Below are 137,779 nucleotides of genomic sequence, written 5' to 3' on the forward strand. Positions count from 1 at the left end.
TCTTCACTGCCCTGCTCCCTTCCCATGCATTCACAGCTCCCATAGAAGAACACTGACAACATGCCAGACTCGGCGCCAAGCACTGCACACACTTATCTCATTTAATACAGCAACACTATGAAGCAAATATCACCATCTGTGTTTTACGTAGAAGGAAACTGAGGCTAAGGGAGGCTAAATCACCTGCTGGTAGACGGCAGGCAGCCTCTTATGACCATTATATTACCCTGCTTCATAAATCTGAAACTTGCACAAGACTAGGTTATGGGGAAACATCATTTTCTCGAAGGCTGAAAGGCTCTCTGCCACAGATTTCCACATCAGAGCTGCAATACTTCGGGAAGAGATTAAACACTAGCTCTTTTAAGAGTCTTCTCATTGTTGAATAGGAAATATAGTGTCAGTAGGCCAGGAAGCTGTCATCACCCTTCTTCATTATGCTGATTGCTCTAGAAATTAAATATGGTTTGTTTCCCCCTCTTTATTCTGTTCATATTCATAGCTTTGCTACTTTGGGATATGATTTGCTGTGGACCCGGGAAGGTTTCTTTCATTTTTTCATTATACAGAGGTTAAAAACTGAGGCCCATAACAGGTGACTATCTCAGCCAGATCCCACAGCCAGTGGGAGGAAGCTCAGTGTCCCATGACTGCTCTCATTTGCCAAGGTGCCCCAGTAGCTGCCTTTTGCTCTCGCCAAGCCCGCCTACTCACTGTCTCCCATACAAGCCTTTCTCAGTCCTACCTTTGTGTTTTTTTCTTGCAACTTCTTCCCATCCTAGAATAGCCTCTTCTTCCCAATACCTTCTACCCTATCTGAGTACATCTACACCTGAGCAAACACTCTAGCTCTTCCTGTCTCTCTCCCTTTCACTCTCACTGCACTGCACCTCACCAAAAATGAACATCAGTGTTTCACTTTACTCCTTAATGGTGCCATGGGATTGCACTTGGCTGCTGCAGTAGATGCCAGCCCACTCAGACAGGGCTGACTCATCTACTTCGGGGCTATTCCCATAGCACACAACGTAGCTCTGAGTCTATAGGAGAGATTGATAAATACTTGGTGGTTGAATCTCTATAGTGTGTATGCTGAAGCATCCCTGTTCTGCGTGTTTTGAGGCAACGGCACTCGCTGACTTCTACATACAGTGCTATTCTATTGACTCTGGACACACACTGGAACCCCTGACATACTCTCAGTTCCACCTTGTACTCCAGCCACCTCTGCAGCAGCCACCCTGTATAGCCTTTCCTCAGGTTCCCTTGGGGGCAACGTGACAAGTACTTCACCTGTGGCCATCTCATGCACCTGATTGGCTCTCATGCAGAGCCATTAATAACCCTAGGATTACCTTAACCAGCAGGGACAGTGAGGCTATATATAAATGTTTTCCTCTTTCATCCCCAGGGCAGAGAGTTCTGAGGCCTCCTGAGGTCATTGCAGGTCTGAGCACATGTTGCAGAGGCCAGGCAGAGGCCTGTTTCACTCTGATCTTCAAAGCCACACCCCGAGCGGGATCTCATCCCAGGCTCTTCTTCTGGGAAACCAGGCTAAGAGAGTTTATTAGTCTGCGTGGCTGCCATAACAAAATGTCATAGACTGGGTGATTTAAACAACAGAAATTTATTTCTCAGTTCTGGAGGCTGGAAAGTCCAAGATCAAGGCTTTTGATAAGGGCTCTTTTCCTGGCTTCAGATGACCTTTCCTCAATGTCTACAAGTAGAAAGGTTGTTCTTTCTTTCTCTTCTTATAAGGCCACCAATCCTATCTAGGGTCCCACACTTGCAAATTCATTTAAATTTAATTAAGTCTTAAAAGCCTGATCTCCAAATACAAGCACATTGGGGAGTTAGGGCTTCCACAAGAGAATTGAGGGAAATGCACAATTTAGTGTAGCAGACTGTGTTACTCAAAAATATTGATTTGGTCTTGGCCAATAGGCAGCTGAGAAAAGCAAGGTCCTCCAAGACCCCATCATCTTCTCTTCTTTTTTAACTCTCGTTTGCTTTCTTCTTTCTTATGTTTTAACCGCTAATGTCAAGATCCTTTTTAGCAAAGGTCTTATATTAGCTTGTTCTCATGGATACTAAATGTTTCTAGTGTTCTGCTGGTTATTTGAAAGACGACAGTTAGAAGGAGTACATTCTAGTCAGGGTTTTCCTACTTACTAGTTTAAGCAGTAACTTTTGCTAGATTAAGGAGTAACCTAGAGCAAATCGCTTTGTCTTTCTGGATAGGTTTTTTTGGGGAAATGGCTGTAAAGTGAGATAGCCCAGTTATTTTCCAGGGGTAGGAGAATCCAAGAAGATGGAAGGCCCAGGTTAAACCGAAAGGAGCTCAACAATGGAAGAATCTTTGAGGTACTCTGGAGTGAGAAGGATGGAGACCGGGGTGCACCCCAGAGATCTCCAGTGGTCTACATTCAGAAAAGGGGGTGTCCAGAGAGCTCCCAAAGAGCCTGGGTTCACGGAGCAGCTTGGTTTACTCTAAGCTGCCAGCTAACAAACCTGCAGTGTTTATACCAGAATCCGGATGGTTTGCAAACCCAGATGTCAGACTTCCTGTGCGGGAGATTCTCAACTCCCTCACCCCAAGGCTGGAAGCAGGAGGAGCTGCACCGGCAGCCTCACCCCTCCTCTCTCCTCTCCCCAAAGGCAGGAATTTCTGGGATGGGCAGATGGTCCGCCCCCTCCTCCTCCTCTTCCTCCTCCTCCTCCTCCTCCTCCTCGTTCTCCAAAGCCGGAGAGGGTAGGGCGGGGAGAACCACCGCCACTTTCCTGTCTCCCAGCGCAGAGCCCCGAGTGCCCGTACACTGTGGCGACAGGGGTGACGGAGTGGGTCTCCGGGGCACAGGGCTGGCGAGGACCCGGGAGGGTGGCAGTGCGGAGGGGGCTGAGTTTCCGCCTCCAGCGCCTCAGGGCGGGGCGCTCGGGCTGCGGCGCTGGTCCCTGAGAGCGTGACACTGGATGGCCAGCGGCCCAGTGGTTAGGGATGCTGCTGCTGTCGGCGCTGCTGCTGCTGCTGCTGGGGGCACCGCTGGGCTGTGCCGAGGGCGCGGCCGCGGCGCTTACCCAGGAGCGCATCCTCGAGTGGCAGGGTGAGTGTCCCCCGGGCCGGAGGGACCAGATCAGCACGTCGGGGACTGGGGTGGTCAAGGGAGAGGAGAAGGGGCGAAGCTGGGGGCGGGCGAGGGCAGCAAGAGCGATCGGGTTTTAGACGGTGGCCGCGTCTCTGCAGTCCTGAGAAAGCCCTGTGGATGGGCCAGTCCTGCACACGGACTGGCCTTGCACCCGTTTCTCCAAGTCCTGCACCCCCTCGCTCCCGCCGGCATCCTCCAGGCTTCAGCTGCGGACGCGAGAGGCGGGGCCTGGGCTTGCAGGCCACTGGACTCAACTCTGGCCGAGCACGAGCCTGGCATAGCAGGTTAGGAGACGTTTCAAAATGTAAGCCTCCGATAGTTGTTTATTTGGGAGGACCCTCTCTAGGATACATGATGGCAAAAAGCTGCTCTATCTTGTCCACTCGCAAAGCAAGAGCTCTAGGTTTGGGACACCACCTGTGGAGTGGCCCCAAGCGGGCCTCTCCCCTCCGCCCCTTTCCAGAAAGAACACTTAATCTTCTCTATTAACGCCTCTCAGACGAAATGGAGAAGGGGCCCTCCTGTGGCCCTGATGAGCGGTGTGAGCTGGAGCAAACTATTCTCTTTGCTCTTAGTTTCTCTCATTAGAAAAACGGGGTCTGTGGTATCCATAGGACCACTGAGGATTATGTGAGATCCTTTGGAAGGCACATGACACCCCAGGGGGTGAGAATCCCTTCATAGGTGGCCTCACAACACATCTGTGCACACACGGATCAACTCACCAAACATTTATTGAGCACCTACTATACACAAGATTCATAAAGGGCGGTGTAAAGAGACATAAGGTGAGGCAGTTCTTCAGAGGCCCACATTGGTGAATAACTGTATGGGCTCCTCTGAGGCAGAGAAGCCAGCATCCAAAAGTGGAAGCTCATGTGTGAACGGCAGGAGTGGGGGTGGGGGAGAGGAGTTAAGTCAACCAGGAGGAGCCCCCCTCCCCTCTGCCTTTGGGGATAAGCTTAGAGAGGGGATAAAACAAGTGTCATCAACGTCTATGCTCATTTTTTTCCCTCTCAACATATTATGTATACATTTTCGAGGTATCTTTTCTGAACTGTATTCTCTAGCACTCCCAGGAGGCTTTACCGGGGGCAGGTTGAGCAATTTCTATTTTAAAATGGCCAAAGTTCAGAGACCTCTTACCTCCTTGGTCAGTTCAGTAAAAATGCTCCTATGGATGCACATCTGACCCTGTGGTGAGATCTATCTCCATTAAGAATTTACTGTGCAGAGTTTATTCCTTTCCATTTTACAATGTGGGCTTTGCCTGAGCACTAGGTATCTAGAACAGGGCAGGAGCATGGAGGACAGAGGCTGGAACTGAGCCACACAGAGAAAATGCACTGGTGATCCTCTGAGCAAGGTTAACACTGATGGGCTAATCCCTTCTATATGTAGCAGACCCAAATCCTGGCTGGAGATAATTTCTAATCAGTGCCTTCTTATTGGTACTCAAGAACAGGCTGAAGTCAGAAGCATATGCTACCTCCTGTACGCTCCAGGTGACAGTTTGCAAATCTGAAGCTTGTGACAGAGTTGGCACAGAGGTTCTTCAGATGTCAAAATGCTGCGACTGATGTTCTAAAGAGCATATAGAGATTATGTGGCATTGAATGTACCAATCTTTATACAGACTCCCCTCCCTGACTCCAATCACCCCCATCAGTGGAAATTCAAGTATAATCTAGCTGGGTTTGAAATCAAGTCTTTCCTGTCCATAGTAAGATGGAAAAACAAAAGCATTGGAGGGACCTGAGATATTGTCTACTCTAGTCACCCATTTTTCAGATGTGGAAGCTGAGGTATAGCCATGCTTTGGGGTGCCTCGGTTTACCACTGTGTTCACTGTACCACATTGACTTGCTTTTAGCCGTGACTGGCATCCGCAGAACAACCAGTAGTAAAATACACCCATTTCCGTTTCATATCCACTCATAAAGACATGTAACAATACAAGGCAGATTATTAGTATCTTTTTCATCTGAAGTGTGATATGTATTGTTTGGTATGTATTATTGATTATTCTAATATATATTATAAACATCCCAGCCTTGGGAGGCAGATCATGGATGGTATTGTGCTGACTTTTCAATCATTGATCAATAATTTTGTATTCAAAAATCATTAGATGTAGTGTAATATAGTAGCTAAGTTCATGGGCTCTGGGAGCCAGACGGCCTGGGTTCAAATGCTGGCTCTACCATTTACCAGCTGTGTGACTTTGGGCAAGTTATTTAACCTCTCAGTATCCTCATATGCAAAAATGGAGCTAATAATAGTATTTATCCAAGTGTTTTCCTTTTGTTTCAATACCATCACTGTGCCCTCTTCTTTTGGCCAGTCCAGACTATTTTAACAGGTTGACAGCCTTAACATTTATTTACTACCTTGTTCTTGGCACCAAACTTGGCACGTCTGCAGTCTGTTTCCTACCTCTAATTGGTTATACCAAGGACACTCATTGTGGTTCTGGAATCTGAGCCCTCCTAACAAGTGCTGAAACTCAATAACTCCACTTCCTCAAGAACCCCAGATACTGGGAGGGCACGAGGAGAATGAAGAAAGACATCTGGAGAGGGGTGGGCATAGTCACTGTGGAGGTCGCTAAAGGAAATGAATTGGGGGCAAGTCAAAGGATTTTGACTCTACGTTGAGGGTTGAATATTATAAAATTATAAATGTGAAATGGCCTGAACCAACACAGAAGAATTTCCTCTGTAGCTTTCAGCCTCCCGGCGGCAGGAGTGGAGTGAGCCCACAGCTGCATTAGTCCTTGGAAACAGTCAGGGTAGGCTCTTCTGAATGACCAGTGACCAAGGGGAGTGAAGGTGCTGATGAATGTGAGGTCGAAGTGCTTGACCAGAGTAGGGACTTGAGTTGCACACAGGGAAACTGCCCTACTAGGGGCTGTGGATGTGTACAGCCCCAGAAGAAGGTTATGGTAGGGCAACAAACTGTGACATGTCTATATTGGGAAACATCCGAGAGATGAAGAAATAAAGAGTTTGGTTAGAGGCACTTTGCTTAAGGAGAAAACAAATTCTGATTGGGTGAATTGTGTATTGCTGAGAAGGGTCTTGTGAGTTTGGACAATGGGGAATCAGATCACCCTTTTAAGTTTAGGAATGCCATAGTTAGTTTGGGGCTTGAAGAGGGTGGTTCTGAAGGACAGCAAAGAGACCCTCTGGAAGGTTAAAGCAACTTCCCAGGAAGAAAGCTGACCTGACCAGTAGGAATACTAAGGAGCAGAACATTTGAATTCCGTAATTTACTTAGTGAAGGTTGGAGAAATAGCAGAATAGAAGGGGTGGTGATGATACAATGGAAATAACTAGGCTTCCAGGTGGATCCCTCACAGCGGTGACCAGATCCAAGATATGGCTGTAGGCGTGCTCACTAAAGTGGAGAACAGGTGAAGGAAGGTCCTTGGAGCTGAGAAGGTTGAGAAACCCAGCGTCCAGAGCCACACAGACATATGTGTCTGAAACAAAATTCCCATTAAAAACATACCCTATCCTAATATGATGTATTGCTACTTTTCTAGTCGCTTCCATTCCATCTTGTTTTGTAATGCTGGTCACGACCACAAAATTGATTTGCTGACCCATTAATGAGCCACAACCTGCAGTGGAGAACACGTCGGGTCAGAATTGGTCATCTGTGTGCAAGTTCAAGGCTTTGGAGTGGGGGGCACAACGGGGCGTCTGTTGGTATCACACACTGGATGTGAGGAAGAGGTTCAGGGCAGTGTACCCCAGGGTTGAGGAAGGGAAGAAAAGGTGTCCTCTGGGAGAGGCTTGTGGACGGTGATGAGAGCGCCACCTGGAGGCAGCAATGGGGAGAAGCCATGACCCTGAGATTTTCTAACACAAAGGTAAAAAGGCCCTTCTCTACTGCTCCTAATACCGTGTTTCCCCCAAAATAAGACCTAGCCAGACAATCAGCTCTAATGCGTCTTCTGGAGCAAAAATTAATATAAGACCCAGTCTTAAGCAGGTACTTAAGCACTAATGAAAAGAACCCCTGGATAGCCTTGTGAGCCCATAAAATGGTTCATTCTGTAACCCCTGTTTGATGGGAAGCATGTGATTTGTTTTTGTGGCAGGAGGAACAGGAGGCCAATCTCTTGCTCCCTGCAATTCCTTCTTTTCTAGTAGTTCCCACACGTTGGAGTGACTATTTTATAATGCAAAAATGTGCAAAGCTATTGACTATTTTTTTAATTGTTCTAAGTAATTTCTACACCCTGGGCAATGAGCCATTCTCCTAATCTGGAGATTCGGAATTTAAGTAGAAGCGTGATCAGATACTGGTTTAGCTGCCCTTTCTGGCCATAAATCACTCCAACTATCTGACTCTGTTTCTCCCAATCTCCACGACTCATCTCTCAGAATCCCTTCCACTTCATACTGTCCTCAGCTCAGCTTCCTTTCCTCAGAGCCTTTGAGAATCGGCATGTACTTCCAGTTTTCCTGGTCCTTTTTGCTCTTTCTCATTAAGCTCCTAAACTCTTTTCCTACTGTTGCTTGTCACAGTAACTGATAGCACACAATGGGGATTTCAAGCCAATGACCAGAAAGGTTGAGCCACACAGAGAGCTCAGTTGTCCCCTTTCTTTGACCTAACAATTTGCTTATTTATATCAGGTTTTCTGAAGCAATGAGTCCTTTGTTTTGCCTTTTTGAACTCATCCCTATGAGATGAATCCTCATGTGATCTATCAACATAATATATTTGAGACATTTATAGACCTTTGCCTCATTTTCTTTTAGAAATTACCCTTAAAAGCCTTTTAGGAGATATTTCAATACAAACCTAGGAACATAAATTATAGTTTTTAATTGATCAAAGCAAAAAAGAAATATTATAGTTCATAAAAGAAACAAACAAAAGAACACCTTATAAACATTATATTAAGTCACTTAGACAACAATGTTTTATAAAGCCACTTAAGAAACATGGAGGAATATTAGAATTTCTATAAATTGGGTTATAATGAAACAGAGCTACAGAAAACAGACAAGTGACACATGTGACTTTTTAATTTATGACACTTTCCAGACTACTACAGTTCCAAAGAAATAAAGAAATATACTAATGAAAAAAGTTTTACTGTTTCAGGTTTTTGGTATCTGTTCTTGAGAAATTTCAATTGTGAAAATATAAACAGGAAATTCTACATGATGAACCGTAAACGTTGTCCTATTTTGCTGCTATTTTGTACTATCCCTGTTCAAAGTTAAGATTTGCTTTTCTCTTATTAACATTCATAAAGTGGCCATAGGGACTGTGGTAATCCTTATCAGGATGCAGTGAGGCCAGCACTATTATTAACTCATTGTGCAGATGGGGAAACCAACGCAGACGCTCTTTAGTTTCAAGCAGTTCTACCCTAAAAGAACTACTCCGCAGTTTTCCAGTCTCTTTCCTACAGCATTAGTCTTGTTCAAATAAGAACAGGGAAGGCTTCATGGGCACATGCCAGGGGAGTCTCATAGGGACCCATGCTCAGAGGGCCTCACGTTTGGGGTTTTATGCTCTGTGGTTTGGGAAGTCTTGAAATTCTCAATAATTTTTACCTTTGAATCTGTGCTTTGGGCATGACATTGCCATGGGAGAGTGGAGCAGGAGGCAGGGACTTAAAGCCTCACCTCCAGCTCAGTCTTACTTCCCCACCTCCCCTGACTGGGTTTTCAGCCTCCCCCTTCATGCTATTGTCCTCTGCCCACGTGGCAACCAGGTTGCTTTGGGGTTGGGAAACTGGAGGCCCAGGGCCTGGGAATGGATGGCCAGTGGCATCGGGGGGTTGGGCAAGGAGGTGACTGTCCCCACTGAGCTGACAGCACCACTGTGTGTTCAGCGGGAACTGAGTGGGAAATGGTCACCTAGCCCCAATCCAGGTACTGAACGCCTTCCCAGCTATTTCTGGCATGGAGGTAGCAATCACTCATGGACCCCTGGGAAGGAGCGATTGACTTAACTTCCCTGTTCCAGCCAGGGCTCTGCAAATTTCATTCTGTTCTGGGCCCTACAAATTAGGTAGCCAGCCTGAATAAGAAGCATAAGGACAGTTATGGGTTGAATTGTGACCCTCCTCAAAATGGATATGTTGAAGTCCTAACCCCTCAATATCTCATAATGAGATCTTATTTGGACATAGGGTCTTTACAGAGATAATCAAGTAACAGTGAGGTGATTAGAGTGGGTCCTCATTGAAAAGAACTGAAGTCCTCATAAGAAGGGGAAATTTGGACTCAGAAATATGCACAGAGAATAGATGATGTCAAGAGCACAGGGAAAAGATAGCCAACTATAAGCCCGGGAGAGATGGCTGGAACACATCCTTCCCTCACAGGCCTCAGAAGGAGCCAGCGCTACTAGCACCTTGACTTTTGACTTGTGGCCTCAAGAGCTACAAGACAATGCCTTTCTGTTGTTTAAGCCACTCAGTTTGTGGTACTGTGTGATGGCAGCCCAGGCAAAATAACACAGGAACTAACAATATGTCTCTATCTACCATTAAAAATTGGTTTTGTTTTTGTTTCGATTTCTAGCTCCCACTTAAGTAAGTGTATTTTTTTCTTAAATGGGTATATTTTCAAATCAGTTAAGATTGGCCAGCTCATGTAAATACTTTTGTTTTCAATGATGTCACATCCTTTCCAGGGTGGTTTTGTTGGTGGTGGAGTTCTTTTGTGTGTTTGTTTGTTTTGATGACCAAGTCTTTGAATCATATTTCCTGGGGCTTCCTCATGCAAGCATTTGTGAGGGAAGTTTAGCAATGTTCTCTGTCTTACTGTGTCTTGCCATAACTTGATCTTTTGTAACGAGGCTCCCTGACAACTGAGATGGTGTATTTTTAACACAGTCTGTAAGATGACAACAGAGCCGCTGTGACTAATGATTTTTACACCAGCGATGTCTGTCAGGTACTTTAGGGTTAAATAAAGACAAAATGATGTAGGAATAAACTGAAAGCTAAAAGAAAAAAAATGCTTTCAATTCAGTTTAAAAATTCATTGGTAAGATACAGAGGTAGAGCGAACAACTCTGGGAGAGATAAGAAGATTTTCTGCAAGGGTCACAACTGCCAAAAAAGATAGACAGACGGGGAGGGACAGGACAGGGAAGGAGAATGGCAGGGAGGGGCAACCCACTTTATAGTCTGAAAGGGTTAACCCACTTTATACAGGGATTGGTAACAGGCAATTTGAATCCTCACAAAACTGGAGCCCAGTGGAGCTGACTAAGCCAGGTTTTGTTTATCCCCCCACAGGTGAGAAGAGTATTGTATGCCTCATGAAACTTGCAGCGATTTGGGGAGATTAGAGCAAAAGGGGAAGAGAACACATAAAAAGATTTAGCAAGAGGGGTCCTGCCATCCTGTGGAGGTGGTGATTATCCAGGTTCAGAAGCTGCAGGAGAATAAAGAAGGCTCCAAGTCAAGGACAATGCTAGGGCAGGGAGAGAGAAGGAAGTTCTGAGACAGGATGAGGAGATACTTTAAAATGTACTTAACTTTTTTGTTGATGAATAGAAAGCTAGGAAGCCACAGGCTTTGTTAGGAGCTGTCAAATTGTTAAGAGACAAAATACCAACTCTCAGATGATCTGGTATAAAATGCAAACATTCATGCAGAGAGGGCCAAGAAGGGCAGGCACACTTTTCACTTTGCTCTTTCAAGTACAATGCACATGCTGCATGGTGCAAGCATCAGAAATTCCTTGCTTATTGGTTTGGAAAGTCATGTTAAGAATTCAGATATTGTGCCATCATTCAGCCGTGATCAAGAATTGATTTGGCCGCTTACAACACCCCTTTTTGCTACAGAGTAACCCAAGTAAGGAACACAATCAGATCTGAAGCCATTGTTCCCTGGCCCGGACAAACACAAATTTGTGTAGCTGGAAAAGGTCACTACATCTCAAGAGAGAAGCTGCTCACCTTTAGATTGGTTACAGGGCTGAGATGCCCTTCCCATTACCTCCTGGACTCCTTCCGTTCCGAAATACTGTCGGAGCAGCAAGACACTGGGCAGATTCGAGATGTGATGCGGGCCAGGAAGTGCATGAGCCCAGTACCAGCTGTGTGAGTGGATGGAGTAGAAGAGGTTTAAACCCAGGGGAATGGGGCAGGAGATTGAAATTGGGTTGCAGTTGGAAAGCTGTAGCTTCCTAATAGCTTGGCGTAAATATTGCACCTGTTGTGAACCGTGAATTTGAATTTTTCCTCCCAGTTCCCTGAACACAGAACAGCACAGAGACCAACTTGGAATTTTGTGTGTGTATTGGATTAGGAAGTCACAGTCATGATGTAATTTGTTGAATACCAGGAAGGCTTATGTTTGCCTACGAAAAATCCACTACGAAAACAGTATTTCTTTAGGAATTGTTTTGTTTCAAATGTTTTTTATGAAAAGTGCAGAAATCTCACCTAAAGCTTAATACTTAAACCATACTTTATTCACTTAACATCTCAAACCTTCAGCCAGTTCTAAGAGAAGAGCTGTTTAAAGCAGAAGGGGACAGCAAAAGGCAGGGGGAGGTGATCGGAGGGGTGCTGAAAATGAAGTGGGAGGGCCTCAAGAGAAACCTCCCCCAGGTCCCCACAGTTGGCACCATTCGAACAGACAGATCAAGCTGTAATAACAGTCCCAGGCTTTAGACGGCAACCTCATGCTATCCTAGGAATTGACAGGTATCTGGCAGCCAATTGAATACCTGATGCCAGAAAACAAGTCATTGCAACTACTTTTTCCAGAATCCTCACATTCCATCCCTCACCAAAGCCTGTCATCTCTTCCCCCTTTGAATTCTCTCTCCAGTGACTGGAGTCTAACCATTCCTTCTCTTCCTTTCTCATCACTACCATTTGAATTGACACCTTCCATCTCCCTTGATGGATCACAGAAATCGTCCCCAGATTGTTTTCCAGACTCTCTCATCTCATCTAAATGAGAACTCTTGTAGAGCAAGACCTTGGACATCTGCCTGCGTGCCTGTATTCTCAGCTCCTAAAAACAATGCTCGACACACAGTAGGTGCTCAAAAAATGTTTTTATTGAATGATTCACCACTGTGATTCATCATCCACACCACAGCCCCAGTCATGCCTTCTCTTGTTCCAAAAGCTCCCTTTTATCTCAAGAATAATATACAAATTTCTGAATAAAATTCAAGGTCTTTATAAAATGACCCCAAACCACCTCTTTCCAGCTTCATATTCTGTGACCACCAATGTCTTTTTTATACCTAGGCTCTCATCACCCTAGAGCTGATTATTTTCATCACCTCGGAGCTTTGGCGACATTCACTCTGTCCAGAAAGCACCCTTGCCTGACTCCTCACCTCTTCATCTATAGACCTTCTCCACTATGTTGAATTCTCTCTGTGTAATGAGGAAAAGGCATCTATGCTAGTCTCACCAATGTACCTCCTTGTGTGACAAATATTAGGTCCCTAATAAATGTTTGTTGAATGAAAATGTGTGTGTGTGTGTGTGTGTGTGTGTGTGTGAGAGAGAGAGAGAGAGAGAGAGAGAGAGAGAGAGAGAGAGAGAGAGAGAGAGATTTCTTTATTCTTCTAGGTCAAACTGACTCTTTTACCCCTGGCTTTTACCTCATTATGCTTATACCCGTTATGTCAAAATATATTTTGGCGTTGAGTTATATTTTTTCTGTACATTTCATGACGTACTCCCAAGGAAAACATCAGTTTCTTGAAAGCAAACACTATGACATATATATCCTTCTATCTGTAGGATTCCTAACACATGCCATATTAGGCACTCAAGAACTGTTTGAAGTTTCAAATCTCCTAGTTTAAATTGCAACAATCTACAGCAGTTCATTTTCTTCTTTCTAGATTATAAATGAATGTACGTAAGTAAAGCTAGATCTAGACTTACGAGTATATGGCCCTTACTGGTATACAAGTATAAAACTTCTAAGATAAAATGAATTTGAGGGAATAAAATGTAAATGATTCAATTAAATGAGTTTTGTAGTCCCATCCAGCTCTAAGGTTCATGGTTCTGCATTTATTCGTAAAGTTAGTCTTCTCTGTCATGTTTATATTCCTTCCAGCTCTGTTCTGCTGTCCATTCCCTGGAAAATGGGCAATTATGTGTATACACACACCCTCCACTCAGAAAGGTCTGATGACACTGAGGAGTCATGTCCACCTCACTCGTGACATCAGCTGAGGATCCAGTTAGGGGTTTTAAATTTTATCTATTTTCCTTTTTTGAGTCATTTGTTTTTAAGAGTTTCTTTTAAGTGCATTTATAATGTTTTCTATGGAACTGATGGTACTCCCTTCTTTTCGTTAACTAAGAGAATTCACATGATTCTAGAACAAATAGATGCAGTTTCAAGAGACAGATACTTAGGCAAGCAATTTCTCTCTTTCTCTCTAGCAGCCTACACAGTGCTACCACATAGCCAGCACTCAATGAATGCTTGTTGAATGAATGAATGAATGAATGAATGAAGTAATATTCTATATGTAGTCATGAAAGGACTACCCTAACTTTAATTTCAACACTTGATCAAGGAAACATTTTCCACCCATTCCTTAGAAAAATACATGCTGTGTTTCCCCGAAATTAAGACCTAGCTGGTCAATGAGCTCCAATGCATCTTTTGGAGCAAAAATTAATTTAAGACCCAGTATTATATTATATTACATTATATTATATTATATTATATTATATTATATTATATTATATTATATTATACCGGGTCTTATATTATAGTAAAATAAGATTGGGTCTTATATTAATTTTTGCTCCAAAGGACTCATTAGAGCTGATTGTCCGGCTTGGTCTTATTTTCGGGGAAACACGGTATTACCCTGTGGAGCCAAAGGGTGAGTCTAAAATGATTTCCTTAAAGGAACTAGAAAGCAGAAACACTGTTTTCCATGGATTTTATTTTTTTAAAGAAGTATGAAAATTAGTTGATAAGTTACTTCTAGTAAATCAATTCTTTTCCTCCCCCCTAAACTTATAATTATGAAGGGAAGTATAATAACATTTTGCTGCAAGGAGATTTAGTAATTCTGGCAGTACTTCATTAATCACTTAATCAGTGTTCAAGCAGAACTGATGTCCTTGACATATGTAATCAATCTTGATTCCTCCTACATTTGATTTTCATTCTTTTTGAAATCTGGCTACAGACACTAAGGATAGGTGGCTTATTTTCACATTATGTTTTTGTTACAGACAACCCATATTTACATATAACAATACTCAGAATATTGATACCTATATTGGGTCTCCTCATAGTCCATTTGAAAACAATTGTTTTCTCATCAATGAATTTATGGAGATTAATGGTTCTAGGACCAGATTCTATTATATAGCTTAATGGGAAAGTAGGCTTGGGTCATTTTTTAGCTTAGCATGACATAGTATTCTTCTGGAGATGACAGGTTTATTGGTATGGGTAAGCCAGAGCTACTTGTTTATGAAACATTTTGAAGAACTTTTCCAAAGCTATATTCTAAAGGCAGCCGGGCATGGAAATGTAATAGCAACCCACAAATGAGCAGCATGGGATTGAGTTTGTTTAATATCTTCTGCTTTGGAAAGGTATTTTTAGGATTACTGGCATGACCACAGAAGTTCTGATTCTATCACTCCTTTTCTTTTTCTTTCTTTCTTTTTTTTTAAGTGTGTTTTTCCAGGACCCATCAGCTCCAGGTCAAGTAGTTGTTTCAATCTAGTTGTGGTGGGGCGCAGCTCACAGTGGCCCCTGTGGGGATCAAACCGGCTACCTTGTTGTTAAGAGCACTGTGCTCTAACCAATGGAGCTAACTGGCCTCCCCAACTCCTTTTCTTTTACCACTTCGTAATTTGTATGTTTAAAAACATTATTCCCCCCAAATTTTTTTTAATTGTGATATATAATTTCCACGTCTACTTACTCAGAGACCATCCACCTATACACGGCTTGTCAACATCATGTATTTCTCTTTCCTATAAAAGAGCTGCAGTATAGACTTTACAGATAAATGTAAAAGATGAACAGACGAAGACTCTTAATTCATAGTTGCACATATATTTGAACAAACAAGACAAGAATGTTGTTATCTGGCTGTTGGAAGACTATTTTTTCCTCCATAAAAACTGATAGCATGGTATTTGAGGATTGTTTAAAACTAAAAGTCTACACCCAGCATATGCTACAGAAACTAAAGTAAAAATGAGCTTCCATTCTAATGATGAAGGAAGAGATTAGCACTCTAGAGGTGTTCAACCAAATCTACAGCTGGAGCTACAGACCAAGAATCAGGAAGACAGAGGGACAAGAATAATAACAGCAACAACAACAACTAGCGTTTGCTGAGGTTTTCCCACGCCAAGGTAGTGTGTGGTGTGCTTTGCGTGGGTTATTTAATGGAATACTCTTAATGGCGCTGTGAGGTCAGTAGCATACATATTTCCAGTTCGTAGAGGAAAGGCAAGGCTTACAGAGATCAAAACATTTGCTCAAAGTTACAAGCCTAGACTTTGGCGGGCCTGCCTCATTCCAGAGCTTTCAACCACTAGCCAGGTAGTCCACCCACCTATCTTAGGTTTATAAAGTGAAAGCCAGAGGGCTGAAGTCCAGCCAGTAAGTGGCAGAACTGGATATATGTGAATATATATATAATATATCGATGCTAAACTACAGAGCAATTATAGTAAAATAATTATCCTTTAGTAAAAAGTTAATGGAACTCTGGGCTAGCTAGAAAGTAATTAGTAAATTACAACAGAAATTAAGGTTCATGTTCTACCCTGGCATGGAAAGGTGGAAGGGAGAGTAGTAGAGAAGGTTAATTATCAGAATCTTCCTCACATCGGCAAGAGGTAGGTTTGCTCTTGAATGACTATTACTAATAACCATACAGACATGGGCTCCATTAGGACAACAAATTTCCTGATCTAAATGAAATCTCCCTAAAACCATTCATTCTCTGCCCGCCGCCCCCCACACACCCCAATACACACTCCCTTCTCTTTTTCTCTGATGTATGTTGATTAAAGCAATATTCTGACAACTAATTTAATACCTCAAATAGATGGTTATAAGTAAAGTTATCAATTATTAAATGAAGTATAGCTTTCATTTATACATTGACAATCCTTTTTTTTTAACAGTGTCTTAAATGATTTTTGTTGACTTAAATCAGTTCTTCTCGACCCCAGTAACTTTGGAAAAACTGAAAGGACTTTTACTAAAATGAAGCATTGTTCCCATGCACTAATATGTGAGGAGGCTTGTTCTACACTGTTCCAATTCCCTAGAAGGCCTCTGCCTTCCCTGCTATGCCCCTGCCACCCGACATGAGTTGCTCTAAACCACAGCCATTTTAAAGGAACCTGATAATGTCCCTTCAAATATTTGAAGATTGGACAGGAAGTAAAATATAAGAGGAGAGCCTAGCTAATGGGAGAGCAAGAGAGCTCTTGGACCTGACCAGACATTCTGTGCTGAGCCACCTCAGCAACCAGAGGCCTAAGCAGCAGCTGCCAGCATGTTTAATCAACATCAAGCACTTACTGAGCTTCTACAATGAGTTCAGTCTATTCTGTGCTTAGACTAAAGAAATTAGACATAGTTTCCACCTTCAAAAAACCTGTGAAAGGATGAATTCATAATTGTATAATAGGTGTCTTCCAGGCCAACGACTTGAGGTAAAGTCAGATGGCAGGCAGGCAGCTAACACATATTCCCTGGTTGGGCCCGCCCAGCTTTTCCACAGGAAACTCACCCAAATCTCTTCTTCTGGGTCCCAGGGGTTGGAGGCTCAAGGGTGTACCACACAATGTGTACTTTCTCCACATCACCACGTGGGGCCTGTGTGCTTTTATGGCTCTCAGCATGCTCTTCCACCTCTCATGCATCTAGGTGTGCGGTCTCAGCCAGTGTCCTGGGCGCCTATCTGCTGTGGCCTGTTCCCCTCAACAAGACTGCTCTTGCAAAGAGGCCATCCCCACAGCAAATGTCCCCACCTTTCTGCCGCTGACAGAGCCAGCACAGAAAGCAAATGTGGAGAAGCAATTTCTCTCACCAGCATGGTGTCTTGTATCAAGACACAAAGCAGCACTTCATGTCTATCCTTTGGGTTTTCTATAGGAATATGATGGTAGAAATTTTCATTTCAGTGGGTCTTGATTCAGCTGCTATATTGCTAACATTCAGGCACTTGTCTGAAGAAAACCAAAGTGTTCCCACACCTCTGGGCATCCAATGCCCCTCTCCTTCAGTCCTGAGTTTTTATTACTAATGCCTGCTCTCTACCCAGCTGTGGCAAGCTCCTTTTCTCTCATTACCATTCCTGGATTGACAGGTAGCCTTTGTTACTGTAGGGCCACGTAGTTCTGAGAACAGAGGTCTACGTCCATTTAATGCTCAGCTCCAATAAGTCCATCTATGCTTCCCAAGAAACAACTCTGCTTTGAGCAAATAAAACCTTTCTGGTGGGCCCCGCCCATCAACTGTGCAAAACGGCTGCCAGTTGTGACATATCACACTTAGACATGCAATGCACCCTGAGGTTCTCATGACCCTAGTTAATTATATATGAACCTTTCATACCATATCTTCTATTTTGTTGTTTCAGATAAAGGAATATTCATTATCCAAAGTGAGAGCCTCAACAAATGCATTCAAGCAGGCAAATCTGTTTTGACCCTGGAAAACTGCAAACCAGCAAACAAGTACATGCTATGGAAATGGGTTTCAAACCATCGCCTCTTTAACATAGGAGGCAGCGGTTGCCTGGGTCTGAATTTATCTGATCCTCAGCAACCGTTAAGCATATATGAATGTGATTCCACTCAGGTGTCCCTGAGGTGGCACTGTAACAAGAAGACGATCACCGGCCCGCTCCAGTACATGGTCCAGGTGAAGCATGATGACACGCTGGTGGCCTCATGGAAATATCTTCATAAATGGATTTCCTACATGTCAGATGGTGGAGGCATTTGTGAATATCTGCACAAAGGTAAAAAGTAATTCCAACCAAAGTACTCATGAAATGACATAGTTAGAAAGTTTGCCCATAAGTAAAGATTTGTAAAATACATTACATGAAAGAGGCACACAGCCCTCAGAAACTCAATGGACTTCTGCTAAATACATTTTAGTTGCTTACTCGCTTATTGTAAAAGGATTACCGGAGTCTGGGAATGGATTTGCTAACTTCTGCTAAAGGAGCAGAGCTTCTCAGAAGTTAAAGGTATCAGAGGAGGAAACATTTAACTTTAGGAATCAGTGGAAAAGCGGAAAACAGGAAAAGAGTGAGAAAGCAAATGAAGGTAGGAGGAAAAGATCTTTGAAGTTAAAGATTTGGCAGGGCGAATATAAGAAAGTCTCCTGCCACCATCTCTCTTGGAGAATCTCAGTCTCGCGGATGGAGTGTGCCTGCAGAACAACTCAGGGCCTCCAATGCCTGGATGGCATCCATTTGAAGGTCAAGTTACAAGGCATTTAAACACAGACTTGTCAGGGGTTATTTGGTGTGTGCCAGGGAATGGGAAAGCATGGTCTGGGAGTAGGGAGAGCTTTCATTTTTCATAGTTCTGTAATATTTGGCATTTTTAAAGAGAAAAAAAAATCAATAGAAGAAAGAAATCAGCATAGTTAAATTCTGACACCCCAACCTTGTTTCTCAGATTTTGTTTTGTAGTGCTCTTCATTCATCCATTCATCTATCCATTCATCATTTATCACACATTTACTGAGGGCTGTTTCTCAGGCATAGTGGCCAACAGAACAGATGTGGTCCCCACCTTCATGGAGCTCTGTAAAACTGTGCCTTAAGGAGAGCATATCTTTCTAAGAATCTGTACCAGTCCTAGGAAGCAGAGCAAGAACTCCTAAGATCCAAGGCAGGACTTCCTCCTGTACCTACAAAACATGAGTAAAAAGAGATGGAGCTAAGAACAAACTATTTTTAGGACTCACTGCAATGAAGCAAGTGCTGCAAACCAGCTCTCTCCACATAACCTGCAATTCTAATGAAGAACTGATATTTTGCTTTATGTTAACATTTTAGCTATACACCCACACTCACTTGCACGCAGGGGAAGACTGAAGAGAAGGCAGGGACTGAAACCAGAGGCTGTATCCTGAAACACCAGTAGTGCCTAAACAGCCTTAACCTCTAGCACTGGTGATGCTGCGTGAGCTCAGTCCAGCCCCTGCCGATTGTGGGAAAGTGGTTGAATCCCCATAGCCAGTCCTTTCCCTCCAGGACTTATCGCCTTAGTTGAGGGTGGCCCTGATCCCTCTCACCACAATAACCCCCGGTTGAGGCATGAAAAGGTGTTTCCTGCTGAAGGCCAAGGATAATGGATTATTGAAATACTCCGAGAAACCTGCCAGCTGGCCATCTTGGCACTGTCGTCTCTCCTAGATGACTGTGGAGGCCTCTCTGCCATCTCACTTTGCCCCCTCACTGCGAGGGCCCTGTTTGCCAAACTGCACCCCAGTGAGCCTTTAAAAATGGAAATCTGATCATGTTTCTTCCCCATTCAAAACTCTCTAGTGACTTCCCACTAACCTCATAGTAAAGGCCAAAGTCCATGACGTGGCAGAACCTGCCTCTGTGAGCTGGCGCTCCAGTACCGCCCTGATTCCACCCTCATCACACCTCCATGCTCTTCCACATTCATCCCGCACACGTGCTTGTCACAAGTTCCCCCTAAGTGCTGTTCCTTCTGCCAAAACAACACTGTTCCAAATACTTGCTCCTTCACTTTACCTAGTTCTTATTCAGAGGCCTTCACTAACCACCGATCTTAAATAGGGCGCCTCTACCTCTTCACATACACACACACACACACACACACACACACACACACACACAAATAGAGTCATTTTCTTCTTACCCTATTTTGTTTTCATCATGGTACTTACTGCTACAAGAAATGATATGTTTACTTGTATATTTGCTTTCTTGTTGCCTCTCCCCACTAGAAGAGAAGCTCCTTATGAAAGGGAATTTTTGCTGGTTTGTTCACTATTATATCCCCAGGGCTGGACACATTCAATACTCAGTAAGTATTTGCTGGATGAACAAATTCATAGACGCACTTGAAGTTCAGATGCTGAATACAGATGCCTTTGGGGACTGGAAGATATTTAAAGTAAAACCTCCATTAACTTTTTCGCTTTATCCTTTCACAAATATGTATGCTCTGTAGCAGAGCACCACAGTGAATAAACAAGTAGGAGACATATATGAATACCCCATGTATGAGCATATCCTCCGAACCCAGCACTAAGCCTTGCCCTTGTACACTTGCTAAACAGTAAGGTCCTGAGGGCTGTCTACGCTATCGCTAGGGCTATAGGTTTTGTAGGTTTTCAGTCACTGAAAAAAAGGCATTCACTCTGACAGTTTCCAAATATCAAGGTGGCATAATACTTATTTGAATTTGTCCTTTTTTTCTCCTAGATGTGTATACACTCAAAGGGAACGCCCACGGGACACCATGCATGTTTCCCTTCCAATACAACCACCAGTGGCATCATGAATGCACCCGGGAAGGGCGGGAAGACAGCTTACTGTGGTGTGCCACCACAAGCCGCTATGAAAGAGATGAGAAGTGGGGATTTTGCCCAGATCCCAGTAAGAATGAAATCTTCTCTTCTTCATATATCATGAATGAATCAAGGATAATTAGAAACTAATCTGTATCTAAAGAAAGCACTGAGATTGATATATTGAAGTCTGAATAAGCAGTCTGATTCCATTTACCCAGATTTGATTTGGGGTTTGTTTTTGCCTTGAAAAGACAATCCTGACATATATTCCTTTTCTTTCCTTACATTCTAAAGATGTTAATTAGCCATTCTTCATTAAGCTCAGTATATAAGGATGCTTTAACCAGAATCAAATTATAATAGTCTGTGATCTCATTAATCCTGGCTTCCAGGCAAAATACTCAAAACAAACCTGAATGCGTACAAAGTTCAGTTATCCTTTCAATCTATTTTTTTTATGAGTTGCCTCAATGTCTCCATGTCCAGACTGCTTTGTCTTGCCATTGTCAAGTCCAGGGATCAGCTGGCCCCTTGACGACCTTTCTAAAATGGCAGTTGCCCTCATTGTTTCTCGACAATGACTTCCCATCTTGATCCCTTTTCCTTACTACTCGATTTCTAGGTATAACCTTAAAATCTTTTTCTCTTCTTAACTTGATTTTCAAGGTCCAGTGACAGCTGCGATGCTATAACATTTTTTTTTCAGTTAGTATTTTATTATTTTATTTTATTTTTATTGAGCTAACAGTTTTCCAATGGTTCCTAAGTATTAGGGAATATTTACATATACCTTCTGCTTTCTATATTTAATTTCTTTCACCTAGATTCCTGAGAGTCAGAGTATAGCTTTTACAATCTCCTTATCTTCCATGCCTACCTCCTCTCTACAAATATAAATAAATTTGAAACAAAAGCGAATTGAAGAGATTAACTTCAAAGAATCTGATTTAGAAGTTATCTATAGAATTGTTTTCTAATCTAAGAGCCGGTATGGTGTAGTGAATAAGAAAGAATATAGGCTCTGAAACCAGGAAGACCAAGATTGGAATCCTTATTCCCAATGATGAGATCTTAAGTTTCATTTTCTTTACCATAAAATAGAAATAAAGACAGTACCTATTAGGGTTATTGAGAGGGTCCAATTAAGTAATGCATCTCCGGCACTTATCATCATACCTGGTACATGATAAACACTCACCAGGATCAACTGCCATCATCATCATCATTATCATCATATCAACATCAAACCTAACTTATCCTTTTAGCACACACTTCTGAATCGATGACCCTTCCTCTCTATTGTCTGCCAATAGCACTAAGGTAGGTGTAGGGGTGAATACCACGAGTGTTAGGACTTAAGACCCTCCCTTCAAAGACCTTGGCATCTAGAAGAATACAGGACAGACAGATTTGCTCTATGTCAGAAAATGCAGGCTGTATCTGCTATGATGCTCTACAATCACCTCGGGGGGAGGGAGGAGTTAAAAATGCATATCCCAGCCCCCTCTCAGGGGTGCAGTGGGTCCAGTGTGTGAGACCCAAGCATCTGCATTTTTGACAAGTGTCCCAGGTCATCCTGCTGCAGATAATTCTTCATCAGACAATTCATAAGCCTGGTTTCAAAGTCTATAATTCTATGCAACATACTATATCTATCTATCTATATTCAGGCATGATATTAAGACATTTAGGGTCTTTTTAAAGAAAGACATTTAACAACCAATATAGTATGTGCTTTTGACCCATCCAAGTGGGGACCTTAATGTGAGGGTTAGGAGACCAGGAGCCCCACTGCTGGCATTAACCCCTTGGCTGCTGGAATGTGAGATGAGGTGGAACGGGAGGTACAGGGGAGACTAGGGCAGCAAAGGGCACTCAAGGAGCTCAGAAGAGCAGCTATTCACGAACCAGGATGAAATTATTTCTTTATTGAAAACTACTGTCAGATCATCAGCCTTCTCTGTCTAAATTTGAAGGCATGTGTGTGCGTGCAATCCCTAAACTTCTTGGATTCTGAATTAGATGTCATTATTAGCATCATATTCCCTTTCCATTTCCATCTCTAATAGATGTCATTATTAAAAAATAAATAAACCAATACTAATAAAATTAACGTGTATTTCACTTTACCCTAATACTAGGGACATTTTTTTTAAACCACAATATTTTCCTTGAGGTTCAGCAAAGAGCGCTGTCACCATCGTCCTTTGTCACGTTAGCCAGTTGTGGTTTTCCAGGTGGAAGCCTGTGTTTAGTGATGCTCAGAGCTCCTCCCTCTCCATACCATTGATTTGTTCAGCTTCCTACGGCTCAAAGGCTTCCTCTGACAGCCTGCCAGATTCCAGCTCTCCTGACCTTTACCATAACCAGCAGAGAGCATGTTTATTTCTACAGTACTAAATTACAATACCAATTTTCTTCCTTTCTCATTACTTTTGGTTCCTGGTGGCCAACGTAACTTAAAATGATGTGTCAGAGACTGAAATTTCAGCAAGCTGCTGATAGCTCTTTCCATTCCATGGGGATAAGATATAGAGGACCGCATGGACTAAAGATTTGTCCTTCTGTATCTCATCTTTCTTACATGGAAGTATTTTTAGTATCTAAATGTAAAATTAGGCTGCCTTTTTAAAAAAGTTGATTGTAAGTGAGCAAAAACTTAAATTTAGCATTAGTAAACACAAACACACTAGCAGTGAGGGATGTGAGAAAACATCTGTGACTATAGATCTTCAGTAACAAAGATGGTCTATAGGAATCGCTCTGGGTTTATTTCAAGGCAATTCTAGGACATGCTAGGCCCTTCTTGATTGTGTGCTTTGCACAGCTGGAGAGTCGTGCTTAGTTAGTTTGAGATTTTCTTTTAGGATTTCAATCTCCGGAATGATCTTGTTGTCCTTGAACCTGGCTATGTACAAAGTATGGTGTGGGGGCGAGGGTCAGCTTTCTCCCATAAGGCCTGATAGTTAAAGCCTTTGTAATTGCTTATGATCAGGCCTAAAACATTATCCATAGGTGTTTAAGAGGAGTTAGACTTCTCACTGGTAAGGACAGACTTGGAGGATAAGAGAGAAAGTGGGGTGTTAATTAAGACCCCAGCTTTCTGCATAGCTAAATTAATGGAGATACAGATTTGGGAGAGAAAACCAAGCATTCAGATGGGGACATGTTATATGTTGAGTCAAGCATGTGGAGATGGAGAGCAGGCAGTTAGACATAAAGGTCTCTATATACTTGAGAGCGATAGGAAAGGGATTTATGGGAATCGGTCAGATAGTCTGGAACGTGTATAAAACAAATAGGAAGGGGATTCAGGGCCAAGTCTTAAGACCTGAACATTTAGTTTGAGTAGAGAAAACTGAACCAGCCAAAGAGACCGAGAAAGGGCAGCCATAGAGGTGAAAGGGTGGCCAGGCACGTGAAGTCAAGAAAACAGAGTATATCAGCAAGGAGAGGGAGGGAGCTCAACTTGCCAAATGCTTTCAAAGGGCCTGATTTGGCAAAGTCTGAAACTAAATGTTTGCTGGATTTGGTAATATGGAAATCATTGATGGTCTTAACAAGATATCTTCTAGTTGCCAGATTGAGTGGGTTAAAGACTAAATGGAAAAACAGAAAACGAGGGAACACTTCCCAATTCATTCTATGAGGCCACTATTACCCTGATACCAAAACTAGACAAAAACATCACAAGAAAAGAAAACTACAGAACAATATTTCTTATAAATATAGGTGAAAAAAAAACTTCAACAAAACCCTAGCACACAGAGCACAACAACATATAAAAAGAATCGTACACCATGAACAAGTGGAATTTATCCCAAGAATGCAAGATTGATTTAAAATCTGAAATCAATTAATGTAACACCCATATCAATAGGATAAAGGACAAAAACTACATGATCATACAGAAAATATTTGACAAAATTTCATACTCCCCCATGAAACGAAAACCACTCAGAAAAACTAAAAATAGAAAGGAATTTCCTCAACTGATAAATAAAATCTGTTAAAAAAAAAATGCAGCCAATATACATAATGGTGAAAAGACTGAATGTGTTCCCCCTAAAATCAGGAATAAGACAAGGATGTCTGTTCTCATCATTTCTATTCAACATTGTACTGCAGGTTCTAGCAAAGGCAAGTAGACAAGAAAATGAAATCAAAGGCATCCAGATTGGAAAGGGAAGTAAAATAATCTCTGTTTACAGATGACATGATCTTGTGTATATAAAATCCTAAGGAATCCATTAAAAAACTATAAGAACTAAAAAACACATTCAGCAGATCACAAGATACAAGATCAATATATAAAAATCAGTTGTACTTTATTACAGTTGTGATGAATAATCCAGAAATTAAATTAAGAAAACAATTCTATTTATAGTAGCATCAAAAAGAATAAAATATTTAGGAAGCAATTTAACAAAAGCAATAGTAAAAACTTATGCACTAAAAACTACAAAACAGTTTAAAGAAATTTTAAAAACCTAAATCAGTGGAAAGATATCCCATGTACATGGAATCAGAAGACTTAATATCGTTAAGATGGTACTTTTACAGCAATCTCTATCAAAATTCTAGCTGGTTTCTTTGCAGAAATAGACAGGCATGTCCTATAATTTATATGGAAATTTAAAGGACCCAGAAGAACAAAAGAATCATGAAACACAACAAAGTTGGGGGACTTACACTTCCCAATTTCAAAACTTATACAAAGTTACTGTAATCAAGACAGTGCAGGATGGTCAAAATGGAATAAAATTGAGAGTCCACATTTATGGTTAATTGACTTTTGACAAGGATGCCAAGACAATTCAATAGGGAAAGAAGAGTCTTTTCAACAAACGGATTGAGGAGGAATGGGGATTGACTGCTAATGGATACTAGGTTTCTTCTGGGGGTGATGAAAAAGTTCTAAAATTGACTGTGCTGATGGTTGCTCAATGTTTTCAATATGCTAAAACCATTGAATTCTATGTTTTAAGTGGGTGCATTCTATGGTACATTACATCATATCTCAATAAAACTTCGTTTTTAAAAAGAGTAAATGAGAGATGAGGAATTGGAGATAGAGTATAAAAGTATGTGACTAAGTGGGGTAGAGAGAAGACAGTGACTGGATGAGGGGCCAAGCGAGGGAGTTTTGTTGTTTCTTATTTTTTAAGGACGAGGCGTCGTCAGCCATCTTTGAATGCATCTGGAAATGATCTAACAGAGAGACGTTAAAGATACAGGAAAGTGAAAGTAAGTGGTGGAGTATATGTGGTCTCTCAAAAGACAGATCCTAGGTGGACAGACTGGCCTTTCATAGATGTAAAGACAGTTTCTCCATTGGAGGGAAGAGGGAAAGATAATACAGGTCCAAGAAAGTTGATGGGTTAGGTGATGGAAGCAAAGGAGGAGAAATTAGTCCAGTGCTTGTGGGCTTTCTCAGAGAAGGTAGGAGTGAGAGGTTTGGACAAGAGGAAAGTCACAAAATGGGAATTGTGCTGTGGGTGAGCAGACTTACTAGAGAAAAGTAGTAATGTTTCCAAGTGGTAGTGAGGGTGGTTGATAATGAATTAATCAGAATGATTTTCTTTGGCCGTGCTCATCTGTTAGGGGCAGGCACAGAGAAGGCAGGTGATTGAGTTCCTCCATTGAAACGGTGTCCCCTAACGTCACCAATGGACTCAGTCCTTATCTTACTCAGAGTCAGCAATAAGTAACAAAATTGACACCCTCTCTTTCTTGCGTTTCTGGAACCCACACTCACTAATTTTTCTCTTTCTTGTGTGGCCATCACTTCTCAGCTTCCTTGACGGCATATTCTCCTTTACCCAATAACTTTTAAATGATGATGGGCAAACTGGAGGAATAACACGAAAAAGATGGAACATGGTACCTGCTTTCCTGATACTTACATTTTATCCGGAAAAAAACAAACAAACACAGATAATCAACAATAAATCACATAATGCATCATTTAAATTTCATTGTGATCAGGGCTACCAAGGAACATGTAAGGCATTGGGAATGTTTAGCAAGAAGTCCTGACTTGGCCTGGTATCTCTTTTACGTGAGATTTATCAACATAGCACTTTACAGGAAGCGCATATTCAGTAACTATTTGCTGAGTATATGAAAGAGCAAGTGGAGAAGGAAATAGTAACTTTGCATATTAGAGTTGCTCTAATGGTATAAGAATTCATTTTTTAAAGAATTCAACAATTTTAAAAAGTGGCAAGAAACAGTACACCTGGGACAATGGCAAAGCTGTAACCTTAAGGGAGAAAAAGAGGACACATTAACAGAGAAAAGGGGATGTCTGCGTCTCAGTCATAATCCATGATAAAAACCAGTGCTGACAGAAATACACTTTAGTTCATTAAGAAAGGTGCATTTTGGGAGGGAGAATATCACCTATTTATAACATTATGCAAATGATTTGGGTAATTTCTCATCAAATAATAGGAGATTCAAAGATATACACACACAGTTGCTTCCTGCAAGGAATTCATGATTTAGCAACAGAAGAGATCATATAAAGACAACCAAAGATGCAAAGAAATATAACAATAGGATTCTAGCCCTTAGATTCTAATTTTTCAAGGTAATTAAATGTACGTGACACACCAGCCTTCAATCTTGCATTTTCAGTGGCTTGGAAAGAGAGATTATATATGAAAAACCTAGAGAACTAAAAATAAATGAATGCAAAGTCCCCAGGCCACGATGCAAGCCTGTGCCAAGTGGGTTCCCAGGGAGCAGTCTCTGAGGCAGAGATTAACCTGCAGGAGGTTTCTTGGGCAGTGTTCTCAGGATGGATACATGTTGAAAAGATGGGAAGAGAGCAGGGTTGGCGGAATTGTGATGCAGGCCTGACTGACCCTATACCTGAGGTATTTTCAAGCTAGATTTGCCCCTAGTTGGGATGAGAGGAGGGGTTTCTAGCCCTGAGCTGACCAGTCATGGTTTGCCAGCAGACTTTGAGAAAGCAGAGTAACATTGGGCAGAGACTCTTCAACCAAGGAAATTTTTGAAGAAGCCTTAATGTTGAGAGATGTCTGCTGGCAGCTGGGGAAATAAGGCCTTTAGTCCTGAAGGGATATCAAGACAGCACATCACAGCACCTGGCCCAGGGTAGCATTTTCATTCCATTTGTTACCATAAAACCTTCCACTAAGATCCATGGAGTGACATGCAGCCCGCCTAGAGAAGCAGAGAGATGACTGGTGTCTGCCTGCACAGAAGTACAAATGCTTATATTTTAGTTAAAACCAAATTTCAATGACAGATGAACTTACTTAGGAGAATACGAGCACCTGTTGCAAACATTTGACTGGAAGTTTTCTTTCAATTAAGCTTAAGAACAGGCACAGATAATCCAAAACCAAGGGAAATCTAACAAAACTGGGCTATATAGAGGAGATCCAAGATGGCAGAGTATAAACACTGTGCCTGCATAATTCCATGAACACATTAAAATTACAACTAAATTATGGAACAATCAACTTGGAGAACCACCTGAAGTCTGGCCAAACAGAAGTCCTATAACTGAAAATACAAAGAAGCAGCCACGTCGAGACTGGTAGGAGGGGTGGAGATGCAAAATGGGCCCCAAACCTCCATGTGGCAGTTGAGAATCAGGAGGGATATCTCTGCAGCACGGGTTTCCTCCAGAGGAGAGAGAGACCCCACATGAGGCTCCCCAGCCCAGAGTACTGGTGCTGAGAAGAGGCTCCCCTACAATACCTGGCTGTGAAAAACAGAGGGTGTCCCAACCATCCAGGTGGGACAAAAGGCTGCAGGAAACCCAGACGTCCTCTTAAATGGCCCATGCACAGACGCTAGGCACTCACCCTGAGCTGAGAGATGGTGGAGGGACGGTGACTCAGAAGGTGCCGGAGGCATGCGGGGACAGACTGAGGTGTGTGGCCTCAGTATGAGAGCCATTTTCCCTGTCAGGGGTCCTGCTTCCATGGAGCCGGCAGGTGGGTGCCATCTTTTCTGTGTTGAGCCCACCCCCACAGGCCAAATCTGAATCTGATTGGTCTGGTGAGCTCTGCTGACTCACTGAGCCCTGCCTCACCCAACTCCGCCAATGCCAGAGGCATTTTCTTCACGAGCAGCCAACCCCACCCACAATGCACTCTTTCTTGGAAAACTAGCAGAGTCCAGCAGGCCCCAGGCAGGCTGCAACTGCCTCAGTGTGCTGAGACTTTTGCTGACTCACTCCAGGCTCAGCACTGACACCAACCAGAATTGACATTAACCTGGTAACCACAACTCTTCCCACTCTAGTGACTCCCTAAGACCCTGCCTCACCCAAATTGCATACCACATGAAGCTCTATCAACAGCTGAACCGTAAAGGAGCCAGCAGGTGGCCAGGGTATCCTGACTTTTTGTGGAGCTACCCCAGGCTAGGTAGTGGTGACAGCCATCCTCAGTTCATAGCATGACCACTCCCATGTTCCTCCAGATTTATCACAGGCAGCAAACAACTGTGGATCGCTTTATAGCTCCTATCAGGTAGCCCCTGACCAGTCACAGAAAGTGGGTGACCTGGGCCTGTACTAGAGCTCCTCCTAAGAGGCCCCAGAACCAACATACTTGGAGGTTGGCTTCGGACCACAGCAAAGCACCGCCCAATTAGCACCACAAGAGGCACACACAAAGGGGAGTCTCAACAGGCACCAGACCCACTAGGTCGAATCCCACTCAGTGGGCTAAGCCCCCTGCCCCCACAGCATCCCACAAGCTGTGGACTTGGACAAACCCCACAGCCAATCAGCCTGAGGGTCAACCCCCCACACACACTGACTTGGCCAATAGCAATCAAGGCTCAACTATCACAGGAGGGCACATACAACCCACACAGGTGACCAGGGAGTCTGTGCCAGGACCCCACAGGACCTGTATTATTCTGTGGATCACACTATGGAAAAGTCTTTTTTAGATTTTAGCAGATTGCCTGTCCATCAGTTACACTGATGCTATAGCACGGTTCACGTTTTCTATATTCTGAAATTCTTTGGCTGAGTTTGATTGTTCATGGAATTCTCGTAGTTGCTTAGTTTACCTTGAGTTTTGATTTAAAATTTTAACAAAAGCACCCAAACCAGGTCTTCATTTTCAATAAATTTCAGATTTCAGATCCACATTTCATTCTTTATTATACTTTAAGCACATTATGCAAACCTTGGTCAATGTTTTATAAGCAGGTTTTGCTTTTCTTCCTTTTGGCTGAAAGAACTTTCTTAAAGTAAATATCAGTGTTCCTATTTTCAATGTTTATTTGAAAACTGTTCATTATAGACTCATATTTCAACTGTATCCTTTATTTCCTGTAACATTTTGGTATTTGGGAGGGTGGGGAAAGCCTTTTGAAACAATATTTTTGTCTATGGCAATTAAACATTTAAATACACACAGCTTTCAGTAGGAAGTTCTAAATAATTGCTTTTCAAAGAACTCAGGTGTTTATTTTCACAAATATTTCTATTTCCTTCTCTTAAGAATGGCTTCTATTATTTTCCCAGAAAGGATCAGGGATTCTTTATGGATAATTTCTAGAATTTCCTCTTAATCTTGAAAGAGTTTAACTATAAGTGCCAACGGGATAACAATGCAAATTTCCTCAAAGAGACCAAATCAAGAATCAATAAGGCACTGAAGTTTTAGATTGTTAAGTTTAGGTTGCAAGTCGGATTCACTCCGTTGTAATTTCTCTTAGAAATATATTGCTGTATAGGTAAAGTAAGACTTTACTTAATGTTTCAATGGACTTTGTTTGCAGCATCTGCAGAGGTGGGTTGTGATGCTGTCTGGGAGAAAGATCGCAATTCACACATTTGCTACCAATTCAACCTGCTTTCATCTCTATCCTGGAGCGAGGCACATTCTTCATGCCAGATGCAGGGAGGTGCTTTACTAAGTATTGCAGATGAGGCTGAAGAAAATTTCATAAGGAGTAAGTAGGTGAACATTGCTATTGATACAATTAAAATGACTGTTGTTGACAATTACATCCATGTATGCAATGATATATTCTGGGGGGGGAAAGTTCCTTGGAAAATATTTTTCTTTTATTCATATTGTCCAAACTCACACCCAGAATTCTGACTGGAACCGCAGGCCATTCCATTTAGCACCCAGTCATGTCTTCCTTGTTTTCTCCCCCTTGGAGTAGAGAAGTTAAGGCCCCAGCAAGGGACCCAGGAGAGTTTGCTGCTCAAGCAGTTGAATCTGGGAGACTTTGAAACTTAAATACAAATTCCTGCTCTGCTAGAGATCTTAGCCATTCGGTTTCCATTTGTAAATAATCGAGTCGTTCAGTCATCAAAATCTTACCTATTACTTACTGGGTGCAGGTACATTGGAGGCCTTCTGGTGGATGCCTGAGAACTTAAAACTTAGTTGGAGAAGCAAAAGCACACACATGGTAACTAACAGTATAAGAAAATAATATCAGATGCCAAAAAAGTTGTGCTAATGAGGTGGGTCTTGTGTTTCACCTATCACCTAAACTCTCCTCTTACTTCACCTTTAAAGATTAAATGTTTATATGTATACATACAGATTTTTAAAATAATTTTTGGAAACATTTGAAAGTGTCACAAAACTAGTCACTTTCATGAACCGTTTCTGACAGTTTTTCCTAATTTTATTGCACATGTAGTACATGTTTATTCAAGAGTAATTTTTAAATTTCAAGTATACAGAAAGAAAAACCAAAGAAAAGTCTCCCACAATTCCACAATCCAGAGATAACCATGTTTTTTTCTGCAAAACATGGATACATACATAGTATCTATGAGAAATTGTACTGAGGGGTGGCCAGTTAGCTCCGTTGGTTAGAGCGTGGTGCAGGTAGCACCAAGGTTGCCGGTTTGATCCCTGCATAGGCCACTGTGAATTCTATAAAAAAACAAAAAAACAAACAAAAAAACCACGTGAGGATCTGGAGGAGCTGTGGTGCAGTGGTTAGGAGTAGGGGCCAGAGAGCCAGCCAGTCTGACAGAAAATCTTCTCTCACCCCAAGTGGAGAAGCATTTGCTATGTCCCAACCTGCTAAGGATCCCTTGGATTCAGACTCCTCAGCTGGATTCCTGAGTACCCAAGCTGAGGTCACCAGACACACATGTGGTAAGAGCACATGTGGTAAGAGAAGGAAGACTTTCTGGGGGTGACCCAGGACGCTTCCTCCTCCACCCTCTAAAACCCTTAAGTGCAGGAGTTCACACACATTAGAGGGTCTGACATTTGTAACCATGCACACTCTTGGATGGATGGATGGATTGACGACCATTAAGAGCCAGCATTGCTGGATGCTTAGAACGAGCACTTCACAGCGGCTTGTTGTCACTGAGCCTTTAGAGAACTGCTATGTTTCTCAAGACAGTGAGAGGCTGGCTTTTTTGACTCTGAAGCACCAGGGTGGGGTTTAGTAGCATTTAAACGCTCTTCTGTCATTGACTGGAGTTAATTTATGACTCCATGCTCCAGGAATAGGAAAACTAAAAAGAAGTGTAGCATTGATTTTTTTTTTTCCAAACTCCATATTTCTGTTCATTTCAGAGCACTTGAGCAGCAAAGCAGTGGAAGTGTGGATGGGTCTGAATCAGCTGGATGAAAATGCTGGCTGGCAGTGGTCTGATAGAACCCCACTCAACTATCTGAACTGGAACCCAGGTACCTGCAGCATTTTAACAGGTGGCATCATCCCACAGCCTGAAACAGCAGTTATTTCCCACATATATGGAAGGCATATCATTTTGAAAGTGGTTTATAAAAATGTTTAAGCCTGACTTAATTCCAATAAGGCTTTTCCAGACAAGAAAGTGGAGCCCTAGAAGGTAAGCTACGTATTTAGCCAAGGTTGCAGAAGGATTTGGGTCACAGCCAAGATTTTAGTCAGCCATTTTAAAAAATGACCACAAATAACAAAATATTTCTCTATTTTAAAACAATAAAATCAGCTGTTGCTATCTTTGGGAAATCATTCCATTGTCATGCCTGGACTTCAACGGCAAGATCATAGATATAACATGTTTTAGAATTTGCTATATATGCCAAAGGTCCTCTCCTTGATGCTAAAACTATGTATCAGTATATATTAAACTAACCACTTTTGCTTCTAACATTAAATATAGACACACTGTATTTTCAGAAATAAATTTTGAGCCATTTGTTGAATATCACTGTGGAACATTTAGTTCATTTATGCCAAATGCCTGGAGAAGTCGGGACTGTGAGGCCACTTTGCCCTATATATGTAAAAAACACCTAGACCATACTGATCATGAAGTAGTCGGTAAGTGTTTTTATTTTGAGTTGTTCTCATGAGTTGCTTACTCATCCTTTCAATATATTCAAATTCCTCTATTTTTTTTGCAACTCATTTATGATTTAAATTAGTTAAAACTAGTTTTTATATAAATAAAAATGTGTAACTAGATAATATCAGTGTTCCAAAGGCACCATGAATTTAACAAATGCATTTAGGTTTTTACTAAAAACTAAAATAAAGCAAACTAACGTAAACATGAAAAATGTTTTCTCCCTCTCTTTTTAAAAAATTTACATTCTTAGTCATTCTGCATTAGAAAAACTAAATATGCTTCCTTTTCTATTCTAGCTTTGAGTTTTATTTATGGTTACAATACAAAGTAAATGTAAGTTAGAAAATAGTTTTATAAAATGTTTTACTTCATTGATTTCCTATCACACTCCATAAAAATCTTTTAGTAACACATCCTCTTTCCCGAAATAACATACAAAACTTTTAGGTGTAACTAAGACTTAAGTACTACCTAATTACAATCTAGTAGCTGGAAACCCAATTATTTCTGTTTTTAAGGTCTATTACCTCTTTTAAGTTTCTGTGGGAATTAATGTATTAACTCAGAACGTAGAGATAAAAACATAACCATTGTTAAAAGAATCATTACCATCATAATTAGAAACAACTCTAGATTTAAAATAATAAGCTGAATTATCATTTAAAAATATTATCCCTTACAATTAGGCTTTAACTTTTGTTTTCCTTTAAGTAGCTAAGTCTATGGGTATTGTAGAATATGGGGGCCGGGGCAGAAGAAGCATGCCTTCTTTTTATGTAGAGATTTTTTTCATTATTTCAAGAATGTGCTGAAATTGCTGCAGTCATTATTGCTCTTTCCCTCCCTCTCTTCCTTCTTTCATTTCTCTTCAATTCTTCCTTCTTCATTTTTTTTTCTTTCTTATGCCCTCCTGCCACCCTTCTTTGCTTTTGTTTTATTTACTCCCTTGATCTACTGATTGAGGTCTGAGACCAGAAATGAAGGTAGTTAAGCTAAGTTTGTTTGGATTATTTGCTGTTGCTTCAAGTTCAACTAATAATTTTGATAATCTAGTCCAGTGTCTTCCAACTGTGTGTCCAGGATGCCCAGGTTACTAGCTGACCCCACCCTTGCTTTAATCAGAGAAGTTCCTGTTCTATCTTACCTTTACAGTGAAGTTTAAGGTTCCATTTTTAAAGGGGCTCTGTGACTCATTTTTTTTTTAGGTTGAAATGACTGGAATAGATGATATCTAAATGTGCTAACATTTTCTGATTGTGATTCTAATTGCTGTCAGAGTCCTAGGAGCAATTTTAAAAGCATGTCTTGTTTCCCAAATAGCAATGGAGTTATATCTAACTAAATTAGTGCTTAAGGGAGGTACTCAGTTGTGGTTACTAAAATAAAGTAAAAATGCTATCACCAGGTTGGGGGCAAGCTCCTGGATAGAGGAAAGCCAAACTTGGCCTGCATACCACTGCCTTCCCTTCCAGTGTCAAAGCATTATGACACTATTTTCCTTTAAGTCTAACCTGGAGTCCATACTCATATGAACCCAGAGGGTCATTACAAGCACTCAGACTGACCCTCAAGATGAAAGCTATTTGTCATCTCTGCTCTAGAGGAAATGGCCAGAATTTCAGACTCTTTTCAGCTGAAGATAAATACCTACCTCCACCCACATACTGCACATATGATCCTTAGAATATCATTTAAATTATTTTCCATAATATTCCTTTGTCAGTGTGAAAAGCTTTTAAAAACGGACAACTCTAGCTGGTAAATTTTATATCTAGCCCTAACTCTCAGTTTTGGCTATATGGCCTTTACCATGTCTCCTTACCTCTTTGTGCCTTAGACATCTCATCTGGAAGATGAAGCACTGAGATCCATTAGATCCTAGATCTAGATATAGATCATAGATTGGATCTTTCTCAACTCTGAGATCTAGAATTCCATAATCTCTGTGTTATTGTTTCATATATTTTCTGTTTTTCAAATTTTTAAAGTAATCATATGCTGATGGCAACTTATATGAAGGGTAATAAGTAATGTTCTAAAAATGTGGAAAATGACATTTTGTTGTTGTTGTTGTTGTTGCTTTAAAAAGAAAAAGATGCTTGGAAATATTATGCTACCCACTGTGAGCCTGGCTGGAATCCCCACAATTGTAATTGCTATAAACTTCAGAAAGAAGAAAAGACCTGGGATGAGGCTTTGCATTCTTGCCAGTCTGATAACAGTGTATTACTAGAGATAGCTTCTTTAGCAGACGTGGAGTTTCTTGTAAACCTCCTTGGAAATGGTGAGTGCCAAATGCCTTTGATTTCATAGGTCTGAAATATAATGTAGTAACTATCTTTATTAGTGGTGTTGGAAAGAAATTAAGCTATTTAAAAGTGATCATTTGCAGCACATATATCGGAAATGTGTAAATAATATCCAGTAGTGAAAATTTATTGGATTTTTACAAAATACATGATCAGAAACTTTGTGACATCTCACATATGCCAGAAATATTAGATGTTTTTATTTTTTTAAGGGGCAAAGTTAATTTCCTGAAACTTCTAAAAAAAATAAATAAATAAAAAAAATCCTGAACCTGTAATTCAGTTCATGGTCACTAGATAGCAGTAGTGTACTGTGGTCATGTAATCCAAGCAACGGAATTGTTTAGACTAATAATTGGATTTCAATAACTTTAACCAGTGAAAATTGATAATATTTTTGGTGTGGTCGTTTACAAGCTTTGTGCCATGGTCAGGAGTTCCAAGCTCCTAGGCCTCCACCCAGCTTTAGCTGATCAGAGCAAGTGTGCCTCTGCCTGTGTCATGTAGTATTCAACGTAGAATTCCACTAAAAAACATTGAAATTGCTGACTTAGAATTAATTTTTAAAATGGAAAAAAAAATCTCCAGACGCTACTCTGATGAGCTTTTCAATATTAGGTTTTAGTTTAGAATGAAAATAGAAATCCATGTCTCTGGGTTGTTTTTCTCCTTACCCTTTGCATTTGGTATTAAAATCCTGTGGCTGCCTCCATCTCAATATGGGTACCTGGATATCTCTCTCAGCTATACAGGGTCTTTCCACCCGACCTGGACTGTCCAACTTTATTTTTCCAGCAACCCATTGCTGCCATTTCAGTGCTTCTAAAAGATTCTGCTCCTTTTTCCCATGGCAAAAAAAAAAAAAGGAAAAAGATAGAAAGAAAGAAAGAAAGAAAGAAAGAAAGAAAGAAAGAAAGAAAGAAAGAAAGAAAGAAAAAGAAAAAGAAAAAAATATGTCACAAAGCTAGACTACCATTAAAAGGTATTTTTTTTGGGGGGGGGTGTGGCCAGTTAGCTCAATTGGTTAGAGCATGGTGCTAATAACACCAAGGTTGCTGTTTGGATCCCTGCATGGGCCACTGTGTGATGCGCCCTCATTAAAAATAAAAAAAAAGATTTTTTGTGTATTCTTTTCCTAAAGCAGTAGACTTTCCTATTTTTTCTTTTCTTTAGGCACAAACAAAACCAGACGTTTCAGATCTACTTTCTATGCAGTAGCAGGAACTAGAGTGCCAGCAATCTGACTTGCATTAAAGCTTTGTCCTTGCATTGGTTTTAGCTCATGCTCTGCCTCACTTATAAGGCCTACATCGAGCAGATCAGATAGGATAGCTCAGGAGGAAAAGGCTTAAGCAAGTATTTTATACTGAGACTGAAACAGGTTTGGTCACACAAAGAAATCACTTGCCAATTGGTATATTTTGGTAACAGCCCCAGTGATTATCTCTTTTACATATAATAGGGTTCCTGTAAGTAATTTACATTTATCTCTTACAGAAAATGCATCAGAAACATGGATTGGTTTGAGCAGCAATAAAATTCCAGTTTCCTTTGAATGGTCTAATGGCTCTTCAGTCTCCTTTACTAATTGGCACACACTTGAGCCCCAAATTTTTCCAAATAGAAGCCAGCTATGTGTCTCAGCAGAGCAATCTGTAAGTTGATTTACTTGTTCAGTGCTCACTTTGCTGGACTTGTATGTACCAGGGGCTTGGGCTATGGCAAAAACCAAGACAGGCACAGTCCCTGCTCCTCACGGGGCTTCCATGAGAGGCTGTCAGCACGCACCCACAGGAAAAACAGGGTAATTCTAGTTGTCATGATAGCTCTGGGGAGCAGGTGACATGATGGTGAGAACCTCGGGTTGGGGCAGCTACTTCAGATAGGACAGTCAAGGAAGGCTCTCTGAAGAGGTGGCATTTAAGCTGCGGTTTAAAGAAAGAAAGAAAAAAGCTCTTGAAGAGCAGGGGGAAGAACATTCAGGACAGGGACAGCTAGTGCCAAAGCCCAAAGATAGGCCAAGACTTGCCATGTCTGATGATCAATGTAAGGCAGGGTCTCTGGTCCTGCTCTCAGCAGGTGGACACAGAATATGATGAGGCTGAAAAGGAACACCAATGGAGCCATGGATGGGGGTTCATACCGCTATATTCTCACTGGCGGCTGGGTTGGAGAGACAGGAAGCAGGATCCACATGATCTGCAATCCGCTGTCCACTTCTCTGCCAACTGCCATGCCATCGGAGCCACAGCAGTTACATTAGTGGCTAATGGCTAACTGGTTACAGCTGATGGCCAAGTCGTTATGGCAGAGGGCCATCTGATCACAGCTAATGGCCATCTAATAACCGAGCCAGCATCTTTCCACGTGAGGCCGAGAGCCTGGGAACTGCTCTCTGGGACTCCGTCCCTACAATTAAAAAAAGACCAGTGTGGTGAGACTCTGTGAAGAGTGAGAGGGTGAAAGGAGGAATGCAGAAATGTGAGGCGTGTGCGTCCTGTATAGGAACCGCTAACAAGCCTCAAGGAAGCAGAGGGCATGGCCTGATTTACATTATTTTTCAATAACTGTGGCTGCTACGTAGAGAATAGATTGGAGAGAGGTAAAATGGAAGCTGCGAAACCAGTTTGGAGGCAACTCCAGTGGGTGAATTGGAGCAGTAAATGTGGAGACAAGCAGACACATTCAAGATCCTCTGGAAGACAGGTATCATTGCTAAATGAGATGAGGGGGTTAGAGAGAGACAGGTGTTTAGCTTGAGGAGCTACCATTTTGGTGGATGTTGGCGCCATTGTCCACCATGGTGAAGATTAGGGGAAGAACTGAGGTGTTGGGAGATTACTGGAGAGCGATGATGTTTGAGCTCTATTATCTTATTAACATAAAAGGATTTCGACAGCATGTGCAACCTCTTTTGAAAATTGTGAATCAATGGGAAATTGCTCTTTTCCTCACATGAATGTAACGGTCCCAGTGGCCTTCACATCACACCCCTATGCTCTAGTCTCTCATTTATTCAAAACATCTGATTATACAGAATTAATTTAATCCCAAGCCATTCAAAGGGTTTATTATATGTTTAGAATAGATTTACTCTCTTTGATCAGACAGCTGTTGAACTCGCTGGCTGAGTTTTAGGAGGTTATTGGGATTTGGTGGGTGTCTTCACTCTTTCAAACCACCAGGATACCATATCAAGTTCCTCCAAGAAGCAGTGTATTCATGTTCTTTAAGTAGCTTGACAAAGTAACTGTGCCAACCAAACATGGAAAATTCCTAAGCACTTACTTTTATGGCATTTTTTACTGTTTTATCTTTTAAGGCGGTCACTGATATGTGCAGTTACAATTATGGTGCTAAGGCAGTGTCTCAGAGTCACGTTTGAGGAAGGACAATCACCTCTCTAACTGTTTGTCTTGGGTCTAACTTTGCTGAAAGCCGCCACAATTTATTCTATAATATTTGATGCTTTGTTGGTTTGTTAGTTTAGATATAATTAAGTTGACCTTCATTTCCTACTGATATTCTCCTGTTTTATTTCACAGACATGGGTCTTTCACTTAGCATGCTCACAAAACAGGAGCCAACATTTGGATAGAAAAATTATTTTTAAGAGAGTAAGGATAGGTATTAATATTATTGGATATGTCAGGACAATGCTGTTGTGTGATATTTTGTGGTGCCCTTTATGGCAGCTCAGTAGCTCCTTAAATAGCAGATGTATAAAAAGTAACATTTATTCCCATGAAATAGAACTCAATATGAATATAATTATTATAATTAACAAGTTACCTAAGCATGGTTGAAGCCTGAATTTGAATGTGAGAACTTAGGAAACTACATATTCATTTATCCATCCATCCAATAGTTATTAAGCAATTATAGTGTGACTGCCTGTATTCTGTAACTGCAGGGGGAGGGCCACAGGGCTGCTCTTACAGGTGGCGAGGTCAGCCTCTCACAGAGTATGTTTCTGAAGGTCATGGAAGGGCCCCATATTCCCCTAAAAGCCTACATGTCTGAGATACCACCTAAAATTTGAATTGTATGGTTTTAGACTAATGGGCCGATTTGTGTTAAAATAAAAAATTCTTTGGAAAGAAGGATAAAATTGTAACCTAAGAGCAGTTGTACTTCACACTTAGAAGTGCTTGAAGAGTGGAAACAGTATTCCAAAGTATTCGCACTAGGTCTATGGAATGGTTTCATCCAAGTGGTCGGCCCCCAACCAGCATCATCAACGTCAGCTGAAAACTTGATAGAAATGTGAATTGTCAGGTCCCACCTGACTTACTGAAGGAAACACTCCCTGATCGTGGGACCCAGTCATCTGTGTTTTGGTAACTCCTCAGGTGATTCTGGTGTACCCTAAATATTGAGAATCAGTGCTCTAACCCATCCCTTTAAAAGACAATTTGAGAGCAGCTTATTGTAAAGCCATCTGAGCCTGGTACTAAATCCTAGCTCTGATTTTGACTGACTGCGGGACCTTATGCAAACTATTAAATCTCACCTTTAAAATGGGAGGAACAATGCCTACCTCACAGGAATGTTTAGATAATATATGAAAGTCATTCAACATTAAGCCTGGCACACAGCAAGAAATACTCGTTGCTGCTGCCCTCCTGCCCACCAATCTGGGATTGCATGTCTTGGAATTGTTTACATGTTGGAGAGAGAGCAGAGCCTCCCACTCATATGGACAGGGAGAATCCATATGATTCTTTCGAATGACAACACAGGTCGTGCCATGTTACTCCGTCCTGAACCACTGATCATTAACCATATTTTTATTCAAAATAATTAGCGTTGCCTATTAGCATCCCTGAAGGAATGTATCCTTCATCTTGTAATATTTTTCCCCTTAGGAAGGACACTGGAAAGTGAAAAGTTGTGAAGAAACCCTTTTTTACATTTGTAAGAAAGCAGGCCACGTCCTTTCCAACACTGACTCAGGCTGTCAAGAGGTAAATGCTGTTAACCTTGTGATTTCGGTGCAGGGACTTCATAACTAAAACAATTTATCCACCATTAACTTACAGTGAAACTTTCTCCCTCCCTCCCTCTTCTACCTTTGCCCCCTCTTTTCTTTCTACTCCCTCTCTCCCTTCTTTCTCTCCTCCTTTTTTTTCTGAGTGTGGAATACTTTCAACAAACCAACCAGTTATCAGCTAGAGGCACATAAAAGACTTACAATTCCGCAAGGACTGTCTTTCCATCCTCTTTGACCTAAGACGACTTTTCTTTTGAGGTAAAAAAAAAAAAATGTAAATGATAGTATTATACCATCTGTACAAACAGTGGCTGTCATGCGATGCTCTGTCTCACTTAACGTTTTCATCTTCTTCCCGTGGTATGTCAGAGTGAAAATGGTGCATTCCTTTGAGCCAGAGAGTGAATTTCTGCTTCCAAAGTCTTGCTTTCCTGTTCACTTTTCTCAAACTTAAATATTTGAGTAGAATACAGTAATGGAGAGAAGTGCATGTTTGCAAAATATTTATTATTTGGGAAACAGATAGTAAAAAGTACTTTAATATTTTAAGTAATAAAGTATTTTCAGTACATTAAGTAATAAAAAATACTTAAGACTTTAGGTTTAAACTTATAAGGTAGAAAATTGTTTTAAATTTCTTAAAATACACTTATAATCCTATAATAAAGTTACAAAAAAAATCTATCAAAAATATATCTTCTTAGTGTCCTCAACACATGCCTTCTCTCTCTCTCTCTCTCTCTCTCTCTCTCTCTCTCACACACACACACACACACACACACATTTTCCCAAACTAGGTTTTTATGCTGTTCTGCTTTAATTATTTTCTCTTCTAATCCAATTATTTATGTTCTAATTAAACAATGACCCATCTCTTCAGAAACTGCATTTTATTCATTAATCAATGTGTAAACATGTGAATTACTCTTCATACTCTAGCTTAACAATACACATGCCATAGCTGACATGTCACCAAACATTTTATCTAATGATTACAGTTCCTGAATTAGTTATAGCTGATCACTGATCTAATCTCTAAATGAACAGAAATATGAAAAAAACTTCTTACTGTGGCTTTCAAGTCAATTCAACATATTTTGTGTTGAGAGGGCAATTCACTTCTTACATAGCAGAAACAGAATGGATGTTTTATTCAAATTTTTTTATGCTGCTTCCTTTTTCTGGCTTGCAGTACAGTATTTAATTCTAAGGTCAGACCCAGTTCTCTAACTTTATGGTGAAATTCCCATTAATTTCTTTATGCATCAGCCTATGAGTATGGTTTCAAAAGGTTCCTTTCTTTTAGCCAATTGCTTCAATATAATTTTCTAAACAGTCCGCATATACAAAATCAATTTATACAATAAGTCTTGATCATTTCCAAGCAAAAAAAAAAAAGATTTATTTTTCTCTTCGAGTCACTTTTTAGGGGATTGCACACTATAAGCAATTGTTTCAGTGTTGTCATCATCACCTCATTTCATTCAAAGTGAAACGGCACCTCAGGTACAAAGGATGCTCACGGATACCATCAATTATTCTTCCCACTTTCATTATGTGGACAAAGGCTTGTAGCAAAGAGCCTTTGTTTTTCTGGTTATTACTAGGCCACATTTCTTTAGCCTGTTCAGTTCTTGGATTTTTTTTGTTTTGCTAAGTGGCCTGTGATCTAAAAACTACTAATGAAGAAAGACTACTTTGTCAGAAAGGTCAAATTGTCAGGCTTCCTCCACCTGTCCTTCCAGATGCAAAAGTAGTCTAACCTCCCTGTCCCGTCTGCAGTGGTGCACGGAGGGGCTCTGGCCGCAGCTGTCAATTACTCACACAGATAAGGTTGCGGGAGATGTTAAAGCAGTGAGTTCAGAGCACATCCTGGCTGGCTGAATGTGGAACTCCTGTGATCCACCTCATTTAATCACATGTTCTGAGCTAAAATACCGCGTTTCCCCGAAAATAAGACCTCACTGGACAATCAGCTCTCATGTGTCTTTTGGAGCAAATATTAATATAAGACCCAGTCTTATTTTACTATAATGTAAGACCGGGTCTTATATAAATAATATAACATAATGTAATGTAATATAACATAACATTATAATATGATATGATATGATATGATATGATATGATATGATATGATATAATATAATATAATACCGGGTCTTACTTTACTGTAATATAAGACCGGTTCTAATATCATATCATATCATATCATATCATATCATATCATATCATATCATATCATATCATATCATATGTACCGGGTCTTATATTAATTTTTGCTCCAAAAGACACATTACAGCTGATTGTCTGGCTAGGTCTTATTTTCGGGGAAACACGGTAGCTAATTTCTAAAATAAGGTTTTCTTTAATTTACTGCAAGATGGAGACCTTTTCCAAGAAATATAGTAGAAATCATTTTATATCTGATCAAATTCTGGCAAGCAATGGCATGGCACAAAATGAAGTGTATTTTAACACTGGTGAATATGTAAAAATAGATATAAGTGATGTGATTTTATAATATTAAAAGAAAAAGAACTAAAATAACTCAGTTGAAATACAGGAGACTGATGAATGCATGTCTCCTATATTGTATGATTTTAAAGAATAGAGCCACCCTTCATTGCTCCCAGAGCTGAGCTACGGACTACACATTTGTCACTTTTTTGTCTGAGTGCCAAAGCTTTCTTTCTTTCTCTCTAAAAGGTTAGCCAGTTGATTTAGGAGTACTCTTTATCAAAAAATATATTTTTTGGCCAATTTCTATTTGGATGCATTATAATCCTGCCAAGACCATCCTGGATTGCACCAGAATTGGGTTCCAGGTCAGCTTATCCACTCGTCAGTGACTTTATCCAAGTCCCTAACCTCAGTGAATCTCAGTGGGATAACATGAAATAAGCAATATGAAAGTTGAAAAAATATATGCCATGGCCCAGATCCATCTGTCCTCTTTGTTCATGCTAAGTCTCTGTCTCTATTCTAAGGTCTCTGCCTGTGTGTCTCCCTTGATTTTTACAACAGCACCATGGATGCAATGCCACCCCATTTTACAGAGGAGGAAATTAAAACATGGAGAGATTAGATAAGGTCACATGGGGGAAGAGCCAGAATTCAAACCCATGCATTCTGTCTTCAAAACCAACATTCTTTAATTCCTACCAGTCTGTAGGAACCACTTGTTTGAAATTCTATATGTTTAAACTCTGTGTGTGTGTGTGTGTGTGTGTGTGTGTGTGTGTGTGTGTGTGTGTGTGTAGGAGAGAGAGAGAGAGAGAGAAAGAGAGAAAGAGAAAGAGAGAGAGAGAGAGAGAGATAGAGAGAGAGAGAGAGAGAGAGATTTTGAGAAAGTGCCCCTTTATTTTCATTTGCTTTTAAGCTTTTAAGTGTTTTGGGTTTTTTTTTAAAGTTTATTGGGGTGACAATTGTTAGTAAAGCTACATAGATTTCAGGTGTACAATTCTGTAGTACATCATCTATAAATCCCATTGTGTGTTCACCACCCAGAGTCTGTTCTCCTTCCATCACCATATATTTGATCCCCCTTACCCTCATCTCCCACCTCCCTTCCCCCTTACCCGCTGGTAGCCTCTAAACTATTGTTTGTGTCTATGAGTTTTTGTTTCTCATTTGTTTGTCTTGTTCTTTTGTTGTTTTTGGTTTATATACCACATATCAATGAAATCATATGGTTCTCTGCCTTTTCTGTCTGACTTATTTCGCTTAGCATTATATTCTCAAGATCCATCCTTGTTGTCACAAATGGTCCTATTTCATCTTTTCTTACTGCCAAATAGTATTCCATTGTGTATATTACGAATAGAATTACCATATGACCCAGCAATCCCTCTCCTGGGTATCTCCTGGGTATCTAAAAAATCTGAAAACATTTATCCATAAAGACACATGTGTTCATTGCAGCTTTATTTACGGTGGCCAAGACATGGAAATAACCAAAATGTCCTTCGATAGATGAATGGATAAGAAGTTGTGGTATATATATGCTTTTAAGTTTATTAAAACTTTTAGGTTTCAAGAATTAAATAAATCTAGAAGTGACTGTGGCTAATGGCATTACCAGATAGAATACATATAAAGATGTCAAGAAAAATTCAAATTTTGAGTTTGGAGTGGGTCAGAGGAGAAAGTAATGTAAGTGGTAAATGAGAATCACAAATAAAAAGATCTTTTGCTGTTGAACTAAATCAGATGAGGTCCTCAATTTTCTGTTTCCTTTTTTCTGAGGGATGGGAGAGACATGGTGGATTCTGTTATAAAATTGACCCCATCCTGCGAAGCTTTGACCACGCCTCCAGTGGTTATTACTGTCCTCCTGCGCTTGTAACCATTACAAATAGGTAGGTAAAGTAGAAATTTTCTATCAGAAATGTGACTGTGCTTTGACCTGAGGGCTCTGGGAATGATAAAATCTCACCACAATCAGTAACTCGTCAAAACTAAAGAGTACTGTACATTAGCGTATTAAAGTTTTTTTTTTTTAATTTATTGGGGTGACAATTGTTATTAAAATTACATAGATTTCAGGTGTGCAATTCTATATCACATCATCTATAAATTACATTGTGTGTTCACCACCCAGAGTCAGTTCTCCTTCCATCACCGTATATTTGATCCCCCTTACCCTCATCTCCCACCCCCAACCCCTTTACCCTCTGGTAACCGCTAAATTACATTCCCCAGATTAATTTTCAAACCCCGTGGCCATCCTGTGGTCACCGACTGCCCTTCAATCCCTTCACCCGCCCCCCCCCCCCGCCCATCTAGCAATCCTCAGTTTTTAAAGTATTGGTTGAGATGAATTAAAATCATGCTGTGTTATTCCTAAATTGATTTTTGAGTAACAAATAGTAAAATTTAAAATGACTTACTTTCTATAAACATTTGTTAATTATCTAGCTTGCTACTATATTCAATTGTATTAGATTTTATCTTCCAAGTGTTTATAATGGGAAAGGAATATGTTATTTAACAATTATTTTTTTTAATTTAACGTGCATGAGTCACATGAGTGGTTTTTTGTTTTTTGGTTTTTTTAGAACAAAAGTAAGTATAACTGAATTGTGGAGGATATTCAACTGCTTCCCCATTGTTTCTCAGGTCTACGTTTAATTAGAGTCAGACTTCTCTGTGCACTGGTATCTTCTCAATGCTAACAGAGAAACTGCGTCCTTTTGACACTCCATGTATAATAGGAGATGTATAATAGGAGATTAATGCATTAAAGGCAGAAATGACCTCAGTGTCACTGTCTATATCAGAAGGACATTGAGGGCTGGGAGACCAACTCCTCCTGCTGAAGACAGAAGCAAGGTAGAACTCTTCAGTGGTTCCAGGGGACAACTATACTTGCAAAGCAAGTTACTTGCTTTTATACTGAGGCCATTGGCTTTCAAATATCCACTAAATGCCAGGAAACAGAACAGCTGGTGTTGTGGTTTCATCTAGAGACCCTTCACATGTAGGTCTACCCTGCAGGAGGAATGCCTGTATGCCGTCTCTGCTCTCCCACAAAGGGAGCCAACATTCAAAGACACTGGTATTTCCTTCCTCCTCTTACCTTCTTTCCCAGTCTTTTCTCCAAACATTACATAGGAATTCATCCATGTATGTGCACATGCGCACACACGCACATGAACAGATTGACAGCATTTGGTAAAATAAAATGTCTGGTAAACCATCCTATGCTCAGGAGACCCTTCCTTCAGTGTTGTTTTTAATTGTACCCTCTCCTCCCCAAAATAGCTGGGGCATATAGAGTGGGGAAAGCCTTTATTTTCAATTTGTTAATCCACACAAAGTATTTCTGTAGCATATTGGGTTGGAAGTCCTCCAGTCAGTGAATCAACATAGGACTTTATTCAGTAGCCTGACCAATGAACTTTGCTCTTAAGTTAATTATACTTTAACTCTATATTTCACTGAAGAAAATAAGTCTGTTTCGCTAGTTTTTTTTTTATGTGCCTTCTTCTTCTCCTTCTCTCTCTCTCTCTCTCTCTCTCTCTCTCTCTCTCTCTCTCTCTCTCTCTCATATTCATTGAGGGTCACACATCTGGTGCTGTGTTAACTACTTTTCATAGGTTACCGTGTTTCCCCAAAAATAAGACCTAGCCAGACAATCAGCTCTAATGCGTCTTTTGGAGCAAAAATTACTATAAGACCCGGTATAATATAAGACCTGGTATAATATAATATAATACTGGGTCTTATATTAATTTTTGCTCTAAAAGACATGTTAGAGCTGATTGTCCGGCTAGGTCTTATTTTCAGGGAAACAGGGTAAAAATTCAATAGTCAAGAAAATTATTTGTTGAATACCTACTTTGTAAGAAGCACCATATTGGTATACTGTACAAAAGAAATAAAAGGTACAGTGTAATCTCCTGGGTGCCATTGCAGGCCCGCTGCTAAAGAGATAGAACGTAGATACACGAAACAAGTGAAGAAAGTATAATAATACAATAAATGGATAAACTCAAAGTGACATTACAGATAACCCATGGTGCCAAAGTGACCCAAGGTAAGGCAGAAATCTGTTAGAATTCAAACGCTTCATTTTCTAAATATCCTTTGGGGACCTCATGTAAAAGATAGAAAGTGTCAGGGAAAAAAAAAAAAACCTACTGTTTCATTTCCCCTAAAACTGGATACAAGAGTATGTTGTAAACACTTAAAATTTTTTCTTTGATAAACTGTACCCAGTAGCCAGTACTATGTATGTGCCAACTCTAAAGCAGAACCGTGGCATAGGTAAGTTTGTTTTTGTCCCAGCCTCAGCCTCCCAGGCCTGCCCAAGTGACTTGTGCTGGCAACTCAGTCACCAGCCAAGATCCCAGGGTACCACACGCTCACCCCAGTGAAGCATCTCTTCCAGGCATATCACATTCATATGCACTGCTCTGCAAACATGTCTACATCCAGAGCAGTGACTCCAACATGGGACATGAAGGTTGAGGGAAGGAAAGGTGCCATGCTCCTGATTTTTATTCATTTAGACCCCAACACGTTAGAAAAAAAGACCCACATTGTACCACATTGTAATTCTTTGAGTGATAATACATCTTGGAATATTTACCAACACCATCTTTTGTCTGAGAAGGTTGGGCAGTAGATGGAAAGTCTCCTCAGATCCAGGAGTGTCCACTAGCAGCCCTGGTAATCATTTTCTTCCATTACTTACTGATTTTCGTTTGAGTTAAGACACTCCTGTCACTCACCAGTACCCAAGCTTGTAATTGCTAATTGATTTTCCACTCTTCTGCACAACTGAGCGACAGGTTTGATAGGCACAATTAGAACCACCTGCTACAAATTACTTATTTCTTTTGTTATCTGGTAACTGCTCCCGGGCTGGGACTTTTAACACTTTGTGGAATAGAGAGGGGAAGAAAAACAGACCCTTATTGCTGGATAACAGAATTTTATTTGCTTGCTGTTACCAAATTTTTTTAGGCCTGGCCACTTTTCTTCTAGACAGCATGAATGTGGAACTTGGGTTCCAAAGTTACCATGGATACTTATCTAAATACATCTATATCTAAATCTTGAATCAATCAGTCAAGGAATATTTGGTACAAAATAATCCAAATGATATTCAATTTTGTGAAAAATTTCCAAAAGTTAGAAATCCTGTAATATCTCATTTTATCCTTGGTCTAAGGGTGCATGATTTTCAAACATATGTCAGCTCTGTTATTTTCCTGCAGCCACCATATCCGCCAAACAATTTTGCAGTTAACTTTTTTATTGTGGTAAAATATACATAACATAAAATTTACCATTTTTGTCATTTTTAAGTCTATAGTTCAGTAGCATTAAGTACATTCACATTGTTGTGCAACCATCACGACCATCCATCTCCAGAATTTTTTTCATCTTCCCAAACTGAAATCCTGTACCCATTACACAATAACTGCGTATTCCCTTTTGCCCCCAGCCTCTGGTTACCACTATTCTACTTTCCGTTTCTATGAAGTTGACTACTCTAGTTACCTCACAAGTGGAATCATATAATAGTTGTCCTTTTGTGCCTGGCTTATTACACTTAGCCTAATGTCCTCCAGGTTCATCAGTCTTGTAGCATATGTCAGAATTTCCTTCCCTTGTAAGGCTGAATAATATTCTATAGTATGTATACACCACATTTTGTTTATCCATTCATCCATCAATACTATGTGTTTCACCTTTGGGCTATTGTGAATAATGATGCTATGAATACGAATGTACAGATCTTTCAAATCCCTGCTTTCAATTCTTTTGGGTAATATACCCAGAGATGGAATTTCTGGATCACATGATAAACCTATTTTTAATTTTTTGAGAAACAGCCATACTGTTTTCATCGCAGCTGCACCATTCTACATTCCCACAGCGTTCCAATTCCTCCACATCCTGGCCAACACTTGTTCTTTTCTGTTTCTGTTTTTTGTTTTGGGGTTTTTTTGTTTGTTTGTTTGTTTTGTTTTTTATAAATAGCCATCTTAATGAGTGTGAAGTAGTATCTCATTGTGATTTTTATTTGCATTTCTCTAATGATTAGTGATATCAAGCATCTTTCATGCTCTTATTGGTATCTGTATATCTTCTTTGGAGACATCTCTATTCAAGTCCTTTGTCCAATTTTTAATTGGAGTGTTTGTTCTCTGTGACTGAGTTGTAGGATTTCTTTGAATATTGTGAATATTAATCCCTCATCAGATACATAATTTGTATATATGTTTTCCTATTCTTTGGGTTGCCTTTATACTCTGTTGATAGTGTCCTTTGATGTGCAAAAGTTTTTAATATCGATTAAGTCCAATTTATGTATTTCTTATTTGTTAACTGTGCTTTTGGTATCATAGCCAATGCTAAATTCACTGTCATGAAACTTTCCCTCTGTGTTTTCTTTGAAGAGTTTTATAGTTTTAGCTCTTACCTTTAGGTCTTTGGTCCACTTTGAATGAATTTTTATAAAGAGTCCAGCTTCATTCTTTTGCAGGTGGATATCCAGTTTCTTCAGCATGATTGTTGAAAATACTGTTCTTTCCCCATTGCATGGTCTTGGCACCCTTGTCAAAAATCACTTGACCATATATGTAAAGATTTATTTCTGGGTTCTGTATTCTATTCCATTGTTCTATATGTTTTTATGCCAGTACTTCACCATTTTGATTACTATACTATTTAGTAAGTTTTGAAATCAGGAAGTGTTAGACCTCCAACTTTGTTTTCCTTTTTCGTCATTTTTGCTATTCCATGTAAACTTTAAGATGGATTTTTTTCCACTTCTGCAAAAAAGAAAAAAAAATCATTGGAATTTTGATAGGGATTGCATTCAATCTGTAGATTGCTTGGGTAGTATGGACATTTTAAGAATAATTCTTCCAATCCGTGAACATAGGATGTTGTCCCATTTATTTGTGTCTTCTTTTGTTGTATACAGTATTTTGTAGTTTTCAGTGTACAAGTCTTTCACATCCTTGGTTAAATTTATCCCCAAGTATTTTATTCTTTTTGATGCTATTATAAATGGAATTGTTGTTATACCTTCCTTTTCAGATTGTCCATTGTTAGTATATAGAAATGCAACTGATTTGTTGACTTTGTATCCTGCAACTCTACTGAATTTGTCAGTTCTAACAAGTTTTATTGTAGAATGCAGTTAACTTTCTTTTTAAAAAAACATTTTAATTACCCCTTTAAAAAGTATACAATAAAAAAAGTATACAACAAAAATATTATCATTGGCACAAATTTAAGCCAGCCAGGAGAATGTAGACTAAAAAGTGAAAGCGTACCCTCACCTCCACTCTTTCCCCTCCGCAACCAATCCCACTCTGCTTCCCAAAGGTAACTGCCATTAGCACTGTGACATTTGCTCCTCCAGGTTTAGTTTTTGTATGTATATTAAGTATATTTTCTAAGTCTATATTTTTCTTCTAGCCTTTTGCAAGAAACAATATCCAAAATATTAACATTTCTAGTTCTTGAAGAATACCACCAGAAACTTCTTGCAATAACGATCAGGATGTGTGTCTCCCATTTTAAAACTACTGATACTCTCTTTCCATTCTTTATTAAAAGAAAGACAAAGAAATTGATCATTTTTATATTAGTTTAGAAATTGAGTCATTTATTTAAAAATGGCATAAAATGTTAACAGTTATGTTACTGGGAGCAATCCAATTGCAATTATTCAGTTCAAAACTGAGTTCCTTCTAATAGGATCGTTATATATAAAGACTATCACGTTGATTTTTTTTTTTTTTTTGCTTTTAGTTGAAATAGCTCTCTAGTAAAGCTACTTCCAATGCATTACTTTTTTTCATTCTCTTGTGTAGGTAATACAAACACAATTATTACAGTAATGTTGTCTGTTAAGTTCTAATATGCTCACAGGCCAAAAAAAACATCTTTTTTCAGCTACATATGGATAAACTGATGAAAAATATAATATTTAATTAGAGATTTAAATATAAAATACCTCCTTTGAAGTAGACACTTTTGAAAAGAAAAAATGTTTTTTTGAAATAAAAAAATTGTCAATATTTACCAAAAATATATATTGCTGTCTTCAAATTGCATTTTTAAATTAAAAATTTAATGTTTAACACTATGAGCAACACTTTCTTGTCAAACTGATGGAAGTTTAAGGTATATTTTTCTTTCTTACACTAAAAACACACATTTTATTTCTTAATTTTTTTTAATGAGTTGACTGGAAAATGTAATTTCTTTCCAATTTTAAGAATTATTCCCCTACAAAATTTGGTTTTATAAATAGGTACATACAGCAAAATATGTTATCATTTGTTTTTCTAAAGAATAACAAAAAATGCTTACTGAATTCCTTAGAGATAACATTTATCCTGGTTAAAATAATATTATAAAAATATGTACATATGGTTATTTTTTGTTCCTTAAATCATATTTGAATTAAACAATCTCAGTGCAGTGAAAACAGACAAAAAGGCCAGATGTTATAAAATTCTGGAGTATTCTCAAATGAAGATTGTAAAACAAAAAGCCAGTAAAGACTTTAAAAGTCATCTGCTCTATTAGTGTAAGCCAGAGTTTCACAACACTTTAGTGTTTGAAAGCAAATAGAGTGGTAAAGAATATAAAATGTTCTCTTGTTTCTTTATCAGTTGGAAACAGATACTCAAGAGATTGCATGCTGTTATCCAGAGTTAATTACTTAGAATATGTGGTTGAAAAGAAAGGTATATTTGCTGAATTTCTTTATTAACAATGCCATCTTCTAAACTGGACCAAGAAAACTATAGTCCTGTTTTGATTTGAAGGTTTTAGGATGTTAGGTATGAGTATTATATGCAACTACTTAAAAGATATACCTGACAATGAAAAAGCAGAAGATTTCTATTGTTTTAAGCATAAATGATAAATGGAGAAAAAATAAATCAGAATGGACTAAATCTAAAACCAACAAGTGATAAAAGCAAAATGTTGTCATGAATAGATACCAGAGGCCAAGTTCACAGACAACATTATTTCTCTCCATTATTGGACAAATGACATACATAGTACAAGGTAATAGAAGAACCAGAAATGCCCTCTGGGTGTAGAACCAGCACAGTGAATGGTGGTCCTGGCCATAGCCGCCATGCTGCAGTGCTTTGCTGGCCACCTAGCACAGCAGTTTCAGGCACGAGCTGGCCATGATAATGTGCTACTCTGCTTCCGAGGGGAGAAGGAAAAGTAGGCTCTATTATGAGAGCATGAACCAATGGAAGAGTATGGAAAATTACAACAGCATGTAGACAATGTTTACCTTTATATACCTTCCTTTCAAAGTACATTTAAATAGGATCTGTTACTGCAATCTGGTTAAAAAAGAACTTTTCTAAATTCAAATGTGTGCTAGTCAGATTATTAATAGAGTACCTGCATGCTTTAGTAAAAACATTTACTAAAGCCTGAGAGTCCATATGCTCTGCGAAGATGAGTGTCATGGATGCACAAGACCACTAACTGCTGCTAGTGCTGTGCAAAGGCTGTTTAAAATTTTACGCCTTTATGTTCATTTCTCTTTCCCTCCCCTATTTCTTTTGAGCCTTTTCTATTCTTGAATGACCCCATTGCTTTTGCATCCCTTTGCAAGTTAAGGATGCATGGTAATGAAAAAATCCAAAAATGGGATGAAAACTTTATATGTATTGAAACTAAATTTTTCAAGATAGTTTCCAACTTAGCTTAATATTTCGATACCACTTAAATTTTAACACATTTCTTTTTTTAGGTAGTCATGTGAAAGACTATTTACAAATTTTCTAGATTCTGCTTTTGATGCATTCATGTTGGGAATGGACCATTGCCACCAATCAATGAACACTAACTTATTCAGCTGCTTGGGGGAAATGTTACTGGGTGTACTTCCTTGCTTTTATTCCTAGGGTTTTAAATTTATCTTCAGTGAATGTGCACATCTGAACTCATATGAATAAGCGGAGGACTCCATGTGCCTGTGAACAAATTGATTGAGACATAAGTTGCTACTCCAATCTCTGTTCCATTCTCACCAAGCAAATGTGGTGGGTGGGTGCATGTAAACTCTGTTGGCAGATACTCATTCAGAAAAACATTATATCCTTCCTTCTCCCGCCTTCCAACCCTTCACCTCATGCAGGTTATGGCATGGTGTGTGCTGTGCGGCCTAATTACAAAATAGGGCACATGGTGTGCCAAGAAATGTATTAACCCTGGCTTTGTGGACTTTACCACCTACACTTCAAAACTGGAGCTGGACTCTATGCCTTGAAAGAATTAAGCCCTGCCTGTAAGAGTCAAATTCTCCTTGCTTGTGTTTTCTGCAAATTGCACTGACATTTGGCATTTATTAGTAACATATTAGGGTCCTCAGGTATTTTTCTGCTCCATGTTCTAAAGAATTCTTGTGTTTATTCTGGTGCCATTCTGTGCACCATATTATGTTTTAATGACATTTTTTTATTGCCCAGAAATTTACTATAACCATTTCCTTTTTCCTTTTTTAAGGTTTGAACAGGCATTTATTACCAGTTTGATCAGTAGTGTGGTAAAAACAAAGGACAGTTATTTTTGGATAGCCCTTCAAGACCAAAATGACACAGGAGAATATACGTGGAGGACAGCAGGGCAGACATCTGAGCCGGTGCAGTACACACACTGGAATGCACATCAGCCCCGTGAGTAGAGGAACAGTGACCCCATTTCTCCCTCCTGTTTTTTTGCCCAAAATTCTTTTCACCCCTTGGTCCACCTCCTTTGATTCTTCCTTAATGTTTCCTTAATGCCTACATCAATTAAAACAATTACCACAGGTTCTCAGAGGATGACACATAGCTGGTCATTTTTAAAAATATAATCGATGTCAGAGAGATAGTGGATGGGGGGAGGCGGGTCCACAGTGTGAGGGATATAAATGATAAACGTCTAAGAAAAAAAAAAAACTCATAGACACAGACAATAGTCTAGTGGTTACCAGAGGGTAAGGGGGGTGGGGGGGGTGGGAGATGAGGGTAAGGGGGATCAAATATATGGTGATGGAAGGAGAACTGACTCTGGGTGGTGAACACACAATGTAATTTATAGATGATGTGATACAGAATTGTACACCTGAAATCTATGTAATTTTACTAACAATTGTCACCCCAATAAATTAAAAAAATAAATAAAGAGTTAAAAAATATATATATATATATAATCTGTGTGAGTCATGTGACATGTTCAAGGTATAAATCCATTGCTCAAGACCACACATGTCTTTATTAGCCCAAGTCTACTTTCTCCCTCCCAAATTCTTTCCAAGAATCCCAGGATAGTTTGTGATAATTCACAGTGAATGGGCAATGTGAGCACATCTAATCAGTTCAGCCACTGCCATGTATCTTTGCTGAGGAATGATGACCCATTACTTAGGTAACATTCTTCTTCGTCCCTCTCCTCCGTGGACTTCTGTGTTACCTTAACAGGATTCCAGAGTTACAGCTCTGTTAGTTCACCCTTATGTGCTCAGCTCTGGATCCCCAAGCATGAAACTGTGCCAGGTTAGTCAGTTTCCAAGAAGCTAATGGCTTTAGCCACAACCTACACTAGAACCAATCCCGTGGAACAAGTTTTAAGCCCTTGTGTTAAGCTTAAGTCACCAACCTAGACCTAACACCCTTTTGCTTCAAAGTGAATTTCTGTTCGAATGCCTTGATCTCTTTCTTGCCTGTGGATCTCAATCAGGGCTACTCCAACAGATGATAGGCAGCAGGTTACTGCTAAATTTTTATCCGGAGGAAATGGATTAGAGACCTCAGGTGCTTCCCTGAGGAAAGATAAATATTATTATAATATGATACTTATTATCATATATCAAACATACAATTAGTCAAAAGACTAATTGTACTAATTATAAGACAGAGATTGTCAAAGAGAATCAAAAAACAAGATCCAGCTATATGTTGTCCACAAGAAACCCATTTTAAATATAAAGACACATATAGATTAAAAGTAAAGGGATAGAGAAAAATATACCATTGTAACATTAATTAAAAGAAAATAGGAATAGCTATATTATTTTCAGAAAAAACAGACTTCAAAGCAAGGAAATTTTTCAGGGATAAAAGGGATAGTACATAATGATAAAAGAGTCAGTAGTCTAAGACATAACAGTTCTTAATGTGTATGGACCTAACAACAGAGTGTCAAATACGTGAGGGAAAACTGATAGAACTGCAAGGAGAAACAGACGAATTTACTATTATAATTGGAGATTTTTTAACATTTCTCTACCAGAAATGGACAGATCTAATTGGCAGAAAGTTAGTGAGGATAATGCAAAACTCAACAGTACCATCAATCAACTGGACATAATTGATATCTATGGACTATTTCATCCAACAACAGCAGATTACACATTCTTCTCAAGCTCATGTGGAACTTTCACCTAGATAGACCACACTCTGGGCCATAAAACACACCTTCCCAAATTTAAAAGAATAGAAATCACACTATCTGCGCAGGCCACAGTGGAATTAAACTAGCAATCAATAACAAAATGATAGCTGGAAAATCCCAAAATACTTGCATATTAAACAATAACTTCTAAATAACATATAGGTCAAAAAAGAAATCCCAAAGTAAATTTTAAAATATTTTAAACTAAATGAAAATAAATTACTATTTATCAACATTTGTGAGATGCAGGGAAAGCAGTGCTTAGAGGGAAATTTGTAGCATTGACTGCATATATTAGAAAAAAAAAATCTAAAAGCAATAATCTAAACTTCCACCTTAGGAAATAGAAAAAGAAGAGCAAATTAAATTCATAGTAAGCGGAAAAAAGAAATAATAAGAATTAGAGCCAATGTCAATGAAACTAAAACCTGGAAATCAATAAAGAAAAGCAATAAAACCAAAAATTGATTCTTTGAAAATATTAATTAAATCGATAAGTCTCTAGCCAGGCTCACTAAGGAAAAAGAGAGAAGACACAAATTAATAAAATTATAAATGGAAGAAGGCTCATCACTACAGATCCCATGGACACTGAAAGAATAATAAAGGAATATTATGTACAACTCAAACCTTACACCGTTCACAAGCATTAACTCAAAATGGATCATAGGCTTAAATATAAAATGCAAAGCTATAACTCTCCCAGAGTAAAACATAATAAAAAACCTAGATGACCTTGAATATGGCAAGGACTTTTTAGATACAACACTAAAGGCATAATCCGTAAAAGAAATAATGATGAGCTGCACCTCATTGAAACTAAAATCTTCTGCTCTGAGAAAAATGGTTTCGTGAGAATGAGAAAACAAGACACAGACCAGGAGAAAATATTTGCCAAAACCACACGTGATAAAAGACTGTTATCCTAAATATACAGAGAACTCTTCACACTCAACAAGAAAACGAAGAACCCAATGTAAAAATGGACAAAAGACCTTAGACAAAGAAGATATATCGATAGCAAGTAAGCATATGAAAACGTGTTCAACATCATATGCCATTAGGAGATTGCAGATCAAAACAACAATGAGATATCACTATACACCTCCTAGAATGACCAAATCCAAAACACTGACAACACCAAATGCCAACTAGGATGTGGAGCAACAGGAATGCCTCACACATTGCTGGTGGGAATGCAAAATGGTACAGCCATTTTGGAAGACAGTTTGGAGATATATCCAAAGGTAAGCATACTCTTACCATATGATCCAGCAATCACACTCCTTGATATTTATCCAAATGAATTAGAAACATGTTCACACAAAAACCCATACTCGGCTTTTTATAGAAGCTTTCTTCATAATTGCCAAAACTGGTAAGCAATCAAGATGTCCTTCAGTAGGAAAATGGATAAATAAACTATGGCCTATGTAGACAATGGAATATTATTTGGTGCTAAAAAGAAATGAGCTATTAAACCATGAAAAGACATGGAGGAAACTTAAATGCATATTACTAAGGGAGAGAAGCCAATCTGAAAAGGCTACATGCTGTTTGATTTCAACCACATGACTTTCTAGAAAAGGCAAAACTATGGGGGCAATAAAAAGATTAGTGATTGACAGGGGTTAGTGAGGAGGAATAAATGAATAGTCAGAGCACAGAGGATTTTTCAGGCAGTGAAACTGTTCTATATGATACTACAGTGGTGGATATATCATTATATCTTTATTCAAACCTATAGAATGTTCAACACCAGGAGTGAAACCTAATTTAAACCATGGTCTTTGGGTGATAATAATGTTTCAATACAGGTTCACCAATTTTAACAAAAATGTACCATTGCAGTATGGGATGTCAATAGAGGGAGAGGTTTTGTGTATGTGGAGTCAGGGGGCATAAGGAAAGTCTATACTATCCACTCAATTTTCCTATGAACTTAAAATGCTCTAAAATATATATTTTATTACTGTTTTAAAAACTGTACTTTTTAAAGATGTATACAAGGTGAAGTTAAGACAAATTAGGTTTTTTTTTGTGTGTAAGCATTAGTTTAGGAAATTTGTATAGAAACTGGTAACTTTCCATAGTTCTAAACAAGAGACATCCCAGTTCACTCAATAAACAACCTTCTTATTCTTCAGATCTATGAATATTATTAAAATGCAGAGAATAGTAAAGTTCTATGTCACACTTTTACTGAAAAGAAAAAAACAACTCAGGTATCATTTCTAATATACTTTGGAATTTTGTTAAGAATGTCTATACCTGTCAAAATAAATTAATACATTTTGAGTAGACAAAATTCTTGGTTTTTAATGTTCCCTACCTTGAGGCGTATTTGGATGTCTAAAAACTGAAATTGAAGCAGAGCTCCTTGTCATTCATAAATTTCCGCTGTAATTTATTTGAGTGGCACTACTCTTTTTCTCTTTTCCCTGAAGCAAAAATAATACCGCGATGCTCAGTTTGGCTGCTCATGCTGATTGACATTGAGTAAATTGTCTCTGAATAAGATGAAAATGTAAATCTCTTTTCTTTTTTTTTTTTTAAAGAAAATAGCAGTATAAAGGCCCCTGTGTTTCCTTTTTTCTTTGAAATTGCAGTTAGCAGAAACACCATCCTAAATCACATTTTTTCCTGCCTATCACAGAAAAAAAAAAAAGAAAAATCCATTAGCTTAGTCCTCATGTCAGAATCTTAATCCAGCCCAGACCGACTATATAAATTGACCCCTGAACAGGAAGGCTGCAGCTTTTTATAAACTCAGCCAAGACTCTCTCCTTATGTCATACCATCAAAATATTCAATCTGTGGTGGAATCATAGTTCTGCCATTTTTTCAACTTTATATTATGTTCTCCAAACAGTATAATGAACCACCATATACCTGTCACCAGTGTCATCAATTATCAATTCATGGTCAATCTGGTTTCATCTATACCCCCACCCACTTGCCACATTTCACATATTGTTTCACAGCAAATCCCAGACATTATATTGTTCCAACCATAAATATTTTTTATTACCTCTTAAAGATAAAGAGTCCCTTTTTTTAAAACATGAATACCATTATCACACCTAAAAGTAATGAACTATAATTCACAAAAACTTCAGTTAATGCTCAAATTTCTAAATGACTCATAGGTGTTATATAATGTATTTTACAGTTTGTTTGAATCGGGATCCAAAAAAGTTTCACGCTCTGCAATTGGTTGATAAATCTCCTAAAATCTCTAGGTTTCCCTCTTCCTTGCCCCTGTATTTTATTTTTTTATTTGTTGATGCAAATGGGTTATTTGTCCTGTAGAGTTTCCTATGTTCTGGACGTTTTTGACTGTATCTCCATATGTTTTTAATGTGTTACTCTACTTTTTTTTTTTCCATAAAATTGACACGTTCATTATTAAAAAGTTAGAATCAGAGGTGTGACTCAATTCAGATTTTCTTATCTTTTCTGGAAAGAACATTTCCTTTCCAGGTAGTTAGTTGTATTTTTCTCTTTGGAAGCATATATTGTCTAATTTTCTCACTTTTTGCAATGTTTGCAGCCATTAACGATCACTTCCTAGAGCCATTGATTCATGAACAGTTTTTTTATTCATAGCTGGGGCAGTATATTTTTATAAAGATACAATTTCTTTCAATTAATTTTTGGTTACTTTGTGATACAGTTTTTATAGGAAAAGCAGAATAAATGCCTAATTCTTTCCCTTTACTAGTTTTTTTTTTTAATGATTATTTGTTTATTAGCATCCTGCAACAGTGACCAAACAGGTTTTTGGTTTTTTTAGCATTACTATAAAGTAACGGTTGTAAATATATTTCATGTGTTTTAATCCACTACAATTATTATCCTTTTTAATGAAAATGAAAATCTCAGGCACTACCTCCTGAGTCCTTTTAATGTAACACGAGCAGCCTTTGATAGCTTCCCTGCTATCTGGTATGGCAAGATGTACGTTTCTCCTCTAGACCTAGAAACATCCATTTTATCAAGGAACCCTGGTTCGTCTTAATGGGAAATGGCATTATTTTGATATCACAATCCAGGCATAAGAGTGCTCATTGCTTGTTGGTTTGTTATTGTTTCTAGGCCATTTCAATGAACAGAGCTAGAAAAATGTGTGTGTGTGTGTGTGTGTGTGTGTGTGTGTGTAAGAGGAAATACTTCTGGAGTTCAAATAGAAACTTCCAATTTGAATGTGGGACTATAAGGTTTTTGCTTAACCCATCTTATATCTGTATTTCTTTTCTTTCATGCCCAAATTCCCTGTTCTCAGAACACTAGGAAACTCGCCTGTTTTTATTTAAAAAACAACAACAAAGAGACTCTTTGGTACTTGGTATTTTGAGAGAAATAATTATTCAGGTAAAACAGGAAATACAGTTTTGATCCTTACCAACTAGTACCACTGATAAAAGGGGAAATGATAAATAGGACCTTTTTCATTTAGGGAGAGGCTAATGCATAGAAACTAAAATGTAACTTGTACGTAGATTAAAGAGTCAATATAAATGGATTCTATTCAATGGTGCAAAAAAAACCAAAACAACAGATGAGCACATACTTGTCTAGACAGTCAAAAGTGTTAGAGTTCCATAGATACCTGTACAGAGAAAAAGAAACACTTTGAAATCACTATTTTGCCTCCATCCATAACTCAGGCTCAGGTTTGGGTTTCTAGAGCTAGGTACCACTGCAGAAAAGGCATGTGTCGCTCATACTTCCCCAATTGTCCCAAGTCAGTGGAAATCTTCTGCCAGTGACAAGAAAAAAAAACGGGATTGCAGCCAGACCTGTTTTCTTGAGAGTGCCCTACTCAGCGTGAGGAGTAGTAGTAAGAAAAAGCCTGTCCAGCCAGCAGAGAGATAGGCCAATCAACGACAAGGCTCATCAGAGTTCTGAAATGAACCACGACATAAACGAGGACAAACTGAGTCTCATTTCTGAGCACCCAATGGTGCTTTGTATAATCTTTTCATAATCATACGAGTAACTGTTATGCAAGGTAAAGATGTGATAATAGATCGTCAAGCACATGCTGTAGCCACACGAAGGAGAAAACATGACCAGGGAAATGACACAGAGCTCCATGGAAACGGAGGCACATTATTTGAGGGGACTATTTAATCATTCATTAAACAAGTATTAATATTTGAGTGCCCGCCTACTCTGTACCTTTAACATTGCTTCATACTAGATTCAAGTAAATCTGCTTTCAATTTCTAGATCAAATCCTCACTAAGTATGTGGCCTTAGGCAAGTTACTAAGCTTCTATGCCTCCGTTTTTCCATTTGCAAACTGTAGATACTCATATCCATCTGCCTCCAGTAGTTTTTGAAATTCAACACGGAAAAGCCCACATAAAATGCCTAGCACAGTATCTGGCAGATATACAGAACTCCTGAAAATCTCCCCTCCCTTTTCCCCATGGAGAAGGAAGGTGGGTAGAGCAGAGGACTTCAGAGGTAAGGATGTGAATAAGTTGTTAGCAGAGAATGGGAAAATAGCTAGACAGACTCAAGTAAAATAATTGTCTAGCGACTCTGAAGGCTCAGCTACAGTTCCCTCCTGGCCCTGAGGCCAAAAATAGATTTTGTTTCCAGGTATCTGGTAAGAGAGTTGGAAGGTAGAGGCTTTCCCAGCTCAGTTCATCTCAGACGCTTAGATAGCTTTGCAAAATGGAAGAGACTAGAATCGTGAATTGAAATATCTTAATTGACTGAAAGCCCATTCATTTTGATGGAGAGAGTGAAAAGGGGTAAAGGGAGGAAAAGGCAGGCAAGGAGAATTACCTTAAATGTGAGATTTACCGCTGTGGAATAGGATGATAGTTTTTCTTCTCCAATGGGAAATGAGTTATCAAATTTGAGAATAATTTCTCTGGGAGAAAAACCACCTCTGCGCTTTCCCACACCCTACCCTTGTTATTTGACTTTGCAAGCACCCCCACAATATAGGATTATAAATTCGGTTTATATCTCTTGCAGCCTAGTCTCCCTTTATTACACTGCTTCACTGCTTCTTTGAGGCTGAGATTCCAAAATTTGGGTCAAGTGTTCCATTAAGTTAACCACTTTAGAATACCAATAACACTCCTGCAGCACTTCTCATCTTCATAGCTGGCCACAAACATCTCCTCCACTAATGAAGATGAGTTGAATATCTATAGTATCTAAAACCAAAGCTATTTAATCATTGTCCGATGTGGGAAAGTAAGACAAAATGCAAGACCAACAAAAAAGTGTGTTACATTTAAACTTGCTGATTCAAGCTTTTTAAAAATTCTTTGAATGTGCAGGCAGAACTCATGCTACACAGTCCCAGCTTTTGTAATGAAAACTGCCAAAATAAGACAGAGGTAACATCTTAGGGGTGGTTTTTAGCCCTTCATATCTTTCAGGATGCTTTCAACTACATCAACTACATCATGTCATTGCTTTTCACGCAAACCCAAGAGAAGAAAATGGGTTAGAAGAAAAAAATCCCCATATTTTAGATAAGCTCTTTTGTGATTAATATAACCTGTTTGAGTTTCAAGTTACTAAATATTTGTGCTGGGACGAGAACCCCAGACTTCAGGCTCCAAGTCAAAGGCTGCGGGGAAGGGAAGGATTGGGAATCAGGTGGGAGTGCGTGGTTTCCCTTCTCTTTCAAACAGAGCAACTCCATTAGTGTATTACGTTTTGAGCTTCCACATGGATTTCTACAGTTCAATTTTAATAGAACCTCATCACAGAGATCATACAGCATCTCTGTTGTTCACAACCCCACCAGATTGTGAGCTGCATTTCAAAATTACATTCAACAGGACTGCGAAGCTCCATTCATGGCAAGTTGCGGTTGCATGCTATAATCTCTCCCCCTTTCCTGTCCCGCAAACCTCCATCTTTAACACTAACCAGCGGTTCTGTTCAGTGGAACTAACTGATGATGGCCTTTGTCTGGACCAACTCTCCCTTGACTTCCTTTTCTTCGGTATGAGTCATACTAATTGTGTTTCCTCGTTTAGGACTAACATTTTCACCATTGTGGCTCTCTGATGCATCAGTGCGCACGTGCACATAGGACTGTGAACTTCTTGTGGATGGGAACTGTCTGCTCCCTGTGATATCCAGTGTGCACCCAGGATTGTTGAAGACACAAGCACTCGTTCTTTAGCTCCCTTATTCCTTCTCTATTTCACAAACTTCTCCATTCCTTTAGGAGAGGCTCTTTGTACATCTTATCTGTCTTTTCACTTCTCTCACTCTTCATTTTCCCTCTCGTTAGTCTTTCTGTCAGCATAAAAAAAACCAAAACATGGCTGACAAGGATAATGCCAGTTACCGTGCACGTAAAGAACAAACCAAAAAATGAAACCATTACTGCTGAAGGGAAATTAAGAAAGACAAATATCCAGTACCAAGTGACTATATTTTAAAAGTGCCTTTAGGTCTAGAATCATCACAAGTCAGCTATCATCACTTGCTTTTTTATAAGCACCCCTTGAAAACTCTTCTCCCTCCCATCCTCCAAAACTCAGCTCAGATGTCAATTCCTGCAAATCCTTTATTGACATCCCAAGGCAGATTCCTTTGTCCTTCTGAAGTCTCCCACAGAGATTTGAACATACACATTGTTACTATAGCTCTTTACACATTCTGTTTTTGGCAATTAATAAGTTCACACTAAACTAAGAGTTGGGTTTTGTTTGTTTTGTTTTGTGTTGTCCTTCTATCTCTAACAGCTAATATACCGCCTAGCCTTGTATATAGATGTAGATGCACATTTTTTTGTTTTGTTTTTGTTGAATGTTGATTTAGTGAATTAGATGATTACTCTGGATTCAAGAAAAAAAGAAGCTCATTCTTTCTCAATTTTTAATTTACTTTTGGAATGGGATTGTTTTCTACTATTCACTGAAATTTGAAGTTTATTTTTTAGGTGTCTGATGAATTGTATAGATTTGAGGACAAACTTGAGGATCTTAACTCAACTAAGATATTGTTTCTATGGAAAAATGTTTTACTTGCCAAAATGTTCAAACATGCAGAAAAGAATAAAATGGAGTTTTGTCCATAACTAGATGGCCATTCCCTTTTCCTTGATGTCTTTCCCTACTCCTGCCCCCAGAGTTTCACCCCATTTAGAATTTATCTCATCCTTCCACTTTCACGTGGTTTACAGCTTGGTTTTCTGTTATGTACCTTGCGACTACCTTGAATCCATCACTTATGTATTTTTTTCCTGTTTAATCTATTTCTCAGAAGATATGTACTATGCATTTTTCATTGTTGATTTTTCACAGTGAGGTTTCACAGTATACAGTGTGCAGAGTAGGTGCTCAAGAAATGATGAGTAAAATTTTTTCCCACACAGTTAAAAAGCTCAATAATTCAAAACGGAGGGATGTTGGTGTTTGATGAGATATAGGAAATATTTCATTTTCAAGTTGGAACTGCTCCTAGTTTTCCATCATTTGCCATCTGATCTCAAAATGTCCAAATTTCAAGCTTCACAGTTTCTCTTCTCTCACTTTCCCATCTTCTATTCTTTTCTCTAGAGAGAAGAGAAATGAGACAATCATGCCAATAAAGCACCCTTTTTCAGCTTTACTGTTCTTGTCTGGGTGCTTTATTGTAAGATGTCAATTATTCAACACTCTAAAGAGCTGTCTTCAGAGCACAAAATACTCTAGCCATCTGGTATTAAAAGTGTTGTTTTCTCCTTTTAGGCTACAGTGGTGGCTGTGTTGTCATGAGAGGAAGGAGTCCACCTGGCCGCTGGGAAGTGAAGGACTGTAGACACTTTAAGGCCATGTCCCTGTGCAAACAGCCGGTGGAAAATTGGGAGAAAACTGAGCGTAAAGAGAGATGGCCCTTTCACTCCTGCTATTTGGACTGGGAGTCAAAGCCTGGCCTGGCCAACTGTTTCAAGGTGATGCCAAGGGCATTCTCAATGGGACCAACATTATTTCAACTTTGTCCATGTATCCCAAATTCTTTTATTCCAGAACAGTGCCTGGCACACAGCAGGTGCTTAATTCATATTTGTTGACTGTCTCTATCCTTTCAGTTATATTCCAAAATGATTTTTTAACCAAGAGATTGACATATCCCTGGTGACACCGAAATCCTCCTCATGAGGATTGATATCACAGTCTGGATCAATACTGTTCTTATTGAATATACAAATGAATGAGGCAGACACTCATTGGGTATGAAAATGGTGCAATTTCATATCATGTGTAAGCAAATGAATAAAGTCCTTCTTATGGAATAACACCATTTTCCTGCTAAGGATAGCTTTTGCTGCTTGCCAGATACCTGAAGATCAAAAAATTATTAATTTAATATATATAGTTGATGTGTGTGTACATATAATATATATGGGAAGAACTGTCTTTTTGCAAATCAACTGTAGATCTTAGGTTTAAATCAGTACCTACAATCTTCATGTCAGAAATACATTTTTAAAAATATAATGGGGTTTTTTTGTTGGTTTAATCTTTGGTTCATTTTGTAATTAGTGATTTCCAAAATGGTGGGAGAAAGTTATTCTCTGGTACACAAGCGCATGGAAACAGAATGAAGTTAGCTTCTATCTCTAGAGATATTGAAGTCTCATAGATAGTGTGAAACACCTGTGAATGCACTCAATTTAAATGTACAGGTATAGAAACCACCATTAAATTCATGGAATAACAGGCCCAGAGTTTTGACAGAGTAAGTCAAACCTTAGAAATGAGTAAGCTGAGGCTAGTGAGATGAAGTGATTTACTTAAGATCACAACTGTTTATTGACAAAGTTGGAATAAATCTCGGGGTTTGGGGCTCCCAGTCCAGTGCTTTTCTCTACTATGTATCACCCTGATATGTCAACAAATGTATGGTGTATTTAGTGGGCATGGTAGTAGGATTTATTAATTTAAAGTGATTTGAGAAAAGATTCCCAGAGGAGGCAAGTTTTGACATATAATTTAAAAGATGGAAAGGCTGTGCTATGATCCACAGGGCTGGGAAACCTATTCATTCTGGTCTCAGCAAATCAGAGTCTGGTGAAGGTTGGCTCCAGAGGCTCAGGCTTCGTGTTGGGCAGTTAAACATGAGGACGGTGCAGAGGCCCAGGACCCAGAGCTCTGGGTCTTTGGTCCCTCACTCTTGATCTTAAAGTCCAAAGCAGACTCTCCATTTCACTGACTTCTTCCTGCTACTGTGAGGACTGCCAAAATAAGGACAGCTGAGGACAGAATTTAGGCACAGTTAAGATGCAAAGACCCTAGAAATATACCTGCCCTAGGTGCCAGGTCTCATTTCTCATGAGTCAGCCAGATTCATGATCATTCAGCCAATTCTAATTTGTCAGAAGGCAGTCTATTGGGATGGAAATTCATGGACTCTGGAAGCAAGGAATATTGGGTCTAATCCTAACTCTGCTGGTTGGTAGCTGTGTGACCTGAAATTTGTAAACTGTCTTAGCCTGACTCTCCTCATCTCTTGAGAAACATTTATTAAGGGATTCATATATGCCAGTTACAGGAAATGTAGGAGAAAAAGAATAAAGAATCCTCAAGGAGCTCATTGATAAAACCATTTATCACATCCTCCTCATAAATTTGTTTTGAGGATAAAATGAGATAATAGTTTTATAATGACTATACATATTCTATCTAGTTCAGTAAGTGTTATTTCTCCCTACTGGGTCAAGCTTTTAATAAAGTATAATGACAACAATTACATTAGTATTATTTTCTTGCCTATAATCAAACAGCCTTACGTTATGTGTGACAGTGTAAACTTTTTATTTTTTTTTTTTACTATACAGGTATTTCATAGTGAAAAAATCTTGATGAAAAGAACATGGAGAGAAGCTGAAGCATTTTGTGCAGAATTTGGAGCTCATCTTGCAAGCTTTGCCCATATTGAGGAAGAGGATTTTGTGAATGAGCTTTTACATTCAAAATTCAATCGGTAAATACTTATTAATTTTGAAAAAATTACAATGAAATATTTGGTCTCCCAGTAATGGCTACTTAGGGATAAGTATCCCAAATGTTTGTTTAAAATCTCAAGTATTTGTTTCAAGCTTACAACCAACTGGCCACTAGTTATGATATATATACGATATATATATATATGTGTGTTTATGTATATCGTATATATATATACCATGTATATATATATATATGTGATATATATATGGTATATAATATATATATCGTATATGTATGATATATGTCACATATATATCATATATATCTCATATATATCGTATATATATGGTTTTATATTTATATTGCACTAAGTTCTAATTCCATAAAACAAAGAACGAAGTGACAATTGTTTTGATATTTAAAATCTTCTCTGTGTGCCTCACATCAGAATTTTAGAACTTTTCTGCCTAACTCAGTAATCATCTAGTCCAGTGGTTTTCAAAGTGTTGTATAAGGATCCCAAGGATCCTGGAACCGCAAGACCAGGAGGGGGCCAAGTAGGCAGAGTTCCTGGTTGCTTGCTCACTGACTCATCAGAGCATCGCCAACCAGCTCCACTTCTAGTTATTTTGTATATAGTAGGAGTCCATAGAATATTTTGTTTGAAGAAAAAGGAAGTCCCACTGAGTAAAATAATCCAAGCCAACCTTCTGATTCACATTTGAGGAAACAGGTGCTCACTTATCTGCATCCATCTTGCAAAGTTACAGAATCTTGAATTCCATGGAGTTAGAAAACCAATTAAATGTAAATTGGAAAAAACAAGAGATCTTGAGCTACCTTCTACCTACACGCAGGCATTCCTTCTACCACGTCCCCGTGGTCATCCACTGTCTGCATAATTCCTTTCAGTTCCAGCATGTTCCTTTCTTGGGAGGAAGCCCATTCCATTGTTGGAGGCTGGTTCCCAAGATTAACTTTCTAGTAAACCAGAGCAATATAGCTCAAGCCTACTCTATATTCAAATATTTGAAGACAGCTACCATGCCCTCTTTTAGTAAGTCTCCCCAGCCCTTGACCTCTTTCTCGAATGTTCTTGTCAGAATACATTTTAAGAATATCTTGTATGAAAGATATTCCCAAAATGTTATACGCATAGCTGGCTGGACAATCCAATAGACATGGCAGACAAAATCCTGCCCCTGAGGACGTTGTGGTCTAAGGGGGTGGGGGTGTCATGCCTCCATGGCTCCATACATTTAATTAATGAAAACAAATGTAACACCACATACTCTGCTCCAAGCTCTGGAAATCTGGAGTCTCAATGAGACACTTACCTGAATCTCAGAGAAAATCCAGAAATAATTTCTGAGGAAAATTCAGGCCTTCCCCATAAGTTTCCTTTGGAATACTACCATATGAATGTTAATATGTAACGTCAAACTATTGATCCCCAGAATCTACAAAATTGACCTTCAAGGTGGGAGTCTTTGATACCATCTCTCAAAGTGAGTCTTATAGAGTACTCTGTGGGGGGCGGAAAAAGGGGGATCTTGTGGTCAAATGTTTGCAAAGCAATGTACAATCTTGGAAATTTGCCACATACTTTAGCTTTGTAAAAACTTCTAGAGGGAACCACTTTCTCTAACCACAGAACTCTTTTTTTGAGAACACTTTTCAACATCCCACGGAACTGCTAGTCTCTGCAGGATATGCTGACCGTGATTCCCAAACCTGGCTGCTGATGATCACATTCTCTTGGGACACCTTTTAACATACAGTCCTCTGGTCTCATATCAGAGCTGCTGAATCAAGATTCTGCGAGGCTCGAGAAAAGTTCAAGAAGCTTCTGGTTTAGTTGGATTTTTAGCTAGGAGTGGGGCCACAAGTCCGAGGAGTACATAATAATCTCTGTTGTTTGAAGCTGTAACTTTGATTTTAGCCCTTTGCAAAACATACTTGCATACTTGTATATAGTGAGCTTTGGTGTATGGAACAACCACATGCAAACTGCTTCCATGTTTTCCGTAAGATCAGATATAATTATGTCATTTCTATCTATGTAGATTCTCGCACTTGGAATTTCTAGTAGAATTTAGTGCCAACCATCTATCAAGTTCTTAATCTTCAACACCTAATCACAAAAGCTATATAATATATGTTTTACTTTTGCCTTGACTACCAGGGAGTTCAGCCAAATCTGATGCTTAGTTATAGCAAATAAATCATTTCTCATAGTTAGCATATGTATTTTTCTTTCCTATGGCACTGCTTTTCTATTTCTATTTTACTGTTTATATTATTATATTGCATTATTAGAAATTATACAATTTTAGGAAATTGATAGAGAGAAAATAAATACTAATTCATCTTCTAGGAGCCAGTATATAGCAGGAAAACTGTAGAACTCTGACTTCAGTGAGGAAAGAAAGAAAAAGTGCTCAGTACAGGGAGAGTACGTGGATTTCTAGGCTAGGACGTTGAGATTAATATGCCTGGTTTAACCATGAGGCAGCATGTCCACCTTTCTGCAGCGTACATGTAAGAGCGTAAATATAAACATGGCAGTGACCAACCGTGCCCCAGTGATCTCTTGGATTTTCGAAGTCACATTTTACATTCATTTTTATCGTGCAGGCAGAGGAGCTCAAATATCCAAGTAGGGGTGCTTCAAAATAAGCTTGTTTCTCTGCATAAGGAAAATAAAGCATCTGTCGTGACTTCTGAATCTTTTACATTTTTAATTCTTCAAAATCATTCTCAGAAAATGATCTTAGTGAGATGGATTGTTGTACAATTGCTTGATTTATTGAGTACTCTGTGGTGTGACATGTTTGTCCTCCACCTAATAGGAAGGAGGATGGTTCTCTGTGGGGCTTCTCACCAAGTCTAACTGGGTGGTGACTGCTGAAGTTAATCTACTGTGCCTCAGACTGATTCACCGTGGAAACATTTCCATTGAGATCTGTAAAAAATCCAAAAAACCAAACTGTCATGTACTTCTTATTAAATGGGGGGTGGTGATGATTAACCTTTAGAGAATACATGAATATGTGACAAAAGAGCAACAAATCAAAGCAGAGTAAAGTACTAAGAAGTTCTCTAGGGAAGAGAAGTTCCAAAATTTCTTGGCAACTTGCTTTCATGTGTTCTTGTTCTGATTAAAAGGTGTTGCCATTTCTAATGGACATGAGGAAGCCATGTTCTCAACATGGGCTGACTTTTCCCCAATGGCATACGTATGAGTTCCCCATACAAACCAAGAGAAATAAGAGTCCTGGCTAAATCTCCTCTCAGTTCATTTCAGAGCTCATGTTTTGCACAGAGGAAATGTTGAATAAATGTTTATTTGACTTCCTCAGGCCTGCCAGTAGCATCAGCTATTTCCTGCACATACTGCAAATACTTACTTGAACCTTTTTCATAATGTTATAAGTTCAATAGGAAAGGCCAAATTTTTGTTCTCTTCACAGGACAGAAGAAAGGCAGTTCTGGATTGGATTTAATAAAAGAAACCCACTGAATGCTGACTCTTGGGCATGGTCTGATGGAACTCCTGTAAGTCTTTTCAAGCCAAAGAAAAGGAAATGAATTCAAAACAAGTGGCCCTGGAACCACTTGGCAAAAAAAACAAAAGAACCTGGAAACAATGACCGCATTTCCCATGATTCAGACCCAAATCAAAAACTGCACCAGATCTTGATACCGGAAGCATTATTTTAGCAATGTTCTAGGGAGCTTTTGCTAGTCACATAGTTCTGAGGACAGCTGTAGGATCTTAACCTGAAAAGGAATCCAAATCTCCAAAAAGGTCCCCAAACCACCTCCCACGCCAAGAGTCTCCAGCAGAGAAGCAACTGTTCTTTAAAATAACACCAGGCTTTCTTTACCCCACCTTTCCTCTCCTGCCTAACACCTTATTAGGAGAGTATGTATGGGACCATTGTCCATGTCAAAATGAAAAGAACCATTTTCAGTATATCTCACAATAAAAGCACAGAAATGCCAGCCTTAGCAACATCACCTCCTTCTCAGCCAAAGCAACTTATTTGGAGGAAAAAATACTTGCTTTTCATTCAGGCTATACTTATAAAAACCTCACTGTTACATTTTTTTTTCAAGTGCAATGAGGAATTCTCACATTTTCCTCAAGAAGATACGGGGAAAAAATCCGAAGTAGTGTCCCAGATTGAAATGGGATCCATCCAAGGACCCATGCAAAATCAGGCTATTCAGTTTCATCTGTGAATTGGGGAGGCTAGCAACAGCCAGCCGTGAGCATTTAATGCAGCTCTTGTTTACTGAGCCCTAATTCTGTTCTAAGTACTAAGATGAGTACACTCCTCCATGGTCTCTTTGCATCCTGACGATGATTCAATGCAGTGGGTATGGCAATGATTAAATAATTTGCCTAAAATAAGACATAGGAAAGCCAGGATTGGTACACAGGTTAGCTGCCTCTAAAGCCACAGTGTTATAATATAATGTCTCCTCATTGGCAAAGTACCCAAACTTTGAAATTGTAAAGATCAACAGAGAAATGGGATCTCTAGGCCCACTACATAGATAGTGTTCAAATTTGTGTCAAGGAAGGGATTTGTGCTTCCTATAAGCTATATGCTTATAGTGGGAAGAAAATAATAAGGGCATGCTAGTTGAAAAATAAATAAAGTTCCCACCCATGTACTGCTACTTTGAAAAGGGCTTCAGCACCAGAGAGTGGGAAGAGATCTTAGAGATCACCCAGCCCCTCCCATCTGTTTTACTGATGAAGAAACCAAGGCCCAGAAAGCACAAGGGGCACAGCACTGTCAACTTGCCCCATAAATGGCAGCCACCATATGGCACAGTTGGGTGGCTAACGTCAATATGGCACTTGACAATGAAATGTAGTATGTAGAGGTTGAAAACTCTTCATTTTGATTTCGTGAAATGAACTCATTAGTAACAGGAGTGAAATAGACAATGTCGGTTTGAAGTAAATGAGATAAAATCATGAAACCGTGCAATGAATCCGTCGCCACTCCCCACTGGACAAAATGAATATTCCAAGTCACGCTGAATCATAGCTTATATATATTTAAGTTAGATGAATTGTTGCATGACTGTGTACATGTTTGACGAGGAGTATAAATGGTTTCAAAACATCCTCTTTTTTCCAAATTTTCACCCTAATTTTACTTGCAGTCCATCCACTCTTCTGTCAGATAGTCATTAAATCATTGAGAAGGTTGAATCTTTATTTAATACCCCTGTTGTGTGATTATTCATGGAAAGTGTTGCATAGTTTCCTGATTAAAGCTAGTGATGACTTAGAATTTAGTGATTAGAGACTAAAAGCTTAGTGTCTATACACAAGAATCTACATCAAAGGTGAGACTCAAATCTGACAGATCCCTGAGCCTCTAAGTTTAACCCAGTATCCCAGGGCTAGCCTAATCCTGCCAGGGCAGAAACAGTGCCAAGTTCAGAAGGAAGCATGCATATGATTTGTCCCTTATGGAGGAAGGAGTAGCATTCCTCTTTTTAAGGAAAAAAAAAAAACATCTATAAGAAAAAAATGCTAAAGTTTGATTAGCCCGTTTTTCACAAATGTGGAACAACCTTTAACTGGAATCATATCCAGATATTTCTGAAGCTTCCTCCAGAAATCTATTGTGATTTATTTACAAGGGTGGCTTTTTTGATCTTTTGAAACTTTTTGTGGGGGATCATCGTTAAGGAATAATGAACTTCATCTGCTGCAGGTTGTCTCTTCATTTTTAGACAATACTTATTTTGGAGAAGATGCAAGAAACTGTGCTGTTTATAAGGCAAATAAAACATTACTGCCCTCGCACTGTGGTTCCAAACGCGAATGGATATGCAAAATTCCAAGAGGTAAAAATGTTCATAAGATCTTTACTGTAGGCCTGCTTTCTAATAATCTATAGCACTTTCCCAAGTGAAGCGTTACAGAGATCTGAATCGTAAGCACCCTGGACCACAGTACCAACAACCTCCATGATGAACCACGTTGTGCTATTTTAGCAAAGAATGTATTATAGGGGAATGAGAAAAGACACCAATGCAGTATGCTAAGTCAGTTACAGGAAATGAGGATAATCGACTATATTGTGGAGTGTTATGTTTTGTGAATACAATCTGGAAGAAATGTCATGGTCACGTTACAAGCAAACAAAATTACTTGTCAAATGAGTAAGTAAAAAACACCTAGCACAGTGTGTGACACACTGTAGGCCCTCAACATGTGGTCATGTCCTTCCTTCTTTAACCAGGGGCCTCCCTTGAGTCTCCTCTTCACGTATGAGAACTAGCTACATACCAAACAGCACAAAGTACCTGGTTTTCAAATGGTCTTTGAAAGGTGAAGTACAAAATATTGTGTTTAGAGCTGAAGTAATTCAGAGATTGCACACCTGCGAGAAAAGGTCACTCAAGGTGGTTTGCTTTCACTTCGCAGATGTGAAACCCAAAATTCCACCCTGGTACCAGTACGGTAAGAACTATCTTGAATTTCTAAGTATGTGCTATTATATACCATTACTGTATATGACAGTCCTCCAATCAAATCTCTTTTTTCTTATGTCAATCTAGAACTAATTTGTTCAAATTAACAAATCAATAATTAATAAATAATCGACTTAATAAATGTCACTAAATACGATTAAAGACTAATATCATAGCTTAACTCCATTTTCATGACACCTGATTTTCAAATATGCATCTACCCCAGAACTTTGAATACAAGTGAAGGTTTCTTATATGAGATAGACCAAGGAAAATAAGAAAATTATATATGTATGTGTGTAAATATATTTGTTTATACACACACGAAAAGAAAATTTTTAAATGCTGAGTGACCAAATTATGAATTTGGGGTCAATCATAGCATATCCTATTTAAGTCTGCATTATATCAGTCAATAGTTTTTGCATCATTTGCATTGTTTGTTTTTCTTTCAGATGCACCCTGGCTCTTTTATCAGGATGCAGAGTACCTTTTTCATATCTATGCTTCGGAATGGTCCTCCTTTGAGTTTGTCTGTAGCTGGCTGCACAGTGATCTTCTCACAATTCATTCTGCACACGAGCAAGAATTCATCCACAGCAAAATAAGAGCGGTACTTGAATACAATTTACCATGAGAAATTTAGAGCATAGCTCCTTCTTCTGTCCTTGGGGAATTTTTTTTCCCTTTGACTTTAGACACTTACTTACGTTTCATTAAAAGCCATAGATTTTTGAGAACTGTTTTATTCTGATACAGAGATTAAGAGAAAATAATAGAAACACAGGTTTATTATGTTGGTCAGTCACTTCACTTCTTTTATTCTTTTTTTGTTGTTGTTGTTCTTTCTTTGTTAGCAACAAAAGTTAAGTAGAGTTTTACTGCTTCTGTGAGGTTCTTTTAATCATTCAACACGTATTTATTCAGAGTCTACTCTTCTAGGGCTTTATCAGTGATTAAAATAGGCCGATATTATTGCTCTCTGGGAGATTAGTCTGGGAAGAAATACCATAATCAATATAAGTAAATAGAATTACATAATATTTTAGGAAAAGATAAATGGATAAATGGCATGGAGGAAAATAAAGCACAAATGAGGGACAAAGAGTACCTGGGACAGGGTTGCATAGCTATTTTAAAGTTTTGAATTTTACTTCCAAGAGTACAATATTTTTAAGTTTGTCAAGATTTACTATATAATACAGAAAATGGTAAGAAATGATTTTCCACTTGAACTTAAGATAAAGACTAGACTTACTCTTTTGAAGAGCTAGGCTAATTAGAAATGAGCATACAAAACCTGTTAAATGATATTAGAAATAGACTGCCAAGGAATAGAGTACATTTTCAGTGTATTTCTTCAACAAGCATTTACTGAGCATGAGGTATATGTTGGGCACTGTGGTATTTGTCAAAGACACAAATATGTGAAGCACACAAAAATGAGATGCAGTCTCTATTTTTAAAAAGCAGTCTCTATTTGGAAATAATGGGACATAGTAAGTAAAAAGGAAGCAGTATGTACAAATTACCAAGGAAGAACTGAGGGCGGAAAACCTCACTCCCAATTTTCCCTAGGAACTCTTGGAAAGTAAGAAAAAGCCTTTTTTCTTTTTCTGTAATTTAACATTATTTCATAATCTCCAGGAATCCTTTCTTGCTCTATCACTTTTCCATGTTTGTAAGTTGACTTTTAAAACAAAGGTCTTGTATCTAAGCATTCTTTACTTGTAAGAGAAATGTCTTCCTCACCGCTCATGGGGCTTTCTCGTTTCTGTAATCCTATTGGATGCGCACAGCCTGTGAGATGCAGGCAGGTCAGGACTGCTGCGGAGTGTTGATGGCAATGCTAAGAAACAGAGGGTTTAGGTGACCACCCCACAGTCCCACAGAGACTCAGTGGAAGACCAGCCACCGGAACCAGAGATTCCCCACTATTGGTTTGTGAGCTATTTTATCACCCTTCCGCTCCAGCAAATGGAATACTAAAGCCAAAATCGTAATGTTAAGTATCAACAAATTGCGTATCATGATGTCAGAAAATAATGTTTATTTCTTTAGCTAGACAGCAGACTCCTCACCCAGGTGGTAATAACAAAACATCCAATGAATGGCTGAAAACCAATCCATCAACATGGCAAAGCACACATCTCATTTGGGCGAATACTTATCATAACAGTGTCAGGTGTTGTGCTAGGTTCTCATATTTGATGGCATTTTATCTTTCCAAGAAGTCTGTGGGTAGTCTGTTACCAGTACCTTTTACAGATGAGGCTAACACTCCAGAGAAATATAGCGATTTGTTTGCATAGTCGCTAAGTGGTGGACTTTGGAAGTGACCCCAAGCCATTTGACTTACAACATCATTAAAAAACCCTCTGCTGGCAGCAAAACAGCAGCTTCAAGGGTAGAAAAGAGCACAATGCCCTCATTATATTAAAATGCTGGTTCTAAAACCCCTCCCCCCAAAGATGGCTCCAGCTCTGTCTCAGCCATGAATAATGAAGGGCCTCTTGGATCTTTCCAACAGTTTAGCTCTCTTGGGAACATCTGCAGGTCTTTTTTCTTCAACTTTCTCTTACTTGATTCTTCCAATCTTCAGTGGTTGGGAAGCCAGTAGGAATGGTGAAGTTAATACCTCCCATACAGGGAACAATAAAACCCATGGGTTTAGCAGTTTGAGAAGTCATAGTACCATGATCTAGTTGAAGATGAGATATAGTTGTGATCTCAAACAAGAAACACCTTGTGGTGTCTTATATGGCAAAATTGTTACCCAGCCTGTGACCACATTAATAAAGAATGCCCTGTCAGTATTACGGGTGAACTGTTGGCTGATCTAACACCACATTGTGCTACAAAATAAAATTATTGGACGGTATAGGATGTGGAGACTAAGAAAGGGGAAAGGGATCCAAAGGGATAGGGTGTCAATTTAGAAAAAAGGAAGTTGTAGATTTCTAAAGCATTTCTTATTTCTGCATAATTTGTGGCCATGTTAGGCACTTTTTGTTGGTGGTAGTGGTGGTATTTATGGTGACCATTTACATTTCATAAGAAAGAAATCTCCCATACCTAAGAACAGCCTACTGGAATGAATTAGTTCACAAGTTATTTTATTACAGGAAGAGAAACTAAACATGTAAAGTAGTAACTCAGAAATGCGAAAACAAAAATGACATTTAGTTGAGGGGAAGAACTAATTATTGAAAAAGAAAGTTGGGTACAGTTTTAAAAATCTGAAGCAGAAGTTTTTTTAACGAAATGTGCCCATCTTGGAAAAGTGATGAGTCAGTAGTTTCTGTATAAATAACAGAGGCCCACAAGGCATGATGAGACTGAATTTTTTTTTTTTTTTAAGATTTTATTGGGGAAGGGGAACAGGACTTTATTGGGGAACAGTGTGTACTTGCAGGCCTGTTTTCCAAGTCAAGTTGTTGTCCTTTCAGTCTTAGTTGTGGAGGGCGCAGCTCAGCTCCAGATCCAGTTGCCCGTTGCTAGTTGCAGGGGGCGCAGCCCACCATCCCTTTCGGGAGTTAAACCAGCAACCTTGTGGTTGAGAGGACTCGCTCCAACCAACTGAGCCATCCGGGAGGCAGCTCAGCTCAAGGTGCCGTGTTCAATCTTAGTTGCAGGGGGCGGAGCCCACCATCCCTTGCGGGACTTGAGGAATTGAACTGGCAACCTTGTGGTTGAGAGCCCACTGGCCCATGTGGGAATCAAACTGGCAGCCTTCGGAGTTAGGAGCACGGAGCTCTAACCGCCTGAGCCACCGGGCCGGCCCGAGACTGAATTTTTGAGTATCTTTTTTTTGAGCCATCTTGTTGGTCAAATCAGTGCCGAAAGAAGTAAAAAACTGCAAGTTTGACATGAACTACTAGCCAGTTTGTCCATTCGGCTAACATTTTTATGCTGTTTGTGTAATATTTGAATTTTAAAATTTTGATTTTCTCTTACTTTTAAAAATTAATTTTAAATATTTCTAACAAAAAACATGTATCAAATTTATTAGTAATTTTTTCAAAGTCTGGTAATTTAAACCCTTAAAATAACTTTGTTTTGCTATTTTTATGGAAACATTTTTAAGAGCTGATGGTTTGTTTTCCTTGTATTGTTTAGTAGATTAATACATTGGCTAGTGCTGTGTTTTCTTTTCGGTGGTGTTCTACCCGTGGCGCTATCTGGAATGGCCGTCTGTAATAAAACATAACTGATATTACAAAATCCATAGTCATTACAATTTTAATATTCTTTCATATAAAAGAGTTTCAATGTCTTCCATTGTTATGGTTTTATACCTATGCTAAAATTTAAAACATCCATTGGATTTTTCACTCTGGGCATCTTCTAGCTTGTCCTTTGCAGTTCTGTTTCCATATTATAACAGGTTATGATGTGCCATGTGGAAGATTACCATGCTATAATTGAGGTAGTAATAAATATGCCACTTAAGATGCACTAGTTATAATTTTTCTTTAGAGGTCCTTAATTGGGGCAGTAACAGTCAGGCTGTGATTTCCACTATTCTTGCACGTGAGACCTCTTTAGATTGAAAAAATTGTTGTGGTTCTCCCACTGAGTTCACAGCTAGTCTCAGTGGAACCATTCCAAAGTCTGACAACAGGAATCTAAATTCAGCATGTAAGAACACGTCCACGAAACAACACCTCAGGGATCAAAAATTATAGTTGCTCCATGTTGTATTATTCTCAAATTGCTGATATGGCAGACAGCCACAATGCTTAAGGAGTAAAAATACCTGTTTATAAATTAGTGTTGGAGAGCTATGTGGTTCTTTTATTATGACTTGAAAGTCATATGGGAAAAAAAATTACACACACACACACACACACACACAAACATGGGGGGTGCCAAAAAATGTATACAAGTGAACACTTTGGTCAACGTTGCTCAAACAGTAGTTCGCCATAATCAGAAGTATCTGAACAGTGATGGTAACCACTTTGAGCACCTCTTGTAATTGCAAAAATCAACGTGATTTGTATTCATCTTTTGTTATTGGTATATATTGAGTATTGCAATTTTAATACAGTTTTGCTTTCTTAAAATCTATATACATTATTTTGGCACTGTGTGTGTGTGTGTGTGTGTGTGTGTGTGTGTGTACATGTGTGTATCTTAAAATGTATATATATATATATACATTTATATATATATACACATATATATATTTAAGATATATATATATATATATCTTAAAATGTATGCCCAAGTCTTTACAGAGGAAATTAACAGGTTTTTTTACAGCCTTCAAATTAACAGGTTTTTGCATTAAAAATTCGGTTACATGCCACACACACACACAATAGAGTATGTTGATTTAGAGATTTTAGAGAAATGCTTATTGCCTCTTCTTCTTTTCTAGTTTAAGAAGGAATTTCAATTTCCTGGGTCAAAAGTCCAGTATTACATCTGTTTTAATGTGTGTCTGTGAGCATGTGCACGTGCATTGTGTTTCAATTTTATACAGTATTGTACTGATATCTGTGTTATAAATAATAGTGCAAAATCAATAAAATATAAAAGGATAATTTTCTAGTTGTCAAACACTGGAAATTCGGTAGTATTGTTTCATCCTTTATTGTATCTCTGTATTTGAATGGGGGAGGGTGCTAATACTTAGTTTAAAAGCTTACCAATCAGACTAATGCCTCAAATTCAAAATCTTTTTACTATTGATGTCTTTGTGCCTTGAATTGTTTTTCAAATAGTGTGACATATGTGATGAACTTCTATAAATCACTAAGAGGACAAACCACAAAATGTTTAGTCTTTTAAAAAAGGAATCTACAGTCCATTTTATTTTACAGTATTACATTTTATATCCCAATTATGAGACAAAACTTACTATTAAATACACAGGGAAAGTTGTAAGAAAGATATTGCATGTGTTGTATGAAACTAAAATTATTTTCAATATTTGATTCCATTTTCCTTCATAATGAGGAGGGAATAGTTTAGAATAATGAAGTTTCAGGTTTTCTCAAGATGCCAGGCCTTAGTGTATGTACTTTTCTTTAGATAATTGGGTAAAATACTGAAGAATAGAAAGCTATTAACAGCAACCCCATTAATCTTAATAATGAAAAAAGAAAACAACTGAATAAATGCTGACATTTTCTTTCTTTCCTTTTTTTTTTTTTTTTTTTTTTTGAATAGCTATCAAAGCATGGTGTTAATTGGTGGATTGGACTTCGAGAAGAAAGAGCCAATGATGAATTTCGGTATGGACCTAGATTAATTTGCATTTAATTTTGTTTGGCAGGTTTATTTGCAGAATGATTGGACAGGATCTTAGTGATCAATTTGTTGAACAGGCTTCAAACATTATCTTTAGCTTATAAAGCTATCTTTAGCACGTGCAGAGTGAGAGAAGACCTTAAAATTTTTAATTTTCCTACAGCTGGAGAGATGGAACCCCTGTAATCTACCAGAACTGGGACAAAGGAAGAGAAGGATCTATGAATAACCAGAGCCAGAGATGTGGCTTCATATCATCCATAACAGGTTATTTAATTCATCCATTTTGGGGTTTATAATACAAACTAATAATTTGCAGGAGACTTTTCATTGCATTGGTTCAATGAGAAAGTTTTGTTTGGTTATTTTGCTTTTCAACTGAATGTGTTCAATTTCATCAGTCTTAGGCTTAAGGATGGCCATTCCTACAGGTTATTCCATGCATCAATGTGGAAATAATTTACATCCAGATAAGTCCTTCCTCATGAACCAAAACAACACCAAAACTGGGCCCACTGAAATGGGTCAAAACTATGCCTACCCAATACTGTTCCCTATAAAATTTCAGTATGGGCCCATTTTTTAATCTCTTCCTAGTATCCAGTTTATAACTGGCCAGATCTTTCACCTCTATGAAATTTACTTCCAATTTCCTATTTAAGAAAAAAATCTCCTTGAATTCAGTATTCTTTTTTAAAAAAATACCTGGCCTTCATTGCTGCGTGCCTTAGACCACCAACTGTTTGCAAGTGGGATTTAGAAATACATGTAAGTTGAAGACTGTTTTGTTAATTCTATTCATCAGCACAGTGTTACTTAGGTTGATTGTCCACTCATATCCATCCCACTCTTTCTATCCAATAAAAGATAATGATGTTTCCAACTCTGACACATTCATAACAAACTTGTGCGCCAAGTCAGGAGCAGGATAAACATGGAAAGCAATCTTAGGTGTATGCACACATCTTTAGAGAAAGTTAGGAAAGAACAAAACCATGTGGTTAATCAGCTCGCTTTTGCCAGCAGGTGTCACAACAGCCTATGGAAAGGCTGTTTTGTGATTCTGGAAGAATAGAAGCTACTCTGCACCGAAAATAACATTCCAGCACCTCCTTCAAAATGCCATCATCTTTTTGGCTCATATCCCTCATACTAGAAAACTGATTTTGCCCTCGCAATTAACATGCACCCTTGCCCTGTTCTGGAATTTATAACTTGAATGCTAGTGAAATGCATTCTCTAACGTCTGAAAATACAGTGTTTCTAAATGAAAAAACATTTTCCAGGCAGCTTATGACTTTGGCTATAGCTTCCTGAGGGCATGTCCATACGTGTGCCTGTTTTGTTCAAGGGTCAGGATTCTGACCTTCTTTCTTAGAAGTTCATGAGCTAATTCTTCTACGTTATTATATTTTCTAAAGAATTGTAAAGTGAAAAAAAAAAGAATGATAAAGTAGAAATGATCCTCTGTTGTTTTAGAATCTTTACTCTCTCTTTACATTGACTTTGAATATTTTAAAACAAAAATATTACTCTACAAAGTATTCCTTTGCCTACCAAGTCAAATATTCTTAGAACTTAAATCAGTTCTGTGATTTCAGCTGTAGTATTTGTTTATTTAGTTATTTGTTTGGTTTTTGCCTGTGCAAAATTCCTACATTCTTGAATTAGAATGACTGATTTTGGCCCCTTGCCCAGTTAGCACTTGTCCCTAGAGAACTCCATGATTAGTAGTTAAATTTAGTTCAATTTCTAGATTTAAAAAACAAATTATGATAAATCATGGCAGTCATGAAAATAGTGTTCAATAGAGAATGTCTACAAAGAGTCGCCATTTTTTCTAGTCATGTCTAATCTATTTTCCCCTCCAGGACTCTGGGCTAGTGAAGAGTGTTCAGCTTCTATGCCTAGTGTCTGTAAGCGAAAAAAGTTTTGGGTCCTAGAGAAAGAAAAAGATACACCGAAACAGCATGGAACATGTCCCAAAGGATGGCTATATTTTAACTATAAGGTAAACTTGTTTTCAAACGTTCTCTTTTGTAGATATTAATTTTAGCAAGTAATGAAAAAGTGAGTGTGTCTTTGAAAAGCCATGATTTGTCCACTGGACCTGGAATTTTTTTTATCACAACTTTTAAGAGATTTGAGAAGCTTTCGACTTAAGGAACAAATCTTTTGGAATAAGAAGTGTCTGTCAGAAACAGCCTTGACACCACCCTTCATTTGTATATTCAGTTTTTTGTATATTCAGTCATTCATTGTGCTGTATGACTGTTTCATTAGTTGTGATGCGTGTGTGCATGGGTGTGTGTGTATCTTAGGCCCTGCTCCCAAATGAGCTGTCAACTCCAGAGGGCCCACACTCCGTCATCTCCTTCTTCCTGCCTAGACCTGGCATAGCTCTGCCTGCCTTGTGAATTGACTGACTAATAATGTACCTCATCAATGGCTTCTTGAGCCTCGTCAAGCTGGTGCTTCCATGCAGAATTTATTATTTTTTTCAGTTGCCAGTGGGGATATTGCAGACCAGATTTATTATTCCAGCTACTGCCTCCAATTAAGGCCAAGACTTCCCCTCCACTCCTTTTGTTTTATAGTAAAATAACTTTACAGGCCTTAGGTGAAAGTAATTAAAATGCATCCCAAATTTTAAATGGTTACCCTTCAGTTGTGGACAGCCAGTTTTTAATCTATATGTTCAGTTGTATTGGCAGGGCAGTCTCTCCTTTGTGATCTTCCTCTCATTGTTAATTTGTGAAATGTGGCCACTAGGATTTTACGCACATGTACTGAGCACCCACTACATATTTGGCACTGATTTTTTTAGTTGAGATAAAATTTACATAATATAGAATTTATCATCTTAACCATTTTTATGTGCATAGTGCAATCGTGTAAAATATATTCATATTGTTGTGCAGTGAGTCTGCAGACCATTTTCATCTTGCAAAACTGAAACTCCAGACTCATTAAACAATAACCCCTCATTCTCCCCACCCCCAGCCTCTGGCAACCACCATATATATATATATATATATATATATATATATATATATATATATATACTACACACACACACACACACACACACACACACCAGGGGTGCCAAAAAAATGTATACACATAACTTATACTCATCTTTTGTTATCAGTATATATCATTACAATTGTAATAGTTTTTTCCTTTCTTAAAATGTGTATACATTTTTTTTGGTAACCTCTGTATATATGTGTGTGTTACATATATATATAATATATATAATAAATTATATATATTAAATTATATATATATATATATACGTGTGTGTGTGTGTGTGTGTGTGTATAATTTTGTTTTTCCATTCATCCATCAATGGACATTTGAGTTTCTTCCACCTCATGACTGTTTTTGTTGGATGATTTCACATATATTTGTCCTTTTGTGTCTGGCTTATTTCACTTAAAATGTTTAGAGATTCATCCATGTTATAGCATATATCAGAACTTCATTCCTTTTTATGGCTGAATAATATTCCATTGGATGAAGATAGATACCACATTTTGTTTATCCATTAAGCTATTGGTAGACTTAGGTTGCTTCCATTTTTTGGCTATTGTGAATAAATCTGTGATGAACATTGACATACAAGTATCTCTTAGAGTCCGTGTTTTTAATTCTTTTAGCTGTTTTCAATTCTTTAACCAAGGAGTGGGATTGCTGGGTCATGTGGTAATTCTAGATTTAACTTTTTGAGGAATCGACACACTGTTTTCCACAATGGCTGAACCACTTTACAATCCTGCTAGCGGTGAATGCCAGCAATTTCTCCACATCCTTGTCAACATTTGTTATTATGTGTCTTTTTTATTGGCACCATCCTAGGGCATTGTGATGTTACCTCATGTGGTTGTGATTTACATTCCCTAATGGCTAGTGGTTTTGAGCATCTTTTCATGTACTTAATGGCCATTTGTATATCATCTTTGGGAAAATGTCTGTTTAAGTCCTTTCCCTATTTTTAAATTAGGTTATTTGTCTTTTTGTTGTTGAGTTGTAGGAGGTTTTTATATATTGTGGATATTTAACACCTATCATGTGACTGGCAAATATTTTCTCCTCTTATGTAGGTTGTCTTTCTACTCTTTTGATAATGTCCTTCGATGCACAGAAGTTTTTCATTGTAATGAAGTCCAATTTATCGCATTTTTCTTTTGCTGCTTGTGCTTCGGGGATCATAGCTAAGCACACCTTGCCAACTCCCAGGCCCTGAAAATGTATCCCTTATGTTTTCTTCTAAGAGCTTTGTGGTTTTAGCTCTTATATTTAGGTTTTGGTCCATTTTTAGCTAATTATTGTGCCTGCTAGTTTTTCACAACTACTATTACAAATGCCTCCTGGCCGCGGTCTGTAGGGAACAGACACAAAGAAATACCTATCTTGTCTAAAATTCACATTTTTGATACAGACATTGACCACCCCGGAAGCATGAATACAACTGTTCTCGTTACTAAGTGCTAAGTCATCAGTCCTCCCATCTATAAAAGAGGATGTCTTAAGGAAATTCTCAAATCCTTGGCATTAAAGAAATAATTCTTAGAAACTCACAATGGTTAATTTTGGTTCAGCCCTTGGTTATTATCCTTTCCCCAAATATTTTTAGCCGCACAGCTTAGCCCTATGCCATTTTCCTCCTGGGTAAGCACAGGGAGTATGTACCCACGTGGGCACAGGAATAGGGATGGTAGGGCCGACCCCATTCAAAGAGCAAGCAAATGCTTCCTTTGAGAGGACTAGAGAAGGGCATGAGTAAAGCGCAGACACATACATGAGAGGAGAAGGGCTTTCTGAAGCTAGCTGTGAAGCAGGATTAAAACACCCTCGGTGTAGCTCAGAGTATTTTTTTAAACCTTTATTGATAACTAACAGCTGGATTGGGATTCACAGCCCTGATCAAATATTTAGAATCCACTAGGTGAGCCTTTTAAAAATATCGAGGTCTAGTGACATCCTAAAGATTCTGATTTAATTGATCTGCATGGGATCCAGGCATCAGTATTTTTTAAAAGCTCCCTCAGTTATTCTAACGTGTAGCCAATATTTGCCCAACAATGCAACAGTAGCACAACTTAGTCTTCAAGTTATTCAGACAATTTGATTACTCAGGATACTGTCACAGCAGCCTGCGTCAGAAGGTGATCTTTTACAGAGTGAGGTTTCAGGGTCCCCAAGTGTGTCTCTCCATTCACAGTGCCTTCCCTGCATATTAATGGCCAAAATCCCACCACTTGTGCCTTACTCATTTGCCTTAACTCTTTTCTTTATTTTTTTAAGAGAGATATTTCAGAGATTGACTCATCTGTCATCTACACCTTGGAATAAATGAGTTTATCAGATTATTAGAAAAGCTGGTAACAGGAATGATAACTGATAGGAGTGGAGACCCCATTAGGGATGGATCCTCTGATTAATTAAGAAAAAAAAAAAAAACCTAGAGAAGAAAAACTGGGAGAGAGCAATGACAGACATTACTGACTTCACAGTTTTGAATGAGTTTCAATATATTATGTCCCATTAAACTTTGCTTCTTGTTTGTCAACTTCCTTAGACTAATTTTTATTGGTTACTTCTAAGAAAAAAAATCTTAGTTGGTTGATTAATTAGCTAATGTTTAGAGTTTTAAAACAGATGCCAGAAGTGAAGCAACTTTTTGAATGTTCATAAATGATTTCCTCTGTGTTTGATGATATAAAAGAGGCTGGAGCAAGGATTACCCCAGGAAGAATGAATCATCTAAGATACTTGTCACAGCAGCTGTAGGAGGAAGAAATTCTGTGTGTGTGTGTGTGTGTGTGTGTGTGTGTTAGATTAACTCTTGTGTTTCTACTTACATATTTTTATTCAGGGACCTGAATGAAGTGCTAAATGGCTGCTTTGCACCATCTGGTTTGGGATTAACCAATATTTTATTTCATGCACAACATGGTTTTTCTGTAAAAAATACTTTCTCTTCTTTGAAAAATTTTTTCAAGTTCTTAGGATTTCATTCATTCATTCATTTAACTGTGTTGGATATTGGTAACTCAATGGTGAGGAAAAATACACACAATCATTCTCTTTTGGAGGTTATAGACTAGAAGAGGAACAAACATTAGTAAATCAATTAGGAATATAAGTATAATTTAAAACTGTGACACATGTGATGAAGGAGACTTACAAAGTTCTAGAAAACTATATAACTGGAGGACCTGACTGAGGTGGTCAGAAGGACAGGAAACATTAAAAGTAGGAGGAACAGCATGTGCTAATGTCCTGTGGTGAGAGGGAATGTGACAAGGAAACTATGGAAGAAACTAAAAGAAGCATAGAGATCCAGAATGTGGGAAGAGGGATGAAAGTAGGCAAGAGTGATATCATGTTAGAGTTTCTGGCTTTTATCCTAAGAGCAATGAGAAATCCCTGAAGGGTTTTAACTAAAGAGGGACATGATCAGGATTGAGTTTTGAAAAGAATCATTCAAGCTTCAGCGCCAAGGCTAGACTAGAAGAGGGCAAGAGTGAGAAAGGTAAGAGCAGTTGAGAACTTATTTCAATAGTCCAGGCAAGAGATTAGTAGCTTGGGCTATGATGATGGTGACAGATGGTGACTGTGGGGCAGTGGGAATGGTTGGGGGACTGAGACATGGGATTTCCAAAGGGTAGGGTTGAAGGGGGGATGGAGTTGGAGGGCAAGGATGACTCCTAGGTTTCAGGCTTGTATAAAGACAGCACTGACTGTGTCATTCAATGTCAGTAAAAACACTGGGAGACCACATCATGGACGGTGCAGATGCCTGACCCCTGCACTGCACACCCGAAGCTGAATAATACTGAATGTCAACTGTAATTTAACATGTATATAGTCATAGGATGTGGAGTACAGCATAGGGAATAGAGTCAATGGAATTTTAACAGCTATATGTGATGTCAGAGGGGTAGTAGATTGGGGGAGGGGGATTATCACTTTGTGAGGGGTGTAAATGTCTGACTATTACATTGTTTTGTACACCTGAAACAAACAAACAAACAAAAAGTGATGAAACCTAGATCTAGAGAAGTTAAAAAACAAAAGAACACTGCAAAAGGACCAAGTCTGGGGGCAAGTTCTTGAATGCTATTTTTAAATTTTGAGCTGGAAATGACTTGGAGACAAAAAAGAATTTTATGTTCAAAACTTGTTTAGAATACAGGAGGATAGCTGTCATTTACCGTCATAATCAGAGATGTGTTAAACTTGATCACGTTTTGCAAATTAATAAATAAACAGTTTAAAATTAAGGATGGTGTACTTCTTCTTGTTGCCATGCTTTAATTATTAATGACACCATTTCAAAGTGTGTTAGTAAATATAATATATTTTTAGAAACAGTGAAGTCCTGGTAATGGGGAAGCTACACTCATATAGTCAAGTTAGTAAATCTTGGCTGAGGCAAATGTTGGGGGCAGGGGTGGAAAAAGAGGGGAGCGTGTGTGTGTGTGTGTGTGTGTGTGTGTGTGTGTTTTCTGGAGAGACTTATTGAACTAACTGAACCAATAAGGTTCACTGGTATTTATGAATGGTTCATTAGTGTGACTATCTGACACAAGGTAAACTCGCATTAAATGATAAGACTTCCTAATAATTAGTATGTGCCACTCTTTGGAATTTGTAATTAGAGCAAAGAGGAAAAAATGAAAGAAATAGATAAAAGAACAGTTGTTGTAAAATGAAAATCCTTTAAAGCCAATTCAATTTCTTTTTGCACCAAACAAGGTAAAAGGAACCAGAATTGAAAATGTCCTTCCTCTTTTAGTTGGTAACGCAGTATCAGTCTCAATCGGGGTTTCTGGTTTTCATACTAAGAACAATGGAAAATCCCTGAAGGCTTTACACTGAAGGATGACATGATCAGGACTGAGTTCTGAAAAGAATTACCTGGCCACAAGTGACATTTGGGGCTGGAAAATCCTTGGTTCTGGGGGACTGACCCAGCCATTATAGAATGTTTAGCAGCATTTCTCGTCACTAGATGCCAATAGCAACCCCCGCACCTCAAGCTGTGAAAACCAAAACTATCTCCAGACATTTTCAAAATATCCCCCGAGGGGCAAAGTGGCCCCATTTGAGAAGCACTGGACTAAGTCTAGAATACCTGAGAATGTTATTTGACAATCATTTCAGAGTCTATTGGCTTTAATTTCTTTCCATAAATATTTATTGGTGACCTTCTTTATTGTGATGTTCAAAGAGGAGCACCATTTAGTCTCTAGGCTTTGTAAGGAATTTATGATGGGGGAGAAGGGACGGAAGACTGACACCTTTAGAGAGTAAAGGAGGATGAGGAAGGATGCCATTCCAGAGGAGGACGGGGAAGGAGGCTGTCTCAAGTGTAGGCTTCCACACTAGCCTCGAATTATCTTGTAGCTGAGATTTTTTTCCAGTGGCAAAATCTTGAGATCTGACCGACCAATGCTCAGGGTTGTCTATGTTTATTGATGACAGAATATTCCCATGGAATATCCTTTGAATAAAGTCTCCCCTGACTTCTCTGGATGTGTTATAGCTTTTCTCTTTTCTCTCTCTCCTCGACTCCATCTGGCCCTACTAACGTTTAAATTGCACTGAGCTTGGAGGGGTGAGGGTGGGGGTGGCTTTCCTTCAACCCTGCCTGTCCTGCCTAGTAGTTACTGTTCCATTGCTCCTCCCACAGTGAGTAACCCCTGCGATGCACAGACATGATCTCTCATGAGTAACAACCGACTCTCACTGCCAAATCCCACAGCTTTCTTTCTGTGTTCGTTTGACATAGTTGGGCACCCTCCCTTTTGTTTCTCCTTCCTAGGTTTCCTTTGTCCTGCCCTAGCTTCTCTTCCCCCTGGGCTCATGTCTTCTCTTCTGGTTCTTCCTCGTGATCTTCCTGACCACATAGCTGATTCCACTTTCTTGGTGAATTTAAATACCTAATGTGGTTTTGACTCCTCGGTATTTCTTTCTCATTTACAGTGAGGATGTGTATTTCCAAATGAAATTGAACTAAGCTGTTATCAACTACCCACAGAACGGTGTGTTTTTTTAGATTAAAATCTGCCACTATAAACTTTGCAATCAGGCTGGCTCCGTTTTAAAAGGCATACTATTTTTCATTGAGCAAGAAACATTGTTCCGATATCCTCGCATGACAAAACACATCCTTGTTTCTGTTCCTGCCTGATGCAAATGAGAGCTAGGCATTGACTCACTCTGAAAGCTGGTCCTCTTTGTTTTTACCTTCACACCTTTGGAGCAGCTTAAAGACAAAAGGAGTCATTTCTGCCCAAGAAAATCATAAAGAATTTTCAAGACTGCTCCTCATTGTCTTTGGGAAATTGTTAATTCATTATAAAATTGCAGAAATGAATGTTTTTGACATTGTTCATAGTGCCTTTTGGTGAAAATCCCCAAAGACCCGAGCGGTGGGAAGAACTGGACATCTGCTCAAAGTTTCTGTGTGGAAGAAGGGGGGACACTGGTCGCCATTGAAAATGAGGTGGAACAAGGTACTCATGTGTTTAGTCAGGCAAAACTAAGCATTTCTAGTCAAGTATTTATTAAAATATTCCCCCCCAAAATTAACATCTCCATACCAGTATTTTCATGAATTTTCTGTTTTACCTATAAGGTTCGTATCATGACACCTGTAAAAGTTAATACACCACATTGCTTATAAACTGTTGATTTTTGGAGCCTTTTATCACACTAGTAGTAGTGGAAAGAATAAGGACATATTTACAATCTGTATTTCAAAATGGCTAAAATAATCTGAGGTATAGTCTATTATAATTACATGGTATAATTTTATAGATCCCTTTAAATTTGCCTCTACACCTTTATTAGATATTTAGGCAATTATATACTTTAGTTTGAACATAGCAAATAAATCCTCTTTGGTTAAGAAAGGCATTCAGTGAGCACTGGAAATTGTTTTGTTAATGATATGATGAAATCTCAGGCTTAGCCAGCTAATTTCTGTCAATTTAAACTGAAACAAAAGTGAAACAGACTGCATTACCTTAATAAGGACAAAGTAACAAATTCCGACAATTGATTGGTAATTAAGTTTTGCTGTCAATTAAATAAAATCATGGCTATAAACAGAATTGGCTGATTACCCAAATGGTTTATATAATATTAAATTTTATAATGTATTCTTATTTTTCAGCTTTCATTACTATGAATCTTTTTGGCCAGACCACTAATGTGTGGATAGGGTTACAAAATGATGATTATGAAAAATGGCTAAATGGAAAGCCTGTGGCATATTCTAACTGGTCTCCATTTGATATAATAAATGTAAGTTTTAACATTTATTTTTTAGAAGTCATTTTAGCAAGAGATTCAATTCAAGATTTGTTAGCTGAAGTTTTTTTTACTTCCTATATTTTGTAGGCATAATTTTTATTAGTTGGTTATTACTATATTTTAATAATGTAATTTCATATAATTTTTATATGTTCCATAAATGTAATTACTTTATTCATCACAAGAATTTTTTTGTTTTAGGTTATGAAGTGATTTTTGAACAGATTTATTAAATGCAAACAAAAGAATAATGGTGTTTGAATTTTTAAAATTAAGTCCTTAATAAAAATGTCAATGTTTTAATAATGTTATGTTACCACTTTTTTTGACATGTATTCTTTTAAAGATTCCAAGTCATAACACCACCAAAGTTGAAAAACACATTCCTCTCTGTGCTTTGCTGTCAAGTAATCCTAATTTTCATTTCACTGGAAAATGGTATTTTGAAGACTGTGGAAAAGAACATTACGGGTTTGTTTGTGAGAAGATGCAGGGTAAGAAATGCTTGCTTTTTTATTCCTTTCATTTCTGTGGCCCACTCTTCTCTTCATATTTATTTTACATGCTATGTCACTGACAGTTCCATAGCTAACCGTTGCAGGCACTGATTCTTTGAGCTTTACATACATACGAGTACATATAGTCATTTAATCTCCACTACCCCAGGATTATGCCCTCTTTGGGGGTTCTAAGGACCACTTGAGTAATGGCCACGTTTATGTATCCACTTTGGTTATATTAAAAGTCTTTATTGCTTGGTTCTGGAATTATGTGTCTGTTTAGGTAATAAAAAAGACATTGAGAAAATACTGGAAAAGAGTCGAGGAAACAAACCAACTCAATATGTCCCCCTTTCTTGGAACTCTAAAAATGATCTCTGTGGCTAAACAGGGCATGCAGGATGTTTCTAGATCTGATGATGAGAAGGCCCAATGACTTCCGGTGTGAAATCCCAAAGCCATACTATTACAAGTAGCCAGTGGGGTTGATGAACACCATAAGTGACCTTGAGTAATACAAACAACAACAACAGCTCATATCTCAGTGCTTTACTGAATGTTAGGCTTCTCTGTACGATGCCACCCTAGAAGGCCATAATGTATCTGGAGCTGTGTGACACTCTGGGCAGCCTTCTGTGTATATGCTTACTTGTACATGAATTATACCTCATATTGTGGCAAACATGTGAACCCTTTAATGATACTAAAGATCATCAACCCATCCTCGGAAAAGCAGTTCCAGGGAAGCCCTAGTTTCCTTGTTCACTGTTATCACTTAAACATAACAGTGGTCAGGAACTGAAAGAAGACACCAGATCAATTTACTTGGTAAAGAGCTTGATTTCACTTTGGTTTTACAACACGTACTACTGCTATATTGAGGTAACATCTTTAAGTAAAAGTCACATTCCCACTTTGTCAGTTGTATTTGGGAGAGTGTGGCAAGAGGAGGAGAAGGGAGCAAGACGCAACATTTCCTGAGTGACTACCTATGTCCCAGGTACTATAGTAAATGTATTATGAGAACAGCAGAGTCTTGTAGGGAAAGAAATAATATCAATATACCATGTCCTTATACACTTATGGTGTACCTGGTGCCGTGCCTTGGCTTTATAAACATTGTGCCACAAAATCCTCACGACAAATCTATGAAGTAGGTAAAAGTCTCCTCATCTTACAGAGGATGAACTTGAGTACTAGAAACAATAAGTAACACACTCAAGGTCTCTCAATTAAATGCAAGGATTCTACTCTGAGAACTTGATGTTGATCTCTTCTTGAAATGTACTGCTGACCACATTCTCTCTGATATTTTTGGGACTAACAATGTATTTTTTTCTTTTGGAGATAGTACAGAGCAGTGATGGTTGAGAGCACGGGCATGAGTTCATATGGCTCTGGGTTCCTACCTCACCTCTGTAAATGAACTGTCAGTCAAGGTTCTTCTCTGAACCTTGATTTATGCATCTATAAAATGGAATAATAACTATCTCAGGCTCTACGTGTTTACAGTGCTTAGCAAGTTCCCAGCATATGTTTAAAAAGTGATAGTTCTTTTTATTATTATTTCCAAAACATATTATCCAACTGCACAAATTCTTTCAGTCTACAATGAATACCCAAATTCTGTTCTTTTTCTTTATGGGCCATATAAATGTGTTTATATTGGGATCATAGCCTAAAGTCTCTTATCTGCATGAAAGAATAAAAATGTCTGAATAAAAAGAGAGACAAGGGCCAAGTGAAGACCCCAATTTGGAATTTGGTTTCTAATGGATCATTCTTTTTCATAGAAACGGTGGCAAAATCATGTTGCTTAGTCACTTATGTTTTGAAACTTGATAAAATCAAGTACAGAAGGAGAAATTCATGTATGAAAATACAGATATATAACAGTGGGGGAAAACAGTTACATTGGTATTTGGGTCACATAGACAAATAATTTCAGCTACTTTAATTTTACAAATTATTATCATTTTAAAATAGCTACTTTGGTATTATATTGGTTTTGTATAAGTAACCTTAAACTTCATACATAAGCTGGAAAACAGGCTTCTAGCAGAGAAGAAATAGATGATAAAAGTGTGGTCCATCACAATTTACTTAGTGAATAGGTGAGTTTCACTTTGGTTTGGCAACATGTAATACTACTATATTGAGGTAGCATTTTCAGGTAAACGTCAAATTCCACTTGGTCATTTGTATTTGGGAGAGTGTGGCAAGAGGAGGAGAAGGGAGAAAGACGCAGCATTTACTGAGTGACTACTATGTGCCAACATGATTTTGCCAGCTTTTTCTATTGTAAGTGCCCTTTGTAGATAGCTTGTTCAATTCTACCCACACACCTCTGAGGAAGGCCTTACTAATATTATAGTCCAGAAATTTGAGGTTTGGAGAGACTAACCAATTTCCCAAGATTTCTTAGCCATTTAGTGTCAAGATTAGGGTTGAATCAGAGGTCTTCTAACCTATCCACAACTCACTGTGCTCCTTTTCAAGCCCAAGTGTAATAAAGCCAGTATATGAGTACAGAGAGAAATCCCAGCCACTTTGGATCAGACAATTCAGAAAGTCTTACCTTGTTTTTGTGTTTTAAGTTTTCAAAATTTAGCCTATGCTAGTACATACTGTAATACAGAACAAAAAGGTAAGCATACATATTAAAGAGAAAACATCCGTATGCAAAACACAGGCTTCGTTTTTACATGATCACAGCTACTCACAAATAAGAAAGCACCAGTGATCACCGGTGGGAAAGCCTTGCCTTTTAATTCTTAAATCTTGACTCTGACAGGTGACATTAAAAGTAACTATTTATAAGAACTTGTGTGTATTTCTAAGCATTTATTAATTTTTAAACTTCTTTTATAGCACTTACACAGGTAAACATTAAACATGGTAGCTATCATGCTGTCTCAAAAGTTTAATGAAGTATCATATTTGAGAATATGCACTTGTGCAATTATGTTTGCAGTGCAGTCCAGGACTACATGATAGATGTCAATATTCTCTTAGTAAGTATTACCGTCTGCCAGAGTAGCCCGTGGTAGGCCCAGTGTAGCTGGCAGAATGAAACCTACCGAAGGAGATAGCATCAGTTCCACCGAGTGGTCCATTTGACAAGGGATGGTCAAAAATGGGAAACCTTCTAGACATATTCCATACAAGGTTTAAAGAAACTCGTTCATTAAATCTCCTAGGTGTTTTCATTCTTTAGCATCATCTACTCTTTCAGGTAGTCTCCTCATTTTTAAATAATCAAACCCTGAGACGAAAATCGCTGAGGTTAACAGCACCATGATCATGGTAACAGGTTCCCATGCTGATAAGCCTTGCCTCCCCCTTTCTCATCCAAATGCTACAAATGATTTTTGTTGTTGTTCTTGTTCTAGATACTTCTGGACACAGTGTAAATACATCCGATCTGTATCCAATCCCTAATACCTTAGAGTATGGAAACAGAACTTACAAAATAATTAGTGCAAACATGACTTGGTATACAGCGATAAAAACCTGCCTGATGCACGGAGCCGAACTGGTCAGCATTACAGATCAATATCACCAGTCCTTTCTCACTGTTATGCTCAACCGGCTAGGACGTGCCCACTGGATCGGACTGTTCACTGCCGATGTAGGTGTTCTGCCATCCCTCGGACAGACCTTACATAATTCAGTTTCACATCTCAGTGACATAGCACTGAAATTGGCACAGAAAAAAAAATCCCAGAAAGAACAGTAAATGTAACATTTAAGTATTTGGTTAATACAATAACTACTGACCAACCTTAGGAGCAGCCTGGGACTACAACATAAAGGTGTACACCTTTTTAGAGTAAATATCTATTTGCCTAACTTCTGGAAACGAATGCCCTTCAAAGGTTCTCTGGAAATTTCTGAGAAATTTCACGATACTGCGTCATGCATGCACTGGGACAAATCCTAAACTCCAGCGCCTGCCTTTGGGTGATGTGTAGCATTCACGAAATCCCAAGAAAAATGAATCGCGCTTCCTGCTTAGGAATGTGATTGTTAATTAATTCAGGGCCCCTAGAAATTTAACTTGTAGGTTATTTTCCCCCTCCAGGGGTGTGCTTTGGAGTAAGGTTAGTTTTCAGTTTTCTGTAATAAAAGTATTACACACTCAAATTAGTGAAAAGTAAATCTATTCTATCCAGACCCCTAGTTCTATTCCCTAGTGTCAATCACTAGAAACAGTTTCTTGTGTGGCATTTAGAAATTTTCTGTAGAGGCACATACGTACAAATAAAATGGAGGAATATGTGTATTGTTTTTTATATACACATGAGCTCGTACTATATGTGCTGTCCTTCAACTTGCTTTTTTATTGAATATGCCTTGAACAGCTTTCTATGTCAGCACATAAAAATCTAACACATATAAGGATATACCACAACTTATTAAGCCAGTTTCCTGTGAATGGACATTTGGGTTCTTCCCAGTTTTCAATTACAAACAGTGCATAACAACTATCCTTGTGCAAGTAGGATGAGTTCCCAGAAGTGAAGTTGCTAAGCACACTTTACGTTTCTAACAACTAGTGCCATACTGCCCTCCGAAAGTTTGCACCAACTTATATGCCAGCAGCAGTCTTGATACCATCTAGTTTTTTCACATCCTTGCCAACACTGACTATGTCAAAATTTTAATCCTTGCCAGCGGGATAGGTGAAAGGATAGTATTTCATGGTTGTTTACTGTATCTTTGTATTACCGAATAATTTAACTCATGTAGTCAATTTTTGCTTTATGGCCTCTGGATTTTGTATCAAACTTGGAAAGATTTTCCCCACGCTAAGAGTATAAAATATTTAGCCAAGTTTTCTTTAGCACTTTTATGTGTTCAATTTTATGTTTGAATCTTTGATCAATCTGAAATTTGTTTTGGTGTAAAAAACAAGTTATTGATCCAACTTCACTCTGATTGCTTGCTGGGAAATTATGATGGCAGGGAGCCACGTATTCCCAAAAATCTAAAAAAGATACTGCTTGTGGCAGAGATTGCTAGATCCCCTGAAATAGAAATGTAAGATGTGGAAATATAAATCTATCTGTGAAACAAGTGATGCTCAGACTGCACGGTGATGCCACCAGCAGTGCCATCCTTGGCCAGGAAATGATGGCTCAATTTCCCTTCACAGAATGATCTTAATTTTGACTGGTCAGATGGCACCAAATCCTCCTTCACTTTTTGGAAAGATGAGGAGTCCTCCTTCCTTGGTAACTGTGTTTTTGCTGACACCAATGGGCGCTGGAGTAGCACAGCCTGCGAGTCATTTCTGCAAGGAGCTATTTGTCATGTACCTCCCGGTAGGTTCAATTCTATGCAATTCAAGAAATATGTACTGTGCATATTTCTATGCAAGACACTGTGCTAAGCAGGTGCTATGAAGAAGAGTAGTAAGGAGTACTGTTCCTCAAGAAGCCTCTGGTCTGGTAGGTGATATACCAACAAATAACTGTTAAACAAGGCAGGGCTACCAAACCATATGAGCAGTAGCAACTGTGGGCATTAGCGAGACATCATATCCACTTGCGGAAATGCACAAAGACTTCTTGAAGGACATGACTGTGGAGATTGGCCTTGAAGCATGGCTGAGACGTAAATGGGGCAGTGATGGGACCTGGAGAGGCGTCGTGAGCAGAAAAGGATGGGCAAAGACATGGGAGGAAGAAAGGACAGGGCATGCAATGGCAGAGCTCGGGTTGACATTTTCCTGCATCGTAGGTTATGGGAAAGGGAGAGGTAGGAAATTAGGCTAGAAACTTGGGTTAGGAACGTGTGTGGGTGACCTTGAATGCCAGACTGAAGATGTATGTTTAAGTCAGGGACTAGTATGATTCTAGAGTCATAATAATCATGGTAATAATATTTATAACTATATTACGTATATATTTATATGTTAATAATGATAATAACATCTCATTGTACTTAAAGGCCACCTGGCCCAACCAGGTGAACTTTATTTTAAAGATGAAACAAACTCAGAGCATTAAATCATATCTATGATATCTCCTTGAAGATATCAGAGAAGTCCATCAACAGCCCCAGGAGTAGAAGCCAAATTTCCTTCCTTTCGGAGGTGATGTGTATCCCATTATACCAGATCCCCTTTCCTTGATCGCTGTGGTGTACATACAGAGAGTTCCTTAACACTAGCTGGTCTCTTTTTGAATCTCTCATTCAGTAAAAGTGCACTTATTTGTTACATTCTGGATATTATAAGTCAAATAGTATGCACATTATGTAAATTCAGATCAAAATAGTCAAGATAAAAATCTAAACGATAGCCATATACTGGGGGTGCCAAAAAAATGTATACACATGACTTGTATTCATCTTTTGTTATCGGTATATATTGAGTATTACAATTTTAATACAGTTTTTGCCTTTCTTAAAATGTATATACGTTTTTTGGCACCTTTGGAAAAGCTAATTCTGCTTCTAAAACAGCATAAAAGTTAGTCTTACCTTTTCAATAACACTGTGTTTATTGACTGCATAAGAAGCATCCAGCACTAGCTCATTCACACTTCTCAAATTCTAAGAAAGATGTTGTAAGCTCCCTTTTGCAAATAAAGAAACCAAAGTGTAGGGCGCTTAGGTATCGTGCCCCCAGCCACCCATCTAGGATCTCAGCGTGGATGTGTCCCAACTGTCATGCTTGCCCTCTAAAGAAAAGTCCACCCCAAATATCCCTTAGTTATGTGTTGTGTTTATGATGTTATGTTTATGTTATGTTTTATGTTATATGAATAATACTTTATTAAATGCATTATTTTCCTTAATAGTTTGATTAGCAGGTAAGGATTTGTTTAAAAATCTGTAATATGTAGCACTGCATAGTACAATTTCGTACATTTGGAATTTCCTTTCGCCAGCTTCATTCAGCTGCCAGTATTTCTATGAATGATTTCTCCCAGTTTTTCCAACCTTTAGGATACTAACTGTAAACATGAAAGTCAGCAGCCCTCACCCAAGCAGCACCCAAACCAAGCCTATAAAGCTTTGCATTAATATACCCTGTGATGTGTAGGTAAAGATTATTTCTACTACAAATGCTATAAGCCAGTACCAGTTTTGTAATCATGTATATTAAACCCACTTTTCAGATTACTGTGAAAATTTTATTACATGTATTTATGTTGGTCTTTCATAAAATGAAATGTAATGTTTATCTAAACCCAGTCACCACACTGAAATCATAACTGATTTGTTCACAGAAATAAGACCATTTGGATACCCAGAGCTGTGCTCAGAAACATCTATTCCCTGGATAAAATTCAAAAGGAATTGCTACAGTTTTTCTACAGTCCTAGACAGTATGACTTTTGAGGCTGCTCATGAATTTTGCAAAAAGGAAGGTAATTCTTTTGTGATGGTAAAATGCTTTTGATGTGCTATTTCTTGACATTTCAGTAAACAATGTGTTGCTATTTTTTCTTTTTCATTTGCCTGATTATTTAGTGACTTTCGTAGCAACAAAAACAATTTAAAAAATAAATACTATTGAATTTGCTTATTTGGGTGATGGCAAACATATGAAACTCAGTGTCCAGCACAGAATTTGAAAACCTAAGATGATATCTCAGATGACTGTACTTTCTCAAAAAAAAAAAATGTTTCTTTTGAATGAATTTGAATTATGAATTTTTAATGTTCCCTAAAGTTAATCTGCTATGCTTTGACTTCTTAAGTACAAGCTTGTATCTTTTAATCAATGTGGTTTTCCTATAACGTTTTTAATAAAAAAATCACCTATGTACAATGAAAATTTTCACTTTTCAAACCCTGAGCTTTACAAATTATGGTGTGAGAGACATTTTTTTAAATTGTATTTACATGTAAATACAAATACTTGTTCATTTGCTGTTTGTCACTTTTATAGGATCTAATCTTTTAACAATCAAGGATGAGGCTGAAAATTCATTTCTCCTAGAAGAGCTTTTTGCTTTTGGTTCTTCTGTCCAGACGGTTTGGTTGAATGCTCAGTTTGATGATGACAGTAAGTGATTTGGGTAGAGAAGAAGAGAGGGTGGAAATAAATACACAGTGGTCAAAGCTGATGAAAGTGGCATCTACAAACCAGAAAACTCTCCTTGGATACATTTCCTCTGAAAAAATAGCACAAGTCGTAAAGCCATGTCTTCCAAAGACAACACTGCTAACTAACCCTTTTCTCCATACTCTCTTTTCCTAGGAAATAAACCCAGCATACCCATAATGAAAACAAAAACACATCAAGTTTACCTTCATGAAGATGCTTGTCTGGAACTATATTCACAGACTTAGTCATAGACACCAAAACCATATTTACTTGAAAATATTCCCAGTTCCTAAATGTTATAAAAGCACAATAGTTATGGAAAGGTTTCAGTTATAAATTATACTATTAGAATTATTTGCTACACATAAAAAAACCAGAATTTGTAATCAAATAAGAGCATGGTATTCTTCCCAAAGAATACCATGGAAGCACTTGTAAAGTACTTCCATGGAAGAGTATGGAAGTGATGACTCTTGAAAGTACTTGTAAAGACAATTATTTGAATTGGTGTGGACAGCTTGTCATAGTGGTGTACAAAGGTGGAGTGTGGGTCCACCCTGGCAAGGAGGTGTATTTCAAAAAACTGACATTGTTTAGAATTTCTAGCACATTTTAAAAAGCCGACGGATTTTTAGTGAGATTTACTGTTGGTTTTCAATCCTTTTCCAACAAAGCACCCCTTTATTGCCTACACATGGATGGTTCCTCCCATGGCCTCCAACCTTTGTATACCACTGGCTTGCTATTTAAAGAAACTCACTGTAAAAGTCTTTTAGAAAGTGAGCCATTTTGTAATGATATAGACGTTGCGATGTCAAAGGATTTGTCTCTATGTTGATTAGTGTTGCTTATTAAATGATCTCTTTAAATTGCTTATAACAATGTGAAATATTTCAAAATTCAAACTTAATACTGAGAAATGTGTTATCCTAAGTGAACTAAATTAGAACATATATCTAAAATAAATAAAGAGTTGTGCACAAGGCAACTTTACTAACACCTACCTTTTGAGGTTGCGTTCAGAACTGTACTTAGAGTTGAAAGCATCAGACAAGGAGAGAGTCTCATTAAATTTAGGGGCTGCTTTTTATGGTTCTTCCAGTCTTAGTATGTTTGACAACCATGCACATAATTTATAAGTTGGTCATTTTTCCACAGATAAAACCATAAAGTGGTTTGATGGAACTCCCACAGACCAGTCCAACTGGGGAATCCGGAAGCCAAAGATGGACCACATTAAACCCCATCTATGCGTTGCCCTGAGGATCCCCAAAGGAGTATGGCAGTTATCCCCGTGTCAAGAAAAAAAAGGGGTTATATGTAAAATGGAGGCAGGTGGGTGAAGTCAGAGGTTAATGCTTCATTTTGATTCTGCCCTGACTAATGTTGACCCACTCCTTTAACATTTAAAGGTTTTAAAATCCAAGTGTTCAGGGAATATTCAGATTGATTCTAACATTATCATCTTGTTCTACATCAAACAAATAAGAGACCATTTCAGCTCCTTTTTTCACTGATATGAGAAAAAAATCATTATAAATCAACTCAAACACTATGACTTTCTAGCTGTTAACCTAAGGGTTGTAAAACAGCAGTTTACCTCAAGCAAATAGGGCTGGAAATGTACAACAGCAACCCTCATTCTGGCAATTCTGAGATTGCCAGAAAAGAGAATCACCAGGTCTTGGTGACTGACTACATACTGGAAAGAAGAAGAAAAAACTGGTAGGTATGGGCACCAATGTGTAAAGTCCCAATAGTGTGAGTATCAACTCTGTGTGAAAAGTAACACGCCCAAGTGATCAGTAGCATTTAAGTATCAAGAACAAATCAGAAATACTTCGCATCTCAATTCTGGCAATTGCTACTCAAAATTTTTAAGGTTCATCTTTGGTCCCAAGAAATATAATCTAGGCCTCGGTGTCCTTGTGAATAAGTAGATGTGATTCTCTGTTACAAGCCACAATATGTTATAAAAGTCATATTTTAACTTCATATTGAGCTACATCATTTGTGGTGATAAAAAACGATAATAATTTTAGAATCTAAGCCAGAAAATTCTAGTCCATTGCAAACAAAAACAGAGATAGAATGTTAATAAGGCTCATTTACAGTGGAGAGGTGTTCCTAAGCATCACAACAGTATCTAGGGGCCAGTATTATGAAGATGGAGGGGTCGTTGTGGCCTGGGCTGCTGGAGAAGGCATCACAGAGGAGATGAAGCCTTGGAATCCCAAAAGATGAAGAGAATAGAGGCGGGAAGGCATATTGGACAAATGACCAAGGGCAGCAGCTGAGAATGAGCTTAGGTTGGAGTGAAGGGCTCACGTTAGGTAGTGATGGAAATCAAATTGGACAGTAACGTAGTCCAATTCAAGCAGAAAGGGCTGAACTCCATGGTGAAGGAGACAGTGCCCCCTACGGGCTCTGTGGACACTGACAGTGGAGTCCCATTGAACCACATATAAAGGGAGGCCGTTGTAATTTGACTCATAGAACTGGGAACAAAAAGGGAGGGTAGAAATAGGAAAAGAGAATCACCAGGTCTTGGTGACTGACTACATACTGGAAAGAAGAAGAAAAAACTGGTAGGTATGGGCACCAATGTGTAAAGTCCCAATAGTGTGAGTATCAACTCTGTGTGAAAAGTAACACGCCCAAGTGATCAGTAGCATTTAAGTATCAAGAACAAATCAGAAATACTTCGCATCTGCACAAGACTTCAAAACTACCTATAATGCATAGGATGTCTCTTTAGCAACTTTCCAAGGCAATGGAGCAGATAAAATATTCCCATTTTACAGATGAGAAAAGTACTTGTACAAACTGAGGCTACATCAAAGGATTACACTCCAAATTTTCTGACTACATGCTCCTTCTACAGCTTCTCACTGCCTCCTGAAAATAATACTCTTTTAACAGTCTTTCTTAAAGAAGTATCTTCACACACACAATACTACATGTTTTCAATTATATTATACAAAATTATACAATATTATTTTTAAATTGCAAAATCAAGTTTTTTAAAAAATGTAGTTTTGCTATTGGTAACAATATTGATGTTTCTTTTAAGTCTATAAGAGCAAATGGATATGAGTAACTCACCAAGGCACTTCCTCCACTCACAAAACCTTTATTCATCTTCCTCTGGATATCAAAAATAGCAGAGTTCAAATTTTGAGAGCGTCTACTTGAAAGACATACGTTTTTACGTAGAAAGTCCTCAAACAGAAACCCTCTAACTTTTTGAATGGAGGAGCTATTATTCATTTTGCAAGATTCGTTTTTCTTTGTTTCAGGTGTACAACATAGCATAATAGACATTTATACCCCACACAAAGTGTGACCTGCCCCCCCCAATCTACTACCCCTCTGACATCATATATAGCTGTTACAATTCCATTGACTATATTCCCTATGCTGTACTTTACATCCTGTGGAGTGCCACAGAAGGTGCCAAAAAATGTATACACATTTTAAGAGATGTTATCTATGTAGCAGTAGTTCGCTGTAATCAGAAGTGTCTGGACGCTGATGGTAACCTCTTTGAGCACCTCTTGTAATTATAGAAGTCAAACATGACTATATATTGAGCATTGAAATTTTCATACAGTTTTTTCCTTTCTTAAAATGTCTATACATTTTTTTTGGCACGCTCTGTATATATTTATAGTTGACATTCAATATTATTCTGCTGCAGCATCAGGTGTACAGCACAATGATCATACATCTACACAGTCTATGAAGTGATCCTCCTGATAAGTCCAGTGCCCACTTGGCGCCCTACATAATCTTTATGACATTATTTATTATATTCCTCATACTGTATTTCATATCCCCATGACTATATTGTGACTACAAATTTGTACTTTCTAATCCCTTCACCTTCTCCCCCATCCCCAACCCCCTCCCATTTAGCAACCATCCATTTTTCCCCTATGTCTCTGAATCTATTTCTGTTTTGTTTGCTCATTTATCTGTTCTTTAGATTCCACATATAAATGAGATCATCTGGTATTTATCTTTCTCAGTCTGACTTATTTCACTTAGCATAATATCCTTTAGGTCTATCCATGTTGTTGCAAATGGTAAGATTTCATTCTTTTTTTATGGCCAAGTAATACTCCATTGTATAAAAGTACCACAGTTTCTTTATCCAATTGACTATCAATGGGCATTTCAGTTGTTTCCATAGTTTGGCTATTGTGAATAGTGCTGCAGTAAACATAGGGGTGCATGTATTTTTTCGAATTAGTGTTTTGGATTTCTTTGGATAGATACCTAGGAGTGGAACTTTTTTTTTGCAAGATTCTTGAGATCACAAAGGTGAGAAGATGTTGATTTTAAAATTCTTGCATAAAGGCAGAGGTTAACACAGCTGAACAAACTGCATAGCAGACTCCAACAAGACTGAGTTCCTTGCAGGCAGGGGCTGTATTTTACTCACATTTTTATTGCAACACACTGCAGAGACTAGATGGGAATTCTTCAGCTTGAAAGAAAAAGCAGTGTATGTAGTTTGTAAGCACTAATAATGATTACTGTAAATTAGAGGTTAGCAAACTTTTCTTATAAAGGTCACATATTTTAGGCTCTGGGGGCCATATGGTCTCTGTCATGCTGCCATTGTAGCATGAAAGCAGCCACAGACAATGCATAAACGAATAAGTGTGGCTGAGTTCCAATAAAACATTATCTATTAAAACATGTGCCCAGATTTAACGCAAGGGTCATAGTTTGTTGAGTCCTGCTATAAATAATAACATAATTTTGTGGAATTAAAAGCAAAATTTCATCTCACCTTTTTTTTTTTTTTTTTTTTTTGGTATTTGATTTTAGATGTTCACGTGGTAAAGGAACATCCAGAAAAAGGTATGTTTGGAACAGTAGAGAGTATTTTGATTTTTCTTAGAAATAATAAAATAGAAAGTAACCGTCTTACTTCACTATCATTGAAGTTTTCCTTTTTGTTCATCTTCTTTCAGGACCAAGTCACAGCATTGTACCTCTTGCAGTAGCAGTGACACTAATAGTAACTCTGGTCATTTCCATCCTGTCCTTCTGCATATACAAGCACAGTAGTGGTATCTTCAGGAGACTTGCAGGGTTTGGCAATCCTTACTATCCTACAACCAACTTTAGTACAGTACATTTGGAAGAAAATATTCTCATTTCTGATCTTGAGAAGAATGACCACTAATAATGAAATCAGAGAATGCCACAAGCATGAGGATGAGTAAAGAAGACTACAAGGGGAGCCTCTTCTGTATCTTCCTTTACAGACCAGATGCCATTATAATGTGAATTGTGTCAGTATTTTAATTATTCTTAAAGTGATTACTGGTTTTGAATTGTAACCAAATCAAAAGGGTATTGATTTATCCATTTCCCCAACTGTGATCTATTCTTAAAAGGAAGAAATTACACAGTGGTCACTATTCAGAAAACAAGAACTATTAAAAGAAACTCCCTATTGAAAACGCTCCTACCAATGTAAATAACAGTTTTTGCATTACTATGTTTCTACGAAAATTTTTTGGGAATTTTAAAACTAAGCTGGTGTCTATTGAGACATTTACCCACCCTCATTCCATTAAAAGAGAAAGAAAAGAAGCAAATCAAAATATAAAACCCTACATTTATATGTGATAGGAAAAAAAAAAGGCTTCTGAGAGGTTTCTTCTTTGTTTTTAATGGAATCTTTTTAATTCAATCAGTTTTAACAGCAGGGTTTGGAAATACTGATTTCTAAGCTTAAAACTCACCGGTTCTTGGCTCTAAACTAATATTAGGGTGACATTCATTTTTACGAGTTCTGATCTCTCAAACTAAAGGAGAAGAAAATTTCCTTAAATAGTAAAGATCTTGGTTGGCAGCACACTTTCATAGCAACCACACGACGTGGACCAAAACCTTCAACTACTAAGTGATGACTAAGTTTGATAGTTAAAAATATCTTATAGATAAGCTTAAAGGAATTTATTGAGTTTTAATACTGTTAAAACTCATGGGTTTTATTAAAAACTAAAGTTATAAAATAATGTATAACACTCCTAACAACCAAAAGATGTAAAATGTAACTTGAATTTAAATGGGAAAAATTGAAGATCTGAATTAGAGTACCCTTAAAACCAGACTATAGGATATGTTGAGAAGTACTAAATAAGTTACTCTCCAATAGTAATCTAGATACCTCTTTGCTGTATAAATGAGTTTATTTGAGGTGTTCTATTTAAGAAACTATGGTTTTGGGAAACCATCTCCATTTGTGTTGGACTAGTTATAGCATTCAGTAAAATAATGATTAAAAGCATGATACTGTCCATAAATTTAAAATCAGATTTGATTTTTCTTCATTAATTTCTTATAAAGAAAAATGACTTCATTATCAATATTTCAAAGTTTACTCATTACATAAATGTTTATTGAGTTCCCATTAAAAACCAAGTATTATTCTAGAAACTGGAGGTACTGGGGTGAGCAAGTCAATGAGATCCCTGTTTTCATGGCACTTATTTTCTAAAGAAAGGAAACTGATGGTAAACCAGTAAAGAAATGCATGAGTAGAAAATATCAGGTGTTTATGAAAATTAAGGAAGGTCTTGTGATAGAGAAAAGCTGGGGCATGTTCAGGGCCTCCCTAGAGAATATGGTTTTTGTTTTTTGTTTTTTGTTAATTAAACAAAAAATAATTTCTTTATATAAACTATTAATAGATACTTAAACATAATATGGTTTTTAAAATGAAATCATGTGTATATAGTTGTATTCATAAAGGTAAGTATACCAATCAAAAGCTATACAACAGCATTAACAGCAAATCCAAATAAAAGATATTCCTCCGAATTCCATTTTTCAACGAGCATCAAAAAACCACCTCTTTTAGTTCTTTTCTTGTACATTACTCTGTACCCACATTCTCTGCATCTGATTGGATCCCTGGATTTTATTTCATTTTCTGTGTGACGTTTTCCACAGATATATGTCATGGGCTGCTGCTTTGGGGGTTGAACTCCTTCTGGGTGTCCACTGTTAGTCCCCACTTAGCCAAGAGAAACTTGTCACACTCTGCCCTTCCAGATTGCAGCTCGTCATTGTTGAGAGTGCATTTTAATTATTACAACCAGCTGCCTCAAAACCGGTAGCCACTAGTCACAAGGTGGAGCTCCGGGAGAAGGTATGACTAAATTTGTAAGTGGAAAACTGTCGTCATTAGAAACACAATTTGAAGAGTATGCCTTAAAAATGAAGTCCTGGCGGCCTGCAACAGTTACTACAGCTCCCAAAAGCAGGCCTTTGTTATTCTTGTGTAGTTTACACACTGGAACAACCAACTTCCATAATTTCTTCTAAGTTGTGGGACTTTATTTTTTAAAAGATATTATATTATGTGACAGTTGTATGTTTATGACTCAAAAGAATGATTGGCTTGAACTAGGCGATGATATAAAAGCTCAATTTAATAATCTGTCAAGTGGAGTTACAGTTCTGTTCTTCTCAGTGGACTTGGTAAAAAACCGCTAGTCAATTATCCTTCCAAAGTATATTGAAGTGTAATAGTCACGCATAACAATTTGACAAAGTATGTTATTAGTAAAGTGGTTTTGCAGAAAGAAACTGTACTGCTTGTCGGTGCTCTGTACTTTGATATTTGGTATTGAACCACATCTCCAGAGAGTCTGTCCCTATGGACAAATCATGAAATATCAGAAATAGAAAGTACTGAAATAGTCTGTTTTATCCATATATGTGCACTCTAAGAAACATTTTTTTTCCACCTCTATTTTTAACCTGAACTGTAGACTTCATAGCTACAACATGAAAAGAAAAAAGTAGCAGGATTACAAAGTCATTCACATACAATTAATGTGTCCTCCCCCCAAAAAAATAATTTGTTTTTTATGACTCCTGGTAATGGAAAATCTTTCATTTCCCAACTAAAGACATCTTCGGCTCTTCCATCTCCGATAGTCTTCTTACTGTTTATATGTTTCTTCTTTGGAAAGCTCTACTCTGTATCCAGGGTGGATTAGATGGTCTCTTTAGTTAAACATTCAGTCTTTCGGAGTTTCCTTTCCCTCCTCAAAATAGTGGTTGGATGTACAAGAACCTGTTGTGCCCTTGAGTTCTGGGGGAAGAAGGTGACAACTGACTGTGGATCTGTGATTTCTGGTGTCCACTGAAGGTAGCTGTCTGGCCCCACTCCTGGGAATTCTGCTGGCATTTGTTATAATATCTGTAGTTGATGCCAACTGTAGTCTATTCTTTTGATTTGGTCCCATCCTGGCTCTCCCTGGCACTGCCTTATCCCTGGAGAATGGCTGTGACTGCCATTCAATTCCCTACCTGGACACTGCAGTTCTTGGTCACAAGGCCCCTGCAGTCGTAAGACTCAATCCAGCACCATCCGCTACTCTGTTAGTCAGGGGAGGTTAACTGCTGTAGCAAAGAATCTCAAAATCTCGGTGGCTTAACACAGCAAATGTTTATTTTTCATCCACAGCAACATGGGTTTAGAGAAGGACTTGGGCTCTATTCAGTCCTTCACAGGTCCAGGTTCTTCCTATACACTAGGACTATCTCTATCTCCTAAGGCCTTTGAGTCCTCCAGTGGGTCTCCTACCTTTACCTCACAGAAGGTAACTTGAGATCCATCTTTCATTAATTATGTAGCTTCCATGGGCTATTGAAATACATTTTCTAAGTGAACAGTCTTCAAACTTAGGACACATACCCTGAAGGTACATAAAGATTTCCAAGAGACACAGGGGTATGAGCATTTTTAAGGAGCTCAATTTCCAGAATCTTTAACCTTCATATATACTCTTTCTTAGAATTAACTTGCATGAGATCATGCTGTCATACTTGTTCTTCCTTCCTACCTCTCTTGCACAAATACCTGTCTCCACCTTAAAAAAAAAAAAAGACATGGATTTCACTCTAAATCATACCATGATGCTTTACCTTGGGAAACTCCTCCATGGCACCAAACAAAGAAAAAAATTCAAAGCAATAATGTCAGTGAAGCTACTTTTAATAAAGGAATTATAAAGTGTCGAGCCTCATTTCTTTCCCTGTGTTCATACAATTTTCTGTTAAGGATGAAGTGATGAGTTACAAATTCTATGTTGGGGTATTTTAAGTTAATGTGTATTCATATTGATATTAATATCTATAGTGGAACAGCAAGAGTGATAACCACTTTGTTTAAGACTTTATTTCATCCAACTCCTGACTATTGTCCAAGAAAGTATTTCTGGAGAGAAAATCTTATGAAAGCAAGGAGAGTGTAGATATTGATAAGAACCTGATGTCTTAGCTTTATCCTGGTGAAAAGCTCATGGCAAAGCTCTATGCTTTATCTGTCTCAGATTTCTAAGTGAAACATTAGCATGTTTATTGAATTGAGAAATGAAATCAGACTTTTTTGGAATGTTGTCTTTTTTGACCCATGGGTTTGACAGTGAGGATTGGTCTTACCAATTAAGTTTTATGAAGATTTTTCATTAATTGAATGAACTAAATTTGCAACTGTAGTGTTCTGATTAAAGCACTTACTAAGATAAAGACATTTTAATAGAAAAAATAGTATTAACAAAAGTACAATGAAATTAACAGTACTTCATTTTTCCCACCCTTACTTTGTATATCAGGTAAAATAAGGTGCCTATAAGTGAAAGAGTAACAGGCATAATTAACAGTCATTTGAAAAGTCGTAGTAAAGCCTTTCAATTTTACTTCTATGAAACTGACAAAGTGAATCATTCTAATGACTGGGTAACAAATTCTTTCACAAATCAAGTGTTTCCAGTTCTTTGCTTTAAGCAAAAGTCAAGGAGAACATAATCAAATTATCAGTTGATAGATGACGAAAAATAATTTTTGATGTAGGATCACTGATTTTTGGGACATATGAGAAAGGAATTCAAATAATGGAGTTATATTGCTATAACACAGCTTTCATTCATATCTACTTATTTATATGAACAAAGTTTCTATTTATTCAGGATAGGTTAGGATATGCTGTGGAAGCAAACAAACCCTCTAATGTCAGAGGTTTAAAACAAAATTCAGAAGTTAATTTCTTGGTCATGCAAAGCCTGCTGTGTATGGTTCCATTGGCTCTCTGGGGCAACTCATGTTCAAGCAGTAATTCATAGATCTAGGCTGCATGTTCCTACCTCTGGAAACTGGGGCTTCCGGTGATACTATGGCAGGCAAAAGGGGTAGAAAACTCTTAAGTCTCTGGCTCCTGAAGCAATACATGGCACCTCCACTCACATGCCATTGGCCAGAACTAGTCACATGGTCCAACCTAACTGTAAGGAAGTCTGGGAGGTCTCCCAATGTAGTCAAGAAGGAGCGGATAACAGACTACAATGAGCACCAGAAACTTCTACCAGAGTTTCTCAGCATATACCGCTACAAAAAAAAAAAAAAAAAAAAAAAGGAATAGAATTCATGTGACTCCTGACTCATTCTAACAGTTTTAAATTAATATTAATTTATCTATGATGCATCCATTTCATTAAGCAATGCATTACCTATAACATTTTGGTTTGATGTATACTAATTATTTATTAACTGTTGTAAAATATTTATGCTGCTCTGATCAATTGTATACTAATAATAATTGAAATGACAACGTAATGTAGAAAAATGTGTAACACTTAGAGTCTATGTTCACAGGGAAAGTTTTCTAAAAAGTAATTTTAATTTATATACATATTTTTTACTGCAGGCAAATATGACAAGGTGATAAATAAAATACTTTCAAGAGTAAAAATATTACATTAGGATAAAATACTGTGGGGAGAGTGGAATAGAAATAGACTACAGAGAAAAAGAAAGTAAAATGTCTGACTGCTAAAGAGCTTCTTTGTTTATATTTCTATTTTAAACAAATTATGATAGAATTCAAATTGTTTTGGTATCTCCAATCAAAGGAAGTAGGGTTCCTTGGAGAAGTGGCTGATTCCAGCTCTGGGGCAGAGAAAGTACAAGATGAAAATGGAATATCCTGTGGTGCCAGAAAATAAGAAAGTGTTCTCCAAAAAATGAGGCCATGTCCAAAAGACACAGGACCAAACTGAGGGAGCTCCCAATGGCCAAAGTTGAAACAATTTGAGCAACAAAATAGAGATCGTATTGGATTATAACCCATAGAATAAATATGTATAAATCCATATTGATAAATATAAATGAGTGAATGAATAAATAAATTGGGGAGAAGCAACAGTTCTCCACAGAAGAATTCCAAGCAATAAACATAGAAGGAATGAAACAAAAATCACCATTAGGTAAACACAATGGTAATAATTGTTGCAGTGGGTGCTAAAATTAGTGGGTAACCGTTTGAGGAGAAACAGGAAATTTGCATAGTCTTAAAGTATCTCCCCCAAGATAGTCACTAATTACAATGGGAAAGTACAAACTATGCAGTGTAAAAACCTCTTTAATCAAGTGACCAAGGTTAACATAAACAGTCATCAGCCATATCAGCATCATGTACCCCTAAATCTCAATTTAATAATAAAAAGCATCAGACAATTCTAAATTGAGTAACATTCTACTCAACATTCTACATAATTAACCATTTCAAGTGTCCAGGACATGAAAGATAAAAAAAAAAAAAAAAAAAAAAAAAATTGAGGAAATGTCACAGATTGGAGGAGAATAAGGAGCCATGACAACTAAACACAAGATGGACTCCTGGATTGAATCCTGGAACAGAAGATGGACATTATGGAAATCCTGAAATTAGGATAAAGATTATTCAACTTAGTTAATGGAATTATATCAGTATTCATTTCTTAGTTTTGATAACTGTACTATGGTTATGTGAAATGTACCATTAGAGGAAACTGGGTGAATGGTGTATAAAATTTCTCTGCTGGTAACTTTTGCTACCTTTTCTGTAAACCTAAAATCATTTCAAAATAAAATGTTTAAAATCTGCTTTGATATTAAATTCCATTGATATATTAAAAGAGTGATATGACACTTTTATTTTAAAATGTCATTGTTTATAATATGCTGAAAATTGCATCTTAATTGTAACAAATTTCAAATGTCAACTTAGAAATGTGTAAAGGGATATATATTTTTTCAAAATTCTTTTACGAAGTATGCGAGCAAAAATGTTTGAGGACCACTGCTTGATGATGTTCTTTCTCTCCTGTCCTACATAAGAAATAAGAAAATGCAGGTTTTTTTCAATCTGCCTAACAGCCCACCCACTGGAGGATTTGAACCAACGTATGTCTTGCTGTCAGCCACACTTACTTCTATGTGCTCCTTCCTTTCATTTCCCTGTCTTTTCAGCACTTCTAATTCTCTTACTCCTGCTTATCCACTAAAATCTCATAGTTTAATCTTCGTGGTATTCAGAGTACAGAGATTAAAAAAAAAAAAAAAAACTCACTTGTTTCCTCTTTGTTCTTAGGGAACAAAAATTGGGAGATATTTCAAAAATGTTAGGGCCATCATAATTGTCATTGCCAACATTTGTAAGAAAATTCAACTGTAGTGATTATTACAATTCATGGCTGTGATCTCTATTCCTTCTTCCTTCCACACCTCAAAGCAATGATTCAGAGCAGGAATTTCCAGGGACAAATCCAGCCTGCTGCCTGTTTCTGTAAATAAAGTTATTGGAACACAGCCATCCTCATACATGTCCGTATTGTATATCACCCCTCCCAGGTGGCAACAGCAGAGCTGAGTGGTTGGGACACAGCCAGAATGGCCCACAAAGCTTACGACATTTCTATCTGGCCCTTTACAGGAAAAGTTTGCCAAATCCTGGTTAGGAAATAGAAACCTAACTGCGAAGTCTAACATATTTTGACATGCCTTAGCAAGCACTAATATAAACGTGGGCAGCATTTACAGTGAGTGTACTGATAAGCAATTCTGATCAATAAACATTTATTGAGAGCCTACTATGGTCCAGAGAGGGTCCTAGCCTCTGGGGCTGGAAACATAAATAAAGATGAATAAAGCCCTATCTATGTGTTGTTAGGGTTTAGGGGGGAGAGAAATATATAAATAATAAGTGCAATACAATGTGATACAAATAATAACAGAAGGAACAGAATCAGAAAAAAAGGGGTACTGATTAATTAATTCTGTCAGATAAAGAGGTTTAACAGGAAGAACAATGTCTATTAAATAGTAGGAAATTTAAAATAAAACAGTTTTCTTTCATATCTTTTTGACTTAGAAAGTTTTAGTTTGGGGCCAACAACAACAAAGAAAAATGGAACAAATTTAGCAAACCTTTGAATCCTCAAAAAAAGATGATCACAAGAATGGCATACATTACTATTATACTATGGCTAAATCCATTCAAAGCCAACTCGTTTATAGTGATTCCTAGTTATTACTGGGACTGGATTGGAAGAGGCGAGTAAATATGCACTGCTGATCATACCATGACATTCAAATACTAACTTCAATAGACGATTTCAGTTTAAAATCTGTACTATAGCATATGTTTTATGAGTAACATAATTCGCATATGCAAAGGTTATCTTATAATTCTTAGGCATAAAAATAATGGCATACCATCAAAAAAACCCCTGAAGATTTTATAATTGAACATTAGAAATAAACATTTTTAAGTTATATTCATTTTAGAAATATTGACTTAGTTGTTTACTGTTCTCTAAAGACTGATGAATATTTTGTTATCTTTGATTATTTATAAGAATTTACAGCATTTAGAATTTTATCTCCAATTCAATAGAAAATGACTGACAACTCACATTTGTTAATTCTTTATGTTATAAAAATTAAAGTACAATAGTGTATGCAGTTTAAAATATTCAGTTGTAATATTCAGACTCAGATAAAAGTCAATATTTTAAGTATACTTGTAAAGTGTTGAACCATATATTTCATTTCTTAAGTCAATTCCATTATTATTGTTACTTTTTCACATTTTTAGCAAAAAAATCAATAAATGTACCTAAATCTGAAATGCTAGATAAAAAAAGTGAAAATCTGCATGTGCCTAAAGAAGAATTCTAATTGCAGAAGAAAATCTATAACTAAAACAACAAAATGAGTCCTATGTATACCAGTGACCTTCTTTACTCAGAGTTAATTAACACAAGCACTTGCTTCTTGCAGAGCACTTTGCTGTAATTTAGAGCAAATTAAAGGAAAAAAATCATTCAAGGGCTGTTTTCTTTACACCATGAAGTGAGCATGATGGGTCAAAGTTAACTCATTTAAAATATTGTCATCTATTTCTTGTAATTATGAGTAGCAATGCCATTTTTATTTTGCAAAGAACTTCAAAATATATTTATTTGAATCATGATCTATGCTATTTCATCCTGATCTACGCCATTTTCAATTTGTTTCCTGTGTTTCTATTTAATAATGGAAATTGATTTTTGACACTCATATAAAATGCCCTTTTCCGTTTCTCTCATTAAATCTCTTGTTTACATTAAGTTTAAACCTTGTATATTTTCCTGGTTATTTTTCAAATAAATATATTTTGAAGTTCATATGGCAAATTATTAAAGAACTATACTACTATTTTCTCCTGCCCTTCCCCCAACTCTGAAATTGCGACTATATTATTGGTCCCACATGGTGGTTTGTTAATTAACTTGAGCTTCTTCAGCCCCAACGTATGAGGTCATGTCCCCCAAAGTTTATTTAAATTTTACTCTTTACCTTCTTAGACAGTAGAGCTTGATAGGAGCCGGAAACCCAACTCAAAGATGTAGGAATTAGCAGGGCTCTTGTCCTTACATACTTTTGGGAAAGGGAGAGACCCAGAGCCAGAAGGCAGAACAGGGGAAAACTCACTGAAAAGAATAGGGAGAGAGAGGTGGGCACTTCATAGGAAGTTTAACTCAGTGTGTCACCAATGACTTTGAAGTTTCTGATTCAAAATGTGGTTCTCTGAAGACTAACAAGAAATTTGTTCAAGACTGAGCATACTACAAGAAGTCCAAGATGGTGGAGAAGATAAACACTGGGCTCGTTTCCTTCCATGAACACATTAAAATCACAACTAAATTATAGAACAATCAATCTGGAGAACCATCAGAAGTCTAGCCAAACAGAAGTTCTATAACTTAAAATATAAAGAAGCCACATTGAGACTAGTCGAAGGGGTGGAGATTCAGAATGGGCCCCAAACCTCCCTGTGCCAATTAAGAATCAGGACGAATATCTCAGCTGCAGAAGTTCCCCCTGGAGGAGCGAGTGACCCCAGTCCCCACCCCAGGCTCCCCAACTCTGACTACTGATGCCTGGAAGAGGAGCCCCCACAACATCTAACTGTGAAAAACAGTAGGGATTCGGACCATTTGGATGGGGTGGAAGGCTGCAGGAAACCCAGGAAATCCTCTTAAACGGCCCGCGCACAGACTCACTTGGTCAGAAGCACTCACCTTGAGTTCCAGCGAAGGGATGGTGCCTCAGGGGACCTCGGAGACATATGGAGGGCAGACTGAAGTGTGTGGCTTCGGAGAGAGGATTGGAGGACAGTCAGCATTTTCCCTGTGAGAAGTCCTACTCCTGTGCAGCCAGCAGGTGGGTGCCATCTTTCCTGTGTTGAGCCCTCCTCACAGGTGAAATCTGAATCTGATTGGCCTGGTGAGCTCCGCTGCTCCACCCTACTGACTCAGCTGGGCCCCATCTCACCCAACCCAGAGGCACTTTTACTATGAGCAGATAGCCCCTCCTGCACTGCACAATTTCTTGGAAAACTATCAGAGTCCACAGGCCCCAGACAAGTGGTAACTGGCCCTGGTGCTCCAAGACTTTTACTGAGTAGCTCCAAGCTCAGCACTAGCACTAACCAGAGTCTACATTAACCTGGTGACCACAACTCTTTCCACTCTAGTGACTCCCTGAGACTCTGCCTCACCCAACTCATGTACCACATAAGGCTTTATCAGTAGCTGAACCGTAAGGGAGCTGGCATGTGGCAGCAGGCCTTGGGATGTCCTGCCATTTTGCAGAGTTACGCCAGGCCTGGGACTGGTGGCAACCATCCTCAGTTCACAGCGTGGCTTCTCCCACGTGCCTCCAGGTTTAGCACATACTGTAGATCACTTTGTAGCTCCTATCAAGTAACCCCAGGCCAGTCACAGGCAGTGGCTGACCCAGGCCTGCTCCAGAGCCCTTCTCAAGAGGCCCCAGAACCAACATACTTGGAGGTTGGCTTCAGAACACAGCAGAGCATCACCCTATTAGCCCCACAAGTGGCACAGCCAAAGGATGATCTCAACAGGCACCAGAGCCCACTGGGGCAAATCCCACTCAATGGGATAAGCCCCCCACACAGCAGCCTGTAAGCTGTGGATATAGCCAAACCCCACAGCAAATCAACCTGAGAATCTACCCCACCCACTGATGTGCCAATAACAATCAAGATTCAACTATAACAGGAAGGCATACACAACCTACACAAGAGACACTGTTAGAGCACCCAGAGCAGGTGGCCAGGGAGACTGTGCCAGGACCACACAGGACACCTACTACATAAGGCCATCCAGCCAAGACTGGGAGACATAGCAAATCTACCTAATACATAGAACAAACAGAGAGGCAGCCAAAATATGGAAAAAAAGAAATCCATCCCAAATGAAAGAACAGGAGAAAAACTCCAGAAAAGGAGGCAAGCAACCTACCAAAGACAGAGTTCAAAACAATGGTTATAAGGATGCTCAAGGAAGAAACTTAGTGAGAACTTCAACAGATAGTAAGCATAACAAAGAACATAGAAACCAAAAAAAAAAAAAAAAAAAGAACCAGTCAAAAGTGAAGAATACAGTAATACAGTAACTGAAATGAAGAATGCTCTAGAAGAAATCACCAGCAAACTAGATGAAGCGAAGGATCAAATCAGCATTTCAGAAGACAAGGTTGCAGAAAACACCCAATTGGAACAGCAAAAAGCAAAAAAAGAATCCAAATAAATGAGCATAGTTTAAGAGACCTCTGGGACATCAACAAGTGGAACAACATTCACATCATAGGGGTACAAGAAGGAGAAGAGAGAAAGCAAGGGATTAAGAACATATTTGAAAAAATAATGATGGAGAACTTTCCTAACCTGGTGAAGGAAATAGACATACAAGCCCAGGAAGTGCAGAGAGTCCTAAACAGGATGAACCCAAATAGGCCCACACCAAGACACATTGTAGTTAGAATGGCAAAGGTTAAAGATAAAGGTTAAAGGCAAAGGTTAAAAGCAGCAAGAAAAGGCAACTAGTAACTTATAAGGGAGCCCCCATAAGATTGTCAGCTGAAGTTTCTCAACAGAAACTTTGCAAACCAGAAAGAATTTCAATGTGATGAAAAGCAAGGACCTACAACCAAGATTACTCTACCCAGCAAACTATCATTTAAAATCTAAGGACAGATAAAGAGCTTCCCAGACAAAAAAACTAAAGAAGTTCATCACCACCAAACCAGTACTGCAAGGAATGTTAGAGAGATTTCTTTAAGATGGAAAAAAAAAAGATCAAAATCATGAATAATAAAATGGCAATAGCTACATGTCTATCAGCAATTACTTTCAATGGAAATGGAATAAATGCTCCAATCAAAAGACATAGGAGGGCTGAATGCATAAGAAAATAAATCCCTTACATATGCTCCCCTCAAGAGAATCACTTCAGATTGAAAGACACACATAGATGGAAAGTAAAGAAATGGAAAAAGATATTTCATGAAAATGGAAACGAAAAGAACAACAATAAAAAATCTGGAGTGGCAATACTTATACCAGACAAAATAGACTTTAAAACAAAGGCTACAACAAGTGACAAAGAAGGATGCAGTAATTGCACTTCCGGGTGTTTATCCGAAGAAAACCAAACTGTATTTTGAGGGGAACGTGTGCATCCATATGTTCATCACAGCTTTGTTTACAGTGGCCAAAATGAGGAGGTGGCAGCCTGAGTATCCATCGATGGATGAATGGATAAAGAGTAGGTGGTGCATATATACAATGGTATATTGCTCGGCCACAGGGGAATGTGTTCTTGCCATCTGCGGTGGAATGGATGGACCTGGAGGGTACTGTGCTGAGTGGAGTGTCAGACAGAGAAAGACAGATAAAATGTGATTTCACTTATATGTGGAATCTAAAGCACAAAATAAACAAACAAAACAGAAACAAACTCACATATACAGAGAACATTTTGATGGTTTCCAGATGGGAGTGGAGCTGAGCATGAGTGAAAAAGGGGAAGGGATTAATAAGTACAAATGGGTTGTTACACAGTAATCATGGGGATGTAGGATACAGCATAAGGCATATAGTCAATAATATTGTAATAACTATGTATGGTGCAGATGGGTACTAGATTTGTTGGGGTGATAGATGGGAGGGGGTTGGAAGCAGGGTGGAAAAGGTGAAGGGATTAAGAAGTACAAACTGGTAGTTACAAAATAATCATGAGGATGTAAAGTAAAGCACAGGGAATATAGTCAATAATATGGTAATAGTTATGTATAGTGCCGGTGGGTACTAGACTAGTCTGGGGGATCACCTCTTAAATTATATAAATGTCTAAGCATATGCTGTACACCTGAAATTAATACAAATTAATATTGAATGTCAACTGTAATTGAAAATTTTAAAAAAGGGGGGAAAGGTGACGGGGAATAAGAGGTCCAAATTTCCAGGTACAAAACCAGTAAGTCATGGAGATGTAATATACAGCATAGGGAATATAGTCAATAATATTGTGATAGCGTGCTACTGTGTCAGATGGTTGCTGAACTTATAATTAGATAAGTCTTTAGGTATATGAATGTTGAATTACTATGATGCACACCTGAAACTAATAAAATATTGTATGTTAACTATATTTTAATAAAAATCTTAAAATTAAAAAAAAGAAATACAATGTCAGGATACAGGAAAAAGAAAAATGACTGAGCATGCCAGAATAAACGCAATGTTTATCCAGGTCATCAGCACGTGTAATTCTCAAGCAAGGGCTTCTCTAGACAGATAAGTAATTGTTTTATTTCCATTTACTCCAGATTATATCTAAAGGTACAGAATAAAACAGTCTCCCGTGACCTGAAACTAATAATAAAAAAACAAAAATGTCTCTCTGCGAACTGACCAACAGAGAGCGCATCTGAATGAAACGGCGCCTCCTGGCGACAGAGAAGGATCAGAGAGCTTGGTGGCACTGGTACGCACCATAGAAACTCCCTGGAGTTAACACTGCAACTTATAATTCCCAAAGGCGGTTTAGAGACAAAAGAGATATGTTGAGCAAGAAGGCCTATTTGTTTACGTACTGCTTTAGAAGAACGTCTGTAATTACATGTTAATAAGTAAATTTAATGTTACACTTTAATAATAAACTATGTTGAAAAGTATACAGTTCCATGCATGGTGGCCACTATAATTATCATATTGTTATTATAATTACTTATACTGAATTTGTAGCACTTTTATCTGACTTAGTTGGGACCTCTAGTCAGGGAATCAAAACTATCATCAGTTAAAGCGAAGAATCATAAAAATTGATAGATGTATACTTAGCGTAAATATTTTTTTCTACACATAAATATACATTTATCCACAGTTTTTGGTGTAGGGACAGTATCATTCATTTAATATTGGTTCCTGTTCGTCGCATGCTTAAAGCATATCCATGAGGTTCTGTCCACAATCTCGTTTCAGTATCTTTAGAGGAGCAAAATTTTAAAGATAGCTATGGATCGATACTGCAAAACCTTAAATTTTTATCATTTTTCCCCAATATTTATAATTGTCTTGTTCAGCAATAGAAATGTTAGCTATTCACCTTATCAATTCTTTGCAAAACGTTTAGCTTAATTTTCATAAAGAATTCTCTTTTCATACTCATACTTTTATATAATTTAAACGATAGAATTGTACCTAGTACAACTGGCTTAAATGGATTTGGGAACCAACACAACCAGCTCACATTCAGCACATGAGGTAACTGTACGAACAACAGCCTTGCCCCAACTTGACAAGCGTATTTCACAGAGGGCTTGGCTCATCCAGCAGAGCAGGACAATCTTAAGATTCATCTTCAGTTGTGAGTGCTTAAGGCTTACTCCAAATTTGAAGTGAGAATCTCCCTGAGAATGTAACTTTGAAATCTACACAGGTTGGATCTGAGCATATATAAGCAACTCATCGACAAGAGAGAAAATAGCTCCCCGGCCACCTGTCTAGATTGTCACTTGATTAAACAAGCCTGAGGAAAGAAAAGCAAGAAAGTGCAATGAAAGAAGGTGGGCAGGGGGATCCGTCCCCAGTAGAAGCAGGCTGAGTCAGACATTCTCAGCAGTTTTGGGGGGATGAGGACTAGGATAGAAATATTGTCTATAAATATTGTCTACTTATAGACAATATTTCTACTTCTAATGGCAAAGCTTGTAGAAGTATGAACAAATGATTCTAGGGTTCCAAGAACATCGCTGGCTGAGATAGATGCTTTCGACTACCTTTCCTTGTGCTATCAAGCAGAACTTCCTTTCTTGCATTTCTATGCTCACCAAAAGTCTCTAGTTAGGATTTGGGTCCTCAGTGTAGGTCTGCCTATTGTTGAGAGAATGTCTGATCTCCCAGTGTGAAGACAGAGCCCCAGAGAGCAGTTTCCAGGCTCTCGGCCTCACGTGGAGGGGTGCTGGCTCAGGTAGTAGATGGCCGTCTGCTGTGGCTAGGTGGCCGTCAGCTGTAACCAGTGAGCCATTGGCCACTAATATAACTGCCATGGCTTTGCTAGCAGAAAATGGGGGCTAGCAAGGAGATGGTGGCTGAACCTGCAAGCGGCGCAGTGAGGGTTGCAAATAGTGTGGCTCCTGCTTCCTGTGTCTCCAACCCAGCCGCCAGCGAGAATATACCTATGGCTCCGTGGGTGTTCCTTTTTGGACTCACCATATCCTATGTTCTTGTGTGGGGAGTGGGACCAGAGACCCGTATTACACCCTGCACGACACCCAGACTTTGAATATGTTAGTTCCCTAGGAGAAGGATTACCTCTGATAAAGGAAATGGCTTATGATTGTGATTCAATTTCCTCATGCAGCTTGAGAAGAGGGGTTGATTGTGTAAGTACTCTTGTCTTAGATTTCTAATTATAAGTTAATACATTGGCTTTGTAATAACTACCTCAGTCCCTCGTGTGATTTTGCTGAGTAGTAGCTCCAGAATGGTGTGTAGGAGATGCCCAAAAGTGGGTAATCTCAGTGGAAAGGGGGTCTAGACCCAAGGAACCTGTCCTCTCGCAGTGACTGAAGAGCAGTGCATGGTACTTAGAGAGCAGAATGATCATAAATTGGCATTACGGGCTCTGCCTCCGCTTTTGTGGGTGTTTAGTTAAGGTGAGTCAAGGCATGACATCCCCTGGTCTCAAACAAGAGTGACTTTCTGTGGCTTAAAACAATTGTGATCTTCAAGGTCCAACCCTCACCCACTTAGCTTCATGTCCTGTGAAGACAACTAGGCCTTTACTACCACTCTAATTCTATTTATTTCATGGTAGTATTTGAGGGATCATAGGTGGTTTTCATACACTGTGTTTCCCACATGATGAACATAAGACTTAGAAATATTATTTGATTTGATCCATGATTTATGGCTACTTTGTGGCAAAGTTGGAATCAGAGTTAATCTCATGATGCCCAGTTCTGAGCTCTTGTCAGTAGTCTGTGTTGCCTGCGGTACCACAAAGCCCAGAGCACTGCAAGAAAGGTGGACGTTCCGAAGAGTGGGAAGTGTGGGAGACCAGGGACCATGACAAAGGCTAATATCAGAGAAGAGCAAACAGGCTTCTCGGCTAACCTGGGAAGGTAAGACATAGTTGCCATTCTGGAATCCAAACGGTTTTGTGGAGCAGGGAAGGAGCCCCAAGGGGAGATCTGAAAGTGGGGAGCTGAAGGAAGGAGGTGCAGGACGAGGAGGCAGGAACCCCAGGCAAGCTATATAGAATACCTGACAAACAATTAGAATCAGAGTTACCTGTCTGCTTCTTTAGATGGAGCTTGTGAATGGCAGGGTTGCTTCCTGCAGTCCTGCACAGTAGCAGGAATTGAGTTGTTTCTGTTTTGTTCTGTGTTCCTGGAGACCAATGCATTCTTGTTAAAAACGAATGAGTTGCGTTCCAACCTGATGAAAGATATAAAACAAAACAGCTCTGAAAATCACATAACCCCAGGCGGAGGAGAGGAGAGACACTTGAAAGAGCCTTCTTTATTAGGAATGGCTGGAAGCAGAAAAACGGGAACTAGAAACTCATCGAGTCTAGCGTCTAACTGGTTACACTTATGTCAGATATAGATGCAGTCTTCCAGCCTCAGTCATGTTCTTCATTCCTCACTTCCAGTCTCGTATGTGTGCTGGCTACTTCTCCAAATCCATGTTCCTCCTGCGTTCACCCTGCTCAGGGCCTCAGACTACCACTAGGACTTCCTTGTCTTCTAGCTACAGCTGGGTGCAGGCCCGGGTGAGACTCCGAAAGGAAATTCAAAAGTGGGGAAAAGGAAAGTTTGGGGATTTTAGGCTCCCTCCTTCTTGGCTCTCTCCTCGCCTTGCTGCAAAGTAATAGTGGCCACTGTCCTTCACTGAGGCCACAGCACCGATCGCCTGCCCCTCCCCCACAGCGACAGTGTTTTCCAGATCCAGAAAGAGCAAAACTGTTGGTCTCTTCGGGCCTAAGGTGACAAAGGCTCCTTGCTGCATGGGTTCCTGTGTGCTTCACCGGCCCTGGTTGCTCCCCTGACCGTCCCCACACCTTTATAACTATTTCCTCCATTAAACTTTCTTAAATTACCACTTCTCATGAGCCACCCATTTTTCTGGAGGCCCTATGATACAGCAAGCGCAAAACATGGCCGATGCTTTTATATTGGAAGGGCTCACTCCTCAGCAGTCTTGATTCTCCAGCTTTCAGTTTCACTGTTGTGTAAAGCTTTTCCAAAACAACAACATAAAATTCCAATTAAACACATGTTCAGCCCTCGTAGACGTTAAAAGCAAAGGTAAACCATTCCTAAGTAAGCCATTCTTGGGCTAAAATAAGAGTGGACACTGTCGAAGGCAAAACGAGGTTATTATAAGCCCAAACTGTTAAATTATACTTTCATGACTGAGCACAACTGTAATCCTTATTATTATTTTAAATTACACTATAAAAGGCAGTCATTTATTGCCTTTCCAAAACATAGTGATAATATATTACCAAATTATCAAGGGTCCTTTATTGAAACTCTTGAATTTGATTTATAATGCATGATGCAGCTTATCCTTGAGAAAGATCTACTAAAAGGTATACTTAGTCTTAAAGCTAGTGAAATAAAATCTCCCTCTAATCAGCCGCCAGAAAGCTTCCGCTTCAATGCTTTGTTGATACTGGTGTCAGCAGGACATTAAAAGCTTGAAGCTTTTTATGTTTGATCAAATACCAACATTATGCTGAAGCAGAAGTATTAATTCATAGAGTGAAGCTTCCAAAACCTCTAAAATTCTCCTTCATCCTTCCTCCCCCCACCAAAAAGGTCGGGGGGGGGGGCGGGGACAAAAGAGAGATGGACATTTTATGAATATTCGACATACACAAAACTACTCTATAAACCAAGGGAGAGACAAGCACTAAAATATACTTTTCTAAAAATGCCAGTCATATCTATGAGAGGGAAAATAACTGGCACTGGAAAGTAAGAAGGTGACGTGGTTATTATTCTCATCTTATAATGAGAAACGGAGTGTCAGAAAGGGTCAGGAATTTGCCCCAAACTTTCCAGCTAGTGTTTGGGGAAGCTGAGATCATTGTCAATCAGGTCATAATACTACAGTCACTTCCCGAAAAAAAATCTCTCAACAGAGAAATAGCAAGTTTCCAAGGTTAAAGAAAAAAATCATTTTTATCCACAACTTAATTTTTTTTCATCACTTTGATCCTGGGCCTTCTAAAAAAAAGTTTTTATTATGCTGCCAGCTTCAAACACACACACACACACACACACACACTAACACTCAAGGGAACAAATTGAATTTAAGTGTCTTATAGGCCTGCAGCAAAGTGTCAACAATAAAAATAATGTTCTCAGAAGAGTATTTACACAGAAGAGCCCAAGATGTGTTTACACTGGCATCTATATAGTTGCTATAAATACTAATCTCAATACCTTTTCATAGTTCTCCCCAAATTGTAGAATTATTGTTCCCACCACAGCAATCTGAACACTGCATCCTACCATAGATGCCTACCCTAACTATAACACTATTAAGACATGGCAGATCCTAACAGATAATTTGATTTTGTTTTGTTTTGTTTTTTTATAGACTGGTTAGGAAAATAAGAGTTGGCCACCATTATTTCTAGTAGGTATTATATGGGAGAAGAGCTGGGAAAATTAACTGCTGACATGGAGGCACATATTGCATTGAGGAAAATGGAGGAGGTCCAAGAAGAACCTTCTAGTTTGCTTGAAAATCACATATCAGGGAGGTGAAGAAACACAAGTCCACATCTTACTGCTCAACTCCTTATTGCCATAAATGTATTGGACAATGCTAGGCACCACAAGAGTAATATACATCAGACCCGATAAAAAACGGAATTTGCCATGATATTATAACCAAAAGTCCTTCTTTTTATTTTTTTTAATTGGGGAAGATTGGGGAACAGTGTGTTTCTCCAGGGCCCATCAAACTAGTTGTGGAGGGTGCTGCTCAGCTCCAAGACCAGTTGCCATTTTCAATCTTAGTTGCAGGGGGCACAGCCCACCATCCCATGTGGGAGTTGAACCAACAACCTTGCTGTTGAGAGCTCATGCTCTAACCAACTGAGCCATCCAGCCGCCCCTCTGGCAGCTCAGCAGCAGCTCATTGTCTTCAATCTAGTTGTGGAGGGCACAGCTCACTGGCCCATGTGGGAATCAAACCAGCAACCCTGTTGTTCAGAGCTCACACTCTAACCAACTGAGCCATCCGACCGCCCCCCCCAAAAGTCATCCTTAATGAAATATAGGATCTAATTAAATTGTCCATATTAGGGTCCTATGATCAAAAGAGGAACATAGCCTTAAAGCCATACCTGATGGTTTTGTTTTTGCCATTCCCCCTTCCTCAGGTATAAGAAAATGCTTTTCTAGATTGATGGTTTTCCTTGTCAATAGTTGTATGACTTGAAATTTGGTACCCAAACTATGCAACCATAAGTAGCTTCTTCTCTCAGTTTAAAGATTCTGGCACCAAGTTCATTTTTATGAAGCTTTGAAGACTATTTTCGTTGCTATTTGACATATATTTTGGCCACCTATCATTTCTGAACACCTTTCATGGCAAGCTTACTTCCTAGCTTCCCTTGCAGCTCAGGAGAAGACATGTGACCTAGGATCTACCAATAAGCAGTATACAAGTGAGACTTTAATTCAGAAGCAAACACCATTGCAGTAGACTGAATAATGGCCCCCAAAGATATCAGGTCCTAATTCCTGGAACCTGAGAGTGTTAACTTATATAATAAAGAATTCACATATGCAACTAAATTAAGGGTGTTGAGACATAGAGATTAACCTGCATTATCCAGGTGGGCCCTATAGGAAATCTCATGTATCCTTATATGAGGTGGGCAAAGCAAAATTTAACACACACACGCGAGGAGGAGAAGATAACATGACCACAGAGCAGAGAGGGATTTGAAGATGCTGGCCTTGAAGACTGGAGTTATGGGGCCACAAGTAATTCCAAAGCTATCAGAAACTGGAAAAGGCAAGGAAAGGATTCTCCCCTAGAGCCTCAAGAGGGAACGCAGCTATGCCAACACCTTCCTTGATTTCCACCCAGTGATGCTGATTTTGAACTTCTGGCCTCCAGAATGGTGAGAGAATACATTTCTTTTGTTTTAAGTCACTCAGTTTGTGATAACTTGTCACCTACTGGAAACTAATACGAGCATGAAGAACGAGGCCAGAATCCATTGTGGTGAGAGTGATGGCAGACACATATAGCTTCCAGAAAGCACTAGTGGTCAAAGTTCCAGGACCACCTGCAAGTACATGGTGAGCTGCAGAGTCAGTGCCCAAAGGGTGTGACTGTAGAGTCCTCTGGTGTAATACATGCGTTGCTTTCGCTATGTAGTCTCTGACCCTCTTGACAATTCTATGAGCTGCCTAACATACTTTCATAAATGACTTTTCTGCTTGAGCTACAGTGGGTTCTGTTTTTGCATTGAAGAGCCCTAGCTATGACAATAATAGCTCTTATCTTAAAATTAGCATTATTTTAAACATGCCGGGCCATCCTCACCCACAGCAGATCACAGATGGGGCACCTTGTTCTTCCTACAGATTTATTTATCTGAAATCCAATTAAACTAAGAAGTGTCAGTAACCAGGGAGTGGAAAAGGTGATACCAGAAGCATATTCAATTCAATTAAAACAAATTGATCAAGTCACTGTATTTAACCAAAATAACAATGAGCCAAGCTCAATCCTACCTTTGAGGAGACAAAATGGGTACTTTAAAAATTGTAGACTATTATAAATGAATACTATACAGTTCCTGCCCTGGAATTTTGCCCTATGGTTTAATGAAAGAACATGCTCTAGGGCCTTGCTACTCCAAGTCTGGCCCAGGGACCTTCAGCATGAACAAAGAACTTGTAAAAAATGTAGAATCCCAGACCTTAACTGAGACCTACTGAACCAGAATTTGCATTCTAACAAGATGTTCAGGCGATTCCATGCATATTAAAAGTTGACAAGCACTTTAAGAGCTGAGCACAAGGACATCATAGAGGAGACGGCATTTGATTTAGCAGTTAGGTTGGCACTTGGTTTGAGCTCCACGGAAAGATACTCCATGTAAAGAAAACATCCTAAGCAAAGGCACGAGGGTGGGAGAGTATGGAACATGATCACATCATAAAATGTTAAGGAAGACATCCCATGTATAGGATATGTTAGGGGGAATTAGGTTAGGATCCGATTGTGGATGGCTTGAATCTGGCTCTAGAGTTTTCACTTTAGCCTGAGGCATCAAAGGTGCATAACGGGGCACAGGAGAGGGTGATATGACCAGAACTGTGTTGTAGGACATTTAATCTGACCACATGTGTCAAGTTGATTCAGGAGGACAACTAAAGGTAGGAATTCAGTAGGGGCATATGACAACTGTTCAGGCAATAACAAGGTAACGACAATACAGGGAAAGGAAGAATATGAGAGGTATTGATCTGGAAAAAAAAAAAGCTGGTACTGTTTGTGTGGGGATGTGAGGGACAGCTTTGACAGAAAAATCCAAAGTCTGGGTGCTCAGCAAAAAAGAGAAATTTGGACAAGAAGTGGGTTATTAGCAAGATGGAAGTTGGAGAGTTTGAGTTTTAGTCTTAGATTTTGATGCATCAGAAGGACACGCAGTGGATGTGTATTTGGAAACATAAGATTATATTAGAGCTCAGGAAAGAGGTAGAACCTGGGAAAAGATTTGGGAGAAATTGGCATAAAGATGATAACGGATACCTGGGAAATAGATAATCCTGCCATTGAGAAAATGTGGACAATGAAAAAAGACAGGCAAGGACATGACTGCAAGTAATAATAACTCTGCTTAGGGGGTGGAAAGAGGAAGAAAAGAAAATGTACTAGCTAGGGATCTTGGGAGCAAACCACAGACCCCAACTCTGGTTCACCTAAGCAGGAAAGGAATTTTCTGATAGGATATGGGCTTGCTCACAGAAAGCGGAAAAGGGAGAACTAGGCTCAGAAAACAAGAAGGAACCAAATGAGACCGGCAGTTGTGAGCTGGGACAAGCTCACACAGGCCACAGGAGTGGTTTGGTGAGAATGCCACCACAGTGCTGCCTGCAGGGCTGGCTCAGCACGCTGACACTACACTAAAGATTTTTAGTGCTACTTCCACCTGCAGAAATAATTTCTGACTGTCCTAGGCAGGAGACTCTGGTTGGCAAGGCTCAGGCCACGTGCCAGTATGCTGGCTGCCAGAGGGGAGGGGAGGAAGGGTGGTACAGCCTTTACCCACCGGTGCGTTCAGTCTGCCTCCCCAACCTCGACCTGACAGGTGTCCGGATGTGAAACAGCCAAAAACTGACAGAAGTTCGCTAAAGCGATAAGGAAGGAAAGGCAGCAGAGGAATCAAGATGCAGTCTCAAAGGAGAGGAGAGGGAGAGAGGGAAAGAGAGTGCAGTCAGTGGTCACCGGTGACAAACAACCCCTAGACCAAAGAGGATGCGGGCAAACAGTTTCCGGATCCTGCCATTACAGTCATGGCTACCTTTTAGAGGAAATAAAACAGACTTCAAGAAACAGAAGAGAGAGGCACAGTGAGGTGACAACATGGAGGCTGTAAACTATTCTTTTTTAAAAGTGTGGAGATGGAAGGATGACCAAGAAAGGGTGTTTTAGAACAGGTGACACTTGAGCATATTTCAGGCCACTAGGAAGGAATCTGGAAAGAGGATGATTGAAAATTCGGAAAAGAGAAAGGAGTGAAATAAGATCCTAGAGGATGTGGGAGAGGTTGGGATCAAAGACAAGTAGGTGGTGGTGGAGGGAGGAAGAGAGAATGAACTTGGGGACAAGCAAATCTTGGTGAGGTACCTGTAATTCAGTTTAACAAACATTTATGATGTGTCTACCAGAAGCAAGTACTATGCTAGATGTACAAATATTTGTCACACAAGCCATGTCCTCAAGGAGCTGATGATCTAGCCAAATTAGATGACCTCTAATGTTCATTCAACCTTAAATATGCTGCAACTTTAATTTTTTTAACTGCAAATATCCATAAAAGCAAATTAGAATTTAGTAAGGTCAAACAAGATACAAATTGCTATGGGAGTTCTGGGCAGGAAGCTGACATCTCTAAGCTGGGAAGGTTTCAAGGAGGAAGCTGGATCTTAAATGATAAGTACATGTCGTGGGGACAATGAGTGTTTGGAGGAGGGGGAGGCGGTTACCAGAGAAAACAAAAGGCATAAACTATAGCACTCACAAAAAATTCAATGTGAGAGTAGATATTTTTCAATTATGAAGCATCCCAGCTTCTGAATCTCTTGTTTGAGATGATTCCTCCATCTTATGATGCAGAGCTGTCACTCTAAAAGCTAAAAGGTCAGACCCTCATTTCCTCTGCCACTTTTATGCCTAGAGCGGAGGGGCGTGGCTTAGATTCCTCAGCTAGGCATACCTGCCCGAGTTCAGCAGTGGCAGTCATTGCACTGGTTCTGTCACCTGATTTTATCTGTGTCACGTCTACTGCCTAGATTCATTCTCAGAGCCTGGTTCGCCACCCTTACCAGCAATTCCACAAGCTATCTAAAATCCTTTCAATAAATTTCTTTTCTTTTTAACTTAGATATATTTTATTTATGTTGCTTGCAATTAAAAATACTGACAAACAGATATAGTCCTCACCAGTACCGGTGTGATCATGGAAAAACTCGTAATCCAGTTTAAGTGAAAAATTGGGGGGAATGTATTAGCCAAGATTACATAAAAAAATAGAAAACTCTCTAAGCAAGTCAAGGAAATGGATTTAAAACAATAAATTAGAGGATTGCTCATTCTCTGGAAGATCCTGGGGAGCAAATGTCACAGAAGCCACTGTTGGAATACAATCGACTGTAGAAACCACCAGTGAGGGTCTCATCCCTGTGCAGCACCAAAGTAGGTGATTCTCAGGAGGATGCCTGGAAACCTTGGCACGTCTGTCCAGATGTCGGCCATCTGCCGATGTTCATGAACTTGTCCTTAGCTGCAAGTTCATGGAATATTAAAGATATTCCAGCTGCAGATGGAAAAGAATGGCTTCTCCTCTTCTACGTGGCAAATCTCAAAACCAGTGCCTCTCATTGGAGGATTCTAAAATGAAACTCCACTGGCATGGGAGTCTAAGAAATGTAACTTTCAAATTGCCAGTCCTGCCATACAGGAGAGCATTTAGAAGGATGGTGATTGAGGGGATGGGAGATAACTGTCCCCAGGCTGTAGGCTCAAATGCCTGGGTCCAACTCTCTTCGCTCCTTTAGCTTCTTCACTCTCCTACTCCCCCTACATCTGCCAAACCAATAACTTCACTGAGACTTTCAGGAATTTGATACCTCAGTTTTCTCCACCTATCAGTTCCCTCCACCTTCCTTGTTATCTTCAATCCCTGGCCCCCATGTCTTCCAAACATTGCCTCTCTTTACAGTGTAAAATCCCAACATTGCACCAATCCAACTGCCTGGCTCTTAGGTCCAAGACGGCAAACATCACTGGAGAAAGAAGTCCTCCACCAGGCGATTGTTGTCACTAGTAGTTTATAGCCTGTGGCAGGTGCCACGTGAGTTACAGCTCCCATTCCCCACAGCTACTGGGTAAGGCCTAATAATACTCCTAACAAGTCCGCCTGCTGCCCATTTCCCCCCGCTCCACACACTCTCTAAGCAAAGGCCATGTCTCCTACTCCACAGAGAAAATAACATGAACTTGGGGTTTCCCGTATCTTCCCTTCCGCCCCCCCACATAAAGCCTCCATACTTACCTGTAAGTGCCCAGATCTTACCACTTTCCTCCTCTTAGTGGAGGAGGCAACCTCCTGCTGCTCAAGGTTGAACTTCCCTCCTGTGCTCTAGATCCTTAGGGATTTTGTTATCAGTTGTCATCTCTCTTGCCTTATTGCCTCAAATTCTCTTTCCTGCTTCCTTCCCTTCAACACATAAGAATGCTCTATTCTCATGCATCTTGTAACAGGGAAAAAATGCCCTTCTTGAGCCCTACACTTGGCCATTCCCCTCTGTCTGCTCTTTCCATAGGCAAACTACCTGGTTACTTGGAAGAGCGGTTGTCTCTACTCAGTCTCCTCTCCGCTAACCCCACGCTGGGGTTACTGCATGTTGCTTAGGAGCTCACCTTTTGAGATGGTCAACATGGGTTCACTATGTTTTGCTAGGACTCCCTACTTTTCTAGGACCACTTCCTAGGACCACTTACTGTGACCTAGTACAAGTCACTTAGATTCTGCAAGTCTGTGATTATTACCTTAAATAGGGATAATCATAACTTCTTCTTAGGGTTGCACAAACAGGTCTTATTTAGCACACCGTCTAGCATGTAGTGAGTGTGCATTAAATGTAAACTCTCATTGCTTACTCCGTGCACCTCCACAACCTGGCTGCCCCCTTCCACTGTTGACACTGCCCCCCACTATGGCCTCCAGTGACCGAGTTGTTAAAGATAATGAATGTTTTTCCATGTTTTACAGATGATATTTAATCACTTCAAGGTGTTCCACACTGTTGACTCCTCCCTCTTGATTTAAACCCAATCTCTAAAGGGGCCACACAAGATGATTCACTTGGGTAGGGGGAAAAAAAACACTGCAACTTCTATTGGTCAGAAAATGCACCATTATTTTACATATCACTAAGAAGGAAAAACACTGCCAGTTAAATATGACACAGCTTTCTTGTCATTTACAAGTTTAGCCAATATTTATTCTTTTAGACTTAAACTTATAAGTTTATTTAAACTGACAACCGTGTTTCCCCAAAAATACGACCTAGACAGACAATCAGCTCTAATGCATCTTTTGGAGCAAAAATTAATATAAGACCTGGTCTTATTTTACTATAATATAAAACCTGGTCTTATATAATATAATATAGTATAATACTTGGTCTTATATAATATAAAACCGGGTCTTATTAAGACCGGGTCTTATATTAATTTTTGCTCCAAAAGACGCATTAGAGCTGATTGTCCAGCTAGGGCTTATTTTCGGGGTATCATGGAAATAATGACAGTGTGATTCACTGTGACTAAGTTTGTATACATGTGGACATTGACATCATTTCAGCTCCCTGGTGAACAGACATTAAAATGGGGGAAAATATGCAACTTATTCTAAGTAAAATATATTTAATTTACACCTAAAACTTTAAGAAATTAAGTTTTACTGATAGTTACCATAAGGATTGAAAATATTATATGTACCTAATTCATAAGTAAGTATACATACACAGGGATTGTTAAAACAATTATTGCTTGGATTCACAATTTAAAAGGTTTAGAGAACACTGATTTAAACCATCTCCCTATACGTAAAAGTCTCATGGTTTTTCTCCTCCACCTTTTCCCCTTGACTTTCTTCATGCTTCCTCATTCTTCCTCTTCTCTCCTTTTTCTTTCCATGTTCATATTCCCTAGAATTCTTCATTATTTAGATACAACTTTACCTACTCCTTGTACACGGATAACTCTCAAATCTCTGTCTCCAACACAGATCCCTCCTGAGCTCCAGACTTAATAGATTAGTGAATTTCTCCACATATGTTCCATGGATACCTCAAATTTATCAACTCGGAAACAGATTTTGTTTTCTCCTCAGATCTTCCCCCTTCCTCCTTTCTCTCTGATCACAGCAATGGTGTCATCATTTGTCAGTTGCCCACTTCAGAAGCCTGGAATTTTTTTCTTTCAACTTCCGCTATCCACTTCCAGATATCATACTTTCCAAATAGCTCCAGAATATGTCACCAGCTCTCCTCCTTCACTGTTATTGTTCTAATTTAGGCCCAGGCTGCAACAGAAAATATGTTACATTAAAGGCCAATAGCTCATCTATAATGTAAAATGAAAATGAAAATGAAAAACTAATTTGCATCATTAGTTTATCATGCTAGAGTTACTGAGATCATCAAAATGGTCCAAAACAAAGACATCTGTTGTTAAGAGGGTATGTGCCAGGACGCAAGATAATATTGTTTTAAGCTGATAATTACCTGGGATGCTGAATTGATTTTTTTTTTTATCCCATAATTTGGTATCTAGTGACTTAAGTATCTGGCTGTTAGAGAAAATTCCATTACCGTTTGGCAAAAGATTTCAAACTGGATTGATTAGCCATGAAATGAATGCAAGTGGTTTGCACAGCTTAAATATGCACTTAATAGTTTAATATGAGATGACATTGACAGCTTTCCAAATAGTGCTGATATTCTAATAGAGCAATTCACTAACATCTATCAATACAATCCTTATATATTACCATTTTTTTTTTCTTTATGCCTCCAGAATTTCCTGTTTGTATCTTGACTATACTCCTACACTCTTCATTCTGACACCTTTAAGGGACGATGGACTGTGGCAAATACAACTCCAGCTACAATGACCATTGCAGCTTCATTCCTGACTTTATTCCCCTCTTCCAATATTTATAATTTAAATGGAGACAATAAGTTTGGTTGGAAAGTATAAAACCCCAGACCACAGTATATAATTAGAAGAGAAATGCAAAAAATCGTAATTGTACATGGATTGAGAGTTATTAAAATGAGAAGTTTCTTTAGAATAATTGGGAGGGTCTAATTATACTATAAGTAACAATTATGTCTCTTATCCTTTCAATAGAAACTTATTATATTCTGTCTCCCTGTGTGAGCTCCCTTATCTCTTAGCTCCTCTGTCCCCATGGTTACCATCCTAGTTAACACTCTCCTGTCTCTTGTCTGGACTTTCCTAAAACCTCTTCCAATCTTACTAACTTTCAATTTATCCACAGCTGCCAGTCATCTTGTCATCTTTTAAAGATGTAAATCTGATTATACCTTTCAATGGTCTGCAGTGCCCAGAGGATAAAGGCCAAGCTCCTGACTGTTACACAGAATTGTTTTTTGACATGGCTCCACCTTACCATTCAGCATCACCTTTAGCTGCTTCTGCGCAGACAGATCTTGCTCCACTCCTGGGGATCCACTCAAGCTCCTAAATGTACTGCACTGCGGCATCCGCAAGTCTCACTACTAGAAGGCCCTTTACCCCATTCCCACGTTCCCATCTCTCAGCCTCCAGAGTCAAATGTTACCCCATGGCCTCCTACTCTGGAAAATCTTCCATTCCCTACCCAAGCAAAAATTAGCCACTTCCTCTTTTAAGTCAGGCCCCGATTTAGCGTGTGTCTGTTGTTGCACTGAATCCTGCTGAACCATGAACACTTCTTCACGTCTCATTTTCCATTAAGCTCAGAGCTACTTGAAAAGAAGGACCATCTATTGTCCGTTGTCTAGATCTCCAATACTGATTTTAATACCTAACAATAATAATAACAAATATCAGTTATTGCACCCTAGAGCTGTTTCAGGTGCTAATCTAAATGCTTCCTTCATTTAATTCTCATAATATCTTTCTGAGATGGGTAATATTATTAGTCTCATGTTATGGATAAGAAAAGTAAGGCACAAAGTAGGTACTCAATAAATGTTAGTTAATGAACATTGTTGCTTTTTAAAAAATTTAAGGTTGTCATATCATCATTACTCCTGAGAGCCCAAAGATACCAGTCCACCTGGAAGCTGGAGCCATGGTGTCGGTAAGGTGTATGCAAAAGCATGAGTACAACTACAGTGGGTTTTGTTTGGGAAGGTTATCTGTCATTCTGAATTCAACTCTACATATACTGATTTCAAGATTAACTGCTTTTTGTTTTTAGTTTTGTTTTCACATGCTATACTGGCTTTGTACATCATTTTCCCCTTTCCTAATCTCATTTATACTTAACAATTACCAACATGAACAGTCGATACTAGTATGACTTATATGTTTCTTTAAAATGTCAGATACAGAGATAAGGTTGCCAAGGCTGGGAAGAGAAATGCCCACCTCCATACCACTAAGCGGGCAGTTTATCTGGTTGAAATCCTCTCTCCAGTTGAGTCTCACTACTAAGACAGATTCAAGAATTATCTTAGATTGTAAGAGATAGTTGTTCTGTGGAACTATAGTTTGACAATTCTTTAGCTACATTCCTATACACGTTACATGAACTTAGATTGTTAAGTGATATGGGTTATTTCCAGAAAACATTTTCATTTTAACAACTCAAATATGCTGAGCTCAAATGCATAATACATGGGGGAATTTGTGGCTGAGTGAAAGACGAGAGGCTGAGGTATTTGTATTCCAAGGATTGGTGTCAAATCACACAGTTTTTAGCAACTACCTACTGCACACCCTGAAGCTGGCCCTACCAGTGAGGTACAGCAGAGTTACAAACAGCACCTTCAGTGTCTAGACTAATTCACCAAAACACCCATAACCCATATTGAAAAATCACAAAAGGATGAGTTCAGTAACGATCTAGTCAGTCATCCCAAGTGGAATCCACACCTCACCTGACATAGACAGGTGAGGAGAAGGGAAAACAAAAGGAAGCAGAATAATATAGTTGAACCCAAGGATTTGACTATCTGGTTCTCTGGGGTAGGGGAGTCATGCCTAATAGTCTTACTTTACAGGTAAGGTATTCTGTCATTACAAAAGCAGTGATAGACAAATGAAAGGCAACTTCCCCAGGGGAATAAGAGAGCACAGCTGAGTGAAACAGGGCATATGCCCACACACAGAGAATATGAATTCTGTACACTTTGCTTCTATTCTTTTCAACTCTCTCTGAGTCTTCTTGCTCCAGGATCCTTCTGCCTCATGAATTCTTGCAACTCGAGGTGTACGTCATACTCAGATGCCTAAGAGAAAGGATCTGATTAGTTCCATGAATCATAATAGGCCCTGCTGAGCAACCTCTCACACCAGCCTACAGAAGCCACTGACAGTGCTCGGTGCAGATGCCCTCTGATGGCTGTGCTATGCTAGTGTACTTCAGTCCTAGAGGGCTTGCATTCCCAATAGCCAGCACTTGCATCGCTGTGTCGGAGGGCTGCCCTCAGGTTGCAGGAGGCCAGGTTTTTCTACATGCACAAAGAGCAGACAGTGCCTGTGAATTTACATGCCCCTACCTCCCCAGGCTCAGCCCTTCACCAATGATTTACATTGGAGTATAAATACCCCAGCTCCCTCACCTCACGGGATCGTCTGTGATATCACCCACTTATCTCCAAACCTCTAGAGAACTGTAAGTAATCTCTGTAGGGCTTTGTTTGATATTCTGTCCTTGTTTGTCTTACTTTCCTTCCCTGTCCCATGTCACCACTATTCTAGTGTTTTTCTGGGAATACTTCCTATCTCAAAAGTCCTGTGACAGCAAGACAAAGTCTAGATTTTATTTGCACATTCTTTTCACCACGGCACTTCTACACAAATCATCCAGGGCCTAATTCTAGGGAACCCATCTCAGAAAAGGCCATTTCATATTCTGCTAAGCCACACAGAGATTGGCAGATTTTGAGACAGAAGCCCATCCCTGATCTAATCAGCTGAGATCAGGGTTCCGGGGTCAGGTGGAATAGAGCGCCATAACATGTGTGTACCTTTTATCAGGGGCTCCAGCCACGAGCCATGACAGCCTCTCTGAGTGTGAGAAGCAGAAGCCCAGAGCCAGAGATCCCTCTTAAGACCACACTCATATTCATTTCGGTAATGCCTGCTGGACATACATGCGTCAAGGGATAACAAGTGAAGGCAACAATTGCAAATTATGTATGTTATATTGAAGGAACTGAAGTGCTCTCTGTACCCAGTGTGAAAATGATGGTGTGTCATTTACAATCATTAAAGCAGTACATTGAAATAGGAAAGACAGAGATATAAGAAACGAACCTGGGAGTATAGTATCAATAGGGAAAACACGTCTACAGATATGCATGTACACACACATGCGCACACGTAACCACATAAAAGTTCCTGAAATCAACCTTTCTCACTAAGAACAATGTGACGCTGAACAGTATTTCCTTAGTTTTCCATTAACTCACTCACAGGGGAAGTCTGACCACCCATGGGGCAGAAAGATTACAGCTATTTACAAGGTAGCAAGGGTACATTTTTAGTTTTGGTTGTATTTTGTTTTTAATTTTTGAATTGTTAGGTATCTATCTTTCACTCTGTAAATTGCATACAGCAACCTGGTAGGTGATTTACAGATTAAATTATGTTACTGTAAGAATAATAAAACACTAAAATATCCTTTAGATTCAACAACTACTTACCTAACTGTCACACAAATGTCACAATACAATAGTAATGCTATTTTCTTTAAAAAAAAGCCATACAATGAATCAAGTCACTAAACATATAAAGCACCTTTGAAGAAAATGAAAAGAGAAAGGTCCGTAAATATTTTGCTCCAATTTGTTTGTGGTTATTTCACATAGCACAGTGGTCCAAACTCTACCCACAAAAGGGGGTAGGGTGGGTGGACAGTGTCCTTCATGGAATAAGCACAAATTTTTATTCTTGAATTATCATCCCTTGTAGCCTGACAGGAACCTTTTCTTTGCATTACAAGGAATTGTGCCAGAGAGTAGGGAATAAAGACCATTAAGACCATGGTGCCTGCTCCCGAGGGGATGAGGAGTGTACCGGTAATTATAATACAAGGGAAACCTGTCAAGCATTCTCCCTCTAGCTGATGGAATCAGAGTTGGCTTCAAGGATGAGGTCTATTTGAACTAGACTTCAGAGAACAATACGATTTCCAAAAGAAGAGGCAGAGAACAGGAGTCTGCAAGGATTTACTCGTATTTCTATGACTACCGTTTTCACACTACCATAGGTTAAAGTCTCCCCAGTAAGTCTCACTTCTTTCTCCTTCAGAGTTTCTCATTCATGTCTTTAAGAAGAAAAGCAAGAAGCCCAACTGGGTCTTTTTCTTACAGAAGGGAATAATTATTCATTTCTAAAAAGTCTCTCAGATTTATCTTATCTCTATTACCACTTCTACCACCAAAATTCAGACTTGCATTATGTTCCCCTAGACCTTTGCAAGAGTCCCGATCGATTTCTCGATCGATTTCTCTAGTCTCCAATCAAATAGCTACCGCTTTCAGACCAATATTCTCAAAGCAACACTCTGGTCATGCCAGCCTTTCTACTTAAAAACCTTTAGTGGAATCGAAACAACTGCCAAATCAGGTACATCTTCATATATCTTTATCTTTATATATCACATATCTTTATATTTATACATCTTTAGTCTCCTCCTATCTGGGACAATTCCTCAGTAATTTCCTATCATTCATAAACCTGACACTTTTGAAGAGTAATAGTTAGTATTTTATAGAATATCCCTCAATATGGGTTTTTCTGATGTTTTTTCACAATTAGACTAAAGTTACGGATTTTGAGAAAAAAAAATCACAGAACTGATGAGCCCTGTTCATTGCATCATACAGGGGGTACACGATATCAACATGCCTTATTACTGGTGATGCTTAGTGATATAGGTTTTTGTTTTTATTCTGTGATAATTCATTAAGTTGTACAATAAATCACTGGAGATATATATTGTATTTGGAGATATATATATTATATATTTGGATATATATGTATATTCTTGAAGTATAGCTATGTATAGTTATATACTCGTATGTGTGTTATATCACATACACACATTATATATATTATATAACCCAACACATATGAGCACTTTAAATGTTTTTAAAGCTTAAAAAAGGTAAAGCACATTTCATCAAATGTATAAAGAAATTTTGGTATATTCATACAATGGGATATATACAGCAATGAAAATGAAGAAAAGCACAGCTACACACGACATGAACAAATTTTACAAAAATAGTGTTGAACAAAATAAATCAGATGTATACTAAAGAATACGTAGATCCTGAACCCGTGTATATGTAGTTCAAAAACAGGCAACACTAACGGGTCTATTTGTAAAAGGACCAACTGTAAAGAACAGCAAGAACATTAGTACTCTAAAAGTGCAAATAGAGGAGGGAGGGGTGTGTGATAAACAAGGGACACAGAGAGGGCTTCTGGAGTTCTGGAAATGTTATACGTATTTTCACCTAGGTGGTGGTTCCATGGATATTCATTTTGTAATCTAAGTATACTACACATTTATGCTTCATGTATTTTTTCATATATGTTAGATTTCAAAATAAAAAATAATAAGACATCTTTGCTATCAATGATATGGCATTATTTCTGGGAAGAAGACACATAGATCTGGAAAATTGTTGAAATGATATGAAACATATGATCCAATACTACAGATAAGATGTATTAGTATAGAAGGTCACAGAGGATAAGCTTTGAAGAGTTAAATTATCCACAGAAGAGAATGAATAGTCCAGGTTGGAGGAATAACATAAACCAAACTCAGATATTCAAATTTCCAGGGTTTGGTATGAGAAAGGAATGAATGATGAGGTTGAACAGGTTATATTGGATCAGATTATTGAGACCACTCTATTTGATAACCCATGTTGAGGGATATTCTATAAAGTACTTGACCATCGCTCTTCAAAAGTGTCAAGGTCATGACACCTGTGTTAATGAAAGATACTAAATATTAATAGCTATATTTATTGGTGGCTTATTCTGTGCTAGGCAATTTAAAGCTTATAACAATCTTAAGTGTTGTTATCTATTCTTTTTTCAAATGAGGTAACTGAGGCTCAAATTAAGAATCTTGCTCTCTAAGAACATGGCTAGAAAGTCGTGGGGTGAAGACTCAAATCCATATGACTGATCCGTGATGGAAATAAAGACCAACCTATCAGGAATGAGTATCCTACTACCCTAGGAAATACTATTTCCTACAAGGAAGCAAAGGTCTTTAGAAAAATGGCCGATTCCAGGTCTGGAACAAGAAATGTACTGGTTGAGGCTGAAACATCTTGTCATTCCAAACCATAAGGAAATGATGAAAGATTCCTATGGCCATGTCTCCCGTGACCAAAGTGAAGCATCAATAAATGTAATTGCAAAGGATTGAAACACATTAAATATGACTAAATGATAATAAAATATAAAAATCTCATACGTCCTGTTTGGAGGATGCTAGGGAACCACCTCATTTTCAAAACTGTTAAGTGAAGGGAAAGAATCCAGTGTTTTCCTACCTCTCCTATATAATCTGTAGCTGTGGGTAACCAAATAGCTGATAAGGGAAAATTTCTCTTGAAAGAAGCATCCAACTAGAAACGAAAAAAAAAACAGATAGAATTAGAATACCTCC

General features: G+C 38.6%; 1 protein-coding gene across 1 annotated transcript; it reads left to right on the forward strand.

Annotated features, from left to right (window-relative positions):
* Positions 1 to 2,776: 2,776 nt before the first annotated feature.
* On the forward strand, positions 2,777 to 103,344 carry PLA2R1 (phospholipase A2 receptor 1). The gene is made up of 30 exons (XM_033112512.1): positions 2,777 to 3,101; positions 17,762 to 18,145; positions 20,603 to 20,776; positions 30,475 to 30,648; positions 32,256 to 32,369; positions 32,848 to 32,991; positions 35,109 to 35,303; positions 36,826 to 36,983; positions 40,197 to 40,295; positions 44,569 to 44,681; positions 53,338 to 53,507; positions 63,990 to 64,192; positions 66,080 to 66,225; positions 69,662 to 69,746; positions 71,936 to 72,068; positions 72,652 to 72,687; positions 73,154 to 73,311; positions 78,879 to 78,943; positions 79,123 to 79,226; positions 80,831 to 80,970; positions 88,372 to 88,489; positions 89,152 to 89,282; positions 89,638 to 89,785; positions 93,184 to 93,422; positions 94,950 to 95,118; positions 97,033 to 97,173; positions 97,698 to 97,814; positions 99,015 to 99,191; positions 102,696 to 102,728; positions 102,842 to 103,344. Exons 1-30 carry the CDS (start codon positions 2,996 to 2,998, stop codon positions 103,054 to 103,056), a joined length of 4,389 nt encoding a protein of 1,462 aa, XP_032968403.1. The 5' UTR covers positions 2,777 to 2,995; the 3' UTR covers positions 103,057 to 103,344.
* The last annotated feature ends 34,435 nt before the right edge of the window (positions 103,345 to 137,779 follow it).

The sequence above is a fragment of the Rhinolophus ferrumequinum genome, chromosome 8, assembly GCF_004115265.2.
Source record: "Rhinolophus ferrumequinum isolate MPI-CBG mRhiFer1 chromosome 8, mRhiFer1_v1.p, whole genome shotgun sequence".
NCBI lineage: Eukaryota > Metazoa > Chordata > Mammalia > Chiroptera > Rhinolophidae > Rhinolophus > Rhinolophus ferrumequinum.

Excerpts from the sequence above, each read along its gene's own strand:
- PLA2R1 (XM_033112512.1), top strand. The coding sequence starts at position 2,996 with ATGCTGCTGCTGTCGGCGCTGCTGCTGCTGCTGCTGGGGGCACCGCTG. Across the intron at positions 78,944-79,122 it reads AGAGCCAATGATGAATTTCG|CTGGAGAGATGGAACCCCTG; the intron begins GTATGGACCTAG and ends ATTTTCCTACAG. Across the intron at positions 95,119-97,032 it reads TATTTGTCATGTACCTCCCG|AAATAAGACCATTTGGATAC; the intron begins GTAGGTTCAATT and ends ATTTGTTCACAG.